Source organism: Malaclemys terrapin, chromosome 1 (genome assembly GCF_027887155.1).
Source record: "Malaclemys terrapin pileata isolate rMalTer1 chromosome 1, rMalTer1.hap1, whole genome shotgun sequence".
NCBI lineage: Eukaryota > Metazoa > Chordata > Testudines > Emydidae > Malaclemys > Malaclemys terrapin.
In genome coordinates, this window is record NC_071505.1 from 16,658,667 (window position 1) to 16,767,093 (window position 108,427).

The window sequence follows — 108,427 nt, forward strand, 5'->3', positions numbered from 1 at the left end:
AATTCAAGCTGGGAGAGAGAAGTAAATTATGCCATTGACCATTTCTGATTGCAATTAGTGCTGCAGTTAAGAATACTAAAATGGTCATACTGAGTCAGACCAATGATCCATCTAGCCCAGTATGCTGTCTTCTGACAGTGGCTGGTGCCAGATGCTTCAGAATGAGTGAACAAACAGAACAGGGCAACTGGTCACATGATCCATCCCCTTCATCCAGTACCACGTGATTAGGGACACACAGAGCATGAGGTTGCATCCCTGATTATCTTGGCTAATAGCCACTAATGGACCTATCCTCCATGAACTTACCTAGTTCTTTTGTGAACCATTTATACTTTTGGCCTTTACAGCATCCCCTGACAACGAGTTCTACAGGTTGACTGTGCATTGTGTGAAGAAGTATTTCCTTATGTTAGTTAAACAGCTGCCTATTAATTTCATTGTGTGACCCCGGGTTCATCTGTTTTGTCAAGGGGTAAATAATGCTTCCCAATTCACTTTCTCCACGCCATTCATGATTTTATAGACCTCGTCATATCCTCCCTAGTTGTCTCTTTTCCCAGCTGAACAGGCCCATTCTTTTCAATCTCTCTTCGTGGAGGTTGTTCTATACCCCTAATCATTTTTGTTGCCCTTCTCTGTACTTTTTCCAGTTTTAATATCTCTCTTTTGAGACGGAGTGACCAGAACTGCACACGCTATTCAAGGTGTGAGCGTACCATAGATTTATATAGTGACATGATATTTTCTGTGTTATCATCTATCCCTTTCTTAATGGTTCCTAACATTCTGTTAGCTTTTTTGACTGGCACTGCACATTGAGCAAATGTTTTCAGAGAACGATCCACAGTGACTCCAAGATCTTTCTTGAGTGATGACAGCTAACTTAGACCCCATCATTTTGTCTGGATAGTGGGATTATATTTTTTCAATGTGCATTACATTGCATTTATCAGCATTGAATTTCATCTGCCATTTTGTTGCCCAGTCACACAGTTTTGTGAGATGCCTTTGTAACTCTTCACAGTCAGCTTTGGACTTAACTACCCTGAGTAATTTTGCAAGCTTTGCCACCTCACTGTTTACCCCTTTTTCTAGTTCATTTATGAATATGTTGAACAGAACTAGTCCCAGTACAGATCCTTGAGGGGGCTGCTATTTACCTCTCTTCACTGTGAAAACTGTTTATTGCTACCCTTTGTTTCCTAAATTTTAACCAATTATTGATCCATGAGAGGACCTTTTGTCTCATCCTGTGGCTCCTTATTTTGCTTAAGAGCCTTTGGTGAGGAACCTGGTCAAAGGCTTTCTGAAAGTCCAAGTACACTATATCTCCTGGATCACACTTGTCCACATGTTTCTTGACTCCCTCAAAGAATTCAAATAGATTGGTGAGGCATGATTTCCCAAAGCCATGTTAACTCTTCCTCAACACGTGCTCATCGATGTGTCTGGTAATTCTGTTTACTGTAGTTTCAACCAATTTGCCTGGTATTGAAGTTAGGTTCACCAGCCTGTAATTGCCAAGATTGCCTCTGGAGCCTTTTTAAGAAATCAGCCTACTATCCCCCAGTCAGTTGGTACAGAGACTGTTTTAAGCGATAGATTACACACCACAGTTAGTAGTTCTGCAATTTCATATTTGAGTTCCTTCAGAACTCTTGGGTGAATCCCATCTGATACTGGTGACTTATTACTATTAAATTTATCAATTTGTTCTAAAACCTCCTCTACTGACAACCGAATCTGGGACACTTCCTCAGATTTGTCATCTAAAAGAATGGCTCAGGTGTGGGAATCTGCCTCACTTCTGCAGTGAAGACTGGTGCAAAGAATTCTCTGCAACAGCCTTGTCTTCCTTGAGTGCTCCTTTGGCACCTCGATCATCCAGTGGCCCCAGTGATTGTTTGGCACGCTCCCCGCTTCTGATGGACTTACAAAAATTTATAGAATCATAGAATATCAGGGTTGGAAGGGACCTCAGGAGGTCATCTAGTCCAACCCCCTGCTCAAAGCAGGACCAATTCCCAACTAAATCATCCTAGCCAGGGTTTTGTCAAGCCTGACCTTAAAAACCTCTATGGAAGGAGATTCCACCACTTCCCTAGGTAACCCATTCCAGTGCTTCACCACCCTCCTAGTGAAAAAGTTTTTCCTAATATCCAACCTAAATCTCCCCCACTGCAACTTGAGACCATTGCTCCTTGTTCTGTCATCTGCTACCACTGAGAACAGTCTAGATCCATCCTCTTTGGAACCCGCTTTCAGGTAGTGGAAAGCAGCTATCAAATCCCCCCTCATTCTTCTCTTCTGCAGACTAAACAATCCCAGTTCCCTCAGCCTCTCCTCATAAGTCATGTGCTCCAGCCCCCTAATCATTTTTGTTGCCCTCCGCTGGACTCTTTCCAATTTTTCCACATCCTTCTTGTAGTGTGGGGCACAAAACTGGACACAGTACTCCAGATGAGGCCTCACCAATGTCGAATAGAGGGGAATGATCACATCCCTCGATCTGCTGGCAATGCCCCTACTTATACAACCCAAAATGCCGTTAGCCTTCTTGGCAACAAGGGCACACTGACTCATATCCAGCTTCTCATCCACTGTAACCCCTAGGTCCTTTTCTGCAGAAATTAAATTAAATTAACAGCACATTTTTCTGTGTTTTGGCAGTTGCTTTTTTAATTCTTTTTTGGCCTGCCTAATTATACTTTTACACTTGACTTGCCAGAGTTTATGTTCCTTTCTATTTTCCTCTGTAGGATTTAACTCCCAATTTTTAAGGGATAACTTTTTGTCTCTATCCACCTCTTTTACTCTGTTGTTTAGCCCCGGTGGAATTTTTTCTGGTCCTCTTACTCTTTTTTTTTTTTTTTTTTTTTAATTTGGGGTATTCATATTGTTTGTGCCTCTGTTGTGGTGTTTTTAATAAAGCTTCAATGCGCCTTGCAGGCATTTCACTCTTCTGACTGTTCCTTTTAATTTCCATTTAACTAGCTTCATCATTTTTGGGTAGTTCCCCTTTTTGCAGTTAAATGCTACTGTGGTGGATTTCTTTGGTATTTTCCCCCTTACAAGGATGTTAAATTTAATTACACCATAGTTGCTATTACTAGTTTAGGACTTAATCAGACTGTTTATTATTATCATTATTATTTAGCATTTATAATACAGTAGCGCTCAAAAGACCTCAGTCAGGAATGGGGCTCTGTTGTTAGTTTTTGTACAAACACATATAAAAACACAGTTCCTGCTCTGAGGAGTTTACAATTCAGCTCTGCTGCCTGTCCACCCTCCATGACATGGACCTATTTCTCTAATATATGACTGCATACCCAGCAGCTCCCATTGAAATCAGCACTTCTGAAAATCAGGTCACTTATTTAGGTGCCTAAATATAGATTATGGGGCCTACCTTTAGACGACCATTTTTGAAAAGCTTAGCTTTCGTGTTATCCTCTGTCTGATACTGTAGTGGAAACAAGGAGAGAAGCAATTTTTCATGTGGTAAATTTGTATGTAATCCCTACAGGGTAATAGCTTTCCCAGTGTAAATAAGATTTTAATGACCAGAGAAAACCTGCTTTTCACTTACTGATATTTGTCATAACAGCAATATATTTGAAACTTAGTGGATAATAGCATCTAACCACCAGAGGGAAGGGTGAGTGCTTGTAGGCTGTCTGAGCCAGGGAAGGGGAAGAGACTGGAGTGAGGAATCCAGATTTCAGGCACTTAAGAGCCATTAACTTTCAATGAGAGGTAGGTGCCTAAGGATGGGATTCCCAAAGGTATTTAGGCTCCCAACTTCCATTGAAGCCATTAGGCTCCAAAGTCACTGAGGTGCTTTTGAAATATTTACCCTTTTTTCCTCAATGTGTGCATATTATTGGGGCCAGACAGATCTTAAGTGAGTGATCCTCTCACCAAACTAGGGAACAATTGCTGGGGCAACATGGGCCTGAAGAGCCATAATCCAAGAAACTTCAGTTCTGCCAGCCAATTGACACGCACATTAGTGCCAATAAGGGACAAAGAAGTTTTCATGGTTCACTTTTGGTTGTTGTCTAGGACATAACTGGTGAAATTGCTTTTTCTGATATGGAAAGATCATGCTTCATAATTGGGGGTTTAACTTTGCAGCTGACCTCCTGGGAAACCCCTTGTTAAAAGTTTTCCTCCAAAATGAAGGAGCAGGTTGAGGTGATTTCTCTGCTTCTGATGGAGTTCAATTCCTCTCTGGATTCTGCTAAAATTAGCCACAAATTTATGACAGGCTAAGGAGGGAAAATTTCCTGAGAGCCTGTAAAAAGATTGACAACCCTCTATGAAGATATATTATACTGAAAACAAAAATGCAATTTGCTTAGATCTTTTTACATCAATGCCTATAGCTTTTCCAAATAAGGTTTCTGGGGGATGAAGAGGAAGAAGGAGGAAGATTTCTGAAATACAGTGAAAAAGATCATATAAAATTGAGAGATTCTATCAGAAAGACAGTCCCCACCAAACCCATGCTATCTGAAAACCTGAAGGAGAGGCACAATTATACAAACAAAATTGTCCACTGTTCTGAACACTTCACCTTTTTTAATTTAACTCTTCCAGTTGATCTCAGTACATTCAGAAACATGCAAGTTGGGAAAAATAAAATAAGTAATAGGAAGTTGCTTATTTAAACACCGCTACAAAACAGTCTACATGATCAAAATCACCAGAAAGAAAAAGTAGGTTAATATACTGTAATACCTTAACTTAGTACAATGTTTCTCAAACTGGGGTCGCCGCTTGTGTAGGGTAAGCCCCTGGAGGGCCGGGCCGGTTCGTTTACCTGCCCCGTCCGCAGGTCCGGTCGATCGCGGCTCCCACTGGCCGCGGTTCACCACTGCAGGCCAATGGGAGCTGCTGGAAGCGGCGGCCAGCACGTCCCTCGGCCCGTGTCGCGTCCAGCAGCTCCCATTGGCCCAGAGCAGCAGACCGCGGCCAGGGGAGCCGTGATTGGCCGGACTGTGGATAGGGCAGGTAAACAAACCGGCCCGGCCCGCCAGGGGCTTTCCCCTACACAAGCAGCGACCCCAGTTTGAGAAACACTGACTTAGTAAGTATGCTCTTGTCTCCCTCTTGTGGCTGGCTCTAGCAACTATAACAACTAAAGGAATTTTCCTTTAGTTCTGATGATGAAAGGTTGGGACTTTTGTGCTGAAGTTCTCAGGTTAAATCCCCACTGATGGCCTTGGGGCCTCTATGTAGGAGGCCGCTATCTGTTACAGTATCATCATAAAGACAATTAAAGATTACAGGTCAGGATATCAGCTGGTGTATGTTGGCTGAGCGATGCCAGTTTCCACCATGTGATGATCTAGTCCTATACGTTTGATCTCTAGTTGGTGTTATCAACTATTGACAGCAAAATGTTTAAAAGAAGCATTCCTATTTCATGAACTTATTGACGTGATAAGTGAATGTCTTGGATATGCATCCGAAGAAGTGGGCTGTAGTCCACGAAAGCTTATGCTCTAATAAATTTGTTAGTCTCTAAGGTGCCACAAGTACTCCTGTTCTTTTTTTGGAGCTGTAGGCCATTCTGTGCCTATTTTAACATTTAAGTCCATTTAACTCAAAAGTTTTGTGTGCAAATTCTTTATATTTTTCAAACATTTTTTAACACGTAGAAGGCACTCAAGGTAAGTTACAGGGGATAAGAGAAGTAAGTGAGAGAAGGGGCCTTTCATTAGATTAGAAAGGGGGTTAAAATAGAATCTGAAATATTTTTGCTGCTTTTCCTTTCAATTTCACCTCATTTTCACTCTGACAATATCAGTGGCTCCCTCAGGTGGCAATTCAAGCCACTCTTAGTTCCTAAAAGAACGAGGAGTACTTGTGGCACCTTAGAGACTAACAAATGTATTTGAGCATAAGCTTTCGTGGGCTACATTTGTTAGTCTCTAAGGTGCCACAAGTACTCCTTGTTCTTTTTGCTGGTACAGACTAACACGGCTATCGCTCTGAAACCTGTCATTTTAGTTCCTAATTGCAGATGCTGACAAGGATTGAGCTGTGAATTTCAAAAGATAATACTATTGTGGAGATATAGGAAGAAGGGGACACACATCAGGGTCCAAATGGGGCTCTGGGTGATCACTACTTCCCACCACCCAACACAGATGTAATGAGGTTAAGTGGTGTCCGTATAAAGAAATTAAAACTACTGATTATTCCTCAAGACAGGCTTTGGGAACCCCTGGGGGTTCGCAAAATGTTACAGGGGATTCTCAGGAAAAAATTCCCTAATGGCGGACAGAGTTGTCTCAGCAGCCCGGAGCCCCTGGACTTCCAAGAACTAAGCAGATCAAAGCAAGCATATCTATCACACTGAGGAGATTTAAACTTCAAGACTCCTTATAAGAAATGGAAAGGGAAGTGGATAGTTTTTTGCTGTTTTTAAAATTAAATAGGCAGCTAGCATTGTTTTTAAAATTATTATGAAGAACAAGTTTAAGCTTTGTTGTAACGTGCGTTGTTTGCCTGGACTGCTCAAGACCTGAATGCTTGTGTAGGAGGAACTCTTTAAGTTGGCTTCTTAAATACCTTTAAGCTTGTTTCACATCTGATACTTCTTGATGAAACATAGGAGCCTTGTCTTATAACAGGCTTAATCAAAGTGATACAAGCTACGAAAGTGAGATTTTGGAAGAGTGTTGCCATTTTCATAATGTAATAAAAATACTGTAATGATAAATAATAAATAGTGTGTAATAAGCATGTCATAAAAACAAATTTTATATTTCCAAGATCACTGCTCTTAAAATTTATACTCAGGTAAAGGAGAAAATCCCTGGAAATATTCATTTTTAGGAGGGGGTTCGCGAGACTTGACATTTTAGTGAAAGGGGTTCACAGGTTGTTAAAGTTTGGGAACCACTGTCTTAGACTAAGACACACACACACGCCCACCTGAGGCTCTACACATTTAATCTCATCTTTCCCCCGTGTTTTGAAGCAGGTCAACCAATCAGGTTAGGCCAAATCTGTAATGTGGTTAGCGTTGTCGCTTTGGGTGTATAATTTAGGCTTACTTATTTTTTTGTAGCCAATTGTTGTTTTAGTTTTATAAGTTATGCACAAGGAGATAACTTATTTCCATATAGCCCATTGTCTCGACGGTGGTTTTTCTAATAGCCAATTGGTGCTTTAATTTTTTAGGTTACAAGGACATAACTTACCTCTAAATGGGCTATTGTCTTGATTGTGGGTAAGATTATTTTGATAACCTATGCCTGAAGGCCTAGCCCATCAAAAACCACATAGGAATCAGTTCTTTGGCTGCAGCGTCTCTTAACCACAAGTTTCAAAGGTGGCCTTAATAAGCCGTACCCGTGGGCATGACCTATTTTACCATATAGGAGTCAGCATAAAACGTTGTCTGGTTGCAGGAGTCTTTTGACCACAAGTTGCAGCTTAATTTTGCAAAGCTTGCTCTATAAAACTTCCAGAAGTTTTAGGCCTAACACTGGCAATACTGTTGTTCATTTTAAACTTGACAACACTCTTGTTCAAATTAATCACAACTATTTTTTTCAATAACATTTAGAAACAGCCCACTGTTCCCCCTGAATCCACACAGGGAAGTGCACATGGATCATCCCCATTCTGCATGGAAAGGGGGCTTACCCATCTTTGCAACACTGCCCCTACAGTGCACCATGAGCCCTGCAGAGACCCCTCTGCTCAGCCTCCATGCCGATGGAGGGGGTGAAGATTGGGTTGGCCAGGGAAAGAGTGGTCATGACTGGAGCAGGTATTAGGAGAAATGCACAATGTCCTACTTCTAGTCCTACATGGTTTATTCAGAAGATAATACAGCTTGCCCTCACAGGATCCCAGGGGCAGCTGCAGCCTGGAGAGTCCTTGAGCAATGCTGCAGGAGCTGGGGAGGGCCAGTCTAGAATCTCTGGGATTCTGCCAGGTTTGGAGACCAGCCCAGTGGCCTTTTCCACAGGGAGAGGCAAACCTTGCCCTTTTGGGGACAACAGAGTCAGATCTCAGTGAGGAGACCCTTGTGTAGATTTCCTCCTCCAGAACATTTCCTCAAGACAGGGATGATCTGGACCTTTGTTACGAAAAGTTAATATTCGGAGTCATTGTAACCACATTCTCCTTGGACTCAAAAGTGCAGGAGAAAATAGCTCCTGTATCCTCCAGGAATTTGTGCCCCCTGTTCTTTTGTTAGAAAGATCCATAGATTCATAGATTCATAGATTCTAGGACTGGAAGGGACCTCGAGAGGTCATCGAGTCCAGTCCCCTGCCCGCATGGCAGGACCAAATACTGTCTAGACCATCCCTGATAGACATTTATCTAACCTACTCTTAAATATCTCCAGAGATGGAGATTCCACAACCTCCCTAGGCAATCTAGTGAAAGCTTCATGCTATTAAAAAGAATCATGCCAAACAGAATAGCGGAAGGGCCATAAAAGCTGTGGATGGAAGGCAGAATTAATGTTGCAAAACTGATTTCTCAATTCTCATCACTCAAGACTGTGTCACAAAGGTGAACATGCTTTGGAAGTGGGCAATGAAAGAATGGTGGTTGCTTTATCAGAGCTGAAAACATGAGAGAAATTGCCACAGGAAAACAATATTAATGGTGTGCCTTAATTCCAGGGACTTTTGGAGTAGGAGAGAGCGATGTTGGAGAGCATAAATAAAGATGAGATTGGCTAAACTGACCTCCACCTCCCTGTAATCTGACAATTAGTTTTACTATCCAGGCAGCTGCATCAGTGACAGTGTTACATAATTAACCCTGGTATAGCCCTGTCCTTCCAAAACACTAATATACAAGATGAATTAAATCTTTAGGCAAATGAAACACCATGGACTGAGTACAGAAGAAACCATACAGATGGCCTTCAGAATAAATAAAATAGAGGCAAGACAAACTAAGTACTGTCTTATATGCATATAGTGCAGTTCATCTGGGGATACTAAAGCTCTAAACAACCTATGGGCCCAAGCCTTTTTTGGAAACAATGCCAAAGCTCCTTTTGATTTCAGTGGACAATGGATCACGCTCAGCATACAAAACAAGGAGGCCCTTCAGCACTGAAATGTGGCCACTTCTGGGGTGGAGGGTAGCAGCTAGTTAGACAATCAGGGCAGAGGTGTGCTAAATAATAGTGGAGGAGGGGATTTTTTGACTAAGGACACCAGAGCAAACTTTAGGAAAGTCAAGCACTATGAGATTTTTTTGTCTGTGAAAAGCAGACAGAACTTTAGTTTTGACCAAACAATCCTACCCAGCTGTCAAAGGAGATCAGTTTTTTTTTTTTGTCCCAGAAAAACAAAGAGCTGAGTCAACATTATGGAGAGTTATATCTATGGATCCAGTGAACACAAACATGAAACCTGGGCCACCACGCCATCCCCTCTGATATACATGTAACATGGCTTGACCAACATTTCAGAGGAAAAGGTTGAACCAGACAGAATAGATTTCTAAATGAGGAGGAAAATATTTTCATTATTTTTATTTATTAAATTCTTGTACTTATGAAGTACATCAGTGTTTCCCAAAATATGGGGTGCCACCTCCTGGTGGAGCATGAAGGAAGCCAATGTAGGGGTATGGAATGGCAGAGGTATAAGTTATTCTCTAGTCTGAGGTTTTTGTTTTTTAAGTAAACCTCTAAGCTATTATATTTGCAAATAAAACCCATCGAAACTGCAGCTGGCATTGAGATGACTGCCTGAGTTAGCAGAGAGCCTGAAACAACAGATGTATGGTATGAACTGCCATCAATGTTAACTCAGAAGCCAGTGATGGCTCTTTAACTGTCAGCATCCATATTGTTAAATATTTCATTCCTCATCTAAGCAAATAAGCAAATAAAAATAGATTATGAAGATCATTATCAGTGATTCCTGGTTTGGGGAAGCAGGAAATGTATCTATTGAGATGGGTAACACTTTAACAACACAAGGCAAGGCTGCAGGGGATTCCAAATTGGTTTCACTTTCCTGAAGAGGGAGGCATATATTTCAGAAGTCTGGGAAACACAGAAGTACATACTGGTTGGACTGGGCAAAAATTAAGGCAATTAAACAGAGAGGTCCTGAGCCTGTATTCAGATCCATGGGGTAGACTCTTGTGCCAGCATTGAGCCTTTCTGATGTCAATTGGAACTGCTCATACAGATCTGATTGCAGGATTGGGTCCGAGACATACGTACGTACGTACGTACGTACGTGTGTGTGTGTGTGTGTGTGTGTGTGTGTGTGTGTGTGTGTGTGTGTGTGTGTGTGTGTGTGTAAAAACTTTAGAACTCTTTTTTTCCCCCTTAAAACTCTTTTCTTTCCTTCCCTAGGGAATGCTACTACAAAGAACCATTCATTTCAAAATTCTAAAGGAATGTGGCTGCATTGCACTGAAACAAATACAATACAAATAGCTAGTGAAATAGAACCCTGGCATATTCACACAACTCTCACTTACGTAGTGAGGTGATGTTGATGCAGTATAATGACTCAGCAGAAGAGATCATTTAGAGAAGCAGATGTCTCACCTAATGATCCAAATATTGAGGAAGAGGAATCAGCTACTGAATCAGTTACATCATTCACCAACCAAGAGATGTCACCTGTTGAAGCTGACACATAATTTGTTAAGCCAGATATATTATTAAATCAGGCACATCACTTACTGAGTCAACTGTTATCTACTGAGTCCAATATAATACCTTTTCAAAAGATGCATCATGCATCAGCTGCTACCTACAAACTATATGTGTCACCTGCTAAAACATTCTGGTATACAATCAAGTGGTCCAGGAGTGAAATGCAAGACCTTAAAGTGGAGAGAGGGTATGTTGTTTAAGAACTAACATATTGGATGGAACATTAAACCATGAAATTGACATACACTTCTCACCTCCTTCTCAAGTGTCTGTCTGGCTTCCAGTCTCCTTCTTTATCACATTCAGATTCCCCCCATTCAAAGCATGGTTCCATCCTAGCCTACATCTCATCTCTAACATTTTGCAGCTGCCTTGCTCAAGCCCTGACACGCTTCAGCTCCCTCTGATACTCCCTTTGTCTCCTACTCCCACAAATGATTCCAGGCCTTTTACACCATGTAGAAAAAGTCGGAGAAGTGTAAAGAGGCTCTAAAAACCCTATACGCAGCCCAGGGATTGCCCCTGTGCAGGAACTGAGGCAGACAGCCATACAGCTCCTCCCAAGCTAGGAGTGGGAAGGGTGGATCTGCAGCATGCAGCGCTGCAGTGAGTGATTCTGGCAGCCAAAAGAGCAGACCAGGGAAATTGTTGTAATGTAGACAGGCCCCCAGGGATGTCTAAATTATAATAGGGGTGACAGAGCACCCCACGATAAGCCACCTCCAGAGCCTATCGCTCGGCCTAGACTGTGAGGGCCATGCTGCACTTTTAATCAGTTCGGAACAGCCTCTTGCCTCACGCACTAAATGCTTGATTTTGCTTGCAGTCAGCAAAGTAAAATCCATTGCACAACTCCCATTGACTTCAAGGAGTGTCCCACTTCCTAAACATTCACATGCCTTGAGGAGTGAAGGAAACTGCTTAATTTTCATACCAACCATGTGAAACCCAACAGCTTCAGAACCCTTCTCATTTGTTTCCCTCCAGGATCCTAAAGTTTCACATTGAAAGGGCTCCAGAGACCCTGCTTTCTTTTAAAGTGGCAACTGCTAAGACACTTTCTCAGAGAACCTTATCTGATATCTGGGTCCTATGGTAGTTAGAGCTCGCCAAATACCTGAGATTAGATAGAATACTGATCAACAGGGATGTTCTAAGAGTACGGTAGCGTCTTGTAAATTCTAATCAGCCTGAAGCGGGCTAACATAGTTCTTTTTATTTAAATACTTTCAGTACAAAGCCGAAGCCCTGAAATAAGATTAGGAGTGGGTGGCACAGAAAGAGCTTTTGTCAGTTTATGTTACAGATAAATAGACATGGGCACAAAATCACATCTGTTGAAGCTGATGTAAAGAGCTGCATAAAGGAAACCATTTGCAATACCCATGGTAACAAGTTGTATTAGTCCGACAAAACCAAAGAGCTATGCTATATAGTCTTGAGCACCATCTATGGCACTTCATCTGTTAGCTAGTTACATATCTACCACAGTCTTATAACATCACTCTTCCCATAACGGAAACTGAGTGATTTCAATGAACTATACAAGCTTTGAAATGACTAGACAGCTTTACAGTTCTTCCACTTTGTGTGGTTTTATCAAGAGTTTCTTCCTTCTCGTGCCATTTACCACCAGGAGGAGATCTCTGTGCCAATACATTTTCTGGCATCACCTTTGCCAGTTCCCAAGCTGTAAAATGAGTTTGGATCTGGGCCTGCTTCTGAACTATGCTGCTAAGGTTTAACTGTATAATAGACCAAGTAAAACCTGGGATCTGGCCAACTTTGTGGAAGTACAGAAGCTGCATCTATGCATGGATCCAGACTTTAGAGTTTGGACCCCTCTCTAGAAATAAAGCACAAATATTAATAAGGAGCTCTACTACCCAAAGGGTTCCAACACCTAACAGTCTACTTGTGCAGTTGCTCCATGTGCACAACTCTCATTGACTTCAGTGGGAATTTTATACATAGGGCAGCGACCGGGTCAGACTCTAAAGAAGGGGACCCCTGAAGTCCAGAATTTTGTTAATCGATAAACATGTTTAAGGTATTTGGTGATACTCAGTGAATGGCCCGATAGAAGGGCAAAGTATCATAATTATTTCATGTCCAGGCTTTTAAACACTTAATCCCCAACTATAAAATTGCAGTATATTTTGTTCTGGAGGAGGAGGAGGAGAGATACATCACTTGTTGTTGGTCTGTTAGATGGTGTCACAGTGACCACTCTTGGCCAGGTTCTTTGGTGCATGAGTGGGATTGCATGGGGGCAAGGTGGCTTTGAACCACTTTTTTTTTTTTTTTTTTTTAAAATAATGGAGATATACCTATCTCCTAGAACTGGAAGGGACCTTGAAAGGTCATCAAGTCCAGTCCCCTGCCTTCACTAGCAGGACCAAGTACTGATTTTGCCCCAGATCCCTAAGTGGCCCCCTCAAGGACTGAACTCACAATCCTAAGTTTAGCAGGCCAATGCTCAAACCACTGAGCTATCCCTTCCCTCTTGTATGCCCCCTCTTCTTAATCCAGGGGACCAAGGGGCTCTGCAGCATAATTTAGTGCAGTTTCAGGGCTGCTCTAATATATGCCTGGCTGCCCACAGTATCACAGGGCCACTCCAGCAGCTAGAGATTGCTGGGGCATAGGAACAACAAAAAAATCTTTTGGGAACTCTCAAGAGTTGTGGATTCCTTGTGCTGCAGGAGAGGCACAAAACAGCGGTAGAGCGAGGCCAAGAATCTGCCCCTGTGTCTCCTTAATCAAACGAAATACTTGCATGTTATGTTTAATTTAAACTAGACAGTGCAAAAGACCCCACCAGAGATGTTATCCAGGGCTGAATAACCATAAAAAAGCTAACAATGCACTGTCTGTGCAACTTATTTAATGAGAGCCCCACGGAGCCCTTCTTTGTGGTGTATTGAAAACTCGGTTAAAATTGTGATCTATAACTTTGAATTCTCAGAGGTCTTCCCGATCCTGCTTGCAGCAGATGGCTCTGTAGGGAAGCATGTAATCAGAGTCAGTCTGAGCCAGCAAACTTTGAGTAAGGTGGAGTGAATTGTAAATCTCTGCCTTTGGGAGCAGCCTGTTTTGTCTCTCTCTGTTTTGGGTCCTTGTGTGCCAAGGTTCTGAAGTCTAAGAAATAAAGTAGTGTTACATTGCAATTTTCAAGCAAGAGTATTTTAGGTTTTTATCTAACTTCTCTGTGTGTATGCTGTGAAACCTAACACTCTCTACCTTTCATTTTTCATCTGTCAGCCAGGGCCTCCCTTTCTTTGGCCAGCAATTTTACAAATGAATCAAAATGGCATGTTTCTATCTGGTCTCAGAAATCCATTTTACTGGGTAACAGTGTGTGAGTGCTAAAGGGGTTAAGGAAGAGAATACCAGATTAATGACTTTTCTCACTTGGATCAGAACAAAGGCAGGGTAAAAGATAGTTTGATTTTTTCTTTATAGCATCACTAGAATTTAATCCCAACTTTATCTGTCTTTCAAATTACCGTGCTTTGATGTTCTAACACAATGACTATAAGTGGCTAATACAAGATACTGATCAAATATACTACAGGGCTGGGTGGCTCCTGTGTACAGAACACTTGTACTGAGTCAAAGAAGCTTATTAGGAACAATGAACTGAATTGTACCTGCTCGACGGCCTTCCCCTTACAAAACTGCAAGGGCAGAAATATCAAGCAAAAAAAGTGACTTGCTTCACTACGAGAGAGGAACCTAGATAGATGGGCTGTCCAAGAACTTGTTAAATGTATAAATTCTTTAATGCAGGGACAGGGGTGGACTAAGGAAGGGTCGTTGGGCTCTGGAGTCCACAGTGAGAGGGAACCTGAACACATCACATGGACAGGCAGTGATACATTACAGCTGATTGCTATTTGTTGCCTTTTTCTGGCCTGGCTCATCTACAGTCCTGGCCTTTAAATTTCCTTCTTCTCCTTCAAGAATGAAGTATCTTTTTTATTTTTACAGTGGTGTTCAGTGGAATTCACCTAACGGGCAAGAAATCCCCTGATGTCTCTCCAGGACTGGACAGGAAGAGCAATGATTTTGGAGTGGGTCATAAACAGCCAGGAGTCTATTAGGATGAAGAAGAAAATTCTGCCAAGGGAGCATCTGAGCACCAAACTTAATATGTCACTAATCTCAGCCCCGGCAATATTCGCTCCCTCTCTCAACCAAGGTTATTAAAGTAAAACAAGTTACCCTTGCCAATGACCATGTTATACACACACTGGTAACATTTTACACTCACTATTCACTTTGGCACAGGCCCCTCCCTGTGATGTTGCACTCTATACGATTTTATGAAAATATGCTAATGTAACTGGAATACGCTTCATGCAAAAGGTCTCTTGTAAGGTATCATTACAAAGCTTATAATCTACTGAGTGTGGTCATCCTATTTGTATAAATGTATCACTCTTGTATCTGAAAATAGAAATATGAAATATAACTCTGAGGGCCTATTGTAATTATGCAAAATGTGGGCCGTTAATGGTGGATTGAAATCTGGATGACTCCCAGTAACCAGGACAATTGACTGCAGATGGCTCTGTTTTACCTGTAAGTCTTCCTGTATACGTGTGTGCTGGCAAGTGGGTAATGAAGGCTTACCGTGACATATGATCATGTCACCTGAACTGGAATCCATCTTTAACCTGGTGGTTTTCCATTGAGCTGTGGGGGGGATGGGACCCAGAGGGACAAAGGATTCCCGCCTTATGCAAAAGATATATAAGTGGGTGGAACAAAGAAAAGAGGAGAGCCATCATGAGGAATCTCCTGGCTACCACCTGAGCTGGAACAAGGGCTGTACCAGGGGAAAGGATTGTGCCCAGACTAGGAAGGCGTCCAGTCTGTGAAAGAAACATATTGAAACATCTCTGAGGGTAAGATCTTATCTCTATTCAGTTTCTTACTGTATTAGACATAGACTTGCGTATTTTATTTTATTTTGCTTGGTAATTCACATTGTTCTGGCTGTTACTACTTGAAACCACTTAAATCCTACTTTCTGTATTTAATAAAATCACTTTTTACTTATTAATTAACTCAGAGTATGTGTTAATACCTGGGGGGGGAGGGGGGAGACAAACAGCTGTGCATATCTCTCTATCAATGTTATAGAGGGTGAACAATTTATAAGCTTTATACTGGGTAAAACGGATTTATTTGGGGTTAGACCCCATCGGGAGTTGGGCATCTGAGTGTTAAAGACAAGAACACTTCTGTTAGCTGCTTTCAGTTAAGTCTGCAGCTTTGGGGCAAGTAATTCAGACCCTGGGTCTGTGTTGGAGCAGACTGGCGTGTCTGGCTCAACAAGACAGGGTGCTGGAGTCCCGAGCTGCCAGGGTAGGAAAGCAGGGCAGAAGTAGTCTTGGCACATCAGTTGGCAGTTCCCAAGGGGGTTTCTGTGATTCAACCCTTCACCCCCCCAAAATCATGAGATTGGCTTAAAAGCATATTTAAAAAATAATAAATTTGGGGTTCTTTCATTTGCCTTCTGGTGTTGGGTCTGTTTCACATTTTCAAGTTTTTCTTCACAACCATGATGGGAAAAAAAAACAATTAAAAACAAAAAATAAAACTGTACAATAAGAGTCTCACATAATCACATGACTCCAAGAGCTGAGGCTTTAACAGCAACACCAAATACTGCAAGACTCTTGATAAAACCACAATGGTTGGCAACACTACATTTTGCCCAGAAGGAGGACTACACAAGTTTCAGGGCAGTAGAGAATCAGGCCCTAAAGCTCAGATTATGAAAGGTATTTAGGCACCCAGGGCCGGCTCCAGCTTTTTTGCTGCCTCAAGCAGCGAAGGGAAAAAAAGAAAAGATAAAGCCGCAATTGGTGGCAGCTTTACCGCACCACTTCATTCTTCGGCGGCAATTCGGCTGCTGGTCTTTCCCTCTGAGAGGGACTGAGGGACCCGCCGCCAAATTGCGTCCGAAGACCCGGACGTGCCGCCCCTTTCCATTGGCCGCCCCAAGCACCTGCTTCCTGCGCTGGTGCCTGGAGCTGGCCCTGTAGGCACCTAACTCCCATAGACTTTAACAGGAGACAGGCACCAAAATACCTTTGAGGATCTGGACCTAAGTGACTTCCTGAGTGCTCCAGAGGGACAGTCAGGATCAAAGAAGCCAAGATTAGACCTTAGAATTATTTTATAATCTTTCTCTTTTGATTGCCAAGCACCACAGTATTAAGGGTCAAAGTTCTTGGCTCCCAGATGCTCAGACTACTACATCTTTCTCCAATAAATAATATAACAACAATAACAATGGAGAGAGACCACGGACCAGGTTCTCTACTGGTTACACTGAGTTTAAAGGAGTGACAGTGGTATAAACTTTAGTGTAACCCAGTGGAGAACCCCCAGGCACCCTTGGTCAAATTCACCCTGCAGTCAGAGGGGTCATCCCATTGTAACAGATAGACTGAATACGGCCATCATCTCTGCATGTATTTTGAAAAGCCCAATGCTCTATCAAAAGAAAGTCAGTGTATTGTTACTATTAGCAATGATCAATTTAATTATTATTAATAATTAAAGCTGCACTTAAGTGTAACAATTTTTTTTTAAATAACGTGACTCTTACTTTGCCCGGTTACTGATTGGCCACTCACGTATCAATGCCCCGAACAGTTATTTCCCTTTCAAAATAAACAAATCTGCAAGCTCGGGAAATAAAGAATTGCAGCAAGTGCAGGTCCTCTCCTGCCTGTGATTGGATCGGGCTGGCGGTGAGATCACGGGGGGGCTGGACTGTAGGTAGGGGAGGGCTGATTTGCGACAGCGCTTGGAAGGATATTAACCAGTGCAGGGACAGGGGTGGTTGTATCTGTTGTAGCTTCCCTGAGGTACACTACGGGGGTAAGTAGCACCGATGGAATCTTAACAACGCCAACGCTCTGTTTCTGAACGTTTGCTACTGTGGCCTCTTGGGCACATGTTCCCCAGAGGGGTGTGTGTAGAAGGGGGTGGGCTTCATGCTTGGGGTATGTACGGGGGTGCACTGTCGGGGCAGGAGAAGGAGGGAAGGGGAAAGTGATCAGGTCGGGCATTTCAGTTTCTCTGATCGGGATTGCTTTGTTTTTGGTCGTCAGCGTTTGTGTGTTTTCCCTTAAGAGACGAATCAATCTTTCAAGGGATGGATGAAAGGGGTTGGTGCCTGGCTCTTTCCCCTCCCCCTTTGCTCAGGCCGCTGCAGATCTCCGGGAAAAGAAGGGTTATTCTTGGGGGAGGGGGAGCAGCTGACTATAATAGAAAAGCAAGCGGGACACGAATCGAAGTTTATTGCGGGCTGCGGCGGCTTGATTTAAAATGGAAGGGGACCAGAAATCCCTGGATCAACCACTTAATTCCCTCTTACTATAAAATTCTGTTGGCTTTTTTTTTAAATAATCACTCCTTGCCCCCTCTCCCTTCCCAGCAAACAAGTTCTAGCAGAAGGGCAGGAAAGCGCTATTTTCTATTGTAACCTTTGGCATAGGCTCGGCACCCCCTTCCCTGATAAATACCCTGCACCGAGTCTAATCTGATTGCTTGGGTGAGCACCAGTAGCGAATCCGGTGGGAGGGGGGAAAAGCTGGGGCTTTCCCACGAGACTTTTCCCCCCTCTGCCCACCTCCGCTCGTGAGCTTTGAACTAGGAGCCGTGATGCTGGGGTGGGGGCAGCAGCTGCAGAAAGGTAGTTTTGTTTAATTGATCTCCAAAAGAACAGAGCTTTTGTTGGGGGTGGGGGAGAAAAGAATCCTGGCATGGGCTCCCTATTAACAGCCTTGATTAGTTCCATTAGGGGAAATAAACGATAATAAATCAACCACGCTGCCTTAGAGCTAACAAAAAAGGTCCAATATTTCTCGTTTGTGTTTGTCTCTGGCAGGCAGCAGCTTCTGATCATGAAGAAGAAAGCGAAGGCTTGGAGGGGAGGCTTGGATCCTTGGCTCTGAGCCACGTGTTGTGTGAAGCACCCAAAGCCAGGAGAGATGTATTTTCCATAAATAACTCTTGCTCACACATACTGTGCCATGGGCTTAAGGCCTCTTGAGACAGGGATGGTTTTGTTTTGAGATAATCTCTCTCTGTGTGTGAGTGACACGACCGATTTCTTTTGGGGAGGGGAAATGGAAGACTATACAACTAGAACCTATGGCACTGGTGGACTGGACAACAGACCTCTCTTTGGAGAAACTTCAGCAAGGGTAAGACCTGATTGTGCTTTGGAGAGATCTCTCTGCTGCCCCCTTTCCCCTCCAAGAGCTGGCTACTGAAGGGCTCCTTTCTGAAGCTGAGAGAGCTACTCAGTTTGTTGGAAAGCAGTATTGGCAGGCCGGCTCCAGGCACCAGCGTTCCAAGCAGATGCTTGGGGCGGCAGTCGGCAAGGGGTGGCAGTCTGTGGTTTTTGCCGCTCCAAGCAGCGCGCCGAACTGCCGCTGCGGATGGCGGGGGCAGTCTGTGTCCAGTTAGGGCGGCTCGCGCGTTTCCACGGCGGTGGCAATTCGGCGGCAGCTTCTATGTTCAGCTACCCACGGAGGCGATTCAGCGGCTTCTGTCTTCCAGCTGAAGACAGAAGCTGCCATCAAATTGCCGCCGCCGCGGAAACGCGTGTGCTGCCGTAACGGCACGCAGACTGCCCCCGCCATCTGCGGTGGCAATTCTGTGCGCTGCTTGGGGCGACAAAAACAGTAGAGCCGGCCCTAGGGTGACCAGATCACAGGGATGAAATATCGGGATGCGGGGGAGTGGAGCAAAAAAAATGGCGGCGGAGCAAAAAAAAAAAAAAAAAGCAGTTTCGCAGGGGTGGGGGGCATTAGCAGGTCCCAGCCGCGCCGGCCGCACGTGCTGCCCACCCCAGGGCAAAAGCTGGCCCCGATGCAGAGGGGGCTGGGGATAAAGAGGGCATGGGGGGGGGAGGGGGTCACACTGATAAGCGGCGGTGTATGTGAGCCGGGGACCCGGGGGCAGCGCAGCGCGGGCGTGTAGGGGACCGGGGCTGGCACAGCTGAGCCACAGCAGCGGCCGGTCTCCTGAGGGGCTCCCCGGGGCTCCAGGCTGGGCAACGGGCAGGAGCCAGGGCTTTTCCCAGCCCGCCGTGGGCACATGCGGCGCGTCCCGCCGCCGGCAAGGAGCCCTGCACCTCTCCCGCTCGGCTGCGCTCCAGCGGCTCCTTCCCGGCGGGGCGAGCCGCTGGAGCGCAGCCGAGCAGGAGAGGCGCGGGGCTCCCTGGCAGCGGCAGGGAAGTTTATGGGGACCCCGGCTGGCCCCTCGCCCCTGTCCGCCGGCCTCCCCGCCTGGGACAAGTCTCGACCCCCGCAGCCCCTCTTCGCCGCGTGTCTCTGGCGGCCCACGCCCCCGGTCTGCGCTGCCCACCCGGGCCAGAGCCAGCCCCGGCTGCTGCCTGCACGCAGCCCGGGCCATGCCTAGCTAGCCCCCGGCAGCCACGGCAACTTTCCCTTCCCCTCCCATGCTCCTGGTAGTTGCCCGACCCTCCTCACTCCATCCCCCCTCCACACATCCCTCCTCCTAACCTCCTCCCTCCATGGAGGAATCCAATGGGGGAAGGAGGGGGCGGAGTCGGGGTCGGGGGGGGCCGGAGTGGAGGGCAAAATTGCTTTTTTGTCCAGTGTCCCGACCGAACATCGATAAAATTGGGACGTCTGGTCACCCTAGCCGCCCTGAGTATTGGGCATTTTCATGTGCAATAAGGAGCTTACTCAGTCTCTTAGTAGTCATTAATTGCATCATCCCCGCCCCCCCCCTTTTTAAAAATAAAATAAAAATTGAACTGCTCTAGCAAGAAGTACCTCCACACCCACAGTGGCACTTCACAGCTGTACTAGGGCCTCTGGAAGGCAGGGGGTTGAATAGAGATTTTGTTGTTTGATCTAAAGGCACAGAGCCACAGGGATTATTTGCAGAGTTTGAAGGCTACTTCAGAGCCTCTGTAGTGTCCCATGTCAGCAGTTGCGATAGGGTGCCTTGCACAGGGCTGTCTTGAAAACGAATGCTGAGATTGTGCAATGGTGGTGTTGTGTAATGTGGATGTGACTTGCCCAGTTGCAAGGTTGACCAGATAGCAAGGGTGAAAAATCAGGACCCTGGGTTTTTTGTGGGGAAGAATTGGGGGATATGGTTGTGTAAATAAGACAAAGCTCCTAATATCAGGCGATCTGGTCACCCTACCAACTATATATGCCGAGCACATGGTGTGTGTTGCTCAGTCTTGTGGGATCTTCTAATAATAGGGTCTTTGTGCAACTTGGCAAAATACTTCGCCATGGCAAACTTACTTTACAATTTTCTGGTTTTGTGGGATTATTTCAAAAGGTCGGGGTTATGGGGGGAATTTGTCCCCTGACTCCTCTTAATTAGAGAATGTCACATGTTTTGAACATGACCCATTTTGGGGTGTGGGGGGGTGCTAGATGGCGGGAACTACTTTTTGCAACGCTATTTATATTGCCAGTAACTAAGGCCCAGATCAGCAAAGATACTTAGGTGCCTAAATCCCAGTTTGGGTTCCCCTGTAATCCATAATTCTCCCTGAACCCTGTAGGTGGCTACATTTAGTGCCTAAGTTTTCAGGGTAAAAGTTTCCTCTGTGTCTAAGTTTTTTGCCTCTGGGCTTGCACACTGCTGCCTTGCTATTGTTGTCCAGAGCCACAGAGTGATTCAGTGATTCATGCACTGGGGGAGGATAAGTGTTTAGGCACCTAAATTGCTTGTTGGGCCCAATCTGGTAGATGGGTTTAGAGGCTGCCTACAGGATTGGGTCCCCTTCAAAAGGTGGGGTGCGAGGTGCCCATTTCATAACTTCTAGCCCCGTGAGTAGAGCATTAACCTGGGCCTCCCACATCCCAAGTGCAATTCTCTCTTTCTGCTGGAGGCGGGGAAAGGTGGGAGACCACAGTTAAAATCCTCTGAGGAGAGTTCTCTAACCACTGGGCTTCGGGCTATTCTGATATGGGGCTCCCTCAGTCCCCCCTGTTGAAGTTGTTCCACTCTGGATTAAAAAAATGAAAGTAAATGGAGTAGGGGGACTGGATGCCAGGTCTCCCTCTCCCTGGTGGGCGTCCTAACCACTGGACTACAGAGCCATTCTCTCTTTGGCCCAATGACTGTTCCACGGGGGATAAATACTTACACATTCATAAAGCCACAGAGAGCGCGTGAGACTGACTCTATAGTACAGTGACTTAGTCGAATTCCTAGTCTTTCATGATTTATCCTTGTAGTTTAAATGGTAGGGCCTGGCCTTCTGGAGTAGGAGGATGTGAGTTTGATCCCTGTTGATGCCATGAAGTTCTGAGTGGGCATGATATGCCGCTGAGTGACAGCTGAGAACTCCTAGATAGCTGTGGATTCATTACCGTGCACCTTCAAAATTATACACAGCTTCTGGCTTTGTGAGAGCCCTGGAAAAACAACCCTTTGGGCTCTTGAACTTAGCTCCAGAAAGAGCATTAGTTGTGTTCTGCCATCATCGTTGCCTGGAGAAACCAAAAAGTGCCAGTCAAGCTAACTTCAGAGGTGCCCAAAATATAAGGGATAAATATGCAGTGAATATCTAAAAGGCGATATCTGTCCCTTTCAGTTCTTTTTCCTCATCTAGGAGGGTAATAGACAACGGGAAGGGTTTTTATTACAATTTTCTGTTTAACGGCTCCCCAGCTTTGGCCACAGCAATGTACCCCTGTGCGGAGCCCTATTGACCGTGGAAGAGCTCAACAGGAGTGCAGGGCTCTGCGCACATGGAGCTGATTGCAGAATCGGGGCCTCCATTTTTTTTTTTAAACTCTTCACACCACATTAACTTCCTACCCCTTTGTTGAAGTGTGTGTGAGAGACTATAGCACCCAAGCACTTTTTTTATTAGCACTGAAGTCCACCACTTACCCTTAGGATGGATATAGCATGGACAGCAAATGGTACAATTCCAGTATGACTCAAATCTAATCTGGAGGCACCATGTCTAGACTTGAATACCTCAGGGCACTAGCTCTGCCTTACTCTTTACGTGATACTAAGATTATAAGGGAACCACAGGGACACCGTCATATTCCAAATAACTGTGTTTACTAACTGTACCCAAACTTACAAACCTAGCTACATTCATACGCTGCTGCTTTATAAAGTGTTCTGGTGGCATCTGCAGGAGAAAACTGGGAGGCCCACTAGCGGGCTTCCAAACTACTGACCGAGATACTCCTCAATTCCTGTGCACTGCAGCCTCTCTCAAGTCTGACAGCGATGTGGGTGATGTATTGTGAAATTAATAAAACGGACACCCTTTCACCAGGAGCTGCTGAGGGGCCACTAAGCAGACATCAGGTAGACTGGGCTTAGCTACCACTCTAAACTGAAAAGACTTGCCGTATATCAATTAGGGTGCTGCTTGTCTTCTACTTCCCATTCCCTCGCTTCCCAGCCCCACCGGCTGTGTTGTGATGGGTTGTGTGATAACAGTGGGATCTGCCTACATGATCCCTGCACTGCTGGTACCAAAGTCCTTATTAAAATGCTGAGGGATCCTCGAGGCATGACAGATGTCTCTTTAAAACCTTGCCATTTGCTGGAACACGGTTTGGTAGGACTTGACCATTGTTCAGGACAAAATGGCTAAGCTTGAATTATGGCACCATAACTTCAGACTTGTTATTGAAAGTACAGAATCTGGCACTCTTGGGTGAAAGCCTGTAGTTAGCAGCCTTTTCTTTAGTTGGCGGAGAATGCTAAAACCATGACCCTTTCCAATCCCTCCCCTTCTGGCACGGATTCAGCCTGACCTGGATTTCTGGATCTCTCCTGCTTTGATTTATTTTGCTCCTCTGGCACTGAATCATAGGAAGATTGTGCTGAGCTGAAATGAGCCATATAAATAAAAAGAAAAGAAGGAAAGAAGAAGGGGGACCACTAAGCATGCGGTGGAGATTAAAGATAATCTTGGTATGGCTCAACACCTAAACAAATACTCTGCCTCAGTTTTTCATAAGGTTAATGAAGAACTTAAGGGCAGTGACAGGGTGGCTAATGGGAATGAGGATATGGAAGTAGAAATTACCATATCAGAGGTGGAAGTCAAACTCAAACAGCTTAATGGGACTAAATCGGGGGCCCCAGATAATCTCCATTCAAGAATATTAAAGGAACTGGCACATGTAATTGCAAGCCCAATAGCAAGGATTTTTAATGAATCTGTAAACTCGGGGGGTTGTACCCTATGACTGGAGAATTGCTAATGTAGTTCCTATTTTTAAGAAATGGGGAAAAAAGCGATTTGGGAAACTACAGGCCTGTAAGTTTGACCTCAAGTGTGTGTAAGGCCTTGGAACAGACTTTGAAAGAGAAAGTAGTTAAGGACATAGAGATGAACAGTAATTGGGATAAAATGCAATATGGTTTTACAAAAGGTAGATTGTGCCAGACCAACCTGATCTCCTCCTTTGAGACGATAACTTATAGTTATAGAGAAAGGAAATATGCAGTAGATTTAATCTACCTGGAGTTCAGTAAGGCATTTGAGACAGTTCCATATGGGAAATTATTAGTTAAATTGGAGAAGATGGGGATTAATATGAGAATTGAAAGATGGATAAGGAACTGCTTAGACAGGAGACTGCAACAGGTCATACTGAAAGGTGAACTGTCAGGCTGGAGAGAGGTTATTAGTGGAGTTCTTCAGGGATGATTTTGGGACCAATCTTATTTACCTTTTTTTTTTAAATGACGGCACAAAAAGTGGAAGTGTGTGAATAAAATTTGTGGATGACACAATGTTGGGAGGTATTGCCAATACAGAGGAGGACCAAAATATCATAAAAGAAGATCTGGAGGACCTTGAAAACTGGAGTAATAAAAATGGGATGAAATTTAATAGTGTGAATTAAATAGTGCACTTAAGAACTAACAACAAGAATTCTTGCTATAAGCTGGGAACGTATTAGCTGGAAGTGACAGAGGAGGAGAAAGACCTGGGCATATTGGTTGATCACAGGATGACTATGAGCTGACAATAGGATGTGGCTGTAAAAAAAGGCTAATGCAGACCTAGTATGCATCAGGCAAGGTATTTCCAGTAGAGACAGGGAAGTGTTAGTGCCATTATACAAGGCACTGGTGAGACCTCATCTGGGAAATACTATGTGTAATTCTGATCTCCCATGTTTGAGAGAGGAATTCAAATTGGAATAGGTGCAGAGAAGGGCTACTAGGATGATCCAAGGAATGGAAAATCTACCTTATGAGAGGAGACTCAGAGCTTGGCTTGTTTAGCCTAACCAAAAGAAGTCTGAGGGGAGAGATGATTGCTCTCTATAAATTCATCAGAGGGATAAATACCAGGGAGGGTGAGGAATTATTTAAGTTAAGCACCAATGTGGACACAAGAACAAATGGATATAAACTGGCCATCAACAAGTTTAGGTTTGAAATTAGATGAAAGTTTCTACCCATCAGAGGAGTGAAGTTCTGGAACAGCCTTCTAAGGGGAGCAGTGGGTGCAAAAAACCTAACTAGCTTCAAGACTGAGTTTGATAAGTTTATGGAAGGCATGAGGCTGCCTACAATGGCATATAGCCGATCTGCTAGCAGCAAATATCTCCAACGGTCGGTGATGAGACACTAGATGGGGAGGGCTCTGAGTTACTACAGAGAATTCTTTCCCAGGCGTTTGCCTGGTGGGTCTTGCCCACGTGCTCAGGGTCTAACTGATCACCATAGTTGAGCTTGGGAAGGAATTTCCCCCCAGGTCAGATTGGCAGAGACCCTGGGGTTTTTCCGCCTTCCTCTGCAGCACCGGGTACAGGTCACTTGCAGGTTTAAACTAGTGTAAATGGTGGATTTGCTGTGGCTTGAAGTCTTTAAATCATGATTGTAGAACTTCAATAACTCAGCCAGAGTTTAGGGGTCTACTACAGGAGTGGGTGGGTGAGGTTCTGTGGCCTGCAATGTGCAGGAGGTCAGATTAGATGATCACAATGGTCCCTTCTGGCCTTAAAGTCCGAGTCTATGCAATATGGGGAGGCTTCTCTTTGGGAGCTGTTCTAGCTGCAATGGCAACTGTACTTGGAAGGCTACTAGTTCACAGAGGTGGGGTGATAACTGAACGTGGCATGGTGGTAGAAATCTCTTGACTCCACAGATGCCCTGAGCTCTGCAGTGTGCTTGGAGGGGTGGGATTCCTGGACTGAGTAAAGAGAATCTTGCTTAAGAGGCATCTAGTGCTTAGCACAGTGGGGGCGTGGTCCATGACTGGGGCTTCTGGGCACTATGATGATATAACAAAGTTGTGTAGTGCTCCACAATGGCTGAGCTCCTGGAGAAGGAGGAGTTGCAGGGGATGGGGTTCCTTGATGAAGAACAGTATTTTGCATGTTGCTGGGGACTGAAGAAGTTGGCGAGGGTTCATTATAGAAGGGGGGGGCATCTGTAATAGGTCTTACTTCATATTGAGTTGAAGCTGGTGTATAAGAGTGAGGGACTGACTGAGTTTGGGATGAAATGTTAAATCATTAGAGATCCCCTTGGCTCTTAAATAATTTGAGCTAAATGCTCCTCTCACTCACCTGGCCAATTCCAGCATAAGTCATTGTACTTGCCTGAATCCCTTTGCAATTTTAACTCTTCCCCACCCCCCGTTGCCATACTGCTAAATAGAACTCTGTTATTCTTTGGCGGTGGTGGGTGAATTGATCCCTAGAGAATGAGTCACGGAGAAGCCTTTCATGCGCCTATGTGCCCTGTTCTGAGGGGTCAGGGCACAGGCGCCGACTTTCTTTTTTCCGGGTGGATGCTTCACCTCTGTGCCACCCTAGGCTCCGCCCCCAATCTGTCCCTTCACCCAAAGCCCCACCCTCACTCCGCCTCTTTCCGCCCCTCCCCTCCCCTGAGCACACCTCATCTCTTCCTGCCCCTGTTCTGCCCCTTCTCCCTGAGCACCTCCTGCCAACCACCAAACAGCTGACCCATGGGGCCTGCTGAGTGGCAGGTGGCTGGTGGGTGCTAAGCACCCACTATTTTTTTTTTTTTTTTCCATGGGTGCTCCAGCCTCAGAGCACCCACGGAGTCAGTGCCTAGGAGGGCAACAGTTGAGTACAAGAGTGAAGCTTGTGCAGTACGAGCCTGGCTAATGGAAGCCGAGTTCTATCTCCCAGGGACGTTCTGTGCTGGCGTTCAAACTTCACAGTGCTCCAGGTCCCCTGAGGCTGCTGCCTCCAGAACATAACTGCCCTGGGATGAGGGAGCTAGAATGCAGACTTCAAAGCCAGCTCAGGCAGCTCCTGGGAGGAAAGGAAGAGGGGGAAGGACAAAAACGTCTTGGGTGGTGGTCCCTGGAATCGGCTGATAACTGGGATTATAGCTTGTGTGTGTCTGTTCTAGGTGGAGCAGTGTGGGTTGATTTTTTTTTTTTTTTTTTTTTTTTAAATAAGACGATTTATATCCTGATTTACATCACCACGTGAAAAACCTGGATTTAAACCCTCAATTTGAATCAACTTTTCCATTTGTACTTCAATCATTTTCTTAAAAAGGGTGCGTTCTCCTTGGCTGATACAGCCATGAACACATGTCAGTTGACAACTAAATAGAGGCTTTACACTAGATTTGGTACATCTTTTTGCGACCTAGGAGGTATGCTCTGACTCAGTAAGCAGTTATAGAACTTAATAGTTTCAGATTCGTATTGTACATTTTAATGTTAGAAAATGGTGAATGATGTATTGCGTATTTACGAGAGAATTTTTTTGCTCATGATTTGTGTCAGGATGGTAACTGGAATTTAATTAAACACCCAAGAGCACATTATTTTTTTTTATTTAACTGTTCTAAGAGCTCATATTAAGTTTAGGCCTTAACATATTTTATATTAAATTTGGATTTATTTTTTAAAAAAGAGAAAATTTACTATTTAAATAAAAAAAAAAAAAGTTTTTTGTTTTGTTGGGTTTTTTAATTTAATCACCCCCTCCACTCCACCTCCCTGGATGGATCAGATTGCACTGCCTAGAATTAAGGTTGCCTGATACTTCCCTTTATGAGACCCTGTTTTCAGTTGCTTAGTTATCAAACTTCAACCATTTGGGCTGAAATCTTCCAGTCTGGGTGTCTACCTCAAGCTGCACTTCTGGGTGTGCATATGTCTGTTTGCTTTTTTAAAAATTACGGCGAACTACATTAAAGGAACATGAAGATTGCAAACTCCAGCACTCCAAGGTTGAGTAATGTCTGGGCTATCTTAATTTGGCCCTCTTGTGCATATGCATTATGATACATGATCACATACTACTTTTTTACATAGGACCCCTGCTTCATTCAATGCATAGGATGGGCATTGGCTGTTTCTGTAGGATCCCTGCCTCATTTTTTGCACAAGTTAGAAGGTGTGTGGGGTATGACTCAGGGGATTCAAGAAGAGAAAGGATGGCTTTCACAGTGAAGGCACCTGAATGCTGCGCTTGAGAACTGGATTCTGTCCCTGCATCTGCCACAGAGTTTCTGTGCAATGGTGGGCAAGTTACTTAAACTAAACTTTTCACTAGTCGTGTTCATTTTCTGCGTGCCTGACTTAAGGCACCTGGGGCCGGACCTGCAGCAGTGTAGAGTACTCACAACTGCAATTTAAGGGCTTGTCTACACAGTGTGTTAGTCCGCTCTAATGGGGTGTACATTTTAGTCCTCACCAGTGTGTCCCACACTACCTGACCCATGCGGACCCTGCTGGCATGCATTAAGAAGTTCCCTACTGCATGCTGATGTAATACTGTTTTAAACAACAGGACTACATTCATGTGCACTAGGGAACTTTTTAGTGCATGCCAGCAGGGGCCAGTTAGTGTGTGACATGCTGGTGCGGACTAATGGACTGTGTAGACGAGCCCCAACAAAGCTTTGCTTTGAACATACAAAGTACTATAAAATAAATGCTAAGTGCTCTGAAAATCAGGCTCTGGGTATCTCAAATTGGGCACCCAAAACTAGTGGACAGTTGATGATGATTTTGGCCTTAATCTCTCTCTGCCGCCATTCCTTATTTGTAAAGTGGGGTTACTAATGCCCCTGACCTCCGAGTGGTGGGGTGAAGATAAATTGTGCTGGTTGGGAACCCAGAATATCCAATCTGCAGGAAATTCCAACACTTCTAATTTTTTTCATCCTGAATTGGAACAAGAAGCCAAAATTTCCTGCAAATGAAAATTAAAAACAAACAAACAAACAAAAAAAACAGTTTGGGATCATCAAAATGTTCCCTTAAAGTAATTTCATTTCAACTTCTATATTACATTTAAAATTATATACATATATATGACACACATACCTTTTTTCCTACCTATTTTGTCAAACTTGACACATTCCTACAAAATATTTTGATAAAACTGCATGTTTTGATGTAAAACTGTTCAGTCAAAAATAATTAGAGGTAGCCTCAAAAAAAAAAAAAAGTTTGAGACACTTAGCTACAATGGTGAATGCAACACAGAAAAGCCAATGAGAAAACTAATAATTCTGTGTTCAGTGCATGGGTTGAATTGTGAGAGTTAAAGAAGGCTGTTTGTTGAATGATGAGGCTAAAATGCAGTATCGAATAGCTACCCACTTGGTGACCACTGTCCATCCTGTGCACTGAATGAGGCAGGAGTCCCCTGTGGAAAATAGTATGTGATCGTGTAATTAAACCCTGTATCACAATGCACAAGGGGGCGGAATCAAAGTTGCCCGGGCAATCCTTAATCCCAGCAGTTGCTATTTTTCAGTGCTCGACTTTGCAGACGTAGTGTTCTGAACGTTTTTGTATGCAATGCCATATGTTAGTAACTATGATTTCTTGCATGATGACTCTGGAAAGTGAAGCCCTTTCTGCAGGCAGAAATCAGGAAGTAGCAGGTGTATGGATCTCGCTACATTTCCTTGCGTACATGCCTCTCTCCTGATGGGGGGGGGGGGGGGGGAATTGCCTCTAGAAGTGAGACATAGTTCTGATCATCTGGCTCTCTCCATTTTTGGGCTCTTTGAGGATGACAGCTGTAGTGTGTGTGTGTGTGTGTGTGTGTGTGTGTGTGTTGTAGATGCCTGCTTGCTAGCAACTCTGCTAACCTCATGCTCTCTTTGGGTATTGGTCCCGAACAGACGTCTGTTTCAGCTTCTGGTCACTGCTGACCTGTGTTGGTAGTCGGAGGGACCAGATGTCGTGGAAGGCTCCATCCCGTTAACAATCCCCGTAGCCATCTTTGTTTCCTGCTTATATATGTGTAACCTTTTTGCCGTGCTAAGCTGCCAGGAGCTGAAGTGCCACTGGGTGCTGGGAAATACAATCTCAGATCACTTCTGCAATCCTGGGATTTCAGGATCAGTTACTCTAATCCCAGTATCCTGAAATACCTTGTTCTGCTGATGGTATATTTGGAACTTTTTAGCCACTCTTTGTGGGTTTAACCTCGAGTCCCTGAAAGGTGGTTTCATTGCAACCGTCCCTGAAATGGGGAGCTAGACCTTGAAATGGAATTGGTTAATCAGCTAGATTTAGTTGTTAAACCGGCCACAAGCTAGAGAACTGTTCCCAGCAGACTGTGTGTGTTGCTTTGTTGCTGCTTTAACTTTCACTCTGACTTCATGTTTACTATAGTTACTGATGTGGGATTGGAGTCTTCGATCAGCTGTCTGATGGATCTCTCTCACTCACTCACTCCTGCAATTTCATCATTTTAGGATTGAATCGAACTTAATACACAAACAGAAGGAAAAGCCTTGTCTGACTCCATGGCTGTAGGCAGAATGGGCAAGTTTTTATTTTTTTATTTTTATTATTTTCAAAAGCAGCTGCTGATTTTGGGTGCCTAACCCGAGATCTTTTAAAGGGGCCTGACTTTCAGAAAATGGTGAGTACGATCAGGCCCCTTAAAGCCTTCAGTTAGGCACCTAAAATTACTAGCTGCTGTTGAAAGAGCTTGGCCAATGACCATTCTTTCATCCCAGCCCACGTGAAAGGACCATGATGTGATTTTGCATTTTAATATTGTGGGGTATTTAAAATGATGTTAAAATTGTAGGCTGTCACTTTAGATTTCAGGGTTTTTTCCTAATCCTGCTTGCACACTAGGGAGCTCTGTATGGAAGTGTGGGATCTCTGGACCTAGCAGGAGTCAGTTGTGCAGACAGCCTACAGCAGGGGTTGGCAACCTTCAGCGCGTGGCCCATCAGGGTAATCCGCTGGCGGGCCGCGAGACATTTTGCTGACTTTGTCCGTCCTCAGGCACCCCTCCCCCCTACAGTTCCCAGTGGCCGCGGTTTGCCGTTCCCGGCCAATGGGAGCTGGGGGGGGGGAGCTGTGGGAAGCCGCGGTCTGCCACTGCTTCCTGCAGCTCCCATTGGCCGGGAAAAGCGAACTGTGGCTCCTGGGAGCTGAGGGGGCGGTGCCTGCGGACAGTCAACGTCAGCAAAATGTCTCGCGGCCCGCCAGCGGATTACCCTGATGGGCCACGTGCTGAAGGTTGCCGACCTCTGGCCTAGATCAGTGGTTCTCAACCTATTTATCATTGTGGGCTATTTATCATGTGGCCCACAATGTGTTACGTGGGCCGCAGGTTGAGAACCACAGTGCCCCCTCAAAAACCTCCCACAGTCCCCTATGCCCAGTGCCCCCCGCCCAGAGACCCCTCCAGAGAGCAGGGCCACGAGTGGAGCCCTGGGTGCTGGGCCTGGCAGCTGGACATTGCAGCGTGGGGCTGGCAGCTGGGACCCGGACCTGGACCCCGCCGCCTGGGGCCGGGCAGTTGGGACCCTGGGACCTGCTGCCTGGGTAGCTGGGACTTAAACCCCAAGGCGGGTAGCTGGGACCCCCCAGCGCTGGACCAGGAGCGGAACCCCACCTAAAACCTGGAGGTGCAGCAGCATCCCAGGAAACCCCTAGTTCCCAGAGCCTCACGCCGCACAAACTTGCCCAGATATCGACTCTCCTGCATCCTGCCCCACTGTGGCACTCACCCAGCCCCTTGCTAGCTGGAGTGCTCCAGCAGGCTGCCAGATGCTGTCTCCCCCTGAGCCAGCCCCTCCCCCTGCCAGACAAGAGCAGCAAATTTTCAATTTTTTTTAGCCTACAGCTGTGTGCTAACTGGGCCGTGGATTGAGAACTGCTGGCCTACAAGCAGGCTGAGTTGTGCCTTTCTATTTTAGTGAGCAGCCTGCTTTCTCTCTGTTCGCTCATTCTGAATCCTAAGGAATATAGTTGGGTTGCATTGCAACTTTTCTGCAAGACTGTTAGAGAGAAACAGACTTCTCGGGTGTATGCCGTGAACAGAACACGGGTTCTGTTTTTTTTTTATTATTTTTTTTTTTTAAAGCTTCATAGCCGTTCCCACTGTGTGAATCTGAGATGCTTGACATTGCTCTTTTACTGGTGTTGAGAGAGGCTTTCCCTCTTCATGCTTTAAACAGTACCCTCAGCGTGGCTCAAAAGAAGAGACGTGAAATAGTTTGTCTGTTTGTGGCCCCCAGTGATCCCTTGGCATGCTTCCGCAAGAGTGCGGGGAGCCAGGTTCAACTTTGGGGCACTCCTCTATTCTACCTATTGAAAAATCTCCCTGTAGCTTCAATTGGTTCGGGTATCTTTCTACAGGTCTGTGCACTGTTGGAACAGAGCAGCTGCTTTACCTTAGAGGTGGCTGCACATTTAGCCCTGAGCTCTGTAGGTGTGCATAGCACTGTACGTACTGAGTGAAAGACTCTCTCTGCCCTGCACAGCTTACAGTGCAGGCAGATCTCTAAGTACTATAGATGTGGACACTATGGCACAGAGGTTAAGTGACCTGTCCAGGGTCACACTACATATCTGTGGTAGAGACAGGATTAGAACCTAGATCTTCATCACCCAGTGCTGTGCGTTAACTGCTGGAGTACCTCCCTTCCCATTTGCAATCACAGAACTTCCCCGTGGCAACTTCAGTAACTACTTACATGTGGAAAGTAAAGTTGAGTGTCTCTAAATATAGCAGCTGGAGACAAGGAGACTCGTCGTCATGTCAGCCAGCAAGCTCTCTGCCGATCAGCAAGTGCCCCAAGGACCTCTACAGGCCCATAGACCAGGGTCTGACAACTGTTGCATTAGGCTGGAGATTCTTAGCTGGGAGGTTGCATGCAAGCGTCAGCGGATCACAGTCACTCTCACCTTGCTGAAGGGGAGGAATTGTGTCCCAATATGGGGAGGATGGAGGACCCCTGTACTAGACCAGCGGTTCTCAACTGGGGGCCCCTGGGGGTCATGAGCAGGTTTGGGGGGAAAGAGGGGGTCAGCCAAAATAAGTCAGAGAACAGGGCTGGCATTAGACTCAGTGGGCTCCAGGGCAGAAAGCTGAAGCCGAAGCTCGAGCAACGTAGCTTTGCGGGGTCCCCTGTGCAAGCGGATGTGCACCAGTGATGATCCGAGCAGCAAAGCTGACACTGACGAGCTGGCAGGCAGGCACATAGGAGAGGGGAGGACTGATGGCATTTTCTAAAGACCCTTGCACATCAGCATGGAGGGGGAATGTAAAATTTAAAAAAAGGAAAAACCTACAAAAACATCCTGTTCATACTGTTTAAAGGGGGCTGTATCAGAAACTTGAGTTTTAGATTAGCCTGTTTATTTAAAAAAAACAACAAATCCCCTAAACTTGACAGTGTCCCTATTAAAGCATTTCTGGATGAAAGGGGCAAGATTTGAGTCTTTATTTCCAGGAAAGGACATTACTGACGTGTATCCCAACAGCCCCCCCACCCCAGCTTTGTGTCCTTTGTTCTTTTGCCAAGTCATTCTGTAGGCACTTGCTTTTTAATGAATGTAGGTTTGAGAAAAGTTCAACCTTGTTACGAAATGCTGCTGCTTTACTATAGAATAGCAACTGAATGCGTCTTACCTGGCTTAATATAAATTGGTACTGCTGGTCTAATGGGCTTCAATGTGGCCTCCAAACCATCAATTGCTGCAGGATTTGAGTCCATTTATAAACAAAAAACCCATCCCAATGTGCCTGGAGCGTAAAGTAATGCAGCATTGCCTTGGTGTCTGCAGACTGCTCCATTCTCATTGCTTCTGTTCCTGGCTTTGCACAGCAGTAGCAGAATGAAACTAACAAGATTGGTCAGTTTCACCACTGCTGTTCCCTTGTCTGTGGGCAACAGTGATCCATTCTGGAGGAAGGGAGGGGAGATGACAGAAAGCTCCTTCTCCCTTTCAGCAGCTAGCAGGAGAGGGAGAGTGACACTTCAGACCTCTGCTAGCCAAAGGCCTATATGAAAGTTATTGCGAATCCCAGTGCTCTGCTCTTTGGGACAGCCAGTGATGTGGGTGATAGTGGAGCTAGCCTTCTCACTTGGGCACTTGCCTCTGGACCTCGCTAGACTTTCAAATCAGTCTCTGGTGAGCAGGTAGATGTCTGCCAAATTTTTGAAGTCTTGATCTCTCTCATGCACTATTCAACCTGAAAATTAAGGTTCTGCCTACTGTCATAAGAGGGAAGTTGCAGTGGCTTAGGGCTTCCATTGTCATCTAGGTTCAAATTCAGCGATGGTCCCTGAAATTAAACTGAATTCTGCCTCGGATCAGAAACGCTTGTTAGTGGGAAAATTGCCATTTTTCTTGTTTCTTTTCTCTAGTCCCCAACTTTCCATTTTGAAGTGTTATTCTAATCTGCTGTCTCTCTCATAGAATCATAGGACTGGAAGGGACCTCAAGAGGACATCAAAAGTCCCCTGCACACCTGGCAGGACTAAGTATTATCTAGACCATCCCTGACAGGTGTTTGTCTAACCTGCTCTTAAACATCTCCAATGATGGAGATTCCACAATCTCCCTAGGCAATTTATTCCAGTGCTTAACCACCCTGACAGGAAGTTTTTTGTAACGTCCAACCTAAACCTCCCTTGCTGCAATTTAAGCCCATTGCTTCTTGTCCTATCCTCAGAGTTAAGAAGAACAATTCTTCTGCCTCAGCCTTTTTATGTACTTGAAAATTGTTATCATGTCCCCTCTGTCTTCTCTTTTTCAGACTAAACAAACCCAATTTTTTTCAATCTTCCCTCATAGGGAATATTTTCTAGACTTTTAATCATTTTTGTCGCTCTTCTCTGGACTTTCTCCAATTTGTCCACATCTTTCCTGAAATGTGGCACCCAGAACTGGACACAATACACCAGTTGAGGCCTAATTAGAGCGGAAGAATTACTTCTCATGTCTTGCTTACAACACTCCTACAAATACATCCCAAAATGATGTTCACTTTTTTTGTAACAGTGTTACACTGTTGACTCACATTTAGCTTGTGATCCACTATGACCCCCAGATCCCTTTCCGCAGTACTCCTTCCTAGGCAGTCATTTCCCATTTTGTATGTGTGCAACTGATTGTTCCTTCCTAAGTGGAGTACTTTGCATTCGTCCTTATTGAAGTTCATCCTATTTACTTCAGACCATTTCTCCAGTTTGTCCAGATCATTTTGAATTTTAATCCTATCCTCCACAGCACTTGAAATCCCTCCCAGCTTGGTATCATCCACACACTTTATAAGTGTACTCTGTATATCATTATCTAAATCATTGATGAAGATATTGAACAGAACTGGACCCAGAAATGATCCCTGCGGGACCCCACTCATTGTGCCCTTCCAGCATGACTGAACCACTGATAACTTCTCTCTGGGAATGGTTTTCCAACTAGTTTTGCACCCACCTTACAATAGCTCCATCTAGGTTGCATTTCCCTAGTTTGTTTATGAGCCAGTCATGCGACACAGTATCAAAAGCTTTACTAAAGTCAAGATGTACCACGTTTACCACTTCCTCCCTATCCACAAGGCTTGTTACCCTGTCAAAGAAAGCTATCAGGTTGGTTTGACATAATTTGTTCTTTACAAATCCATACTGACTGTTACTTATCACCTTATTATCTTCTAGATGTTTTCAAATTGATTGCCTAATTATTTTCTCCATTATCTTTCCTGGTAGAGAAGTTAAGAGGACTGGTCTGTAATTCCCTGGGTTGTCCTTATTTCCCTTTTTATAGATTGGCACTATATTTGCCCTTTCCCAGTCTTCTGGAATCTCTCCTGTCTTCCATGACTTTTCCAATGGCTAATGGCTCAGATATCTCCTCAGACAGCTCCTTGAGTATTCTAGGATGCATTTCATCAGGCCCTGGTGACCTGAAGATATCTAACTTGTCTCAGTAATTTTTAACTTGTTCTTTTTCCCTATTTTAGCCTCTGATCCTACCTCATTTTCACTGGCATTCACTATGTTAGGCATCCAATCACCATCAATCTTCTTGGTAAAAACCGAAACAAAGAAGTCCATTAAGCACCTTTGCCAATTCCACATTTTCTGTTATTGTCGTCCCCCCCCCCCTCATTGAGGCCTACCCTGTCCTTGGTTTTCCTCTTGCTTTTAATGTTTTTGTAGAATGTTTTCTTGTTACCTTTTGTCTTTAGCTAGTTTGATCTCTTTTGGTGCCTTGGTCTTTCTAATTTTGTCCCTACATACTTGTGTTTTGTTTGTATTCATCCTTTGTAATTTGACCCAGTTTCCACTTTTTGTAGGACTCTTTTTGATTTTTAGATCATTGAAGATCTTCTTGTTAAGCCAGGGTGATCTCTTGCCAGACTTCCTATTTTTCCTATGCAGTGGGATCATTTGCTCTTGTGCCCTTAATGTCTCTCTGAAAAACTGCCAACTGTTTTCAATTGTTTTTCCCCTTAGACTCGCTTCCCATGGATCTTATCTACCAACTCCCTGAGTTTGCTAAAGTCTGCCTTCTTAAAATCCATTGTCTTTCTTTTGCTGTTCTCCCTCCTACCATTCCTGAGAACAGTGGTTCTCAAACTTTTTTTTTTTTTTTCTTTCTCATGGACCACTTGAAAATTGCTGAGGGTGTCAGTGGACCACTTAATGATCTTTTCAAATGTTGTTTGTACCATTAGCTAACTACTGTAAAGTGCTTTGGATAAAAGCACTATTTAAAAAAAACAATTTTTTGTTCTACAAATAAAAGCACACAACTCATATTTTAATAACAGCAGTCTTACCTTTCTAATGCAATGGATGTGCCCTCTCTCTCCTATCGCAGCAGCACCCAAGCTGGGGCTGGGAAGGAGGGGGGTCTCTCCCCTGCCACAGAGCTGAGGCCGGGCAGGAGGGCCGTCTGTCCCCGGTAACCATAGCCCTGGAGCTGGGAAAAGTCGCCTCTTCTTCTGGCGGCTGCAGCCCTGCATGTCCCAAATTCCCCCTCCCCCTCTTCTCACCCCACTGCCCCCTCCCACCTACCCCCTATACCTGCCCCCCCAGAAGGTCACCACCTCACCTTACATGTGCGTATTCTCCAGGGTCCAGGCACCTAATTAGTGGAGCCATGTCAGGTTGGCTCCACTAATTAGGTGGGTGGCCCTTCATTCTCATGTGCGGCTGCCCAGGTGCACGCCTTAGAGGGAACTATCCGCGGACCACATGAATGGAACTTGCAGACCACTAGGTGGTCCGCGGATCACAGTTTAAGAACCTTTGCCTTAGAATCGTGAACTCTACCATTTCACGATCACTTTCACCCAAGCTCCCTTCCACTTTCAAATTCTCAACCGGTTCCTCACTATTTGTTAAAACGAAATCTAGAACAGCTTTTCCCCTAATAGCTTTCTCCACCCTCTGAAATAAAAAAATTGTCTCCAATACATTCCAAGAACTTGTTGGATAATCTGTGCCCTGCTGTGTTATTTTCCCAACAGATGTCTGAGTAGTTGAAGTCCCCCATCACCACCAAGTCATGTAGGTGTCTAACTTGGGGAACAGATCTCACTTGGTTTCAAAGTACAAAGATGGTAGGTGGTCCTCCCTGAGCCCTACAAACTTGACCTAAGACCTGTCTCAATCTGGGTTCTCTCCTTCATCATTGCTAGTAATAAAGATTCTGCAGGTTAAAGTGTGTGTGTGTGTGTGTGTGAGAGAGAGCGAGCCCTGTGCAATCCTGCTATTTTAGTGGGTTTACACAGGTGTGAGGGTACAGTAACACAGGAAAGTGGTGTTTTAAAAAAAAAAAATCCACTGTTAATGCACAGGAAACAGACTCCAGCTCTCTCGTTCAGAATGGTGTCAGCTCTGCAGGGCTTGTAGGAGTTGAAAGGAGTAGCAGCTTACTTTTTGTCATGGAAGTCAGCAAATCTTCCCTCAATCCACAGTGGAAAATCTCCAGTGAGACGTAGTTACATTTGAAAGTAGAACTGCATATAGATAAAGGATGGAATTTAAAAAAATTGGTTTGTCTTGTTTACATAAATTGAAAGCTCCTTGGGGGCTGAGCCCCTCACTGTGTATGTACAGTGCATAGTACAATGGCACCCTGATCTCTCTTAGGGCATCTACATATTATTGTAATTCACACATTAATCAAATGTTAGGATAAATGAAATGACCAAGTGTGTTACTTTTCTCCTTTTCTTCCTTTTTCCAGGATCGAATCATCAACTTAGCTGTTGGTATCTTAACATCCTTGCTGCTTATAGTAAGTATTCCACTTCCCAAACTACATTTTTCCTTCTATGGTTCAAATCCTGATTCTGTTGAAGTTTTAATGGCAAAACTTCTACTGACTTGAGTGGGCCTAGGTTTTAGCCCCAAGTGCTTCCATACCTTGCACACTGGCTTGCTAGTCATGTGAGACCCTTTGCCTTTAGGGAAGGGAGAATGCCATTTTCTTTTGGTAGTTTTATTTTCTGCTGCCGCTTTGTGGGAACTGAGTCCTTTTTAAAACAAGTAATAAAGTTCCCCAAATCCACCCAAGAAAGGAACTCTTCAGTTGCACTCCCTAGTGCTGGATGAAATTTTTACATGTGTTTGAGGCGCCCATTGCTGTTCTATCTCACTGTGCTTTCCTCCAGCTCTTGAAAGAACCAAATGCTATCACAAAAATGGGGAGTCTACTCCATGATCTGTGATGGTAGCCGCTGACTCTCCTGCCTTTTGAGAGCCAACATGATGGGTAGCATTTGAAGCCTGAATATTCAGGGAATCCAGCCTGTTATTGGAAAGTCCAGAGAAAGAAAACCCTTGAACAAAACCAGGATAGAATGCCATGCCCATCACAGAGAACCTCCAGCCTCAACTCCCTTGAGCTTCACCTTAGAGACATGTAGCAGAAACATCCCTTCCAAGCAATAATTCTGGCATGAAGCATAGGTGGGGAAGTAGTTTGGAAGATAGCTGGGGACCATTTGCATGTTTGTAAATTAGCTGCCTCAAAGAGTAAGACACTCTGCTGCAGTATTTTTTTGGTTTAGTTGGCTTAACATTTAGCCACATGCTATATAGCCAGTTGGAACTTTTTGACTGGCCTTCAAAATTAAACCCAATTATGTATGAGCTGGTCCTTGAGGTGACAAGGCACAAGATAATGTGGCAAGGCCTGCATCCATGAGGGATGGTTACAGTCCTCTGGGAGCAGGATATCTTTCAAGACTGCCAGAAGGAGCACTATTCTGGTTAATACATGAGGAGTTCTACAGGGCTCTTTCTTCCTTAAATTTCTGTGTGTGACCTTCGAATTTTCCATTTCCATCTGTCCTTCTACATGGACATGAGGATTGTATTGGGCCACTATTGTACAATCACTAAGGATTGTGCCCATGTGGTTAGGGGTACTTAGTTATTTAAAAATCCTGTCCCTAGTCCTTTCCAACCTCCTATACCTCCACCTTGCCTCTCGCCATGGTGGGTGGGTATTGGGTGTAGTGAGACACACCCAAAGTGGAATCCTAAACTGTTTCCTTGGTCACTTCATAACTCTGCTTCCCTGAGTGGGTGTGGATGGGTTTTTTTGCCATTATGAAAACATTGTCTCTCTGTATTCCTCTGTACAGGTCACTCTGATCAGTGCTTTTATCTTTCCTCAACTACCTCCAAAACCAGTGAATATATTTTTTGCTTTCTGCATCTCCTTGTGTAGTGTTTCTGCTGGCATACTTGTAAGTATTGCTACATTTATTGTGAAATATACACAATTGTATTTTATGTACCATAATAGATCCTTTGTTTTTCATAATACAGTAATGAACTACCTACACCTACCCTCTAAGTATGGCAGCTGTAGATTATAGTACATGGTGCACTTGAAATCTGGTAAAACACTGGATATTGGTCAAAGGTAGATATCTTATGTTTATTCTGCGAGTGCAGAGGGATAGACTTTCTATCAAATATCTTCTGTTCTCCTATTGTCCCCTCCTGAGCATCCAGGCCACAACATCCCAATATTTAACATATATTCACAGTAGGCTTGTCTATGCGCCTGCTACAGTCTGTACAGGTCACATCCTACAACAAGACTATGCTATGGTTAGGGGTTTACTTAAATCACGGAGAAATCACACTTTTTTGCAGGTTGGTCACAGTATAAATAGATTTCATAGCTTTGTTACACATCTCGAAATTTTGTTATTTATGCCATGACTAACACAGTGTGTGATTTCACCACAGCGTTTGTCAAACTGGGGGCCCTGACCCAAAAGGGGGTCACGGGATTGCCACTCTTACTGTGCTGCTGCTGGTAGCAGTGCAACCTTCAGAGCTGGACGCCCGGCCAGCAACCCCTGCTCTCTGCTCTGTCTTCAGAGCTGGGTGGCCGGAGATCAGCTTTCATGGTCCATGGCACGATTTTCACAGCCGTGAATTTTGTAGGCCTCCTAGTTATGGTGTGTCTTCATACACAACAGGCAAGACTTAACTTCTGTACTGGTGGGAGCTGCCACAGGAAAGGGAGGATAGGGACACAAGCAGAGTTAAAGTTGGCATCTCAAGTATGTAAAGATTTTCTGGCAATCATTAGGAGGATTTTTATTTTTTTACTCCAATTTGTTTAACTGTGAATTTCCTAGCTTTCAAACCACCATTGAAATAACAAATCTACTTGACATGTTAATGGCTTATTGACACATCTGAAGATAAGGGCTTGTCTACACTTAAAATGCTACAACTGCACTGCTGTAGTGCTTCAGTATAGACATTACCTATGCTGACAAAAGGGATTCTCCTGTCAGCATAGGTACTTCCACCTCCTTGAGAGGTGGTGGGGTAGGTAGGCAGGCAGAAGAATTCTGTCAACCTAGTGCTGCCTTCACAAGGACTTAGGTCTGTTTAACTACACTGCTCAGGGGTGTGGATTTCTCACAGCCCAACCACCATAGTTAAACTGACCTGATTCTCTAGTGTGGACCAGGCCTTACTGTTTGCAAAGCAAGCTCACCAGTCTCGTTGCTTGCATAATTCACATGTCTCAAAATGAAACTCTTATGTCTATAGGAACGGTAAGTAAGCTGACTGATACTGGCAGCCAATACATGAGGGGTTAGTATCTCCCTAAAGTGTGGAAGTGCATTCCACAAGAATGCTGAAAGAGAGAGATGGGTGGTTGTTCCTACTGCTTAGTCTTCAGTCAGGTTTCCTTCTATTAACTGCTCTCTTCATTAGTCCGATTTAAGGGGGGGGGGGGGGGGGGGGAAATGTTAAAGAAAACGCTAGTAGTTCTTTGTTTCACAGTTACTTACTCCTGCACTGAACTGTAGCCTGTTTATCTTGCATATAAATACCTGACTTTATTTCTAATGCAAAATCACTTTCCTTTCTAGATCTACTGGTATCGACAAGGAGACTTGGAACCTAAGTTTAGGAATCTAATTTACTATATCTTATTTTCTATTGTCATGTTATGTATATGTGCCAACCTGTACTTCCATGAAGTGGGTAAATGATTGCGAGACTGTTCTTAGCTCCACCCTAGAAACAAAGGGGATAATCAACTGGACAAGGATGAAGACATGGGTTGTTCAGGGATAATCAGTACATGATTTTCATGTAAATGTATAGCTAAAGTCCCTCGTGTTGGGAAGAATTATTGCCCTATGACATGACACTTTGCTTTTATTTAAGAGCTAACTTTGCACTTAATGCACATTCCAACTATACTGATGTTTCAGAAGGGCACAAGCTTTTTCATTTTGGAAAAAACTGCATTTTTTTTATTATTGTACAAATAACTGCAGCATTGCAAAGATCTGTAACAGAATAAATAAATGGCATCTTACAGTTACATAAGACAAATACTTTATTTTTGTTTAAACTGACTATACAATTATTTCTGTTCCCTAGGCAACCTTTTGTTAAAACTACAACTTAATTCCACATTAACAAAACCACAGACTGAAAGACCAACTCTGATTATGAAGAGCTAATTACAGAAATAAATAAAATAATTTATACATCAGTCTTTAATTTCTGTAGTTATTTCCCCCCCCCACTCACTCACACTCTCTCTCACACACACACTCACTCTTAGAAGGCTGCTCAGCCTTGTGTCTGCTAGGAGCCCGAACTGTCGAATGAATTGCTTTCCACTGCTTTAGGGACATAGGCCTAAACTATCACTGAACTGCTTCTTCAAGACCTTGCAAAGGGTGCTACCACCTCCTTGCCATCCCCCAAATATTAATGTGCTGCATACAACTCACCTTCAGAGAGAGGCTGGAAGTGTAATGAGGGTAGGTAGGTAGGTAGGTAGTCTTTCCACCCGACTTGGAATGGCCTCTGAAGGTTAGAGGCTTTTTTTGTTCTCTAGGCTTTAGAGGGATGCTGGTGGATCTCCATAGCCTTCCCTTTCTTATAAGTTTCCCTTTTATTGAACTTGCTGTAGTGATTAATTTTTTACTTAGAAAAAACAAAAACACATCTGATCTTTCTGCAACTCCATCCATTGCCAGCAACGGACTCTTCAGGAACAGGCACAGCGAAAGACAACCCTGTAAGCATCTGTAACTAGGGTCCTATGTGCTGGAAATACTGGTACGTCAAATGAGATTGGGAAAACGGACCCCTTCTGCAGTACTGCTCCTGCCCTTACCCTCTAAAGTCACTGAGATATCCTCAGCTAAATTTCAAGAGGAAAAGTAACAACTCTGTATCTTAGAGCCAGTAAGTGCAGAAATCCTCATCCACTTTCCATGAAATGTGTGCAAACTAATTCTTGTTGCTGCACTAAGAAGCTAAGGCCTACAGTCCTTGGCTTCCATCCAGTTTTCAAGGTGCATAAAGTCCAACACATGGGCAACAGCCAGCTCAAAATGATTGAGTGGATCCTAGCAGTGTGCAACTGAGACTCTCAATAACCCCTTGCTGAAAAGCAGTGGACTGGGGCTTCAGTTAGCTGTTGTACCCCTTTACAAATGAGGTACATAGTCTTATGAGCAGTAAAAGTGCACTGTAGCCATTTCAACTTGAGAATGTTCTAAACATGTGGACTGACTACTTTCTTTGGAAGGTGGTACAGGGTTGCAACTGTAATTTCATGATGCAAACAGGTTAATTTAGAAAGCAGACATGATTACTGCTTCTTAGTGACAACTCACTAAGTCTTCAACATCCTTTGAATCTTCGGAATCAGGACTGTCCAAACACGAGCCAATAATGTGTGATCCCTCTTCATGGTGTTGCAATATAGGATCTGCAATGAGCCATAACATAAGGACTCAAACTTATTGTACTGCTATAAAAACTTACCTCAAAAGCACATAGGTAGTGCTTTGCATCAATTTAAATAAAACTATTAAAATGTAGCTACTTTGAGACCCTCTAGTTTTTCCAAAACAATTTCCTCTAAAAAGCAGGTATACAGAATTGCACACAACAATTTACTGATCAATCTCTGATCTCTAACTCAAGCCTCACACTGAGTGGTTTCCACAAGGGCTGGAACTGCTACCACCCATCAACATTTTTCCAGCCACAGTATAAGTAGTCTAAAACTAATTAGTTGGCATTTAACATTGGTGCAGTGGAGGAAAACAGATGAATGCATGACTTCCTTGTTTTTTAAAAAAGCTTCCAAATCCTTTCAGCTAAAGAGTCTTATTTCTAAAGTTTCAAACTAACAATGATTCGGAAGGTAAGTTATACGAAGATTCCATGGATAAGGGCTATAATGCACAGAATGATTAGAGGAGCTCAATTACCATATTGAACTAAAGCAGCCATTCTCAAACTGTGGGCTGGGACCCTGTTTTAATGGGGTCATCAAGGCTGGCTTAGACTTGCTGGGGCCCAGAGCCGAAGCCCAAGCTGGACTGCCTAGGGACGAAACCAAAGCCCGAGGGCTTTAGCCCTGGGTGGCGGGGCTCAGGTTACAGGCCCCCTACCTGGGGCTGAAGCGCTTGGGCCCCTCTGCCCGGAGTCCCAGGCTCATGCTTCGGTCCCACCTCCTGGGGTCGTGTAGTAATGTTTGTTGTCAGAAGGGGGTCACAGTGCAATGACGTTTGAAAACCCCTGAACTAAAGAATCTTGTTTCAGGCCAATTGCACTAAGCAACTGTCTGATATTACCTGTTAATGTTGTCAGAGGTAAGACTGATTCATTGTCTATATCATCTGATGTCTGGATAAAACCATGGGGTGAAGGAACAATAAGGACAGTTTCGTCGTCTATTGCAGACTGATCAACTTGTTCTTCTATGGCTGGAGAACCTAGGTCCTGCATGATGAGAGTTTGAAGGATAAGATGTGAGAGGTTTATCCATAATGAGATACAGAAACATTTGCTTCTAGGAAACTGAGTTACATGCTGGCTGCGGCTGAGATCTTTTTCAGAGCGAATAGTAGTTAGAGGGAACGGAAAATGACTGACAGTCAAAAGCACTGTTTTAAGTGACCCACAATGGCTATAAACTGAATTTCTCATCATGCTGGCTACTCATCTCTAGATGTGGTAAGACGTATGTTACATACTTACAACACTTATCTACATGGGGACCAAAACTTGATAAGAGGGCTTTTTAATATAACAGAAAAAACACAATCCAATGGCTGGAACTTGAAGCTAGACAAATTCATACTAGAAATCAAGTGCAAACTTAACAATGAGGGTAACTTAACCACTGGAAAAACTTACCAAGGGTTGGGATGGAGCCCTGGAAACTTTTCAATCAAGACTTTTTGGGGGGTAAATGATTCTCTAGTCCAAATTTATTCAAGCAAGTCTTATGGCCTGTGTTTACACAAGAGGTCAGACTAAATCACAATGGTCCTTTTTGGCCTTGTAATCACGCATTATTTGTACAACAAATATAATTGTTGTCTGTGAATTGAATAAGGAAGTTAGGGAAAAAAATTAACACCTTACTGACACTTCTCCTTGAGTCATAACTACAACTGCTGCTTTCACTGTCAAGTTCTAACTACTCTAAGCACCGCTAAGAAAGAGTGATCTTGACTGCTCTCAGCTAAAGGCTGATTGCAGAACAGCAGGGGTGGCTGGAATTGGCAGAATGAAAATAGCTGAAAATTGTTCAGATTCACAGCTGGAGTGTGGACTGCTTGGGCTAGCTAGAGGCCCTTGTTTAGAGGGATAGCTAGGATGGTCCAGCCAGTTTTACTAAAACCTGTTCCTCTCAGCAGTTTTATTAGTACCATCTTTGTGACTGGCCACCCAGCTGCTTACCACTTATCAGCTGATGTCAAGCAGTGTACGAATGAACACATGTATGCGATGCATGTATCATAGCTAGGTCCTCCTTCATTAAGATCCTAAGGCCAGATCTTAGCTTGCACTACTTAATGCAAAGTATGACGTACCTAATTCAATGAGGAAGCAGCCTGCAGAAAGCACAGCATAGCTGGACCTTCCAACACTGAGGAGCGGTTCCTAGGCCCACACTGAAAAGCTGGCTCTCAAGGTACAGGGGATAGTGGGAAAGGCAACTGGGCACTTTTCCAGCTATAGTTATCAAAACCCTGCAACCTGAGTCCATACCTCCCACGCACTGTGACAACTGTAATGGCAGCAGTCGGGGAGAAATGTCTTATACAGAAAGTGAAGTTTACAGAGGCCTTTTTAGAGTCACTCCTACTCCTGAGTACTCCTCTTGACTAAAATAATCCCCTCTATCTCCACTAGTGAAACTGCACAGACCCCAAACTTCCATTTAGCTAGGAGGATAAACAAATGAGAATTACCAAGTCAATTTGCTTTTTCTTCCTAAAATAAACAATCTAACATCTTTTCATACCTTTACCCATAACTAATGTCATGAAAGTTTTGATTTTGAATTGCTAACATTTTTGTCTTCATAATCTGAACACGGTAACTTAATTTATTTTGATTCCTATGTGACAATCCAAGCTGGATATGAGTCAACAGTGTGCCCTTGTTGCCAAGAAGACTACTTATGCATTTTGGGCTGCATAAGTAGGGGCATTGCCAGCAGATCGAGGGACGTGATCATTCCCCTCTATTCGGCATTGGTGAGTCCTCATCTGGAGTACTGTGTCCGGTTTTGGGCCCCATGCTACAAGGAGGATGTGGAAAAATTGGAAAGAGTCTAGCGGAGGGCAACAAAAATGATTAGGGGGCTGGAGCACATGACTTATGCGGAGAGGCTGATAGAACTGGGATTGTTTAGTCTGCAGCAGAGAAGAATGAGGGGGGATTTGATAGCTGCTTTCAACTACCTGAAAGAGGGTTCCAAAGAGGATGGGTCCTAGACTAGTGTTTCTCAAACTGGGGTCACCCCTTGTGTAGGGAAAGCTCCTGGCGGGCCGGGCCAGTTTGTTTACTGGAAGGGGCAGCCAGTAAGTCCCTCGGCCCGCGCCGCTTCCAGCAGCTCCAATTGGCCTGGAGCAGCAAACTGCGGCCAGTGGGAGACACGATCAGCCGGACCTGCGGACGGGGCAGGTAAACAAACCGAACCGGCCCACCAGGGGCTTTCCATACACAAGCGGCGACCCCAGTTTGAGAAACACTGGTCTAGACTGTTCTCAATGGTACCAGATGACAGAACAAGGAGTAACGGTCTCAAATTGCACTGGGGGAGGTTTAGGTTGGATATTAGGAAAAACTTGTTCACTAGGAGGGTGGTGAAGCACTGGAATGGGTTACCTAGGGAGGTGGTGGAATCTCCTTCCTTAGAGGTTTTTAAGGTCAGGCTTGACGAAGCCCTGGCTGGGATGATTTAGTTGGGAATTGGTCCTGCTTTGAGCAGGGGGTTGGACTAGATGACCTCCTGAGCTCCCTTCCAACCCAAATATTCTGTGATTCTATGATTCAACTGCTAAAATAGACAGAGCTCTCAAACTGCCTTAAATGTAAATGTATTATTGCATCCATTTCAACTAAAGTGAAAAGAAAAGGATGCAAATTGAGGAAGGTCAGTAGCTTTGGACTGTATGTAGGATGTACTGATCCTGCTCATAAGAACAGCAGAGAGATGGTTCAATGTACATACCTGTTCTCTTGCAGAAACAAAACCTAATAGTCTGAATTATAGTGGGATTCCTGGCTGATTGAGAAAAAAAATTGTACCATCGGTTATATCTGTTATTTTGGAGAGCAGTTTGTTAAAGGGGAAGTGCAATTTAACCCAACAAACTCAATAAAATGCAAGTTGGTCTTATTTCTTGATACTTAGCTCTATCAATTGTTCCAATTCATGGCCCATCTGGGTATGGAAACTGTATGGCTGGCCACGAATGCTCACAAAATTAGGGTTGAGGTGCAGGAGGGGGTGAGGGCTCTGGCTGGGAGTGCAGGCTCTGGGGTGGGGCCAGAAATGAGGAGCTCAGGGTGCTGGAGGGCGTTCCGGGCTGGGGCAGGGGGGGGTTAGGGTGCAGGGATGGAAGGCTCCGGCTGGAGGTGTGGGTTCTGGGGTGGGGCTAAGGGATTTGGGGTGTAGGAGGGTGCTCCAGGCTGGAACCAAGGGGTTTGGAGGGTGGGAGGGAGATGGGGGATGGGACGGGGATTGGGGCATGGGGTGCGGAGAGGGCTCTGGGGTGGGGGCAGAAATGAGGAGTTCAGGGTACAGGAGGGAGCTCCGGGCTGGGGCAGGGGCACTGGAGAGGTCAGGGGTGCAGGCTCCGGGCAGCGCTTACCTCAAGCAGCTCCAGGCATGTCCCCACTCCGGCTTCTATGCAGAGGTGCAGCCAGGCAGCTCTGTGTGCTGCCCCATCCCAGATGCCACCCCTGCAGCTCCCATTAGCCGCAGTTCCCAGCCAATGGGAGCTGTGGGGGTGGCGCTTGGGGTAGGGGCAGCGCACAGAGCCCCCTGGCTGCCCCTAAACACAGGAGCCAGAGGGGGGACATGCTGCTGCTTCCGGTAGCCTTGGCACATCTGCGCGGAGCGGCCTCCGAACCCACTCCCCGGCTGGAGCGCGGGAGCAGGGCAAGCCCCAGATACAGCTCCCCAGCAGGAGCTCGAGGGCCAGAAGTGGCCCCCAGCTCATAGTTTGCCCACTCCTGTATCTAGCCTATACAATGGCTCCAGTTTTATACTTACTTAGATAAACTCATGGCAGCATCTGAGATGTAGAGCTGTGTGAGATTGTAATTTGTTTCACAACTGAATCTTTACTGAAGTGTTTTGAGCATTTAATAACTGGACTATTCTGCTTAACCAATCAAATCCTGCCAAAAAAGTCATGAAAGGTCTGCTGCAGTTAAGAGGACACTAGCAAGATTAGTAGAGTAAAAAGTTGACTGTGAGAAATACTGTACTTCACCTCTCCCTTGCTCACACAATATATTTGTAAAGAAAAGACAGTGACTTGGTAGACAAATAGCTGGCTTGTTTATCTCCTAAAACCGTAAACCATGAGTACACTACTTTGATCGATACTAGCTGGGTCACACTATGTTATGCCACCTATCTGCATTAAAGCAAAATCCTCAAGATGAGGACTTGGGGAGTACAGATTCCTAGCCCACTTGTGAGATTTCTGTGCCACTGAATCTGAACCCTAACCCTAGCCTTGATCTAATTACCACCACCTCCCAACATGTTTACGAAGTTCTGAGACAGAAAAAGCCTCTCCACAAAATGCTCGTGCAGCTAAAACACTAGAAGACAATTAAAAAGCAGCACTATTGACACATTCATAAGGACACTTTAATTTTCTCATCAGGTCTTTATTTTGAACCATCACTTTCTCTTTCCCTGAGGGCTTGTCTTCACTACTAGGGAGATCCACGGAGCTGCAATCGATGCAATGGTTGTTGATTTAGCGGGTCTGGTGAAGACCCGCTAAATCGATGGCAGAGCACTCTCTCGTCGACTTGGGTACTCCAGTTCTGAGAAGAGTAAAGTAAGTCGACCAGAGAGCATCTCCTGTTGACACAGCACAATGAAGACATGGGGTAAGTCGACCTAAGGTACCTCAAGTCCAGTTAAGTTATTCACATAGCTGGAATAGTGTAACTTAGGTCGACTTACCCCGGTAGTGTAGACAAGGCCTTAGAGGCAGTAGTTTCAGATATTCTGGTAGTTTCATCATGCACTTCCTTACCTCAGTGACGTAAGTGTCAGTTAAATTGGAGTGGGACTCCTCTTCACGTTTGAGGTCTGTATCTGAAATCTCCTCTTCAGTTCTTACCATCACCCCATCTAACAGTTCGGTGCTATTTCTGCCACTGAATTTGGAGGAGTCATCGTCAATGTAGGCAGACTGCTCTTCATCACTCAGCTTGGACTGATGGATGTCATGTGGAAAAGTATCTGCTTCCAGGGTACTTGGAGGATCTGTCAGGTCAGCTGACTGAATATGTGAATCGACAGTAAGTTCTGCCTGGGTTACGGAGGAGATGTCTTCAGTAGCAACAGTGCGAATTATGACACTCGGTGTGTGGCACTGCACTGTGACATTATCACTTGTGTTCAGCAAATGTTCTGGCTGTAAGAAGCATTAACAAAAGATAGTATTTATTTTGTATTTAGCACTTTGTTGGTTTTTCACCTGTCTTTAGTCAAACACAAGTTATTGGGGTCAATACATGGGTAACTGGGTGAAATGTAATAGTCTGTGACATATAGGAGATCAGACTAGATGCTCTGATGATCCCTTCTGGCCTTCAACTCTATGAATCTGCAACCTGGTTGAAACTGTTCTATCTAGTTTACAGAGGAGTAAACAGAGAGACGCATAGCAAGGTAAAGAGAATCAGTGGCAGAACTGCGGCTAGAACCAGGAGAGTCCTGATTCTCCATCCTGTGATCTCACCACTAGACAACATTTCTTCCTTCCTGTTTGTAACAAAGAAGGATAGTGATAAGCTTAAGTATTATTTAACTTGAGACAGAAAAGTCATCAGCAGTGATCAAACCAGATACCATCAGCACCAAAGCACAAGCTCATACCACTTGAGCTAAGTGGTTACAGTTAAAATAATAGTCCTAGATTCAGGAGATCAGAGTACTATTTCTATAGCTGCAACAAATTTCCTACGTGACTTTCAATATCTGTTAGCTTCCCCCTCTGCTAACCAGGCAAAATACTTCCCTACCTTACAAAGGTTGTGGGGGGATAAATTAATTCATAGATGTGAAGATTTCAGTGATAAGATCTTAGAAAATCCTATAAATAAAAAGTTGTAGGTAACAGATTTTAATTTTGTTGAGGCCAACCACTAGATGGAGACATCACATGATTAAACCAGTTTAATCTTCAACCAAAGAACTAATCTCCAATAAGGTCTATACCCATGCCAAATGTTTAACTTCAGCAAGTTTTCTGCAGCCTGTGGTTTGAAGAGGTTTTTTTTTTAAATGGGAAATTCTCACTCTTCAATATTTTAAAACGGCCAAAATAATTGTACTCTACCTGTGACTGGAGAGTGAGCATGGAAAATTTCAGCTCCAGAGTGAATATTTTGGAAAGTTATGAGCATGTCAGAAAGGTGTATGCATTGGGAACTACTTTGTAACCTTAGCATACTGTCAGTTCTTTCTCTGCTTCCACAATACGGAGGTAACTAGGGACCTGCTGTAACCACAGCGGCTGACAGGCAATAATTATTAGCCCACCCTTTTCCCAAGATGTTTCAGCATTCTAACTCTTCAAGATACGTACGGATAAGGCATGGACTATGATCTGCTCTGGGGAGGCAGGAGCGGCAGCAGCTGTCAGGGTCACTGTGGGACTGGTAGTCAGTGTTAAAGGAAGGCCTTGGTTTGAGCTTGTCTGTAGTAAGTAAGTGCCGGGAGTTCCAGTAGGCTGGAGATGGAAGGACTAAGAAAGGGAAAAAAAGGTCAATACAAAGATTCCCCACTTCCTGAACCATGTTAGCGCACTCACTTATAGGGAATCCAGCTAGCTAGAAATCATACTGAAATAACTCCTTCCCTGTGTTACTTACCACAATTTAATTGGAGTAACTGTAAAATCTCATTTTTCTTCAACAAACTAAATTAGCTAAATTAGTGAAGAACTAATTATCTGTAATCCTGGCAACTGCCTCTCTGCACTAAGGACTTTCTCCTATGGAGTAGTGCAGGGTTTGGTTTAGTCCCCTCTCCTGTTCAGCAATGGATAGAAGAGTTAACCATGTCCCCTTGTTAAACTGGAGTGAAAATCCTGAACTGCGTTGGTGAAGAATCTTTTCACACATCTTACAGTGAAATTACACTCTGGTAAAAGCAGGTTCTGCTATCCTAAATCCACTTGGAATACAGCAATTTACACCCACTGGTAGGTTACTTCTTGTCTGCTCCTCTGCCGGGACATGATCCAACTCCTATTGAAGTCAATGGAAAGACCCAATGGGAGCTGGATTGGGTCCTGGCTGACCAAATGGAAACGGGGAGGAGATAAAAGATGCCAGTATCCCATGGGGGGAAGATAAGGAGAGATTCTTGACTTCCTGGTCTTGCTCCCAGAGAGGAGTGAAGAGGAGACAGGCCACTCTTGCTACAGCTGTTCAGTGAGGATATGGCCTCACAGAGCCCTCAACCACATTTGCCACTACCTGCAGTAATAGTAGAGAGACTGTGCCCTATCAATAGTGGGATGAATGGTACAGGCACAGAGGAATCTTTTGCCAACAAGGGTCTTTCATGTTATAAACTCCTCTTATAAGAAAGATTTTTATTTAAAAAAATATTACGCACACACTGCTACAAGATGGTTTCACAAGAGTTAATATTTCACATTGAACCTTCACAGCTCTAACTAATTACAACTAGGTCCACATTTTGCTCTAGATTTTGTAACAGAAGTTTACTTCAGAATCACCATTAAACTTTCCCTCCTTCCTCCCCCATTCTGGAAATCAGCTACAAAAATTTAACAATTTAACCACATTTAAAGGATAAATGTGATATTGCAAGGCAAGTTCTCTGTTACTTACTGGGAGAATCTCAAAGGTCTGTAGTGTTCCACTATTCAGTGTTATTGTCTCAGAGTCGACAGCAGCAGCAGGAGAATCAGCTGAGGCTATGGGAGTAGGAAAAAAACAAACAAAAAAAAACACATGTAAACCGAAACATGTCAGCACAGAAGGGTGTTAAGCAGGGAACTGCTACTCCCAGTGCTGAGAGAAAGGAAGCTGACTGCAGTACTAATGCCAAGGTTCTCTAGTTTGTATCTAGAATACAACACTCTTTAAAGAAGACATCTTGCATGAGATGGAAATAGAGGGAAGAAAGTATGAATAAAAAACAAAATGATATTCAAGGGATCTAATGATTTATGTTTGTAATGACATTTTAAAGAAATAATATTCTGGAATAAGTATCCATAAGACCACCCTATAGGTCAGAGCCTCAGCTGGTGTAAATCAGCGGTAAGTCAATGCAGTTATGTTCCGTGTTGATCCACACCAGCTGAAAACTGGCCCTATATTTGAGTTCCTTTCTGTCCTCCTATAACACTGCTCTGCAGCCAAAATGCTTCTGAAATAAATGGAGTCAACCTTTACTAATTCTGGGTCACTGAGAACGAAAATGATGCTTAAAATTGTTGATTGGCTCTAGTTTTCAAGATATGCTATTGGGTCAGTATATACGACCCTTGACTTGGGAATGGCGGAGGATAAGTGAGTTATAAAGGGAAGGGATCTCAATTTAAACCAGAAATGACTAAAAGACATCTTTGACTGGATCTATGAATAAATCTATGACTGGGTTTGGACAGTACTTGATTTTTAGGCAAAACAATGAATGATGCAATCTGAGGTATTGCGTCATACATGATATTAATTGCATCATGTTATTCCTAGAAGTCATGGATGATGCAATCATAACGAAGCTTACATCACTCTGCTGAACAAATTGCCCTATATCAGCTCTAGAAATCATCATACAGTGTCGTGCTCTCTTATTTGTCAGTGTTTGATTTTGCAAAGGGACACATTTCTGTTTAGCCAAAGTGAGCAGAGATGCCTCGTACTTGTGTGAACAGTGCAGATAACTTCTGCTATGTTTGTGGTGAAGTGACTGTTGCATCACAGAAGCGCAATATAACCACTATGGTTAAGAAAGCCTATCACCTTTATTTTGGCTGCAAAATCTGGAGATCAGGACAAGGGGTGGGCCCCACACATACGCTGCAACACTTGTGCAACAAATCTTCGCCAGTGGTTGAACAGGAAAAGGAAATGACCTTGTCAGGGATTTGGAACTACCCAAGAGTAAGGCAGAGCTGTTGGGCTCCAGACTACAGCAGTGGAATCTCCTGGCAGGTGATGTTAGGGTTCCCATGTTCCGTGACCGTCAAAAGGATCTTGTCCCATTCTTCTTCATGGAAGGTGATCTTGTGTGCAACAACATCGATGGTGTGATGGCAGCCCTCAACATCGTTCACGATCCAGATGAGTGGAGACTGTTCATTGATTCATCGAAGACGAGTCTTAAAGCTGTTTTACTGCATAATGGCAATGTTTTGCTATCAATTCCAGTTGGTCGTGCAGTCCATATGAAGGAAACCTATGACAACATGAAAACAACTTTCGAGGTGCATAAACTATGACCAACATCAGTGGCAGCTTTGTGGCGATTTGAAGGTTGTTGCTCTCTTGCTTGGTCTACAGACTGGATACACAAATTACTGCTGTTTTCTCTGCGAATGGGATAGTCGTGCAAGAGATTCCCACTACATCAAGAAAGATTGGCCACTCCGACAGTCATTGGAGCCTGGGAGGAAAAGTGTTCAGCATCCACCACTTGTTGAATCAAGGAAGATTTTGTTACCACCCTTACACATCAAGCTGGGTCTGATGAAGAACTTTGTCAAGGCCACTGACAAAACACAAACAGCTTTCAAGTACCTCGGTGGAAAATTTCCAAGGTTAAGTGAAGCTAAGATAAAGGAAGGTGTCTTTGTTGGTCCTCAGATTCGTGAACTTCTTCGAGATGATGCATTTGACCATGCACTGCGTGGCAAGGAAAAGACTGGCATGGAAAGCCTTCCAGTTAGTGGTAATAAATTTTCTCGGAAACAACAAGGCAGACAACTACAGGTTGTTGGTGGAAAACCTCCTCAAGGCAGACAAAAGCCTTGGTTGCAACATGTCACACTAAAGATACATTTTTTACACTCTCATCTACATTTTTTCCCACCGAACTGCGGAGCAGTGAGCGACGAGCACGGCGAGCGATTTCACCAGGACATTGCAACAATGGAGAAACGCTATCAGGGCAAATGGAGCCCATCAATGCTTGCAGACTATTGCTGGACAGTGACAAGAGATGCTCCATTTAATGAATACAAGAGACAAGCCAAGAAGCGCCGAGTAGACACTGAATAGGACTAAACTATGTACATAATAGTTTTTTGCCTTTTGTTTCATAATAAATTTTATTTATATAACCTTTTGCTGATTTTTAAAGTGTTACATAAACAGGACAGGTGAAATATGATCATGTAAAGCAACCAGAAACACATGAAAAGACCTAGGTTTACAATTTATGATTAAACCTCTACTATCTACACAATATACATAGACATAAAATGTAAAAACTTAAATATCTTAGAAACAGTAGCCAATCCGTTGTTTTAATTGTCATATTTGAATTCAGCACATCAAAATACATAATAAATAGCACATTTTATCTCTGAAGCAGACGACTTCTCAAAAATTGTAGACCAGTGTAATGTGTATGTGCACCAATGGATAAAGTGCAAGATGCACTCAAGTATATTTAATCACATTGTATGTAATGGCTGCAATCTACTGAAGGTACAAATGCTAATACTATAGGAGCCTGACTGGTTCACTGGGTTACTGAAAGCAATTTGAACAGGACGGAGGCTATTAAATAGCAGCTACTAAAGTTAGACATTTTAAAATCAGCAGGTCCAGATAATTTGCTTCCCACAAGTTTTAAAAGAGCTGGCTGAGGAGCAATCTAGACTGTTAATGTTGATTTTCCATATATTGTGGAAAACTGGGGAAGTTTCTGAGGGCTGGATAAAAGCTAATGTCCTGCCAACATTTAAAAAGGGTAATCAGGATGATTCAAGTAATTATAGTTAGGGCTCCATGTCTGTCACGGAGGTTGCAGAAGTCACAGATTCTGTGACTTTCCGTGACCGCCGTGATTTCTGCAGAGGCCAGCGTGGCTGACCCCAGGGCCGCCCAAGCAACTGGCCCCAGGGACCGCCTGAGCAGCAGCTGGTGCGGCTGGCCCCCAGCAGCTGACCTCTGGGCGGCCAAAGCAGCCGCTGCTTGGCAGCCCCCGGCAACTGGTGCCACTGGCCCCACCTCCCTAGCAGCGACCCCTCGCAGCAGTGCCCCCCCCCCCCCCCCCCCCCCCAAGATTTAATCATGGGTATTTATAGTATAAGTCATGGACAGGTCACAGGCAGTGAATTTTTGTTTATTGCCTGTGACCTGTCCATGACCTTTACTAAAAATACCCATGACTAAATCATAGCCTTAATTATAGGCACTGGGCAAAATGATGGATTTGCTGGTACAACACTCGATTAAGAAAGAATCAACACAGAATCATATAAATTAATGCCAAGCAACACTGGTTTATGGAAAATAGATCTTGTCACAAACTTCAGATTTTTGATGAGATTACAAGTTTGGTTGATAAAGATGAATAGTGTTGATGTAATATACTGAGGCCACGTCCACAATGCTGCTGGGAGTGAGCATCCAGGCCCAAATAGACAGACTTGTGCTGGTGAGGCTCGAACGAGTGTGCTAAAAATAAGTGTGGACACTGGGGCACTGGTGGAGGCACAGGGTAGCGATTTGAACTCAGACCCATGGGGCAGGTGGGTCCAAGCTCAGATGGCTAGCCTGAGCCTCTGCCAGTGCCCCTACATGCACACTGCTATTTTTAGTGCACTGACTAGCGCAAGTCTGTCTACCTTAGCGGAAAGGCTCATTCCCAGCTGCAGTGTAAGTGTACCCTTAGTCTTCTATAAGGCATGGAATTGGTACCCGCATGACACTTTGAACTGATAGGTCTTCAAATGTAATTGTAAATGAAATCATCCCTGAATAGGCGTGTTTCTAGAGGGATCTTGCAGGGATCAGTTTTTGTCTCCATTCTATCATTTTTACCAGTGACCTGGAAGAAAACATAAAATCATTACTGATAAAAGTGTGCGGATGACACAAAGATTGGGGAAGTGGTAAATAATGAAGAGGGCAAGTCACTGACAGAGAGATCTGGATTGCTTGGTAAATTGGGGAACAAGGAAACAATGTGTGTTTCAGTTTGGCCAAATGTAAGGTCAAACATCTAGGAATAAAAGATATAGGCCATACTTACAGGATGGGACACACTACCCACAATGAGTCTGACAAAGACTTGGGGGTTCATGATGAATAATCAGCTGAACACGAGCTCCCATTGTGATGCTGTGGCCAAATGGGCTAATGGAGTTTATGTTCTCTCTGCATTTGGCACTCGTGCAAACATTACTTTAATGCTGTGTCCAGTTCTAATGTCCACACCCCTCAAGAAAGGTGTTGAAAAATTGGAGCGGGTTCAGAGGACAGCTCGGAGATGATTAAAAGGTTTGGAAAACATGCCTAGTAGCAAGAGGCTCAAGGAGCTAAATCTATGTAGATTAAAGTAAAATTTCAGGAGTGATTTGATCACAGTCTAGAAGTACCTCCGTGGGCAACAGAAATTTGTTGTTTTCAATCTAGTAGAAAAAGGTATAACAAGATCCAATGGCTGGAAGTTGAAACTGGACAAAAATTTGCCTTATTTCTAATCTGAATTTAACAGTGAGGATAATTAAGCAATGGAAAGATTTACCAAGGGTTACAGTAGATTCTCTGTCACTGGAAATTTTTAAATCAAGATTTTCTAAACTATATGCTGTAGTTTAACCACAGCTATTGGACTTGAAGCAGTAATTAATTCAGGGAATCCCTATGGCCTTAAAAATCTACGAATGTCTGATCTTGGGAGAGAGAAGCAAGAGGCATGGTTTATGCCAAGTTGTGTTTCCATAATTACAGACGCTTTCTGCTATCCACTGGTTTGGAATTAGTACTTCCCAGAGTATTAGTGCATAGAATGTGGACTCATGTCTGCACTATATGGAGCCGGTAAAAAAAAAAGTGAAGTTATAAACCTTCCGCTTCTATGCACTTTATCAGCAGGGAAGCACAGCAGCACACATTTCCCAGCATTTTTGTTTGAGTAGTGAGAGTTATGCCAAAAGAAATATGCCCACTTTAAAGGAGACCTGCGAAAAGAAACAAAGGGGTGTGTGCTCTTTTTTGGCTTCTTTGTGATGCACAAACAACGTCCCCTCGCCCTGCCAGTGTTTGTTTTTTACACTGGAAGTGCAGGTCTTATCTGCTTTGGAAAACTCTGATTGGAGAACTGGCAGGAAAAATAACATCAGAAGTACCCAGGAAGTAAATGTGATTATACTTGTATAGCTTATTTATTCCCCTTCCTGTATGGGAATAAGCTATGCTGTACAAACACTTTTGTAACAGTATCACTGTATTCATACAGGGGGCTTGTGCCACTTTAACAAAGTAGAGTTAAGCAAGAGGTAGAAAATATTAATTTACAGTTTATGAGTTTAAGTGAAAACAAAAGATGAACATAGCAAATTTCCAGAAATTAGAAAGAATGATTAAAAACTTGCATTGCAGTAGAGCCCAGAAGCTCCAAACCCTATGTGCTAGGTACCATACAAACACATATGAAGTAGGAATGAAGTAGTATTTAATAAAAGTAACCCTTAAACTACTAAAATTGTATCGGTTAACCGTTAACAAGTTCACAATATAGGCATGGGAACTAGGGGTGCGAGGGGCACTATAGCCCGGCCCCTTACCCTGTCTGGAACCCCCCCTCCCCCCGAGACACGGCCTTGCTCCCGGCCACAGCTCGGGGGGGGGGGGGGGGAGGGGGGATGGATGGGGTAAGGGGGCTGGCTTTCAGCTCCTCCACTATTAAAAATGTTCCAGCGCTATTGGTTCACACTGAATCTACCACACATATATATTATCTTTGTCAAGTGCCTTTATTAACAACATAAATAGCCAATCTTATGTGTAAAACCCACTTTTTTTACATAATATCCCTGAGCCGTCCAAAACCACAAAAAAGTCCGATTAGAATTTCAACTCTATTACTGATTTTTGTTAAGAAAAATCAACATGTTTATATGCTTTGTTGTCAGTCTTGCATGCAGCCAATTAACGGTAAGGCCAGTGTTGGAAAACACACGTTCTGCAGGCACAAACGTTTCTGGAATGCACAGGTAATTCTTTGCCAGTTTTCCAAACCTTGGAAAACGCTGTGCATTGACCCCCTCCAATGGACTGCATTCCAATGAAGGACAAAGCTCCCTGAAGTAATTTTCCAGTTCATTTTCTACTGCATTCGCCTCATTCTCCTTTTTGGTATAATCTTCACCTAAATGCATCACTATAGCACTCTTCTCAGTTTCATGCATTTTCTTCAGCGCTGGCTCTATCGGCTCATCCGGTTCAGCACTTCTTGTTTCAGCCCTAGCACTTAGAGGTTCTTCTATTTTTCTAACATCGATGCAAGTTGCAGAAGCTTTGATTTTTGGACAACAGGAGAAAGAAACCACATGTGTTTATGGCATGGATCTAACAAGGAGGCAATAAGTGCAGGTTTGGCAGTTATGGCAGGATCGCTGGGTTTCATAAGATGCTCCAGAGAGTGACGAACAGCAGCCTTGAAATCAGCGACTTTTCCATTTTCGACAGGAGCTTCGCTTCCGAGGTGAGTTTGGAGAAGACTGTTGCAAATTGAATAAATATTTGAAATCGGCACTGACTGTTCAGCAGACATGGCAGTTGTAGCGCATTTTAAAGTGGAAAGTACTGGAATGATATCCTCTATTAATTGCCAATGCTCATCTTGCAGCTGAAGCATTTGGGCATCGGATTGTTTTGTTACAGAGCTATCTGAAAGCGCAGCTGTTATTAGCCCACTGAGTCTTTCGAACACGTCATATACCGAATTCCAGAGAGTTTTACACGACTGGATCAAATGGTGTCGCTTACCCTGAAGCTGTGTTTGTTTTCTTTCAAGTGCTTTTGCAGCCACAGTGTTGCGGTGGAAGTGTGCAACTAATTTATTCGTCTGATAAAGTGGGCATTCACCCACGAAAACTTATGCTCCAATACTTCTGTTAGTCTTAAAGGTGCCACAGGACCCTCTGTTGCTTTTAACTAATTTACTTTCAGCTGCAACAGCATGATCCACACTACTTGAAGAAAACCCATCATTTATAGCTAGCTGCAAAGTATAGGCAAAACAATTGACAGATTCCCATGTAACATACCTCAATATATTGGTGAGCACAATGTTGCTTGCATTATTGTGTACGCACGCCAAGACACGGCCTGCCAAACCCCATCTTTCCACTGTAGTGTTTAATTTTTCAGCAAGGTTTTCCTCTATATGTCGTTCTGCCATACTTTCGGTTTGTAGAACTGCGGATTGAAGCTCCCAATTTTCAATAATGGCAAGTGACAGTCATGTAGCTTTCTGTAGTTAATGCTGTCCAGCAGACAATGGTGAAAGCTACTTTAACGGCATTTTCCAATTTTTCCCAGACAGACTTCACAGAGTCTTCATAGCACTTCTCTAGTTGCGAGGTTATAGTCTGTCTCACAGGCACACGGTATTCAGGTTCTACAAAACTCAATGCATGAAAACCTGTACCCTCCACGACACTTACAGGCAGCATATCTGTAGTGATCATGGTGCACAACAACTCTATTATTTTTCGTCACGTTGTGTTTTGCATTTTCTTGAACTATCAGAAACAAACACAGTCAGCGTTGCTTGATTTTTGCCTTTTTCACATGAAACTGAGGGATGTATCAGCTTCAAATGGTTCAGCATTGCTCTGGTGCTGTTTGCATACCTCAGCTCCATATTACAGAGTTTATATTTAACGGTGTCTTCTGTTATTTTTGTGAAACGATTCCAGGCATTACTCCTTTTTGATTGCTCCATCTTCACTATGGAAAAGTAGTTACCAAAAATCGCTATAACCTACATGATGTTGTTTGAAGGTTTAATGCTACCAAAGTGTGATGTCAGTCAGTGGCACTGGAACCTTTTTAATAGTGGAGGTGCTGAAAGCCAGCCCCCTTACCTCCCCCTCCCCCCCCCCGCCCGAGCTGGGGCCAGGAGCATGGCCCTGTCTCCAGGAGAGAGGGACCCAGACAGGGGTAAGGAGGCTAAGGCTGGGGCCACAGCTGGGGACGGACGCGGGGCCAGCAGCCGGGCCCTGGGCCAGCAGCAGAGCCCCATGTACAACGTAGGGGTGCTGCAGCACTCCTAGTTCCCAGGCCTATGATGTCGGGACCATTGCTATGGAACTGACTCCTAACAATGTGGAACCTAGTTCCACAGACACTATGAAATGGTATTGCTGCAGCGTTTTCAATGTGCCCATTAGGCATTTAAACGTTAACTGAATACATTACTGGTAAGACTGATGCTGATCGGTTAACATTTTACATCCCCAAAAAGAAGACAGTTCCTACTCTGAATTATTTACAATCTCAGAACCTAAGTGATATTTCAGTGATGGAGGGGCAAAGGAATGCAAGCATATTGATACAAGTTGTATATATATTTCCATTAAAAAAAATTATAGATAAAATATTGACACCTTCTAATTCAGTGGTCCCCAACCTTTTTCATCTGGACGAGCCAGGGAGGACTGTGGTGGCGGACGAGCATCTGCCGAAATGCCGCTGATAAGTGGCGACGTCAATAGGCGTCACCGCCGAAATGCTGCCGACAAGCAGTGTCATCCAGAGGCATCGCCGCCGAAATGCTGCCGAAAATCGGCAGCATTTCGGCGGCGACGCCTCTGGATGACGCTGATTGTCAGCGGCATTTTGGTGGATGCTCGTCCAGCGGCCAGTACACGGGCGCACTTAGATGCCCCGGCGGGCGCCATGGCACCCGCAGGCACCAGCTTGGGGACCCCTGTTCTAATTGGTGTTGAATCTGCACTGTAGTAACCATTTGGCTCTATTACATATCATGGCACAGTTGTCATACTAGTGCAACTCCCACATGCAGATGTACCCAATGTGGGTTTTACTCCAGCAGTCAATGTAACCCTTGCTTTGTGTTAGCATAGCACATCCACAGTAAGGGTAAACATACTGAAGTATGTGAATTTCCTTAGTACAGACAGGGTCAGAGTCTTTCATTACCCTACAGTGAATGCTACTGAACAGAAGAAAAATCCTGTTTGCGCAATGTACAAACTCCTCCTCTCTGAATTGGTTGCGCATATCCTTTAACATATCCAGTGTTAGTTGTTTTGTAGCATTTCAGACATTGTCTCAGATGTGTGCGAGGGAGGTCATGTACAGTAACAATATACTCATTGATTTCTGAACAAGAGTAGAATGGGCCAAGGGCATGATAATTATTGGGTATTGTTGTCATAATAAACACCACATATAGCATTTTCCATCATAGGAACCTGTATAAACCTGTGAGAAAGGTAGTATTAGATTATAAACTTGGATGTGTGTGCGCATGTACAGCGTGTAACACAATGGGGCCCCGACTGGGACCTCCGGGTGCTACTGCAGTACAGATGCACACATTAATATTATAATAATCTACAAATGATTTGCCCAGGGTCACATATCAAATTTGAGGTAGAGCTGGAAATGGAATGCAGGTTTCCCAACTCTCAGTCCTGTCCTATAGCCACAAGATCCGAGTGGCACTCAGAACTAAATTCTGTAAGATACTTTCATTTATTCATCATCTCTAGGGCCCTACTAAATTCATGGTCCATTTTGGTCAATTTCATGGTCATAGGATTTTTAAAATAGTAAATTTCATGATTTCAGCTATTTAAATCTGAAATTTCACGGTGTTGTAACTGTAGGGATCCTGACCCAAAAAGTTGTGCAGGGATCACAAGGTTACTGTAGGGGGGGTTGCGATACTGCTACCTTGACTTCTGCACTGCTGCTGGCGGGGGTATTGCCTTCAGAGCTGGGCAGCTGGAGAGCAGTGGCTGCTGGCCAGGAGCCCAGTTCTGAAGGCAGAGCCACCGCCAGCAGCAGTGCAGAAGTAAGGATGGCATTATATAGTATTGCCACCCTTACTTCTGCACTGCTGCCTGCAGAGCTCGGCCCTCAGTCAGTAACTGCCACTCTATGGCCACCCAGCTCTGAAGGCAGCAGCGCAGAAGTAAGGGTGGCATGGCATGGTATTGCCACCTTTACTTCTATGCTGCTGCTGGCAGGGCGCTGTCTTCAGAACTGGGTGCCCGGCCACCAGCCACCGCCCTCTGGCTGCCCAGCTCTGAAGATAGCGCAGATATAAGGGTGGCAATACTTTGACCCCCTAAAATAACGATGTGACCTCTGCCCCTGCAACTCCCTTTTGGGTCAGGACCCCCAATTTGAGAAACGCTGGTTTCCCCTGTGAAGTCTGTATAATAATAGGGTAAAAGCACACAAAAGACCAGATTTCACGGTCCATGATGCGTTTTTCATGGCCGTGAATTTGGTAGGGCCGTAATCATCTTAAAACAAGAAACTTTTCGGTTTTATTATAGGACATAACAAGTATGAGTTTCAACTACTTACAGACATGAGTAATCTGGACGGGAATCTGCAAAGCTGCCATAGGACTCGGAGAGTTGCCTGCATTCTCTTCCAAGTGAGCCACTCGAATCTGCACATGCTGAACCCCTGAATTGGAATGAGTGTTTGATAACCCACTTCCAGATTTGTTTTCCGAAAGCTGGTGCCCTGGGTTGTTTTTTTGGTTCTCATGCAGCTGTTTAAGACCTTTTATTAGCACTGAGGGAGAAAAAGAAAATTCATTCTCAGACATGCTGAAGAGGGGCATTTGGAAACAACACTGTGCATCAGATCTCTGAGAAAGATCTAAACTGAGGGTCTCACCCGTTGGACTCTTCGTAACTTCAAGAGCCCCTGGGGTTTGAGAGAGCATGTGCGGCTGGTGGGGAAAGTAATCAAAGCCATCCAAGTAGAGCATCATTGATTTTTCACCCCAAAGGGAGCACTCGCTGGAATAGGGACAAGAGTAAGTGCTCCCCTGTTGGGGTATACACTAAGCGCCCAGAGAACAGAACAGGACCACAAACGCTTAACCAGAGGGCTTCTCTTACTGCTGCCCTTGAAAACTAGTTACCAGCCCCATCCCATTATGTTTTCAGTGGCTGTGGGTGAGGCATGTGTCCATACGAAATGGGGATCTTCATGAACATTTACAGCATAAACATATTTCGACAACAGTTCAGGCTCATGCTTCTTTGATCTGCCTAGCTAAAACCAGAGCCATTGTTCACTGACTTGCAACAAACACCATGTGCCAACTCTCTCAAAGGATTAAAGGCCAAGAGGAATTGGGAGGGAGACCCTGAGTAGGGAGAGCGAGCATATAAGAAAGGCTGGAAATGCTGCAAGGCCAGGACACCATGAATCTTGTGAGAGACCATACAGCCTTCCATATGAAGCCCAGGTTTGCTTTTTTCAGTTGAGCCCCTGACAAGATGATGCTTTTTCAAGAAGACATCACAGCCAGCATGGAGCCTGGGAGAATGAGATGTCTGTCTGCTTTGCAGACTTGTCATCTGAAGATGAGAACCTTATCAGAATTGTTTGCACAAACAATTTGAGTGCAATTGCTGGTACTTCTTATGGGAGAACATTACTGCAGATACGGAGCTGAGCCTAACACAGGCATTGGAGTGATCCCAGGCTCAGGCAGAGTTTATCTTTTAAAATACAAAGTCCTGCACTCATGTTTTTCTCTACCTCTTTCATTCTCTCCTTTCTGTTTTCCTGTCCACCCCTAAAAGCTGTTTTCTTTAGCATGATGGGGAGGACGTATTTTTGGATGAACATAATTGTTTAAATGCAGAAATAATTTTGAACGCAAGGGTGCTGGCACATGTTAGAGGGTAGCAGGGTTGCAAGAAATAGGCAACATGGGTTTGTTAAGAAAAAATCATGCCAAACCAACCTAATTTCCTTATTTGGCAGGCTTACTGGCCTAGTGCATAGGGAAGAAGCGGTGGACGTGATCTATCTTGATTTTGACATAGTCCCACGTGACATTCTCATAACCAAACGAAATGTGCTCTAGATGAAACTACTGTAAGGAGGATGCACAACTGGTTGACAGACCATACTCAAAGAGTAGTTAAGCAATGGTTCGCCGTCAAACTTGGAGGGTGTATCTAGTGGAGTTGCGCAGGGGTCAGTCCTGGGTTCAGTACTATTCAATATCTTCATTAATGACTTGGATAACAGAGCAGAGAGTATGCTTATAAAATTTGTGAATGATACCAAGCTGGGAGGGGTTGCAAGCACCTTGGAGGACAGAATTAGAATTCAAAACAGCCGTGACAAACTGGAGAATTGGTCTGAAATCAACAAGATGAAATTCAGTAAAGACAAAAGTACTACCCTTAGAAAGAAAAAAAAAAAAAATCAAACATACAACTACAAAATGGGGAATAAGTAGGTGGTAGTACTGCTGAAAATGATCTAGGGGATCTCATATTGAATATGAGTCAACAATATGATGCAGTTGCCAAAAAGGCTACTATCACTGTGGGGTTTATAAACAGGAATGTCATATGTAAGATATGAGAGGTAACTGTCCCACTCAACTCAACACTGCTAAGGCCTCAGCTGGAGTTCTGTGTGCAGTTCTGAGTGCCACACTTTAAGAAAAGATACAGACAAACTGGAGTCCAGAAGAGAGCAAGAAAAATGATAAAAGGTTTAGAAAACCTGACCTATGAAGAAAGATTAAAAGAAGGTGTGTATGTTTAGTCTTAAAAAAAAAAAGAAGATGGGGGGGGGACCTGATAATCTTCAAATGTGTTAAGGGCTGTTATAGAGAGGTCTGTGATTAATTGTTCTCCATGTCCACTAAAGGTAGGATAAGAAGTAATCAGCTTAATCTGCAGGAAGAGAGTTTACGTTAGATATTCAGGAAAACTTTCTAACTATAAGGACAATTAAGTACTGGACCAGGCTTCCAAGGGAGGTTGTGGAATCCCCATCATTGGAGGTTTTTAAGAACAGGTTGGACAAATACCTGTCAGGGATGATCTAGGTCTACTTGGTCCTACCTAGGAGTTGAGGGCTGGACTAGACGACTTCAAGGTCCCTCCCAACCCTACATTTCTATGATTCTATGAATTTGTGAAACAACAATATGTATCTCTATTTAGAGAGAGGTCAACACATTAGTCAGCTTTTTGTTCATACCCAGAAAAAAAAATATATAAATATTAAACCTCTGTGCAAACTCAATTTCTCAGGAATCTATAACATTTTAGCATGTTTGAAAAATAAGTACATAATAAGTCACAGAAACCGCAAATTTGGAGTATTTGTTTAAAAAAATACTGCATTTTTCAAACTTACAATCAAACAATTCCTAGTGTCATAATTTGCATATAACATTGCAAAGAGAAATAAAACGTTCTCCCACTCTTGCAGAAGATGGGGGCAGACTAGTTCAAGAGGTTGCAGGACAGAAAGGATCAGTGCAATTGGGAAAAGCTCCAAGACACCAGATTCACCCTCCAATCCTGCGGTGTAAACTTTCTACTGCGTCTGTAGGTAAAGTGGCACATGGCTCCTAGAAAGCCACCCATCTTCCCTTCTTGTTCCCGCTGTGATCCCTAGTGCAACTAGCTGTGGGAGCAGCTAACATGTACAGGGTTGCAGGCCCAGGCCTTTGCTTTTCTGACACTCAATTCAGTCTTCAGTGATACCAGTGGATATTCCCCACCCTGGGCAGCAAATAGCCTTCTGTTTGGTGAGTGGGGAATTGAAAGGGGGACGGTAGCCTGTTGATTCATTTTGTCTATTTAGATTGTAAACTATCTAAGGCAGGGACGCTCTTACTAGATGTTTGTACAGCACCAAGCACAGTGGGGCCCCACTTGTGGTTGTGGCCTCTAAGCATTCCTGTCATACAAATAATAAATACTAATAATTGTCATAGGCAGGTATCCATTTATCAACACAACTCCTACCACAACTGGCATCCCGCTGGAAGCTTTTACAGCGAGAGCAAGGTCTGAACAAATGAGCATGGAGACTGAATTAGCCTCTCACTCAAGCAATCGCCCCTCCTGGCCAGCACAGGGATAAAGGACATTAGCAGGCAGACAGCAGTGGGGAAGCTTACACTGTCATTCTCTGACCCTGCTCTGTTGACAATCAGGAGTCAAGCCCAGGGCTACCAATGTGGCATCTTTCATAATTACTAAGTTCACAATTTTTTAAAGTCATAACTCTATTTAGGGGTAACAATACCTATTCCTGAGGGACCTGTGAAGCAGACTTTCTGAAGACTTTACAGAAGAGAAAAAACGTGTAACTAATACATTACCAGGGAATGAAACATCTTTGTGGTTTGCAATCTGTCTTTTAATTGTCCACCATTTACTCCGAAGCCACTGTGGTGAGCGGACACTGCTCCATCCTTCAGCCAGTAGATCCCAATTGATTTCATTTTCATCGGACACCTCAAGCTCTGCTATCCTGGCAGGGTTATAGAAAAAAAGGAATCTGTCAGAAGCTGCCTTCAGGCCTTTAAGGGACGTTAGACATCTTTGCTTAAGAATGGATTTAGGCTTCCAAGGCTCCATGCTGCCAGATGTCAAGCAAATCACAGATGTCAGAGATGGATTAGACCTATTAACTCATCCAGTCCATCTCCCTGCCAATGCAGGTTGTTCTTCCTCCTAGTGCTCTGTCCAGACTAATTTTAAATCTCCCAAGCAATGGTGCTTGCAACACTTCTCTTGGGAAACTACTCCCCTAATACATCTCCTGGGCAGGAAATACTTCCTGATATTCAACCTAAGCTTTCACTCTCTTAATTTCATCCCATCACTCTTAGTTATACTCTTCTTTTACCCTAAATAACATCTATCTCTCCTTAGTATGGACTTATGTCTCCCCTTAGATTTCTCTTAGGTAAGCTATACATAGTTAACTATTTAAAACTTTCCTCAAAATCAATCCCTCCAGGTTCTTCAGAGCAGGGATTGTCTTCATATATATTAGCAAATATCTAGCACCCTGTGGGCTCTACTACAATCTGTAGGAATAATCATCATCCCTGAATTCCCTTCAATTTGTACAGTATGCTGGGGAAGGGTTTTTGCCTGTAAGCTGCAAAAGCCCTCTTCATAGACCAAGTAGTTCTACTGACTGTACCTGCTAGCTAAAGGAACAATCCTAAAGGGATGAATTATGAATGACTGGACAGACCGTGAGAGACTAAATGCATCAATACTATTTGCACACCAGTACTAAGAAACATAACCAGGATGTATTGTAATTTACAATTAGTCAGGTTAATCATTTTGAATGTATGTCATAAAGCAGTGACTAGTGCTCTGTAAATCATGTTTGGATTCTCTGCCTGTCTCTCCCTTTTATCGCCATCCAAGAAAATTATCAAATCATAATGAAAAATTGACTGGCTGAAAAATCTGAGTTAAAAGTATTCAAAACAGAAGAGGAACTGAATGGCTCAGAAGGTTTCTAGTGGACTATTGAGCCTTTTACCACTTGGTTATCAGTTCAACTCTAACTCAGGTAGGGACCAAAGGTGGCGCCACCTGGTGGCCTACATGAAATGAAATTGTGGTCTCAGTTTAGTTCCTTGTGGACATGTGTCCACATCACAGAAACCACCACCACACTTGACCCTTGTTGGCAATCTCAGCAGAGAGGCCAAGGACTGAATGGGCATGGAGACTGAACTACCCTCCAGTTCAGGGTTGAAGCGCATTGGTGGGGCAGTGTGTGGGAAGCTTGCACGGTCGCTGCCTGTGCTGTACCTGTTCTGTGGAATAATAGAAGACTTCAGTCTCCAGGGCTTTCAATCTGACACCTTTCACGAGCACTAAAATTCACTAAAAAAACAAAAACAAAAATAATGTTCAATATGAAATCTCTGGGAAGTTTGAACACAGCAGCCATTTTTGGCGTGTTCTTGAGATCTCTTAATGACTGGGAAATCAGCAAAAGGGACCCCAAAGGAATTCTACTAGTGTCACTTTTTTACTATGAAACTTTTTAAACTGAGAACACAAACCTCAAGATTAGATTTATTTCATCCTCCTTAGTCCACTCAGTTCCGCCACTCTGTTTCCAGTTCAGATAGTTAAGCCATTTGGAGCGGCATTGTTTTTCAGAGCGTGTTCCAACCCGTTCTGCCACAGCAGCCCACGATACCCCTTGTGTGACAATGTCACCTGGCTCCGTGCTGGTTAGTTCATGTACCACTTCTGCTAGCCTCTTTTCTTCTTCTTCTGTCCATTTTCCTAACAAAATAAAGGACAAAAACGTGCAAGTTAGCCAACAGTACAAGCCATCTTAATTTTGAATAGCAGATATGGAACCATACAACATCTTGTGATTGGAAGCAGCACTACAATTTTCAGGAGTTTAACCACTTGCATAACTGTGATGCTCTGTACCTCGGGGGAACACCCAGCACGCCCATGTTCATCCTTGTAAAATAATTGTGTGGTATCCAATGCAAAGTTTGTCATGTCGGGTGTCTTCAGAAGGCTCATGATGCACTGAGCATTGTTGTTACAGTAATGTTATAGGTTATAATTTCATGTATATAGTTATGAGGCTGAAAATGTATCCTCATGGCTTAAAGCAAGCCCAGCCAAAAAACTTTCCAAGAACAGAGAGGTAATTCACACCTCATCAGGGCATGCATAGGACAAACCCAGCCCAGCCTCACATGAACAAAGGATGCTGGCCTAGGCAACAACAAAAGAATCTGTTAGGGCAGGTCTTCACTACAGGGGGGGGTCGATTTAAGATACGCAAATTCAGCTACACGAATAGCGTAGCTGAATTCGACGTATCGGAGCCGACTTACCCCGGTGTGAGGACGGCGGCAAAATCGACCTCCGCGGCTCCCTGTTGACGGCGCTTACTCCCTCCTTCGCTGGTGGAGTAAGCTCGTCGATTCGGGGATCGATTGTCGCGTCCCGACGAGACGCGGTAATTCGATCCCCGAGAGATCGATTTCTACCCGCCGATTCAGGCGGGTAGTGTAGACCTAGCCTCAGACTCTCAAGTGAGTCACCACCTTTCCTTTGGTCAGTTTGGGACTGCAATGAGATAATGCTCACCTGACTCTGAATGGGGGAGAGCAGAGGCAAAGCCAAGAGGGAATAAACAACATAATAAAAGGGACAGACATATGCCATGCTCTTCCTCTCTCTTCCACCTACATCTACAGACACCACACTAAGTGACTGAAGTGCTGATCAAAGGGGAGAGCCTGGCTCAAGAGCAACCAGCCAGCCTGTGGGGAGACAAATCTAAGTTTGTAAGGGCACCGAAAGTGTTAAGATCAGCTTAAAAGGTGTTTTGCTTTTATTTCATTTACCAAATCTGACTTGTTATGTTTTGACTTATAATCACTTAAAATCTGTCTTCAGAATGAATGAATTTGTTTGTTTATTCTACCTGAAGCAGTGCGTTTGGTTTCATCATGTCAGAGGCTCCCCTTGGGATAACCAGTCTGGTACATATCAATTTCTTTGTTAAATTGACAAACTCATATAAGCTTGCAGTGTCCTGTGGGCATAACGGGACACTGCAAGATGGAGGTTCCTAGGGTTGTGTCTGGGACTGGAGATATTGGCCAGTGTCATTCGGTTGCACAATCCAAGTAGCAGCTTACATGCCAGAGGCTGTGTGTGAACAACCCAAGAGAGAGGGTTCTCACAGCAGAGCAGGGTAAGGCTGGCTCTCAGAGTCAAGGATTGGAGTGACCTAGCAGATCACCGATCCAGATAACACCAGAGGGGAACGTCACAATAACCTTAAACAGTCATAGTGTCCTGGACGAATATAGGAGTTGCCCTATGTACTAGGTACATCCCTTTGACGGTCAGATGTTCCAACAGTACATCATTAACTCATTCAAATGCTTGTTGGTCCACTGCAGCAGGGAAAGAGTTAATTGTTTAAAGGCAACATCTTTGCCCCTGTGAGCAATAAGAATGGGAATATTCAGATCTATACTGAGAAAACCAAGCATACTCTGTTCTAGTTATCATCCTCCCCCTCATTCAGGCTCCTTCCTCCACTACTTATTTATTTGTATGCTCATCAGAACAGTATGTTAGTGCTCTCCTTAATCAAACAAGACACTGCTTCCTCAGAAATACTAGGAGACACATACCATAACCCAACTAACAGATGGGAAGCCTCACACTCTCCCACTACAAATCTTTACACCCCTACATCAAGCCACTTCTAGCTCAATGCTAGTTTTTCTACACACACAGCCTCATCTTCCAGTGTGACTGGTCTGCCCAAAGATGCTCCTGGCCTGACACAAGAATCAGGAACTGGCAGAGGGTGTGATGATAAGTCTTATCAAGAGTGCGAGAATGAGCAGATAAGCAGGTACCAGCAGACAGGTCAGGAGAGACTCCCTTCCAAGACTCTTTCCCAGCCTCACGTCCTAGTGGCCAAGAACTCTCTTTCGGTACATCCCAGGAGCCCCGCTGAGCTCCCCTCCCCCAGGGGACTTCACATCTAGAAATTAGGTCACCAGTTAGCTACCTCAGTTAGGAGTTACACACCTGGCAATTAGCCAAGTTGTAAGGGTTTGAATTCTGATTCACAAATGTTTTTACAACTTTAATTCCACAAGTCTCTCTGGCAAAAATATAATTTCCATGAAACAGTGACAGCGGTGAAGCAAAGAAACCCAGCCATGAGATGATTACTGGGCTCTCATCCCAGTTTAGCCACCGACTCACTTTGTGATCTTGGGCAAGTCAACCTATCTGTAAAACTGGGTAAAAAACTGAGACAACACTGAAAATAAGGGGACAGATCCCTGGGGAGTCGTCCTACGGAAAAAAAATCACAACACGTTGAGGAGCACCTCAATCTATATTTAGGGATTGTTATGGAACAGTGTATTCAGTTTTGAGTCACTGATTCCTAACATTAAGTGGTAGTGAAGTTATTAACCTATTTTACGACTTTCTATAGCACACATCATGATAGCATCCAAGCATGTACATTTCATCTGCAGTAAAATATCCTTATGATACTGAGTCAACATTATGGATTAATCTCTTGCTGTCAAAACACCTCATGGTACAAGATCATAAAATCTCACAAACTGAGCAGTCCAGCTGTCAGTGTTTGGATGCGAAACATGTAAGGAAAAGCCTAAGTGCGGCAGGAAGTAATGCTGGTGATTCAATATGTATGCCACATTCACTCTGGGTCAGTACTGAAACGATGCTCCAGCATGATGCAAAGTACTTCTGCTAAAAGTGATGACTTTCAGATGAGACATAAAACCAGAGTTCCAGGCCCCTTGAATATCATTAACAATCCCATGGGAAATTACATGGGTATTAAATCCAGAGTCCTGGCCAAATTTCAATTGGGTAATTATATACTGGCTACCTAATTTTCCCCTTCATTTTTAATAAAGTATATTTCATTTCCTGTCCTACAATATTGTGCAGTGTTGATATGTGCTGTTTAATAGTTTCTTCACTGTAATTCAGCGATAGCTGCAATTTAGCACTGAGTGATATGACACCTATATATATAGAGAGAGCGACAGAGAGTGTGAGTGAGTGTTTGTAAATATCCAATGATTAAAATGCATCAAATACTTTGTAATTCATCGTGATGAAAAGTACCATAGGAACATCAGAGCTCAAGATTGTTATTAAAGGCCTACAAAAAAAGTTATATATACACATTGTAATTTTTTTGCCCTTTGTGACCTGAAATTAGAAATAAAAAGACTTAAAATACAAAAGTTACCCAATTTTATGCTAAGCCTCAGACTGAAGTGAATTTCCTACAGAACAGGAAATCTCTAAAAACAACAGAAAGCGATAACAATGGGGAAACTGACACAGCCTTAACTAAAATATCCTTTACTGACACCACTATACTACCATACCTGTGTGTTATAATACCATACCTGTGTTGCAGGTGTCCTTCATCAGCCTACATCGATCTTTTACAGATGAAGCACTTCTTCCCAGTGCAGCGCCTATTGTTGCCCAATCATTACCATGCTTTATTCTTAACCTAAATGGATACAGTTTATTAGCATTTTGTTCAAATTATTCACACAGCTATATTACATGGTAGGCAATAATAAATATTATATTATTGGAGTGTGAGCACAGTCTCACAATAGATGGGACTAGTCAAAATGTCAAGGTTTTATTCCCAATTCTTGCTGCTAATTTGTCACATGATGCTGGAAGCCATTTAGCCTGGCCATGCCTCAGTTTATCCATTTGTAAAATAGGTATAATGATATTTACCTGCCTCATAGGAATGTTGTGATGCTTAACTAATTATTGTTTGAAACATGTTTTGAGATTTTCAGATGAAAGGTGAGACTCCCATTCCAAATTCTTAGCTATTCCCAAGGGGAGACTTTGCATGTGGTACAGGGAATACTCATGAAGCCTAGTATAATAGGTGCTGAAAAACTGGGAATTCTATAACACCTGCCCAGGAAGCCAGTTTACACTGCATCTTGCCTTACTATTTTTCTATTTCTAAAGCTTATGCATTCCCCTTCCTTCACCACTTCTCAGAGTGGCTTAAAATATTAACCATGGTTACTTATTGATTTCAATTTATTATGAACCCATCTCGAACTCTAGGTGCCTTACAAAACACATCGAAACTTCAACTGGATTAATATCCAAACAAAGTAACTCCCACTTTAAATCCTCCACTCTTCCCATCAATGCAGGCTGTATCCTAATCAACCCAATCAATCCTTCAGGAAAAGCCTGGGAAAACAGATAAGCCTGCAGAATATCCTTGGTTCTGTCACACCAAGGGTGTGTATTCCAGATTCAAGGACCCTCATTGATGTCTTGGTGAAGTCTCCCAACATCTGTTTTCATAAGGGGAATCTTATGCTTGACCATTCAACCATCCTTACAGTTAACCTGCTCAAGCTCTCTAAAGAAAGAGGACCAAACTACTCTCAGTTACACTTATGAAAATCTGAAGTATCATTGGTTTCAACAGAATACATCAATCTTAGTTTGGCTAAGTGCTGTATTTACATCTGTAAATACATCCAAGTAGAAATTGACCAGAAAGTGGCTTTCATTGCCCTTCAAACTACTCCGCTACACCACTACTTTGGAGAAAAGAGTTATAGCAGTCAATTTACCTATGATCACTGAACTGAAATGTTCATAGTGAAATCTTTATTTATAACAGTTTTAAAAAAGAATTTTATAAATTAGATAATAAGATCTTGTGAATGCAAAACTTACTCCTTGAGCTTTTCAATTTCTTCAGGAGTATACCTATACAATAAATAAAAAGAACATTACTTAGAACAGAAACATACACTTTTTGTTAGCCATACACAATGTACTACTAACAGCACAAAAGAAAATTTCTAACTGAGGGAAACAATCTGAATATTTAAAAGCACATTAAAGGTAAATTATTTATCTTTGTTCATTTCTAAACATGTTTGGATCTCTTCACATTTAGATTTACACTGGTGTAACTCCTTCAACTTCAATGAGAAATCAGAATTAGGCCCACTTATGCCTTAAAGAAGGGCTAGTTCTTCACAGCACATCTATTATTTAATTCTGTAACTGTCATAGTGATGTTTATTGCCACAAATGCATCATTAACACTTAGCGCTCAAATCACACTTTTCCTCTTCAAAGAGCTTTATAAACATTAACTAAAATCCTAACCATCACCCCAGGGATATATGTATCTCCATTACTTTACGGTTAGGGAATCCAAGCCCGGGGGATTAAATGAATTGCCCTCTAGATCACGTCAGAGACAAAATTAGTACTCAGCAGTTCATGGCCTGGCTCTTAGTTCTGTGCTCACTTCACAATGATCTCCACATCCTGGTAATCCTTTTATAGTGAATACTATCACAGGTGCATTAGACTCCAATCCTACAGTAGGTTACATCAATGCAGACCCATGCACCGATACAAAATTCCCTTGGAGTCAATGGAACAGTGTGCTAGCATATCCTGATGCAGGATCAGTCCTTTGGAAGTTCTTATACAAAATTATGGAAAGGAAGGAACTAAGAATTAAAAAGGAAAGAGAAAGTCTTATATAAATCCGAGGTGTCTGCAAAGGGCGCAGAAAAGATAAATGGCCAACAAATCCCTGCCTCTAATGGGATGTTGTTTTTTATCTTGAACATACATCTCCCTACAGTAGTGGACCAGTGTGGGAACACTTTTCAGAGAGAGTTCTGGAAAGTGAAGGGAAGGAAGGAAAAACAAGATGAGTCTCTTGTTAGCACTTAGCTAACTAATCCCACTGATTTAAACAAAGTACCAGAAAAAGAAATCTAAAAAGATTGCAAAGTTTAGGTCAAAGAGAATCATCCCACCTGATGGAAAAGGACACCAGGAAATGTACTGAACTGCTGGCAGGAGACATTAGTATCCACTGCCTGGACTGACCTGCAGGATGCAGGAGAAATGGCTTTTCATATGAATGTTTTCTGTTTCCAAGTTTTCTCCAGTATGAAAGTTCTTCAATTACTTAAATGGGTAATGCCAAAAAGCATTAACAAAAAACATGCTATGCATTCTAAAAAAAAAAAAAAAAAGTTTGTAGATTGCTTCGTTTAGAGTCCACTTCTTGAGTTATAATACCAAAATGAAATCAGCCATGATTTGTTTTGTTTGCTTTTAATTCCCTCCTCCACCCACCTTATTTAGAGAAACAGCCTTCTCTAATAGACTGAGCTCTGTACCAGGAGCCAGGACCTACTGAGTTCTAAAGCTGACTCAGCATTGACTTGTGTGAGGTCTTGGGCAAGTCATCTACACTTTCTGTTTATCTACATGTTAAAAGGCAGGCGTGTTTAGAGAATAGTTAACCTTTGTTAAAGCAATGTTTAGAAAACTAAAATGGTATTTGCTATCAAATGTGCTATCAGTGTTATCAAACACAACAAGCATGGTTGCTTGTGTATTCAATATACAGTAAATTCCATAAATTACACAAATCTCTGAAGCAATAATGTGCAGCGACAGCAATGGGCTGCATGGCCAGTAATTCATCTCTGTGCATGTACAAAGGCTATACTGGAGATCATTGGAAGCACTTATATAAGTTCTGACAAGACTTTATATCAACAGAACCAAAAAGGGAGGGAGCTTGACCTTTTTTCCCCTAGGCCTAATAAATCTCATGGCAACAGCCTCTAGTCTTGCTTCTCAACTACGTCTGAGTTGAAAGGAATTTACCTTTTTCTCCCCAAAATGTCATTTTCATTACTTGAAGTGAATGTAAAATAAAAAAACAAACAAACAAACAAACAAAAAACAAACACCACATGATCCTAATGATACCAATCAAGCCATGCATTATTATAGGTTTTCATACTTTCCAACATGGTTTCTGTCATCATACATGCGAAGAACTCTTCTATAAACTGCAAAGAGAGGCCGGTTCAGACCCCATGCTATGGTCCTGTAGAAATCTTTTCGTTCATCTTTTGACATCTCAAAGATAATTTCGGTGGCATCTTTTATTCCACGGGCCTAGATAGATAACATTTTAAAAAGAGATTTTAGACAAAACTGTGTATCATTGACGAACAGAACTTTTAAAAATGAGAAGGCTGGTACATTATTCTGAAATTCATGATATTTCATAAAACTATAAGTCAAAATTGTAAACTTGGATTCCTAAATTAGACAACTGAATCTATATCTGCCCAAATAAGTGCAGAACATCACTGAAAAACAGGTCATTTATTCAGAGCCTCAAATATGCATTGAAGTGCCTAACTTCTATACAAGTTTGAAAATTCTAGTAAATGTATATTTTGTGGTAAAAAAAAAAATCAATGTCAAATCTGAGAATATCACACAAAATAAATTTAAACTGACACTGTTTAGTTCATGCACTGGGGTTTTTGTAAGGAGAAAGAAGTTTCACAAACAAACAATCTGAAGAAATGCTTTAATAAAAAAATCAATGTAAAGCTAATTTTAAGGCAGTGGTGCCCAACCTTATTACACAGGAGGGCCACATAAACCTAAGCACAACCTTGTGTACAGATTCTACATATTTTAATCAGATTTAAAGTCACCTGTATTGATTTATATTTTAAGTTCAGCTTGTTATGTATGTATTTAGATAGTGTGTAAATAGAAAATACTGTAAATAGAAACAACCTGTGATAACTAAAATGATGTAAACATGACGACAAAATGCTGATCAATCATTATTGTGTTGAAGCAGGCCTTCTGAAACGCTCTGGTGGGCCATGTACGGCCTGTGGGCCGTAGTTTGGGCACCTCTTTTTAAGGTAAGATATTTCTTTATATTGATGGAAACCCAAACAAAGCTTAATTGTGATAGCACATGAGAACTAGAAAGTGAACATGATTATAAAAGAAAAACAAAACTGACCAATTTAGTTTAATTGTCCAAGCTGAGTGAAGTGAAAAAGGCAAGCAAACATCAGAAATGGGGATAAGGTATGGTAAATTGTATTTTACAAACCATTTCAATGTTAATCCAGAGGGTTATTATTAACCCAAGAAAGAATTGAGACTTTAATTTGATCAAGCTAAATAAAAAAAGGCATGTACATGTGCACGATTTTGTGAGTATAAATTCTAATACCTGTGCAGGTAGGTGTTAGTACTGGAAAAGGTGCACAGAGGTGTTTGCACATGCCCTAGTGAAGACTGGATCTAGCGCCTTCTGTAGGTGTAGATTCGTCTCTTGATGTGGCCATGATTTCCATGGGAGTTACACATGCTCAAGGGAAGATCACACCACTTGAGCACACTGATGTAAAATTTTACAATGAATTATTCTGAGCATGCAAACTGGAAGTGTTGTGAGACGATCTGGCAGAGCCTTAAACCCTAAGTATGATTACAATAAAAATTATATTTACTGATTTTATGCATTAGAAACATTTTTGTGTATTTCAGACAGGCAATAATCAGTTCTACTACAAAATGATCAAAATAAGCCCATTTGCATGTTCTCTGGAAGTTCTACGGAAAGTTAGTTTCAAATAGGATATAGTAGAAACTGCATTACCAGCTAAACTAGCAGACTAATGTACTGTAATTCCTACCTTTAAATAACGTTCAATGTTACTCATCAAAATGTCGATTTCTTCCTTCGACCACATTCCCTGCTTCCATTTATGGCCTTAAAATGGACAAGACAAACTAATCACAATGCTGGAGGCCAGCAAGGTGAGGGAAATCAGAACACACAATTTCCTTACTGAAGTAATTAACAAAGAAAAACATGTAGCTGTTACAAACTAATTAGAACCATTACATAAGCAGTAATTACTCTATTTGCTAAGCAACCAGTTTTCATGTTTGATGGCTTCAGTATCACCAACCGCAAGAGTTAAAAAAAAAAAAATTCACAAGATTCTGATGATTTTAAGTCACTTTTAAAAAAAAAATTTGGGGTTGTTTTTATTTGGCTTCTGGTTTTTGAATCTTTAGGGTGCATTCAAGTCACGTGTTTAGGCTTTTCTCTACAATCATGAGGACCGGGAGTTTTTTTTTTAAAATAATGAAAGCTGAGATTCTCATGTATTCCCATGACTACAGGAGCCAGGGCTTAAAGAAAAACAAATATCACGAGGCACAATAAAATTGCAAAACCTGGCAACACTGCAGCTTTATGTTATGGACCTTATCACTTCCAACCATAACTGCTCTTAGTGCTCCCCATGCAGTCAATGGAAATGAGCTCTATGCCTGGCAGAGTTTGCAGAATTGGGCCCTATGTCATTATTATCTGTATTGGGAATAGTAGCTAGTGGTCACAATCAGAATTGAGGCCCCATTGCATGTGTTGTATTTCCCAAATAAAAACGGCAAATCAATACACACAAACATTAGTTAGGTTTCAGAGTAGCAGCCGTGTTAGTCTGTATCCGCAAAAAGAACAGGAGTACTTGTGGCACCTTAGAGACTAACAAATTTATTAGAGCATAAGCTTTCGTGGACTACAGCCCACTTGCATCCGAAGAAGTGGGCAGTAGTCCACGAAAGCTTATGCTCTAATAAATTTGTTAGTCTCTAAGGTGCCACAAGTAAACATTAGTTAGTAATTTCAATACCATCTAAGCTTTTGGCTTTTTTTAAAAAGCAAAACCAATTCAATTTTATTCAGATATAAGGCTGCAAACCTTAAATACCATGATCTAATAGCCAAGTGGCATTAAAAATAACTGCCTCTTTACTCTTGCCTACAGATATTTTCTCCCTTTGGTGCTCATAACATCTTTACTAGTGACAGATCACATGTAATTAAGGATACGCTCCTGACCCACTTCAGGTACTGAATGCTGGCTACATGCCCATCTCTGCTCAGAAAAAAACAAGTGTTTCCTTCTTAGCCTGATAATTACCAGCAAAACAATTTGGAGAGAATTGACAAAGAGCGTTTGCTTATTGAAATCTAATTATAAATCAAAAGTACAGTCATTATAGCTAATTCTGTTCCTGCAGTTAGGAGAATGTTCTTACACCATGTCCCCAATCTTTCTCTTCCTCCCAAGCTACATACAGAAACCTAGATGAGGTTCCAGAGGTAAATTACACCTATAGTGTATAGTTACAATTCTTTGTCATTTACATGACCATCTGAGCACAGAAATCACACGAAGAGGAGATAGGGCTGCACTTTACATGGAATAGCATCTAATTTGAGGAAAGGAAACCTTATATTATGCCTTTGCTATGTCTGCCTACTTCTAGCCAACTTAAGCCAAGTTTAATATAATACGACACAGGACTTGAAAAACTTATTTAGACACCTATTAGCCAGGGGCATAAAAGTTGGTGGTGCACACTGCCCATGTGAGAAGCTCAGGCTCCACCTTCAAACTGCTGTGATGGGGGAAACATACTGGGATTCCTATAAGCATATTTTCTCTGAGAAAGGTGGCCAGCAGGATTCTGCCACTTTCTCAGGGGTTCCCAAACTTTTTCATAATATGGGCTTATATTTTAATGGAAAGACTGTTCCAGCATCACTTCTCCCATTCACAATTGCACAGACAATCCTCCACTCCATTTACAATTGCATAGGCCACCTGGAATTCATGACCATACAGCATGCCTGTGGGAACCACGACAATTACTTACAGGGGAAAGGAACATGAGGGAAGTGTTTAGTGTGTTTTCACTTTGAACAGCTGGAAATGAGAAGATCCAGCAGCATGTGACCAGTCAGCTCTCCACCCAATCATCAGCAAGAATTCCTTTGGCCACAGTTTGGAGAACACTGCTCTAGGCTAGTTGACTTTGATAAATGTGAAGGCCCCACTGGCTACTGGAAAAGAGGTGCATAATCTCTCTGCTTCCTCACCCTAGAGTCTACCAGCTACTGTCATGGGGCGTCTCAACTACTTTACCCCCAGCCTCCTGAAATGGAAAGCAGTCTCTTTGTACTCTGCCCCCCACCCACCTCAGTTCTTGAATTGAGCACCGTGGAGATTAGAACCTGTGCAGAGCTGAGGAAAAATGGGGATGGAAAAGATGGGGGAAACTAGTGGCTCTTAAAAGCAACCATGCATCCAATCAGGACAGTGAATGAAAGTGATAGACAGGAACAGATAATATGATGGGTGCTCGTTTCTTCCTTCTCCCAGCTCTGAAGTTCCCATTCCCAATGCTTCCCAGTCATTGCTCCCTCCCTACAAGCCACCATCCTCTTTCTGCAGTAAACCTCAGACCTATGGAGTTTCTGTGGAAAATTAAAAGGAAACAAAATAATATTTATTTTGTTCAAAATTTTTCCACAAAGTTTGTTTCAATTTGATTTGAAAAAAATATATAAATAAATAAATAAACAAACACCCACTAATTTTCATTCACCTCTTTCCTCCCCATTGGAAGACGGAGGAAAAAAATTGGCGGGGGGGGGGGGGGGGGAATAATAATAAAAAAAACTGTTTCAAATTGCATCACGAGCATATTCATATTTCCTAAAAGTCCACATTTTGTTGAAAAAAACACAATGAAAAATTTCATCCAGCTCTAATGTGGAACAATTAAGTTCTGAAGTGCTCTACAGCAGTAAGTTTAAATCATGTGATGCTTTTAAAGGACTTGAGGCACTACCGAGTCCCTAAGCAGGATCTCCTTAAATAATTACTACTGCTACTAAAACATTGCCACTCCTGGGAGCATTATAGCACCTGCTCCCTCCCTTACTATAGCTACATCGGGGTGGAGTGGGGGTGGGGGCGCACCACTCTATCCTTCTCCATCAAGATGGGAACAAGAGGAGTAGAAACTGATCACATGTTTTTGTTGTACATCAACGGCAAGTGGCGGATTCATTTAGCATTGTGTTTCAATGAACATTCTGGAAAATAAAAGGAGAGTGAGAATAAGAAGGCCACACACACACACAAGCTCCAGTAGATTCTATAGGGCATTATTTTTTATTTTGTTAAATAAATAGCTTCCTTATTTTTACTCTCCTTTGTAACTTATTTGAAGTTACTGGTAACATATAGTGGAACACTTTTAATCCTAGTCATAGAATATCAGGGTTAGAAGGGACCTCAGGAGGTCATCTAGTCTAACCCCCTGCTCAAAGCAGGGCCAATCCCTAGACAGATTTTTGCCCCCGATCCCTAAATGGCTCCGTCAAGTATTGAACTCACAACCCTGGGTTTAGTAGACCAATGCTCAAACCACTGAGCTATCCTCATCATTCTCTCTACCCCTCTAGATCCCCTTTCACTTTTTATCTTGCCTTTTGTATGGGACAAAGTAAGACCTACTACTGCCCAGTATGGAAAGAGTCTGTATTTCTAGTTTTAGACTTCACCCTGCTAACAAGGATGCAGGCAACCTGCACCAGAATACAGGGTATTTTATGCAGCCTAAAAAGTACCCTCATACACACATTATACAGATCAGCTCACCTTTTTGCAACCAATGGGAGAATTTGGGCCTAAATATCCTACCTTTATTTGTTAGAGAATCCTTATCCTCTTTGGTTGTAAACCAGGCTTGACTAACAGCTGATACTTCTTCATTGCCTAGAGGAGAGATTTCATCCAGTTGTTCATTCTGAAGAATCTTGAAAAGAAGAATTGAAGAGTACCTTGTTAACTGATTTAACATTCATTCCCCCACCTTGAATTTAACATGCAATGCTTGGCAAGTGTAAGTGGAAAAAAGATGGCTGTGTCATACTAGTTGACCTTGCTGGTTGCTAATAAAGTGTATTTGTTTTAGGCAGGGCACTACCAGGATATTTTCCGTTTTTAAACAACACTTTTACCCATCATACTCATGGCCAGCTTAAACTAATATCTCTTCCCAATCATCTTTTACAAAATACACACCAATTTTCTCACAGTAATGGCACTGATATAAATTCTATTTTTTTTTTAAATTGTAGGATATATTGAATCATTTGCTTATCTACTGTAATGTACACTCCTCCTCCGCTATTCTATATTCTGCATAAGGTTTGAAGGTTTACAAACTAAGATCTGTGTTTTCCCTTGTCTTTCTCTCCTTGCAGTGGACCTACTTTACACACCATCAAGAGAAATGACTGATATTTACAAGAAGCTTCACAAATGAACAAAGTACATACAATCTCTAACAACACAGCTTTTGTGCCCCGTAAGGAAAAGATCTTCTTTTAAAAAGTGTATTCTTTATTCAGATATTGGCTTAAATCCGTCGTTATTTGTGTCCAGCTGATGTATTAATTTTATGACAATTACACTTGTCATTTAGCATTAAACTATTAATTTTTAGTATATTTTATTATTCAATTTGTTAAATATTTGTAAAAGAAAAACCTAGTTAACACAACTTATAAAGTAAACAATTAAAAGTGGACTCAAATAGTTTAGAACCCAACTGTAACCTCCACCTTAAAATTGTAATTTGTTAGGAAATGCATGGGGTATGAAGAGGACAGACAGAAGAGGGGGAAATAGTACTAGCAAGGACCAGAAGATTGAAGACAGGTAAGACGTGTGGGGGAAAATATAACTGGTAGTTTTGCAGACACTGGATATGGCAGAACTGTATTTGTAGTGAGTGGAGTCAGGTGATATGCACCTTAAATAGGGGCAGTAACAGCAGGAAGAGAAAAGTAAAGAAAAACATTCAGAGATTTAGGGTATGTATACATTACAGAAGCTACAGAAGCACAGCTACTGCCCTGCAACTGTGTAACTGTAGCGTAGAAGGTGTTTTTCTGTCAATGCAGATATGTCACCTCTCTGAGAGGGAATAGCTAGGTAAAAGGAAGAATTCTTCCATCAACCTAGCTGCATCTACAGTGAGGCTTCAGTCAACCTAACTACATCACAAAGTGCATGAATTTTTTCACAGCCCTGAGCGATGTAGCTAGGTCGACCTAAGTTTTAGGTATAGATCAGGCCTCTGAAAGCATTGCTGTAGCCTCCAGGGAAGCTAGGGATTTTAAAACTCTGACCCAAAAGAGCTGGCAGTGGCCAGATGGGAGCAGAGTGATCGCAAATAGGTCCAGTTGGCCCCCACTATCCTTGCTGGAACATCTCTGGAGAGATGGGAGCTGTAAACGCCACACCCAATAGAGATAATAATACTTACTATCTTAACTCTCAAAGGTGTTGTGAGGATTAATTAGATAATGGGCTCAGTCCTACTCCAACTGAAGTTAAAACTCTGACTTCAGTGGAGAAAGGATTGGGCCCAACATCTAAGTCGCTTTTTAATGTGAAGTGTGCTGTATGAAAGCTGAGTATTTTTAGGCTTAAACCTTTCTTTCTCTTGACAATGGTACTACCTGAAAGGTTTTACCATAAGGATTGTAAAACTTATTTTCCCCTGAACACCACCACCTGCAGTAGTGGTAAATTTAAAAGCCCAGCCATCTCATCTTTCTATATGGCGCTCTCTAAAACAAATCAAAGCAGTTGTGCTACACCTGTCATAACTTAGTGCACCAATCCGTGTACAGAAAATTTCACCAAATCATGTTTTCCTTTGAAAAATTAAAATGTATATTTATTGGACAGAATCTTCCAAACAAGACCAGTGTCACTGTAGGTCAGTTTCACTAACAGGACACACAGTTCCCATTTAATCAAAACTTTTTGCTTCTTAATTTAACATGAATACGCAAGTTAATTAAAAGCCCTTGGACCAAGCCTGAAGCTTTACCATACCTGGATCTGAGTAACAGTTCCTTCATTAATCTCATCATCTGCTACCTCAGTGGTAGCAGTCATGGTCACCTCAAAGCTCTGATCATTTTCTGAAACTTCAAAACATGTAAATTAGTAGCGTAGTTTTTTTCTGGAATATTTGATATGTAGAGTACAGGATTTACACAACACAGTACCTGGTCTGCAAATCTGAATAAAGCTGTGCTCTGACACTGATTTTTTGGCCTAGTAAAAACACTAAGATGCTTGCTAATACTTTGCTTTGTAAAGTTCAAATAAGGATTTTAAAACCAGGACCTATACAACTAGGACATCTACCACCTTTTGGTAGATTCATGTTATAAACTGAATGCGAAACAAAAAATAAAATTAGTTTTAAATAACTGGGTGCAAACAGCACAATGTGAAGGTTTCTTTTTCTGTTCTATATTTTGTTTTCATTACTCTCCAATGACTATTAGTGTACAACTTTCAAACCAGTTGGCAGCAACTTTTACAGCTTATTTTTCCTGAAACTCCAACATTATTAATTGATATTTTTACAAATGTAAACACTCTAAAGTCCCAACAAAGTTCTAGATGCTTTACTTCATACAAACCGGACAGAAAGTAGAGCCAATGAGTAGAGACGTTAGTGTTTCGGAATACCCAGACTCACTAGAACCACAGGTTCAAACCCTGGCAAGCTTGATTCAATTCTCTATCATACTGTGGTAAATAACTCAAGCACCACACAGTTCTCTGCATATGTGTGGATCTTTCAGATATGACCTCAAACATGGAAAGCCCAACTATTCTGTTTGGACATAAAGATCCTGTACTCTTTTAATAAGAGCAGAGTGTTTGCGTTGGTGTCCTCCCAACTCTGCCTCCTCGAGTGGTACAGTATGCTAGTTGGTTGCTACTCTCTATCCAACAGCTGGGTTTACTTCATTGATACTGTATATATACAGCTTGTTGTAAAGCGTTCTATGACTTATGGGGGTTAAGGGTGATAAAAAAGTGTAAAATATTGATAGAAACACTGACAAAATAAAGTGTTCTAAAATATTGCTAATTTTTTTTTGCTCCAAGAGTCATCATCATGTTTCTATTACGCCTTTGGCGTTTAGGGCAGTGACGAAGCTCCTCCACTCCTGTCTGTTTCTGGCAAGTCTTTCAATGCTTCAAGAGTGCCAGAACATAAATGCACCGCTACCTCGATATAATGCGACCCGATATGACACGAATTCAGATAGAACGCGGTAAAGCAGTGCTCTGGGGGGGCGGGGTTGCGCACTCCGGTGGATCAAAGCAAGTTCAATATAACGTAGTTTCACCTGTAACGCGGTAAGATTTTTTGGCTCCCAAGGACAGCGTTACATCGAGGTAGAGGTGTATAATATGCACTCTGATTAGTGTTCAGTGACTTACTTGGAACTGCAACAACAGAAATGCATGGAGTGGAATCATCAATACTCTGATCATCCTCTGATGATAAACAAAGTCTCTTGTGTGGAGGTTCAGTGCTGTCTTCTGAGTCTACTTCATCAGCTTCTAGTAACAAAAACACATCCAGAGCCCTTTCTATTAACATAATGAACCTTTTGTTGACCAAACATTGTTGAAGCTAAAAACAAATATGTGAAAGCTTGCTCAGTGCTCTCATTCAAGTGTTCTCTTTCCTATCTAAACTGAACCTCACTCTTGCTAAACCATGTTAATAGTGTGGGTGATTAGCCATTGGAACAGCTTACAAGAGGATTCTTTGTCACTGGAAATTTTAAAATCAAGATTGGATGTTTTTTTAAAAAGATATACTCTAGTTCAAACAGCAATTAATCCAGGAAAGTCCTAAGGCAGGGGTAGGGAACCTACAGCATGCGTGCCAAAGGCGGCACATGAGCGGATTTTCAGTGGCACTCACACTGCCTGGGTCCTGGCCACTGGTCCAGGGGGGCTCTGCATTTTAATCTAATTTTAAATGAAGCTTCTTAAACATTTTAAAAACCTTCTTTACTTTACATACAACAATAGTTTAGTTATATATTACAGACTTATAGAAAGAGACCTTCTAAAAACGTTAAGATGTATTACTGGCACGCAAAACCTTAAATTAGAGTGAATAAATGAAGACTCGGCACACCAATTCTGAAAGATTGCAGACCCCTGTCCTAAAGCCTGTGTTGTTCAAGAGGCCAGATTAGAAGATGACAATGGTCCCTTGTGGTCTCAACATTTGAATCCTCTCCGAAGCAAAGCAAGCCCCTGAGGCTGCGAATAACCATGCTGGTGCTCAACTCCAGGAATGTGAGTAGTCCCACTGAAGTCAATCAGCTACTCATGTGCTTAAAGTTAAACAAGTATGTAAATTCTCTGTAGGATTAAAGTGTATACCGGTAGATTTGTAAAATTATAAAATAGATGTTAATAATCCAGTGTGACCAAAAGAAGTCAAGATCTGTATTTTTAAAATGTTGTTTTTATAATGCACCAGTTAAAGGTGTGTGAGATGCTGTACTAGTTTCAAGAAATAACTAACAACAGAGTCAATGGCCCAGGAACCAGCCACTTAAAAAAATTCAAGTCAACTGAAGGGAAAACTTGATGACAACAAGCAGGACAACATACCCAAGAAAAATGTTATCTGAAAGAAAAGGTCTTACACAGAGCTTTAAAGACAGATAAAGGGAAATCCTGAGAAAGGGAGGTCCTAGAACACAAAATGTCCTGCGCTAGCCCAAAGCAGACAGAACCTCAGCATGGACAGCAAAGACAATCCGACTGATAACATCTCACTTGGAGGGACACAGGTGGAGAGGGAGATTGAAAAGGGTTTCAAAATAAATAGAACCAATAAGAGAGAGAGAATACAAACACTGGGATAATTCTCTATACCATTCTGGGGGCAATGAAGTATAAGGTTCCCTTCGGTGTCCTGGGTCAAAGTCACAGAGTTCACGGTTTCTACTGTCACTGTGTCAGACTCTTCTTCAACTGTGCTCATACTCAAACCTGAACAGAAGAAAAAAAATTAAGTCTTCTTTGAGCAGACTCCTACTTTCAATGTACGACATATTCTCTCTCTTGCATTTAATGAGTAGTACAAAACTCCTTTAGGGACCTGGGAGTCAGGAGACCTGGGTTCTATCCTTGCTCTGACACTGACTCATTGTATGGCCTGAGCAAGTTGAGGCTTGAAAAATATTCCTGACTTGACTTTTCATCCGTGCTTAAACACTATTCCACAACACAACTGCTTTCCTGTACATTTGTCATATACATTTTTATAAATTATAAGAACATTTCAAAGCTATCTAGGTGCCTAAAATATGCACACAGGAGCCCAACTTCACAATTTAGGTGCATCTGCCATTTTCAGAAGGGACGTTAGGTTCTGCATAAGCTTCCTAAGTGACTTTTTTATTAATTTAAATAGGAAGTATTTAGTCTGAAACATAGGAAGAATCACAAGTATTAGAAATAAAAGGACCTAGCAGATCATTTAGTCCATCTTCCTACCAGTGCATGACTGTTCCCTACAGTACATTTGCTACTGCTTCATCCCACTGAATTTAAGAAGTCTCAACTGGGCTTCCAGTACTTCCTTTAGGGGACTATTCCACAATACATCTCACTGTCAGTAACTACTGATACACAGGTACAGATTTTCACTTTCTTAATTTCATTCTATTACTCCTATTCATATCCCCATCTGCCATATAATAATAATAATTCCTCTTCTTCCTTAAAGTTTACACCCTTCAATCATGCATAGACTGTCACATTATTCTCCTTAGGCATTGCTTAGCCAAGCTATAGGCAATTGGCTTTTTTCAAGGCCTCAGTACTACAAAGATGTATTCACGTGCTTAAAGTTAGTTGTGTGTGTAAATCTTTGAAGGATTGGAGCCTTAATCTTTCCTCATAAGCAAACCCCTTTAGGCCTGTGATCATTTCTTTCGGTTGCTCTTCTCTGAAGTCCTTCCAGTTTGTCCATATCTTTCTGGTAACGTAGTGCCCAGAAATAAATGCAATATTTCAGCTGTGGTCATACCAGACCAGTACTAGGAAGGACAATTACCTCTCTTATCTACAATATAGATCTGCATATGCAGCCAAAGATGCACTGGCCTCTTTGGTTACTATGGGGTATTGAAGGATGAATTTGCTGTCCATTAACAGCCCCTGGTCTCTTGCAGCTGCTTCTCAGGTTTCTCTATCCCACTACATACCATACCATGGTTTTGGATTCTTCTTCACTAGATGTATTACCTTTCATTTTTTTCAAATCTCGTACTCTCTCTGCCCATGTTTCTAAGGTCTTCAAAGTCTTTTTTATATTATTTCTTTGCCCTCTCTACTACTGGTGAAATTTTTCATCTGAGAATTTTATTAATGGGTTGTTTACGTTAGCTTCCAGATCTTTAGTTAGGATGTTAAATAAGACCACACCTGCTTCTGGAAGGAGGATGCCACCATTTCCCATCCAGCCCCCGCCCCTCCTTTTTGTGAGTGGCTCTTCCACACAGCAACAGTAGACAGAAAAAAAATTTTTTTTTAAACCTAGAAAATGTTATTTTAAAACCAAAACACTGAAAAAGGGTCACGGGGCAGTATAGTACCGGAAACAACTTTTAACTCATGTTTTATAAGTGGTTATTATTGACAGTAACTCCTACAGATGATCCCAACCAGGCCAGGGTCCCATTGTGCTAGGGTCTATACAGTGTGACAAAGTTCCTCCTCTATCTTGGTGGGTCCTGCACTTATTGGCGGATTTTCTTGCCTCAGAGATTCACCATGGGTTGGGGAACAGCCCAGAGACCTTCCCCTCTGGAAGAACCCACAGTCCAGGTCAATTGGGAGGTTTGGGGGGAACCCGGGCCCGCCCTCTACTCCGGGTTCCAGCCCAGGAGCCTGTGGACTGCAACTGTTTATAGTGCCTCCTGTAACAGCTGCATGACAGCTACAACTCCCTGGGCTATTTCCCCATGGCCTCCTCCAAACACCTTCCTTATTCTCACCACAAGACCTTCCTCCTGGTGTCTGATAACGCTTGTGCTCCTCAGTCCCCCAGCAGCACACCTTCTCACTATCAGCTCCTTGTGCCTCTTGCTCCCAGCTCCTCACACTCGCACCACAAATTGAAGTGAGCTCCTTTTTAAAACCCAGGTGCCCTGATTAGCCTGCTGTGACGAACTGGGCCTGTTCTCACTGTGGTCTGTGAATGCTGACAGGGGAGTGTGGCTGGAATAGTCTGCATTGGAGGATGGGAGACAGCCCGAGGGCGCATACCTGAGTGTGTAACACGAGAACCCAGGAAGGGGTTGAAGGCCAGGTGACTCCTTAGCCCGGGAAACTGAACAAAGGCTGTGGGAGGGGTCGCGGAAGCCAGAGTGTGGGAAGCAGGCTGGAGAGATGGCTGGGAGGCAGAGATGGCTCTGACCTCCCAAGGGGGGCTGGGCTGGGATGCCTTGGGACCCCAAGATGGACCTAACTGAGGGGGTCCCTGTTGTCTGTGCCTGCAAGACCTGTCTTGGACTGTATTCCTGTCATCCAAATAAACCTTCTGCTTTACTGGCTGGCTGAGAGTCGCAGTGAATCGCAGGAAGCCGGGGGTGCAGGGCCCTGAGTTCCCCAATACTCCGTGACAACTGGTGGCAGAGGTGGGATCTACTGCACCCCGTGGACGGCACTTCCTGCAGTAAGTGACTGGGGAGCAGTAAAACGAAGGGGGATTGACGGGGACCAGGCGTGCTGAAGAGTGAGAGAGAGACTGTTATTACCCCTGGGAGTGTGTGACCAGCGAGAAGGACTTTTGCAGTAACAGGGTCCCCCGGGGGGATCGCAGCGAGTGGTCCCAGGGGCGGAGGAGTCTGCAGCTCGACCCTGGCAGAGAGGTGGTGACCTCGAGAAGGGCTGGCACACTAGGGGGCCCTCTGGGAACTGTGGGGAGCTGTGAGCACACAGGCCGGTGAGTGGCCAGCAGGAAGATGTATGCCAAGCGGCTTAAGAGCGACCTGGTGGAGCTGTGCAAGCAGAGGGGGCTGTGCATTGGGAGGCTCACTAAAGAACAGCTCATTGCCCGGCTGGAGGCGGAAGATCGCGCGAATGAACTGATCCCTGTGTCTCAGGGAAGCAGCCTGGCAAATGCAGCGCAGGCACCAGTGTCTGTCCCAGCTGGGAGTGGTCAGCCGGCTGCTGAGGGCTTCCCGAGACCCCTCCTTCCTATGCCTAGGAGAAGGGTGGGGAGGAGCCCAGCAAATACCAAAGGCGCCGTGGCCCCCCCCGGCCAGCAGGGGACCCTCCCGGCGAAGCTCGCCGGCCAGCAGAGGATCCTCCCAGCGACGTTCGGCATCCGTGGAGCGGAATTGGCTGGAATGGGAGAAAGAGCTAAAACTGAGAGAGCTGGAGGATCGTGAACAACAGAGACAGCATGAACGGGAGGAGAATGAGAGACAGAGACAGGAGAATGAGAGACAGCATCAGCGTGAACTGGAACTGGCGAGACTGAGGGGCAGCGAACCCCCGGCTGCGGTGAGTGAGGGAGGACCCAGGACTGCACGGAGCTTTGATAAGTGCATCCTGGCCCCACACAAGGAGGGGGAGGACATGGATGACTTCCTGGAGGCCTTTGAGACGGCCTGCGAGCTGCACCGGGTTGATCCCGCGGACAGACTCCGGGTCCTTACCCCCTTACTGGACCCCAAATCCGTGGCATTGTACCGCCAACTGGGAGAGGCAGAGAAAGGGGACTACGAACTATTCAAAAAGGCCCTGCTACGTGAGTTTGGGCTGACTCCTGAAATGTACCGGGAAAGGTTCCGGAGTCAAGATAAAACCCCTGAGATCTCATATCTGCAACTAGCCGCCCGCATGGAAAGATACGCCAGCAAGTGGGCTGGTGGGGCCCAGACGAAGGAAGACCTGATTAAACTGCTGGTACTGGAGCAACTGTATGAGCGGTGCCCATCCGACCTGAGGCTGTGGTTGGTGGACAGAGAGCCAGAGAACCCGCGACACGCCGGGCAGCTGGCCGATGAGTTTGTAAAGAGCCGGTCAGGAGATAAAAGGGAGGAGTCCCAAAGGAACAGTCCCACCACAACGCAGAGAGAGAGTCACCATGGGACCTCCCCATGGGAAAATACAGAAAAAACCCATCAGAGGGGAGCATCCGGCATCAGGACCATCCGACCTACTCAAGGGGACCCATGGGACATGGGCTGCTACCACTGTGGCCAAAAGGGCCACATACGGGCCCAGTGCCCTAGGCTCAGGGACAGACTGAGCAGACCGAACCCATAGAGGGTTGACTGGGTAGAGACCCAGCCCGGCGAGAGGCAGCATTCCCAGGGAAGGGGGGCTGGCAGAGTACCACCTGCTAAGGAGGGAGGAGAGCTCCAGGCCAGCTCCTCTAGGGGGCTGGATGCCCCAGACTCAGGGTTTTTGGTTTATACGGTGGGCGCGGGGCTGTCCCTCCGGAGAGAGTACCTTGTTCCCCTGGAGGTGGATGGGAGGAAGGTCAATGGATACTGGGATACGGGCGCAGAGGTGACGCTGGCCCGGCCCGAGGTGGTGGCCCCAGATCAGGTGGTGCCCAACACCTACCTGACCCTGACGGGGGTGGGCGGAACACCAGTCAAAGTGCCCGTGGCAAGGGTACACCTGAAGTGGGGGGCCAAGGAGGGCCCCAAGGATGTGGGGGTACACCCGTATTTGCCCACTGAGGTATTGATGGGGGGGGACCTGGAGAACTGGCCAAGCAACCCCCAAAAGGCACTGGTTGTGACCCGCAGTCAGAGCCGGCGAGGGGCACTGCGCCCTGGCCTTGGGGGGGGTGCCTTGCCTGAGGCGCAGGACCCTAACCTGGTGGGGAGGGAATGCCCAGGGACACGGCTCAGGGAGGCTGCAGCTTCAGGCCCAGCGGGCGAGGAAGAGCAGGTGGCCATCCCTGTCCCAGCTGCTGAGTTCCAGGCCGAGTTACAGAGAGACCCCTCCTTGCAGAAGATAAGGGACCTAGCCGACCTCAATGCGGTACAGACCATGGGACGAGGTGGCCGGAAAAGGTTCCTGTGGGAGAAGGGGTTCCTGTACCGAGAATGGGCTCCCCCAGGGAAAATGGAGTCAGGGGGGATCAGGAGGCAGCTGGTGGTACCCCAGAAGTATCGCCGCCAGCTGCTGTGCCGGGCCCATGACATTCTCCTCTCAGGGCACCAGGGAACCTGGTGTACCCAGCAGAGGCTGCTACGGAGCTTTTACTGGCCTGGGGTCTTTGTTACTGTCCGACAGTACTGCGGATCCTGTGACCCCTGTCAGAGGGGGAGGAAGGCCTGGGACAAGGGGAAAACAGCTTTAGGACCCTTGCCCAGCATAGAGGAGCCTTTCCGGAGGGAGGCCAAGGTTAAAAGGGCGGCTCTGAACCAAGAGAGCCCAAAGCACAGACCTCCAGACTGGAGCGCTGGGAGAAGACCACAGCCCAGTTGGAGCCCCAGAGGTATGGGGGTGGGAAAAGGGCACAGGCCGCATAAACCTTCCCACATGCGAACTGCGAGTGCCATCAAGCACCCCCGACCTAAGGGGGGGCGTGAAACTGAAGGGGCCTGGTGTAATTCTCACCAAGGAATGGGAGGGATGCGGGGGCATCCATGGGAACGGGGGTAGGTTCGAACTTCCCCGGGTCACTGGCTAAAGTGACCCTGCTCAGTTCGGTCTCGAAGGGGGGAGATGTGACGAACTGGGCCTGTTCTCACTGTGGTCTGTGAATGCTGACAGGGGAGTGTGGCTGGAATAGTCTGCATTGGAGGATGGGAGACAGCCCAAGGGCGCATACCTGAGTGTGTAACACGAGAACCCAGGAAGGGGTTGAAGGCCAGGTGACTCCTTAGCCCGGGAAACTGAACAAAGGCTGTGGGAGGGGTCGCGGAAGCCAGAGTGTGGGAAGCAGGCTGGAGAGATGGCTGGGAGGCAGAGATGGCTCTGACCTCCCAAGGGGGGCTGGGCTGGGATGCCTTGGGACCCCAAGATGGACCTAACTGAGGGGGTCCCTGTTGTCTGTGCCTGCAAGACCTGTCTTGGACTGTATTCCTGTCATCCAAATAAACCTTCTGCTTTACTGGCTGGCTGAGAGTCGCAGTGAATCGCAGGAAGCCGGGGGTGCAGGGCCCTGTGTTCCCCAATACTCCGTGACACCTGCCTAAATTGATTCTAGCAGCTTCTTCTTAATTGGCTCCAGGTGTCCTAATTAGCCTGCCTGCCTTAACTGGTTCTAGCAGGTTCCTGATTACTCTAGTGCAGCCCCTGCTCTGGTCACTCAGGGAACAGAAAACTACTCATCCAGTGACCAGTTTATTTCCCCTCTACCAGACTCCTGTACCCCGCTGGTCTGGGTCTGTCACAACAGACAGCCCCTACCATACGGAATTTACAATCTACATTTTAAATTGATAATGTTCCTCGAGTGGAATTGCTTTGGCAAAAAACTCCTATTATTTTAGATAGAATCATTTTGTCTAATTAGTTACTGAAGACTGTCAGCAACTGCTGTAATTACTAGAGAGAATAAGACCATTGTTGGCATTTAGAATGAATTCATCATCTTAGAAAGCGTCACAAATCATGCAAGTCAATTCTGGTGCTTGTTGGAGGGATTCCAATTTAAAGCAACCAGCCATTTAAAATATGGGTAATGATGATTGCTTCCTAGGATGAAATGTTGTTATCTCTTCATTATGGTGAGAATTCTGAATGTTGTTGATAACCTAGAGCAGGGATAGGCAACCTATGGCACGTGTGCCGAAGGCGGCACGTGAGCTGATTTTCAGTGGCACACTGCTTGGGTCCTGGCCACCAGTCCGGGGGGCTCTGCATTTTAATTTAATTTTAAATGAAGCTTCTTAAACATTTTAAAAACCTTATTTACTTTACATACATACAATTGTTTAGTTCTATATTATAGACTTATAGAAAGAGACCTTCTAAAAACGTTAAAATGTATTTCTGGCACGCGAAACCTTAAATTAGAGTGAATAAATGAAGACTTGGCACACCACTTCTGAAAGGTTGCCGAACCCTGACCTAGAGCAAACTAAACTGCAAGCAGTATTTGTTGAAAAAGTTATGTTGTTGATTTTAAGGGACTGGAACATGCATCCTTAGCCCACGTGGAGATTGAGAAATATTCAACATGTTTTACTAATAGGTGGACTATATCTTCTTTAGACTTGAACCTTGATTCTTTAGTTTAATGTTTGAGAAGTGGGCAAGCAGAGGAAAATTCCTCACTTGTTCTTTTGATGGAAGGGAGAATAGGACCCTTTATTGCCACAGCACATTTGTACTTTCTAAAAAGCAACAGAGGGTCCTGTGGCACCTTTAAGACTAACAGAAGTATTGGGAGCATAAGCTTTCGTGGGTAAGAACCTCACTTCTTCAGATGCAAGGCTTTCTAGACAGTTTTCAACGGGCATGGAATCACATGGGAGTGTTGCAGTTACAATTCTCACGGAAAAGTGTCTTGAAATTAAGCATCCTTATTTAGCAGCCATTAGCGTAGGATTATTTCCCCCCATCTCTCTCTCTCTCTCTCTCTCTCTCACACACACACACACACACACACACGTCTGCTGTTTTTCCTTCCAGGACTTCACTGGATCCCACTACAGTGTGGAAGACAGATGAGACAAACTTGTTTATAAAAGCAAATTTCAACCATGTATTTCACTAAAGGCTCATTTTTATTGATCTTGGAGGGGGAGGAAGTTCTAGCACTATAAATGCTAGGAAATATAGGACAGGGTTTTTACTGTAGGCATCCACAATGAAAACCGAATAAAGAGATCTGACAGCTGAGCTTTCCTCTGCCCTTCCTTTCCCACGGGCATTTAGGACTGGTTAGAGTGCAGTGGAAAGATCTCTGAGACATTTTGGCATGGGGGTAGGCTCCTAAGTTGGCAATATAACATTGGTAGTACAGAGTAATTGTTGAGAATGCAGAGCAGTTAGCATTATTGTCTCAGTAAATTACTGAAAAATTGTAGAGAAGGTGTTTGAGAAGCTAGCAAGCTGAAGGTCTGGAAGGTGGGGGAGGAGAAAGAAAGAAATATCTTGGAGTGGGGTACAGCCTTCCAACGCAACAGTCCTCAAGAAATGGAACTTCACCAAGGTAAGCAGAGACAGGAGACAGCCACTTTCTCTCCACTGTTGCTTCATCTTTCATGGCTATGCAGCAGCAACAATGGCCTGGTCTACACTATGACTTTAATTCGGATTTAGCAGCGTTAAATCGAATTAACCCTGCACCCGTCCACACAACGAAGCCATTTATTTCGAAATAAAGGGCTCTTAAAATCCATTTCTGTACTCCACCCCGACGAGCGGAGTAGCGCCAAAATTGATATTGTCATTTCGAATTAGGGTTAATGTGGCCGCAATTCGATGGTATTGGCCTCTGGGAGCTATCCCACAGTGCACCATTGTGACCGCTCTGGACAGCAATCTGAACTCGGATGCACTGGCCAGGTAGACAGGAAAAGCCCCGCGAACATTTGAATTTTATTTCCTGTTTGCCCAGCGTGGAGAGCACAGGTGACCACAGATAGCTCATCAGCACAGGTAACCATGCAGGCCGATAATCGAAAAAGAGCACCAGCATGGACCGTATGGGAGGTGCTGGATCTGATTGCTATATGGGGAGAGGATTCAGTGCTAGCAGAACTTCGTTCGAAAAGACGAAATGCCAAAACTTCTGAAAAAAATCTCCAAGGGCATGATGGAGAGAGGCCACAATAGGGACTCAGATCAGTGCCACGTGAAAATCAAGGAGCTCAGACAAGCCTATCAAAAAACAAAGGAGGAAAACGGTCGCTCCGGGTCAGAGCCGCGGACATGCTGCTTCTACGCCGAGCTGCATGCAGTTCTATGGGGGGCCGCCACCACTACCCCACCTTTGACCGTGGATTCTGAGGCAGGGGTAATCTCATCAGCTACACCTGAGGATTCTGCGGACGGGGAAGAGGAGGAGGAGGACGAGCTTGCGGAGAGCACACAGCACTCCGTTCTCCCCAACAGCCAGGATCTTTTTCTCAGCCTGACTGAAGTACCCTCCCAAGCCAGTATCCAAGACCATGACCCCATGGAAGGGACCTCAGCTGAGTTTACCTTTTAAAATATAAAACTTGTTTTAAAAGCAAGCGTTTTTTAATGATTACTTTGCCCTGAGGACTTGGGATGCATTCGCGGCCAGTACAGCTACTGGAAAAGTCTGTTAACGTGTCTGGGGATGGAGCGGAAATCCTCCAGGGACATCTCCATGAAGCTCTCCAGGAGGTACTCCAAAAGCCTTGCCACAAGGTTTCTGGGCAGTGCAGCCTTATTCCGTCCTCCATGGTAGGACACTTGACCACGCCATGCTAGTAGCAAGTAATCTGGTATCATTGCATGACAAAGCCTGGCAGTATATGGTCCCGGTGTTTGCTGGCATTCAAGCAACATCCGTTCTTTATCTCGCTGTGTAATCCTCAGGAGAGAGATATCACTCATGGTAACCTGGTTGAAATATGGGAATTTAATTAAGGGGACAGAGGTGGCCATTCCTACTGGGCTGTTTGCCTGTGGCTGAAAAGAAATCCTTTCCTGCAGTTAGCCAAGCGCAGGGGGGGGCGGAAATTGGCCCTGAGCTTTTCGGGTTTGGCTAGCAAGGATCTTCCCTGATACCAGCCACGTGGTGGGGGGAGGGGTAAAGTGATCATCCAGAGAATTGGATTGGGGGGGGGGGGCGCGGAGGCTTAGTTTGTTTTCTGCTGCTGAAGGTTAACAGGAAAACCGCAGCACTCAACGGGCTTTGCTTGGTATGTGGGAAAGGAGGGCGCAGAAGCCGAAAGACAATGGCTTACCATGGCTGCATGCAAGCCAAATTCTGTTGCCCAGACCTACGTCTGTGATCTCTAGCAGCAAAGCCACAGGCACTCAATATTAAGAGGCAAAATGCAACCTTGCGCAGAAATCACACGTGCTATGTAATGTGAATAGTGTTGGTCACTGTGAAAAAGTATAAGCATTGTTCTGTAAAATGTATCTTTTTAAAAAATTCTCTCCTTTTTTCCCTCCCTCCAGCAGCTGCAAATTTTTCAAGCCTCCCTCCTCTGTCCCAAAGGCTATCTCAGATAAGGCGTCGGAAAAAGAAGACGCAAGATAAGATGTTCGCGGAAATCATGGAATCCACCCGCAATGAAAGAGCTTATCTGAATGAGTGGAAGGAAACGGTTTCAAAGTATAGGAAAGAAGCCAGTGAACGTGAGGACAGGAGGGATCAACGTGAGGACAGGAGGGACACTCGAGATGAGAGGTGGCGGCAGGAAGATCAGAGGAGGCAGGATGCAACGCTGGGGCTGCTGCGTGAGCAAACAGACATGCTCCGGCGTCTGGTGTAGCTTCAGGAACGGCAGCAGGATAACAGAGTGCCGCTACAGCCCCTGTATAACCCCTCTCCCCCCTCACCATGTTCCATAGCCTCCTCACCCAGACGTGTAAGAACGCGGGGGGGAGGGAGGAGGAAGGAGGCTCCGTACACCCTCCCATTCCACCCCAGTGGACAGCCCAAGCAAAAGGCTGTCATTTTTTTTAACCTTTTTTTAGTGGCCTTTTCCTTCCCGCCGATCCTCCTCCCAAATCCCGCTTGGGTTCTCTCCCTCTTTTTATAATCAATTAATAAATAAATGATTTTTAAAGGACAGTGACTTTATTTCCTTTGAAAGCAAGCTGGGGGAAGGGGGAGGGTGGGTTCCTTACAGAGAATGAGTCAATAAAGGGGGCAGGTTTTCATGAAGAAGAAACAAACAGAAATTTCACACTGTAGCCTGGCCAGTCATGAAACTGGTTTTCAAAGCTTCTCTGATGCGCAGCGCTTCCTGGTGTGCTCTTCTAATCGCCCTGGTGTCTGGCTGTGCGTAATCAGCAGCCAGGCGATTTGCCTCAGCCTCCCCCCCTGCCATAAAGGTCTCCCCCTTACTTTCACAGAGATTGTGGAGCACACAGCAAGCAGCAATAACAATGGGGATATTGGTTTGGCTGAGGTCTGACCGAGTCAGTAACGATCGCCAGCGACCTTTTAAATGGCCAAATGCACATTCTACCACCATTCCGCACTTGCTCAGCCTGTAGTTCACCAGCTCCTGACTCCTGTCCAGGCTGCCTGTGTATGGCTTCATGAGCCATGGCATTAAGGGGTAGGCTGGGTCCCCAAGAATAACTATTGGTATTTCAACATCCCCAATGGTTATTTTCTGGTCCGGGAAGTAAGTCCCTTGCTGCAGCCATTTAAACAGATTAGTGTTCCTGAAGACGTGAGCGTCATGAACCCTTCCCAGACAGCCCACGTTGATGTTGGTGAAAAGTCCCTTGTGATCCACAAGTGCTTGCAGCACCATTGAAAAGTACCCCTTGCGGTTTATGTACTGGGTACCCTGGTGCTCCGGTGCCAAGACAGGGATATGGGTTCCATCCATCGCCCCACCACAGTTAGGGAATCCCATTGCAGCAAAGCCATCCACTATGACCTGCACATTTCCCAGAGTCACTACCTTTCGTAGCAGCAGCTCAGTGATTGCTTTGGTTACTTGCATCACAGCAGCCCCCACAGTAGATTTGCCCACTCCAAATTGATTCCCGACTGACCGGTAGCTGTCTGGCGTTGCAAACTTCCACAGGGCTATCGCCACTCGCTTCTCAACTGTGGGGGCTGCTCTCATCTTGGTATTCTGGTGCTTCAGGGCAGGGGACAGCAAGTCACAAAGTTCCATGAAAGTGCCCTTACGCATGCGAAAGTTTCGCAGCCACTGGGAATCGTCCCACACCTGCAACACTATGCGGTCCCACCAGTCTGTGCTTGTTTCCCGGGCCCAGAATCAGCGTTCCACGGATAGAACCTGCCCCATTAACATGATCTCCAAAGCATTCTGTGTCCATGTCCATGTCCTCATCACTCTTGTCGCTGCGCTGCTATCGCCACCTCCTTCTCTCCTCGTTTTTCTGGTCCTGGTTCAGCATAAACTGCACGAGAATGCGCGAGGTGTTTACAATGTTCATGACTGCTGTCTTGAGCTGAGCGGGCTCCATGCTTGCCGTGGTATGGAGTCTGCAGTGTTCACCCAGGAAAAAAGGTGCAAAATGGTTGTCTGCCGTTGCTTTCATGGAGGGAGGGGTGAAGCTGTACCCAGAACCACCTGCGACAATGTTTTTTGCCCCATCAGGCACTGGGATCTCAACCCAGAATTCCAATGGGCAGGGGAGACTGCGGGAACTATGGGATAACTACCCATAGTGCAACGCTCCGGAAATCGATGCTAGCCCCGGTACATGGACGCACACCGCCGAATTAATGTGCTTAGCGTGGCCGCATACATTCGACTTTGTACAATGTTTCCAAAATTCGAATTCTGTAAATTTGGATTAATCCCGTAGTGTAGACATACCCCATAAGAGAAGTTAATAAAGCTTGGGACAGCATCTCCTCCCACTGAAATATCAGCATGGGTACCTTCAGAGTCAGCTAAAGATGATGCTACAGAAACCATCAGAGTTCCCAGCTACTCCCTATCTACCACAAAACCCCCATGGAGCCCAATCCCCATTGAGTCACAAGACAAGATAGGATTATGCAATGAAGGTAGCACTCCCCAACATAAACCCCAGACCCAGCAGAATACCATGCTTGTTGCCAAACGTCTTACCCCTGAGAATGATGTATGCCAAAGTCAAGGTTAAAGAGAAGAGATGGGGAGACACTGACTTGAGGCACAGATCTAGAGAAAATTATGTTGGTGATGGTGTTTTGTTTTTTTACTAACTTTCAGTTTCATCCCTATTTCAGGTTTAGCACATGTGAAATCATAATTTCTGATCATAGGTAACAATGGCCTGATTTAAAGAGCATTGAAGTCAATGGAAAGACTCCCATTGACTTCAAAAGGCTTTGGATCAGGGCCCAGTAGCAAAACTATTATTGAGAAGCAACTTGAAAGGAAAATCAAAGCTGAATATCATGAAACACTTCCCGTCAGTGCACTCTTTTAGACTGTGGATTAAAGGGTGATGGGAAAGTGAGGGAAACTCTTTCGAGATACAGTAACTCCTCTTAAAGTCCTCCCGGTTAACGTTGTTTCGATGTTAAGTTGCTGATCAACTAGGGAACATGCTCGTTTAAAGTTGTGAAATGCTCCCTTCTAACGTCTTTGGCAGCCGCCTGTTTTGTCCACTGCTTGCAGGAAGAGCAGCTAGCTGGTGGGTGGTTGGAACCAGGGTGGACCAGCAGCCCCCCTATCAGCTCCCCTAAGTTCCAAGTGCAGCAGCTGCCTGAAGTTCAGCTGTGTCCCTCCCCCCACTGCCATGTGCTGCTTCTGCCTTGGAGCTGCTCCCAGAGACTCCTGCTTGAAGTACGGGGGGGAGGGGGAAGAGGAGGACTAATATCAGGGTGTCTCCCCCCTCCCCCCTGCTCCTGCACCCCGCTTACCCCATCTTCCATAGAACAGGGGGGAGGGGAGAAACACACTACAGAGGGAGCTTCTAGGCAGTAGCTGCTGTCTCAGGAGATCTCAGCAAGCTGATTTAATTAACAAGGCAGTGTACTTAAGCCTGGGGTCAGCTACTTAAAGGGGAAATGCGCATTTTTCTCACACACAGGGTATGTGTCTCTGTCTGCTCTTCCTCCTTTCCTGCTGCCTCTGAGTGTGAGAGTTAACCCTTTAGGGTTCAGTCAATTGCTAGTTCATTTAGCAGTGATGCATTCCCTGGAAAATATCCCACCCTCTAACTCCTCCACCTCAACCAAACTTCACAATCATCATCACTGTGTACCAGTATTAAATTGTTTGTTTAAAACTTATACTGTATGTGTGTGTGTGGTTAGTCTTTTGTCTGGTGAAAATTTTTTCCCTGGAACCTAATCCCCCCATTTACATTAATTCTTATGGGGAAATTGGATTCACTTAACATCATTTTGCTTAAAGTCGCATTTTCCAGGAACATAACTATAACGTTAAGTGAGGAGTTCCTGTATGTACATTTAGACAGAGACAATAGAGTGCAAGTGTGTACATACCCACAGGCATGAGGTAGCTAATTTAACAGAAATTCAAGATTAAACAATTCTGAAAAATTGTTTATTTAATAAACAGCTTTCAGAACTTTAATGACTACTTTTTTAAACCTTAGGCTAAGTTCCTCTGTTTGATATTCTCAGATACTATAGGAATGGGTACATTATAATTGAATAATGACCCCAACAGACAATTCACTGACAGACTACCATTCTTATACAGAACACAGCAGAGTGCAGAGAGCTGCTGCAGGAGCTCTCTAACGAAGACTTCATTGATACTGATTGCAGGGAAAACATTCCTCCTGGAGGTCTTCAATTTATCACATGAGGACTGTTGAATCTTACCATTTGCACTACACCACAGTTAAGGTTCCTTCAGCACACACGCAACATAAATCTCTTCCAACACAAAAACTACTTCCATCCACAATCCATTTACTCAAAAAAGTCAAATACACAAACAATCATGGCCCTATCATTATTTCTGATAATCTACAATTTTGACGTTACCAACATACAATTTCCCTATTTCCAAAACAACTTTTTTAGTCTCTCATACAGTTTGCTACACTGCTCATCCTTTTATGCATGCTCCATAAACAAACTTAAGAAATCTGAGTACATATTGTGTTTGATGGTGTGTGCTATGTGGAAGGGTGTAGGTTTGTACTAGAAGATTATCCCCCGAACATTATATTAAGGGGAATAGTGTGAATATTTATTATGAGTGGTTGTGAAGACAGATAGTATGTGAATGGTTTGGATCCTAATGTTCCCTAAATGAGTGATTTCCTACATTTTTATGGATTGCTTTGTTAGGAAGTGCACCTGAACAATCTTTGCTGTAAATTAAAAATCATATGGGATTTCAACAGAATTCTGTATGAAACCGAACACATTGTGTGGGTTAAACAATGCTTATGGGCAGACTGTTTTAATGTTTTTTTCTTAATATGGATAGTAAAGATTCAGGGATTATTGTTCATAGTAGCTAGGACCTCACACTTGTTAAGGCAACTCCCATCCGTTCATGTATTTATACCTGCTCCTGTATTTTTCAATCCATGCATCTGATTCGTTCTAGCCCACGAAAGCTTATGCCCAAATAAATTTGTTAGTCTCTAACATGCCACAAGGACTCCTCGTGTTTTTTGCTGAAACTACACAGTGCAGTAATATTAACCTATTTCAGAAAATTATGAGGTGTACAGAGGGTTCCCCTAATCTCTGACAATGCTGATTTTACATTAAATTATCAAAATTGTAAACTGTGATTTTCAGTAACAAAAGTTCTATAGTGCTCTCTGGGTACATCTATACTGGTTCGGCGGCAAGCAATCGATCTTCTGGGATCGATTTATCGCGTCTTGTCTAGACGTGATAAATCGATCCCGGAAGTACTCGCCCTCGACGCCGGTAATCCTACTCCGCGAAAGGAGTAGGCGGAGTTGACGGGGGAGCCTGCCTGCCACGTGTGGACCCGCGGTAAGTACCTTTAAGTTCGAACTAAGATACTTCGACTTCAGCTACGTTATTCACGTAGCTGAAGTTGCGTATCTTAGTTCGAACTGGGGGCTTAGTGTGGAACAGCCCTCAGTCATGAGATTGCACTATGTAACTGTACTGGGACTAAAGCAAGTTCTATGGAAACTGTTTTTATGCACTCATTATTGGATCTAATGCTTAGTCTGAACTAATTTAAGAAGAAATATTAAGCAGCAAATGAACAAAGCAGTGGCAATTGCTCTCTACCTACTAACTTGATTTCAGATCTAGTCCTCCCTGTCAAGTGCCACAAATGGGTCCTTTTTCAATGGATCCACACTGCTAATTTCACCGGGTAAAAATGTATTCCTTTTTAAAGTTTGATTTCTTGCTATTAGATACAGTGAAATTAAACTGGAGCAACGACATTGGAATCGATAGGACATCAGTGTAGTTATTCAAGACTATCACCATTGTAACCAAGATTATAAGTAGGGCTGTCAAGCGATTAAAAAAATTAATCACGCAATTAAAAAAAAAATCATGTGATTAATAATAATAGAATACCATTTATTTAAATATTTTTGGATGTTTTGTACATTTTCAAATATATTGATTTCAATTACAACACAGAATACCAAGTGTACAGTGCTCACTTTTATATTTATGACTAAAGTATTTGCACTCTAAAAAAAATTGTATTTTTCAATTAATCTAATACAAGTACCGTAGTGTAATCTCATTTTCATGAAAGTTGAATTTACAAATGTTGAATCATCTACAAAAAAAGTTACTAGAATCCAAAATAAAACAATGTAAAACTTTAGCGCCTACAAGTCCATTCAGTCCTACTTCTTGTTCAGCCAATTGCCCAAACAAATTTGTTTAGATTTGTAGGAGATAATGCTGCGCGCTTCTTGTTTACAATGTCACAGGCGTTCGCATGGCATTGTTGTAGCCGGTGTCGCAAGATATTTATGTGCCAGAAGCGATAGAGATTCATATGTCCCTTCATGCTTCAACCACCATTCCAGAGGACATGTGTCCATGCAGATGATGGGTTCTGCTTGATAATGATCCGATGCATGTTCATTTTCATCATCTGAGTCAGATGCCACCAGCAGAAGGTTGATTTTCTTTATTGGTGGCTGGGTTCTGTAGTTTCCGCATCAAAGCGTTGCTCTTTTACGACTTCTGAAAGCATGCTCCACACCTCGTCCCTCTCAGATTTTAGAAGCCACTTCAGCTTCTTAAACCTTGGGTCGATTGCTGTAGCTATCTTTAGAAATCTCACACTGCTGACCTCTTTGCGTTTTGTCAAATCTGCAGTGAAAGTATTCTTAAAAACAAACATGTGCTGGGTCGTCATCTGAGACTGCTATAACATGAAATATATGGCAGTACATGGGTAAAATAGACTAGGAGACATACAATTCTCCCCCAAGGAATTCAGTCACAAATTTAATGAATGCCTTTTTTTTTTTTTAAAAAAAACAAGCGTCATCAGCATGGAAGCACTTCCTCTGGAATGGTGGCCGAGGCATGAAGAGGTATATGAACGTTTAGCATATCTGGCACGTAAATACCTTGCAATGCTAGTTACAACAGTGCCATGTGAAAACCTGTTCTCACTTTCACATGACATTGTAAATAAGAAGTGGGCAGCATTATCTCCCGTAAATGTAAACAAATTTGTTTCTCTTGTTAGTGATTGGCTAAACAAGAAGTAGGACTGAGTGAAACTATAAGCTCTAAAGTTTTACACTGTTTTGTTTTGAGTGGAGTTATAGAACAAAAAAAAATGTTTATTTGTAAGTTGCACTTTCACGATAGAGATAGCACTACAGTACTTGTATGAGGTGAATTGAAAAATATTTCTTTTAAAAAGAACAAGGAGTACTTGTAGCACCTTCGAGACTAACAAATTTATTTGAGCATAAGCTTTCGTGGGCTAAAACCCACTTCATTGGATGCATGCAGTGGAAAATACAGTAGGACAATATATAATATACACAGAGGACATGAAAAAATGGGTGTTGCCATACTAACTATAACAAGAGTAATCCGTTCAGATAGGCTATCATCAGGAGGAGGAAAGAAAACTTTTGTAGTGATAAACAAGATGGCCCATTTCAAACAGTTGACAAGAAGGTGTGAGTAACAGTAGGGGAAAAATTAGCATGGGGAAATAGGTTTTATTTGTGTAATGACCCCATCCATTCCCAGTCTTTATTCAGGTCTAATTTAATGGTGGCCAGTTTGCAAATTCCAATTCTGCAGTTTCTCGTTGGAGTCTGTTTTTGAAGTTTTTTTCCTGGAGTACTGCAACTTTGAAGTCTGTAAGCGAGTGACCAGGGAGGTTGAAGTGTACTCCGACTGTTTTTTGAATGTTATAATTCTTGATGTCTGATTTGTGTCCATTTATTCTTTGGCGTAGAGGCTCTCCAGTTTGGCCAATGTACATGGCAGAGGGGCATTGCTGGCACATGATCATTTTAACAGTGCAAATATTTGTAATAAAAATATGAAGTGAGCACTTTACACTTTGTATTCTGTTTCTGAGTGGTAGCCGTGTTAGTCTGTATCAGCCAAAACAACGAGGAGTCCTTGTGGCATCTTAGAGACTAACAAATTTATTTGGACATAAACTTTTGTGGGCTAAAAGGACTCCTCATTTTTATATTCTATGTTGTAATCGAAATCGATATATTTGAACATGTAGAAAAACAACCAAAATATTTAATACATTTCAATTGGTATTCTATTGTTTAGCAGTTTGATTAAAACTGCGATTAATCGTGATTAATTTTTTTTAATTGCGTGAGTTAACTGTGATTAATTGACAGCCCTAATTATAACACAAACTACAACACCTTGTACTTTAAAGCTATATCAACTCTTTTGAGGTGTTCTGAATGTGTTTTCATTAAAAAGTCAGTAAGTTAATAAATACATATACAATCATAATCAGCAGGTTTCACTGGTCACCTGGCACACATTTGGAAGTTATTTCATAAACAAGATGACTTCTCGCTCACAATGGCTGCTTCCGGTTTTCCAAATAGCATATGTTGCAGTAACAGCAAAATTAGACCCAGCAGTTAAGTATTTCACATTCAAAAAAATCTGTCACAAAGAAATCTTCTTAAATAGCTGCTAAAGGGGGGAAAAAAATCAGCCCAAACACACAGATGCCACGTAAGAGGTTTTCTATGGAAATTCAGTCTATGTCACGATTTATTTTAAATTATTTTAAATGAAGTCGACTGAGTTCAAAAGCAACATTTATAGCAAACATTTATACAGATGGGTTATCATAAGAGATAGAAGGTACAGTAGACACACGTTGGAACAAACTGTTCTCATTTACACCAGCATGCATTGACAACTTCATGAAGTCAAAGAAGGAATGAGAAGAGATGAATTATCAATATGAGGAGATATTAACAAAACTGGGACTTTTCAGCTTGGAAAAGAGACACATGATAGAGGTCTACACAATCATGACAGGTGTGGAGAAAGTAAATAAGGAAGTATTTACTCCTTTTCCTAACACAAAAACTAGGTATCACCAAATGAAATTAATAGGCAGCAGGTTTAAAACAAACAAAAGCAAGTATTTCTTCAGACAACACACAGTGAACCCATGGATCTCTTTACCTGAGGCTATTGTGAAGGCCAAGACTATAGAAGGGTTCGAAAAAGCTATTAGTCAGGATGGCAGGGATGGTGCCAAAAGTTGGGAACGGGCGACAGGGATGAATCACTTGACGATTACCTGTTCTATTCACTCCCTCTGAAGCACCTGGCATTGGCCACCATCAGAAGACAAGATACTGGGCTAGATGGACTATTGGTCTGACCCAATATGGCCGCTCTTATGATGTAGATGACAAGATGTACTGGTGTGCCCGTACAGTTTTATTCAACCAATGCAATATGAAGTGGAGAGCATACCTTCATCCGTCATATGGAACAATGGAAAATTGGACCACAGGCCATTTCCGAGGTTCTCAAAAACTACTGGGATAGGTGTGGATAAAAAGCTTGATAGATTGGTATACACTAATAAACACTAAAGAAAAAGCATTTAAATTCCCTCTCTTTATTAATGTTCAAAATTGTCTCTTCACCTTTAGATACATTAATATTTGCCAGTGTATTTTGAAATATGAAAAGTTGTTCAGTATTATACCTACTGTAATTATAATGGAAAGCCAGAGCTCTAATGCTTTGAGAGGCATAGCTGAACATACGAATTAACTTCTATAAATAAGAAGAGTCCTGTGACCTATGTTGAAATATTGACACAAATGGTTAATATTTCAGCCCTGATCCTACAACTGTCTCTGCAGGAAGCCAGTTTCAGGTTCCAGCCCTTATAACTGTTGCAAGATCCACACCTCTGTGGGGTATTACTGATTCAGCTGATAGTCCTATTATTTACAGTACCAACTATAAATAATTTGATTTTAGTTGACAACACAAGTGTTTACAAAGAAGAAAGGGTTTTTATATTTATAAAGTTCAGATGGCATATGCCATCCAAACTCCAGTGTTTTTTTGTTACAGTTACCTTCATCTATATGGCAAAGTCCTTGTCAATCTGTATCTTTTTACTTTGTTATGAAGACACTTCGCCACATCTTTCATGTTTGTAAGATGATTATTACCTGAATGTTGTCAATATATCAAACTACACATTACATTGTCAGTAAGTTTGTCAATAAATAACCTTTATCAGGTTATATGAATGTCCTTATCTACTTCTAACTGGGAACTAAAATTTCAGTAACTCTGTCAGTGTACAGTATAATTTGCTGTAGTTTCTTTGAATTGCTTAATGAGATGCTGTGTGAGGAATATGCTGTGTGAGGAATATACTGTGTGAGGAATATACTGTGTGAGGAATATACTTGCATTTACCGTGAATTTATTTATTATGCACCATCATAGCCAGAACTCATGACACAACTAAAACAAAGCACAATTACTTCCATAAAACAGGGATACATATGTTCTAACAGGATGCATTATGTTGTATGGCTAATGCATAACTATCAAGGTAGTTGAAAAAAATAAGTTCTCGCAATTTTCCATATTTAAGTGAAAATCCTCACTTCGTAAATTTCCTCTTTCAGAAACCCACTCTAACACCCACTGCCAAAATAAACCCAATCCCAAATCATGTCACCTACCAGAATAAAAGCCCATGCATTTTAAATACACCAGACCCAGGAAAGGAGAAAGGTTACACATCCCTCATGCTTCGCAGCTGGGCTTTGAACATTTAAACACATGGGTTTAAAAAACTAAGAAAAAGGCCAAACCAAATTTTTTTTTTAAAGCGCGAACAATAATTCACAAGCGCCTGTCCCCCGCACAATGCGTCTCCTCTGGGCCGCTTTCACGCCCAGACGTTTTAAAACCCCTTGGCATTGTTCAGGTTATATTTCACCGGCTTCGCCATTGTCACTGTGCTGTAGTTGCAATAATCACGCCCCCGCCCCCCGTGGCAATCACGCCCACATGTGCACCAGCTCCTCCCTCCTGGCGAGGAGTTACAGCCCCATGGGGGAGGGGCTGCTCCCCCACACTCCCTGCTGGGGGGGGGGGAACCGCCTCTGCCCCCGGGCCAGGCTCCCGCTGCTCCCCGCCCGGCAGCGCCGCCATTTGGTCCCAGTCTAGCTCCGGCGCCATTTTCCTGTCTCCGCCGCTTCTTCTCGCCCGGCGGCGGCGGCGGCGGCAGCTGAGGCCGCGGCGCGCCCCGCTCCCTAGCCCCGCCAGTGAGCGGAAGGGGGGCGATGGGGGCTGAGCCGCTCCCGCCCCGCCACCGGGCTCGCCCGCCGCGCCGCGCCCCGCAGCCGGCTGCTCCCGGCCCCGGCAGCCCGCGGGTCCCCTCGCACTTACTTCCTGTTTTGGGTCCGGGCACTTGAGAAACCAGGATGGAGACTCTGAAGTACCAGGATGGAGGCGCCGAGAGCGGCAGCGAGCGGGGGAGGCAGCAGCGGGGCCGGGGCGCAGGCAGCCAGCGAGCCGCCGGAAGAGCCTCCGCCGCCCCGCCCACCGGCTTCCGCCAAGGCGCGGCGCCACAAAGCTCCCGGAGCTGGGCGGCCTGGGGGAGAGCGCGAGAAAGGTCCCACCATCCCCCCCTGGGTGCCCTGCTGAGGGGAGATTCTATCTCAGTGGCTCTCAAACTTTTGTACTGGTGACCCCTTTCACACAGCAAACCTATTCCTTGGGGGAGAATTGTATGTCTCCTAGTCTATTTTACCCGCATACTGCCATATAGTTCATGTTATAGCAAAGATTCGGGGATTATTGTTCATAGTAGCTAGGACCTCACACTTGTTAAGGCAACTCCCATCCGTTCTTGTATTTATACCTGCTCCTTTATTTTTCAATCCATGCATCTGCTTCGGGCAGGGCCGCAGGGGGGTGCGGCAGGGGTTGGCTGGAGACAGGGCCGGGGGTGTGGCAGGGGCTGGCTGTGGGCAGGGGGTGCGGGGCTGGCTGTGGGCAGCAGCAGGGCAGGGGGTGCGGGGCTGGTGCGGGCAGGGCAGGGGGTGCAGGGCTGGCCGGAGACAGGGTCTGGCTGCGGGCAGGGCAGGGGGTGCAGGGCTGGCCG

At 43.8% G+C, this 108,427-nt stretch overlaps 2 protein-coding genes across 4 annotated transcripts; one reads left to right on the forward strand and one right to left on the reverse strand.

The window, feature by feature from the left end:
- The first annotated feature begins 17,498 nt into the window (after positions 1-17,498).
- On the forward strand, positions 17,499-41,499 carry TMEM243 (transmembrane protein 243). Its single transcript, XM_054016994.1, has 5 exons — positions 17,499-17,581; positions 18,594-18,912; positions 38,172-38,222; positions 39,577-39,681; positions 41,341-41,499. The coding sequence occupies exons 2-5, from the start codon at positions 18,835-18,837 to the stop codon at positions 41,461-41,463; spliced, it is 357 nt and encodes a 118-aa protein (XP_053872969.1). The 5' UTR covers positions 17,499-17,581; positions 18,594-18,834; the 3' UTR covers positions 41,464-41,499.
- A 571-nt stretch (positions 41,500-42,070) lies between these two features.
- On the reverse strand, positions 42,071-107,836 carry DMTF1 (cyclin D binding myb like transcription factor 1). Of its 3 annotated transcripts, none has more exons than XM_054016972.1 (17): positions 107,710-107,836; positions 86,118-86,234; positions 84,654-84,773; positions 83,241-83,335; positions 81,030-81,144; positions 77,154-77,230; positions 75,437-75,594; positions 73,324-73,356; positions 71,994-72,103; positions 68,091-68,319; positions 66,372-66,523; positions 62,573-62,788; positions 51,869-51,954; positions 50,593-50,751; positions 49,033-49,416; positions 44,083-44,230; positions 42,071-43,208 (listed from the first exon to the last, which is right to left on the reverse strand). In XM_054016972.1, the coding sequence occupies exons 2-17, from the start codon at positions 86,224-86,226 to the stop codon at positions 43,099-43,101; spliced, it is 2,301 nt and encodes a 766-aa protein (XP_053872947.1). In that variant the 5' UTR covers positions 86,227-86,234; positions 107,710-107,836; the 3' UTR covers positions 42,071-43,098. The 3 variants fall into 3 exon arrangements, with proteins under 3 accessions (XP_053872947.1, XP_053872944.1, XP_053872957.1); XM_054016969.1 differs by having other exon boundaries at positions 84,654-84,776; XM_054016982.1 differs by lacking the exon at positions 86,118-86,234 and having other exon boundaries at positions 84,654-84,776.
- Positions 107,837-108,427: the final 591 nt, after the last annotated feature.

Bases quoted from the DNA above. Each gene is read 5' to 3' on its own strand.
- TMEM243 (XM_054016994.1), top strand. From the start codon at position 18,835: ATGGAAGACTATACAACTAGAACCTATGGCACTGGTGGACTGGACAAC. The intron at 18,913-38,171 runs GTAAGACCTGAT...TCCTTTTTCCAG, and splicing joins TTGGAGAAACTTCAGCAAGG to GATCGAATCATCAACTTAGC. The intron at 39,682-41,340 runs GTAAGTATTGCT...TTTCCTTTCTAG, and splicing joins GTGTTTCTGCTGGCATACTT to ATCTACTGGTATCGACAAGG.
- DMTF1 (XM_054016969.1), bottom strand. From the start codon at position 86,226: ATGAGCACAGTTGAAGAAGAGTCTGACACAGTGACAGTAGAAACCGTG. The intron at 50,752-51,868 runs GTAAGTAACAGA...TCCCTTTCTTAG, and splicing joins AGACCTTTGAGATTCTCCCA to TCCTTCCATCTCCAGCCTAC. The intron at 49,417-50,592 runs GTACGTATCTTG...TGCTTCTTACAG, and splicing joins TCATAGTCCATGCCTTATCC to CCAGAACATTTGCTGAACAC.